The 137,338-nt window shown below is 39.2% G+C and overlaps 8 protein-coding genes, 1 long non-coding RNA gene and 1 other non-coding gene across 23 annotated transcripts; 6 read left to right on the top strand and 4 right to left on the bottom strand.

Moving 5' to 3' along the window:
* Nucleotides 1–16,283: 16,283 nt before the first annotated feature.
* On the top strand, nucleotides 16,284–36,666 carry LOC116312241 (collagen alpha-1(VIII) chain-like). Its single transcript, XM_031729612.2, has 3 exons — nucleotides 16,284–16,423; nucleotides 32,813–33,071; nucleotides 33,561–36,666. Exons 2-3 carry the CDS (start codon nucleotides 32,816–32,818, stop codon nucleotides 35,510–35,512), a joined length of 2,208 nt encoding a protein of 735 aa, XP_031585472.1. The 5' UTR covers nucleotides 16,284–16,423; nucleotides 32,813–32,815; the 3' UTR covers nucleotides 35,513–36,666.
* Nucleotides 36,667–37,831: 1,165 nt separating this feature from the next.
* Nucleotides 37,832–40,434, top strand: jagn1b (jagunal homolog 1b). The gene is made up of 4 exons (XM_031729611.2): nucleotides 37,832–37,986; nucleotides 38,574–38,671; nucleotides 39,635–39,707; nucleotides 39,786–40,434. Exons 2-4 carry the CDS (start codon nucleotides 38,583–38,585, stop codon nucleotides 40,173–40,175), a joined length of 552 nt encoding a protein of 183 aa, XP_031585471.1. The 5' UTR covers nucleotides 37,832–37,986; nucleotides 38,574–38,582; the 3' UTR covers nucleotides 40,176–40,434.
* On the bottom strand, nucleotides 40,245–81,584 carry nfkbiz (nuclear factor of kappa light polypeptide gene enhancer in B-cells inhibitor, zeta). Of its 7 annotated transcripts, none has more exons than XM_039607153.1 (12): nucleotides 81,030–81,583; nucleotides 46,572–46,668; nucleotides 46,331–46,498; nucleotides 45,848–45,927; nucleotides 45,210–45,556; nucleotides 44,260–44,365; nucleotides 44,033–44,179; nucleotides 42,309–42,372; nucleotides 42,049–42,218; nucleotides 41,822–41,932; nucleotides 41,501–41,668; nucleotides 40,245–41,413 (listed from the first exon to the last, which is right to left on the bottom strand). In XM_039607153.1, exons 3-12 carry the CDS (start codon nucleotides 46,404–46,406, stop codon nucleotides 41,375–41,377), a joined length of 1,308 nt encoding a protein of 435 aa, XP_039463087.1. In that variant the 5' UTR covers nucleotides 46,407–46,498; nucleotides 46,572–46,668; nucleotides 81,030–81,583; the 3' UTR covers nucleotides 40,245–41,374. The 7 variants fall into 7 exon arrangements, with proteins under 7 accessions (XP_039463087.1, XP_039463089.1, XP_039463086.1 ...); XM_039607155.1 differs by having other exon boundaries at nucleotides 46,331–46,494; XM_039607152.1 differs by lacking the exon at nucleotides 81,030–81,583 and adding an exon at nucleotides 60,912–60,919.
* A 1,056-nt stretch (nucleotides 81,585–82,640) lies between these two features.
* Nucleotides 82,641–86,992, top strand: LOC120436086. 5 transcript variants are annotated; one of them, XM_039606467.1, is made up of 3 exons: nucleotides 83,447–86,054; nucleotides 86,296–86,339; nucleotides 86,763–86,986. In XM_039606467.1, exon 1 carries the CDS (start codon nucleotides 83,456–83,458, stop codon nucleotides 86,048–86,050), a length of 2,595 nt encoding a protein of 864 aa, XP_039462401.1. In that variant the 5' UTR covers nucleotides 83,447–83,455; the 3' UTR covers nucleotides 86,051–86,054; nucleotides 86,296–86,339; nucleotides 86,763–86,986. The 5 variants fall into 5 exon arrangements, 2 of the variants coding, with proteins under 2 accessions (XP_039462401.1, XP_039462400.1); XR_005610123.1 differs by lacking the exon at nucleotides 83,447–86,054 and adding an exon at nucleotides 82,641–82,942 and having other exon boundaries at nucleotides 86,296–86,986; XR_005610124.1 differs by lacking the exons at nucleotides 83,447–86,054; nucleotides 86,296–86,339; nucleotides 86,763–86,986 and adding exons at nucleotides 82,641–82,942; nucleotides 83,198–83,300.
* A 699-nt stretch (nucleotides 86,993–87,691) lies between these two features.
* On the top strand, nucleotides 87,692–95,264 carry LOC120436059. Its single transcript, XR_005610088.1, has 2 exons — nucleotides 87,692–87,753; nucleotides 94,681–95,264. It is a non-coding gene; the product is annotated as an uncharacterized LOC120436059 (long non-coding RNA).
* On the bottom strand, nucleotides 89,515–102,896 carry LOC116327086 (glycerol kinase). 3 transcript variants are annotated; one of them, XM_031748561.2, is made up of 21 exons: nucleotides 102,770–102,896; nucleotides 100,542–100,615; nucleotides 100,348–100,454; nucleotides 100,180–100,257; nucleotides 99,195–99,274; nucleotides 98,889–99,026; nucleotides 98,677–98,786; nucleotides 98,475–98,541; nucleotides 98,180–98,197; nucleotides 95,944–95,979; nucleotides 95,768–95,835; nucleotides 95,637–95,679; nucleotides 95,463–95,543; nucleotides 94,726–94,804; nucleotides 94,465–94,561; nucleotides 94,303–94,387; nucleotides 94,055–94,175; nucleotides 93,602–93,745; nucleotides 93,414–93,500; nucleotides 92,144–92,230; nucleotides 89,515–91,519 (listed from the first exon to the last, which is right to left on the bottom strand). In XM_031748561.2, the coding sequence occupies exons 3-21, from the start codon at nucleotides 100,403–100,405 to the stop codon at nucleotides 91,509–91,511; spliced, it is 1,488 nt and encodes a 495-aa protein (XP_031604421.1). In that variant the 5' UTR covers nucleotides 100,406–100,454; nucleotides 100,542–100,615; nucleotides 102,770–102,896; the 3' UTR covers nucleotides 89,515–91,508. The 3 variants fall into 3 exon arrangements, with proteins under 3 accessions (XP_031604421.1, XP_031604419.1, XP_031604420.1); XM_031748559.2 differs by lacking the exon at nucleotides 102,770–102,896 and adding an exon at nucleotides 102,176–102,583; XM_031748560.2 differs by lacking the exons at nucleotides 98,180–98,197; nucleotides 102,770–102,896 and adding an exon at nucleotides 102,176–102,582.
* On the bottom strand, nucleotides 102,540–102,611 carry trnae-uuc. The gene has a single exon. It is a non-coding gene; the product is annotated as a tRNA-Glu (tRNA).
* Nucleotides 102,897–103,041: 145 nt separating the features above from the next.
* On the top strand, nucleotides 103,042–106,899 carry wbp4 (WW domain binding protein 4). Its single transcript, XM_031748563.2, has 10 exons — nucleotides 103,042–103,166; nucleotides 103,264–103,336; nucleotides 103,415–103,477; nucleotides 104,692–104,818; nucleotides 104,896–105,078; nucleotides 105,184–105,254; nucleotides 105,372–105,447; nucleotides 105,533–105,753; nucleotides 105,844–106,076; nucleotides 106,194–106,899. Coding segments are annotated over exons 1-10 (1,251 nt in total). The 5' UTR covers nucleotides 103,042–103,164; the 3' UTR covers nucleotides 106,396–106,899.
* A 4,375-nt stretch (nucleotides 106,900–111,274) lies between these two features.
* LOC116327088 (mitochondrial translational release factor 1) lies at nucleotides 111,275–114,705 on the bottom strand. Its single transcript, XM_031748564.2, has 9 exons — nucleotides 114,185–114,705; nucleotides 113,870–113,967; nucleotides 113,701–113,782; nucleotides 113,442–113,549; nucleotides 113,068–113,240; nucleotides 112,862–112,979; nucleotides 111,827–111,963; nucleotides 111,637–111,735; nucleotides 111,275–111,556 (listed from the first exon to the last, which is right to left on the bottom strand). The coding sequence occupies exons 1-9, from the start codon at nucleotides 114,570–114,572 to the stop codon at nucleotides 111,419–111,421; spliced, it is 1,341 nt and encodes a 446-aa protein (XP_031604424.1). The 5' UTR covers nucleotides 114,573–114,705; the 3' UTR covers nucleotides 111,275–111,418.
* Nucleotides 114,706–114,818: 113 nt separating this feature from the next.
* On the top strand, nucleotides 114,819–118,159 carry LOC116327089 (coiled-coil domain-containing protein 122-like). 2 transcript variants are annotated; one of them, XM_031748565.2, is made up of 6 exons: nucleotides 114,819–114,985; nucleotides 115,348–115,454; nucleotides 116,082–116,480; nucleotides 116,560–116,676; nucleotides 116,831–116,904; nucleotides 117,028–118,159. In XM_031748565.2, exons 1-6 carry the CDS (start codon nucleotides 114,958–114,960, stop codon nucleotides 117,104–117,106), a joined length of 804 nt encoding a protein of 267 aa, XP_031604425.1. In that variant the 5' UTR covers nucleotides 114,819–114,957; the 3' UTR covers nucleotides 117,107–118,159. The 2 variants fall into 2 exon arrangements, with proteins under 2 accessions (XP_031604425.1, XP_039462161.1); XM_039606227.1 differs by lacking the exon at nucleotides 115,348–115,454 and having other exon boundaries at nucleotides 114,893–114,985.
* The last annotated feature ends 19,179 nt before the right edge of the window (nucleotides 118,160–137,338 follow it).

Genomic DNA, 137,338 nt, shown 5'->3' with positions numbered 1-137,338 from the left:
TGGTGTTGAATGCTAAGAATGACGACTTTGAAACAAAACGTGTCTTCTTACTCTTAAATACATTTTAAGGTAAGGCAATATCACAGCTCCATCAAAGCTTCTTTTTAGCATAGTGCAAACCCTTGAGAATGTAGAGCAAATGCAGAATCATGCAGATGTAATGCTGCAGTGTTTGTAGATACTATGCAATGTACAGACTAGGGTGCTATCTAAATAAGATTTATGATGGTAACCAGTATTTGTGCTCCTGGAATCTGATCTAATCCCTGCTGGTTGTGATGCTACATTCAGCAGTTTCTCATTAACTGAACATATCTGGCAAATGACACATCAGCTAACATGTCCTCAGTTGGCCAGCAAGCTCTTTTTTAAAAAGTTCATGTCAGAAATGCTATAAATGCCAGTAGCCAGACTGCTTCCACACACACCTGGACCCAGTTAGTCTCTCTGCCTGCTGAATTTTGCTGAACTTTAATCAGCTGACCATGCATGCAGCAGCTTTAGAATCCATTTTAACCTGATATGCAGATACAGGTTTTTGAACATTTCAGCAAGTATATGTGTTGTAATGCCCTTTTGTGTTTATAACTGTGGTTCCTACAGTGGGGGTCAGGAAGGGGTCCCAAAATAAGCTTTGGATAGCTTTCCATGTTCTGAGTAACAAGTTGTGCTTTATCTTGAGATACTATATATATGTGTGTATACTAAGCAAGCAGTGGCTCAAGGTGTTAAGGCAGGTAGACAGACTTGCTGCTCTTTGGATTAAATATCTGTAGACTTCAGTGAGCCTCTATCATGGCTTCAATAACTTCTCAGTCAGTACTTTGTGTGTGCATGCTCTCTGCACGTGAGCCAATAAAAACTTGTTCTCCTGGCACATGAAAAGAGAGTCCGCCAAAGCTGGACAAACAGGGTCCAGACAGAGCCGAGCTGCCGAGGAGGCACAGACCCTCTGCTAACACCAACAGTAGCCTTCTTTGCTGATCATTTTCCTTTTCTGGCCTGGCCATGTTCTTATTGTTATTCTGTCTCTGTTTAAACTCTCTCACACTTTCTCCAGTCGCATCTCTACTCCCAGTCTCTGAAATGCCTTTCAGACACTCTGGGACGCTGCCAGTATAACTTGACTTTAGTATGACGTGAAGGTCAGTCGAAATTATTATTAAAACACTGATGTGCTGAGGTGTGGGCCCCAGCGATGTTGATAAAGTGTTCAAGTGATGGTCAACTTCAGCTGCATCTCTGGAAGTCATTTCACTGGATAAGTGGAACTTGAATGTCAGCGTATCCTTTGTTGATACACGTTATTTTATGTATTTAAAGGACATTAGTTGTCCATTGTGATATTTAAATGACAGCATCATTACTACACAGCGGACGAACACAGCCCCTCAACTAGTGACGCCTTGTTGACATATGGCACCCTATTAGTGACAAAATGTAAAGACTGGAAAGTCAATTACAACACAAATAATAGTGTTTAGTCATAGCTGCTTTAGGGTTAGTAGCAAAATCTTGTTCCAACTGCTTGCACAATAGGCAAGCAACAGTTACAATAGAGCGTTTATACTAGGCCTTGGGGGACACGAGTACTTAGGCTGGCTAACCATTTGACCTTGGCCTTCATTGTTTTCAATGATTTCAATGATTTCATTCAGTTCAGCCAATTCTGTTCTGATCGTATGGGTATATATAATAAAATACACCATTTTAGTATGAGAGAGGAGGGGGTAGAGATGTAGTGAATGACCTGGGGCAGATCCAAAAATCAATGGCCTATTAAATCCAGGGAACTACACTGGTACCCTCAGTTTTGGAATTTTAGTCTTGAGAGAAATTGTATGTACTAGTTCTGGTGACAAGTGACTACTTAAAGCACACTCCTTCACAACAGTACCCTATTTGTTGGGGTAGGAGTGTTGGATCCTTTTCACTTTAAGCTGGTGTGTCGTGGCACAAACACCAAAAAGCACCTTGTGAGTAAATGAGTTAGACCAGCAAAACAAAACAGCAAAAATTGATGCTCCAGGGTTAAGAATGTGAATGTACCACCAGCTGTGCAGATTTATTTAAAAATATCCAATTAACCTCTTACTTCAGTTCCTTTAATTATGTCTCAGGGTTAATTATCTGTGAATTGACTCTACTACAAGGAGTAGAAGCTCACAGCATGAAGAGGAGAAAAAAACCCAGCACATTATGGGATGAAGCTCTGCCTGCACCACCTAAAAGTGAAAGACTGACAAGTTAATCCAAGACTGCGAGTAAATTCAGGCACATCTCCATGCTCGGTAATAACAGGCTAGACCCAACAACGCCGAGGCGTCAGTGTCTCAGCCTGTGTGGCAGAAGAAGGCCAGGGTCAGTTTATTCTGCTCCTCAGAGGAATTCTGGGAATTGTTTGCACTGTCTGCTTCAGCTTCTGGCCTTTTATACAGCCTTTACTTCTGGCTGGCTCAGATTTGCTGTTTTTGGATGTGCACACAAACACACATCCATAAAATCATTTTTCTTCCCTGTCAAGAAATGTACGCATCAGTGTTTTATGTTGTACCTTGTAAAGAGTACAGTGGGTTTTGGTGTTATGGCTGCAGCCTGTTTGTGTTAATAGTTTCTGAGAAACACTGGATAGGAGTAAAGCTGGTGTGTGTTTGTTCCTCTATCGTGTCTGAGAGTGTGCTTTTAAACCAGTAATAGACAGAATCTGGGATCAATATTCAGTTTCTGATGTTGGCAAATGCAGCATCCTGGTCTGGTTGGCGAAGTGTCGAAGCGAGCCTGTTTTGAAGATATTAATCCAAATAATAAGCCAAGCACAGAAATAAAACAGGGCTTTGTGGCTTCATCGAACGCACAAGCAGGAAGGAATTCAACTTTTTGCAGTGGTCACATGGTTTTTCTGTTCAACATCACACTCCCTCGTTTGACAAACGTTCCTGAAAACACATTACAAGACCGATTCCTTTGACCATTTCACAACATGGGGCTGAAATACCTGTGGTTTGGCACTTTTCATAGTTCAAAGTGTGTAATGTAAGCTGCAAATTACCCAGGGAGGGGGGTGGCTGTAAATTCTCACTGACCTAACGCTACCTGACCTGCATGAATAGGTGGAAGAAAAGGAATCCGTCATTTACAGTCATATAAAAATTCATCCTTTAATTCATCTGGACGGCTTTGACGGCCTTGTTTCACAGAGCTGAGACAAGATTTTGACTCACTGTCTAGTTTTTTAGGCAATAGCTCAATTTCCAGTCAAATGAATGTCAGACAGCTTCCATTCCTGACTTTGGAATAACATGAACTTATTCACATTAGAAAATGAGTGCACGTCCACATTTTCTCAGCGTAAGATACAACAATGAATGCTTGTTTCACCCCTAAAATGAGCCAGTAAAAAAAATATCTGCAGTGGCTCGTGTTGGTTGTGCACAGTCTTGCTTGTGATATCAAGAATTGGCATTTGGATTATTAATTCATAGTTTATAAATGAAGTCACATTTCTACTTTGGAACTACCACCTGGAGAGTAAATTTGGCCTCCTCTTCCTCTGCCTGTCAGTTATTTTTTTAAGGTTTAGCCTAAATTCAAAACAGAGATACTAATATTACAGTCACGCTACGGAAAAAAGTGATTGGAGACCACAGCATGACCAAAATTATTATAACTGTGTGGGATGAACTTGCAATCCTGTTGCCTTTGAAATCCACCAGTTCCATAACTAATCACGGTGAGTTGCTTCAAAGTGACTTTGGTGCGCCAAAACAACAGTAAAATGGCAATCAGTGTGCTATAGGTTTGTGACTGAATGGGGTCAAGCTGGCAACGACATGCAATCTATTTCTGAGAATATATCAATTAACTATATAAACTGTAAATCTGTAGCTATCTACAAATTCTGAATCCAGACGGAAACTTCTAGATTTGTTCCTGTCCTAACAGCAACAAAATGGAGGGCCGCACCAATAACCTGAACTCAATTCTACTCATTTTTTAATTTGCTTAAATTTCAGAGACCGTGCACAAAATAGATTCATCCCATAAAGAATGGAAAGAGGCTTTGTACCAGATTTAGCTAGTCCTTAATGCTGATTTTTATCTCTTAATGAACTTTAACTGGGAAGAGTAAGTGTTACAATTAGGCACTAACTGTGACCCTTGGGCAAATCAACTGCCTACCCCTGGTTTACACAGCTCAGTGATTGGTCTGTTATTCTGATATTGGTAACAATTTTTGGTTTGATTAAAGTTGTAAAACGTTTAAACCCTGAAATTAACAAGTGGCACACCATGATTATAGTTAGCTAAAGTTAGCTAATTAGCACTAACCACTGATGTGATCATTTGAAATTTTAAGGGAAGAAAAAATGGTTTTGTGTTTACATTATTATTAGTTTGTGATAACAATATCTATAAGACATCAGACACACTGCAGCAAAGCTGCATTTTTAATACAATTTGCACACAAAATAGATCATTTATTCTTGGCTTAAATGCCATTTTATGTCCAGAGTATCATGCTAGGTGGTTAAATCATTTTGCAGATACTAAGGTAACTGACTAACTATACACACACATCATAGACGGTATAAAAAATGGACATCGCTTCCTTGAAGTCATCTTCCCATAGACTTCTATAGAACTGAAAATCTTCATGGAACCACAGCTATCACCACCTGGTGGCCTTAAGATAGAATTCAGATTTAAGACACTTATTCACTGGATCTAAAATAACAAAGCAAAATATTTAAAAAAGAGAAAGAGGAGGGGGGGGGAAAAAGCTAAAATACACAGAGGAATGCATTTTAGCTCTCCTTTTTTCAGGATATGACTACAGTGACTAAAGTTCTTCTGCTTAATTTTGGAAATACACCCTTGTCCAGAATATACTATATGAGCTGTAGAAGTACAAATATACTTAAGTGTGCATGCTGTTAATATTATTTTTAGCCATATTAAGGTCATTTGAATGTGGGAATACAACGATTTAACACTTGTACAGTGTTCAAAGCCAATATTTATTTGGTCCCCTGGACATGAATTCTTGATACAACCAGATTCCTGAATGCTGCACTACTACTCCTACCAAAGGAACTGCTGTTCGCTTCATTTTATAACTCATTTATGTTCTTTTTCATACCGTCTGGATCCATTTATAGCTCGACTGCAAAAGAAATACAGGTTCACAAATGAAAGAGTAACATCTTTGTATTGGAACTTACTGTATTTTGTTACAGTGAACTGAGTTTCTACAGAGAACTCATTGTCATGTTCAAGAAACCAGAGATAATCTGAGCTTTGTGACATGGTGTGTTATCCTGCTGGAAACACCCATCAGATGATGGTACACTGTCATGATAAAGGGATGGACATGGTCAGCAACAATACTCAAGTAGGCTGTGGTGTTTAAATGGTGCTCAGCTGGTATTAAGGGGACTATAGGCCAATAAACTATCCCCACACCATCACAACGCTATTCTGAACTGGTGAAATAAGGCAGTATGGATCCATGCTTTCATGTTTTTGACACCAAATTCTGACCTTATCAGTGATGCTCTTCTGGATATCTTGGTTGTAACAAGTGATTATTTGAATCATGGTTGCCTTCAGATCAGCTCAAAGCAGTCTGGTCTTTGTCCTCTGACCTTTGGCATCAACATCACAGAGAACTGCAATTCACAGGATATTTTCTCTTTTTTGGACCATTCTCTGTAAACCCAAGAGATGATTGTGGGGTAAAATCCCAGTATATCAGCAGTTTCTGAAATAATCAGACCAGCATGTCTGGCACCAACAACCATGCCACAGCCCTAATATTTATGGCAGTTCAACAGTTCTGTGACACTTTGAGCTTAAAGGGCAAACTCAAAACTTTGGCACAAACAGAATGGGATCTGCCTTTGACCAGACACAGAATTAGATGAACAGACAATGACTCAGCAGCGAGAAAGCAGAAAGCTCCAATTTTTTTTCTTTTTCTTCTGGATCACCTAAAACTCTTTAATGTACTTCCCACCATTAAACTCCAGGGGTTTCCAGTCTTCTTGGCCCTTGTTCCAAGGACAACAGAGGAATGAAGTGAAAACCAAAGCTTATGGCAAATAAATAAAACATTTGATAGGAAGCCTCTCCTAAAGACCTGGTTTATTCTCATACATGTGTAGTAATCGTGATATGAAGCAATTATATTGAAAGCTGATAAAGTGAGCGAGATGATGAAGTGGATAAAGTGGAGAACACTGTATGCGGGTCTATAAGCCATGGAAACTCTAGCAGTTTTCATATCAGAGTACATATTTAATATAGTGCCTCATTTATTTCCAAATATAAAAAACAGAGTTAAACACACAGCTAGGTCCATATTTGGATATTGATATAGTTCTTGTAATTTAGCCTTTTTACAGCACCACCGCAGACTTTAAATCAAACTGTCAACATGTAACTGAAGTGCAGACTTTCAACTTTAATTCAAAGAGTTTGGCAAAAGTGTTCATATCATCTGTTCATGATTCTTTTATATTTCTGAATTGTTGCACACATTTTCAGATACTAATAACTGGAAAAACTAGTTACTGTTAAACGTAACTATTGTTTTGCATTTAGTAATGAAGAACCTGCTCTATTGGGTTGACTTATGTGGCCACTGAAGAATAACCTCTGTTATTTGCTTTGAGAAACTCTTTTCCAGTATCCTTTGTGTCATCATTCATTTGCACCATGAAGGAACGTCTGATTAGTTTTTCAACATCTGGGTGAACCTGCTACTTCTAACAGTGGTCACATCATCAATAAACATGAGTGCCTCTGTTCCCCTGGCAGCTATACATGACCATGCATAACACTGTCTCCAGCATGTTTGACAGATCGTGTGGTATCCTTTGGATCCTGATCTGTTTCTTTTCTTCTCCATATTTTCCCCATCATTCTAGTTTCGTAGGTCCAAAGATTTTTTTCCAGAACCGTGCAGGCTGTTTTAGATGTTTTCAGGAAAAGTCCAATCTCTCCTTCTTGTTCTTGAATATAAATCAGTGCTTTTCACCTTGTTGTAAACTCTGTTTATATTCTTGAAGACATCTCATGATTGCATACTTGCATCTGTCATGATTACATGACAGTGATATACCCACCACCTTGGGAGTGTTCTTGACTTGGTTAGATGTTGTGGCATTGTTTTTCTTAAAAATGGAAATAATTCTGTCATCATGCGCTTTCGTTATCTTCTTCCATGTTTCAGGCCTTTTGGTGCTGGTGGGCTATCCAGTGCAATCAACACACCTACAGTTTTTGCTATTTGTAACGGCTTGTCAGACAACTGTCCAATAACTTTTAACGCTCTGAAAATGGGAGACTATGTATGAAAATGACTGTAATTCTTAATACTTTAGTTAAACTCCTTGAATTAAAACTGAAACTCTGCACTTCAGTCCACTCTTGACTTTTTTTTTTATTTTACAGTGGTAGTGTGCACAGTTATATAATTGTTTGAATACTTCTATGAACCTAACTGTAAGCACTCATTACATTAGATATACCCATTACATATATAGACTATTTAAGTCATCATTGTTGTAATATCATCATTTGCAGTAAACACACTAGCAACAAATGGATGAAATTATTTTAGAACACCTTAAGGATGCATAAATCTAATACTGACATGTTTTCTGATATTTTTAATGTAGTCCAATCACTGGCTGGTAGTTATCTTCAGGTGTTTGTAAGTGCAATACAGGCCTCAGACCTCAGCCAGGCCTCATGTAGGAGTTGACTAACAGACTGCAGAAATTCAGAAAAAGTAAACAGTTATAGATTATAGTCACCATTTTTCATAAATGTAATTACGCCAATACTGTTAATGGTAACATTATACTCCTGAGCAGGAAAGCTGTTCACAGTAGCTCTATTGATAGATTTTTTCAGCTTGTGAAAACAGTCATTTAATGTCTTGTGTGGCTCTGGAGGAGTTTTTTTTTCCATGTCTGAGAAAATAACCATGATGATGTCATCTGGGTTATCTCAGCTTTACATTTTTAGCTGAAAATTTTTACTGAGCAGGAGGGTCAAATCCCTCTATCATAACTTATGAGGTGGAGGGTGGAGAGATTTCCTTGTAAAAATCATTCACTGCAACAGTATTACAGTATGTATGTCTAAAAATCTGGGGTTTAGTCACCTTAAAGAAGCATTAGATAGTGTTTTTGCTCTAACTTTTTATTATGAAATCTATTGTGTGTGTGTAATCTTAGTATATTCATAGAAAAATAACAACATCCATGTGTAAATTGGTTACCTATTAATCTTTTTATCATTGCTGCCTCCAGCCGCCACCTGGCAGGTAAATTCTACACTGGATCACATTTGATTTATGACTAAAAGGAAGTAAGAATTAGACAGCAATTAGCAATTAGTGGCTACCTCTAACCAAGGCTAACACAGGCTAACCGCCATCACACACAAGTTGAGTACATTCCAGTATTAAAGTTGGAAAAGCATGGAAAAATAGGATTTGTTTTGCCACTTAGCCAAATCGTGCCATTCATACATCGCAAGCACTGTGTCGCAATGTATGTTTTTTATGGCACAACACTTGTGTCTTTGCAACAGTGCTTTCCATACAATTTAGAATTACTATAGGGCAAAAGATCATTATTATTATTATTTATTACTTCATGTGTTAGAAGGACTACAAAGGCATGGCAGCATCGAGACTTAGCATCTGATCCTAAAATAGGTGGCTATTTTTATACACTAATATACTCTTGGTATTAATAAATGCACTGCAGTCCACCTTGTTGTTTAGGTCTCTGCAGGGAAAGCGAAAGGCTGGGAAAAGGTTCACTCCATTGAGGAATGTTAAACTGCAGTAGTTAGGCTATAGATTAGATATACTAGATTATCAGATTGTCCTCATGCCCCACTAAAGTAATTCCTCCCAGCTGTTTTATTGTCTGCTTGGTGACGTGTTGATCATCCTTTTAACCAACACCAATGCACTAAAGCAGGAAACCACTATTCTGAGGCTAACCAGTTTACCAACGTGGTGGGTTTCTTCACTCGCAATAACGATAATTAGGAGGCTCTGCTTACTGGGTCATTTAAGGAGAAGGCTGAATGCAGCCAGAAGAGTATGTTGTATTAAGGTCACCACCACAGAGCTGGCTAATTACTCGTGGTTTTATACTGGCTTGATTGAAAGCAAAACAATTCTTTGTCATTCAGGGATATCTAGGAAATCAGTACCTATGTAGGTCTCAGGAGAATGAGTGCACCAGTGCATTATAACAACACATCTGGAATCATTTTACATCTCAATCAGTGTCTAGCAGCACACCAGTACATAAATGTGTCCTGAACTAAAGTCTGGTAAAAAATAATGAATAGGTCTGCTGAACCTAGACGATTGCATCACACTTCAAACAGGAAGAGATCTACACGTCGGCTTCAGGTCCCACTGTTGTCCATTCACATTCAACACGCTGATGTATTAACACTACACTAACAGACAAAGCAAGAAAGGGTGCTTAAAGCACTAAATGGAGGCTTTTTTATCCGCTCCATACAACCCCTCTTGTTTCTTTCCTCGCCATACAGACTTAACGACCACAGCAAATGTTGGTAAAGGCGGTTAGCAGCTAACGATCTTTTTCCTGTGCTATCACGTGGAACTGGCATGCTTTGGGTTGCTGGGTAATTGGTCTGACTTCACTAAAAGAAAACATGCTGTGACAAAATGAATTAACTGTATACGAATGCTTCTCCAACCCAAAAAATAGCTCAACCAGTATTGTTTTTTCACAGGCCGTGCCACATGGCATGCTACAGTAAATGATTTGAGCGGCATACAATGCTAATTACAATATTTTACCTCTTTAGCCATTTACATTTTTTGAAAACATAGTTCTGGTATTTGTGAGGGCTCCTTTTTTCTAACTGTTTTACTTCAGAAAAATAACTTTACTTCAATTTCAGTTTTCAACTGGAAAAATTGTTTTTTTCTTGCATTGTTCTGAGAAGGTCAAGTCTAATGACTAAGTTTTACTTTGACAGTTAATTGAACAACGTACATATTTGCTACTAAATTCAACTACAAACACACTCCTCAAAGTGGGGAGATTAAATGATTTCTTGACAAATCTGTACTAGATCTTCTGCCTTTCACACCATCTCTTAGTTTTAATGAAGGGATAAAGTCAGGAATGTCTTCTCCAGGCTTTTGTAGATTCCTTTCCTTGCTCTGCTCATAGCCTCATTGCCAAACTCTCAAACTGTCCTCCAAAGATGGAGAAAAACATTTGAGTTACAGCCCCAACTCAAAGCAGGCTCTGAGACGACGGGATTAACAGCCAGACAGAAAAATTCAGAGGTGGTCATGAGAGAGCAAATAGCTCGTCACCACATTAAGTAACTGGTTCCAGCAGGAATCAGTGGGTTTGCTTGTTTCACTGTGAGGAAGTACTTCAGGCAGCGTTGACTGATCTATAACCTATACTATGTACATCATACCTCTGTTGTGACTGGGAACGTATACACAGTACCGCTTCATCACATTAGTACCTTTAGCCTACTTATCCCACAGCTGTAACTGGCACTTAGATTGCATTGTTTCATGTAATGACATCATATAACTAAAATCTTTTATCAGCCTCAATCTTAAAAGTGCAGTCTACAAGTACAGAAAGCCGACCTGCTATATACTCAGAGCTAGTGGTACATTATATACGTCTACCTAAACATTTCTTCTTTTGAGTTTCTCAGATGTATCCGAGACTGCCTCATAGTTTGACCTTTTTCTGCCTTTGACATTTTGGCAAACATAGGGCAAACAAAAAGTGAATGTTAGGAATAATTTTTGCTTTTGAAGAGTAGCAAACAGGACAACTTCCTTATGTGGAGGCTGGATAGTTGCGAATTGTCAGCTCTTGCGCTTAAATTGCAACCAGTGTTGCGTCGCCACAACTGGGGAGTCAGGGCTACTCAACAGTATGTTGAGTATTACAGACTTGTACGATATGACTTTCTTTATCTTCTTCATTCAGTCGAACCCTTTGAATGTCACTAAAGTAGATCAATCTTAGCATATCTCTAGTATCCTCTTCTGTTACACCAACCTTCTGCATTTCCTCCTTCGTTTTAATCTATGAACTTCCTCTGAGGTCTTCCTCTTGTCCTAATGCCTGGCAGCTTCATCTTCAACTTCCTTTGTCCAACATATCCACTATATCTTCTCCACCAGGCCTCTTCTGCACTTGCCTCTCTTACTTTGTCTTCAAGCTGCTCAACCTGAGCTGTCCCTCTGATGTACTCATTTCAACTCTTGTCCATCCTTGTCCATCCTTGTCACTCCCAGTGAAAATGTTTGTGGCTGGGTATATTGGCAAGAGGCAAACTATAAACGTAGAAATGTAGTATGCATCTTTTTTAAAATCAAAGCAGAAAATTCAGAAATAGTTGAGGATCAGGTGTGTCTGATTAGGTGTGATCAGCTGGTATTTCTCTATTACAGTTGTTAATGTTTTGTAATTTATAAGTGCTTTTTATTCTAATTAATTTTGAATTTTTGTCTTCAATTTAGTTTCACTGAGTTTCCAGAGTGGTTTTGCTCTTATCTGTTTAGTTTTAATTTGGTGCTAAGATATCACCCAGTGTTAGCAAGTCTGGTTAGCAAGCTCTTTTCATAAAATGTAAGGATGCAGTACAGAGAAACTTAAACATTAGTCAACTACTAGAATTTTTCTCACCAAAACTGAAGGGCAGACTTCTGGGATGGTATGTAACCACACAGCAAGCCATCATATTAGTCAGATAATCCACAAAAAATGCACATGCACTGAAGTTTAATAACTTCAAGTAGTAGATGAGACCTGATGGCACTAATTAAGGGACTTTTCAGTCAACGTCACCACTCCCCTAACTCCAGATTGATGAGTAATAAAAAAAAAAAAAGTTCAGTTCTTATAGAGGGATAGGCACAACACTGGGCAGCATGGACACCCAACATTGTTAAAATGACAATTCGGTGACACAGGATTTTCAAGAATTTTCTCAGACGAGTTTGAATATTGTTGAACTTGACCTCAAAGTCAAATTGTTGGTCAAATTTTCTGAAAATTTTGCAAATATGATAAGAAGGAAGTCAATTAAGATTTCCACATTTATACAATTTGCATCTAATAAGGAGCAGGAGGGCTAGCAAAGACAGCACTATTTTTGTACCAGGCTGTAAACATGCTTTTTAATGTTGGGAGTCAATGGGACTGACTTTTAAGTGGCGACTCGAGGAACTGCAGTTTTTATCTCTTCTACATTTCCTTCATTTTCCAGCTCTTGAGATGGTTCCTTCACCTCAAACAAACACAACGACAAGATGAAGTATTAACAAACTGTAAAGATAACAATAAGTATATTACTCTTGTTTGGAACAGCGGTTAGACCCCGAGCCACTGGTGGAGGTGTTGGTGGTTCAGTCATATTCAGGCATAGCACCAGACAATCATGCCTGGTCAGCACTTTTATTTTCTACATGTCATGTGTGGTACAGAGTTATGTCATATACCCTCAAAAAATATCATTGTCATTATTTGCAAAAGTAAAATCGTTGCTCTCTAACAACAGGAAAAAAATCAAAAACTTAATTTTTATTCTTATATTTTTTTCGTTTCTTACATGATGTCAGATAAGAAAAGGTTAGACTTATTTTACACAGCCCAAATATATTTTGAGCTTCATTCATGTCCAGCCTGTATTCAGGTGGGCTATAATGAAACAAAAGCACCAACATTTTCTGTTTTCTCATGAATTCCTTCTTCCTTTTTTCAATAATAACACTGCTGAATGCCGTACACGTTATTTTGTCAGTCTTACCAGCTTAGCCCCTAGCATTTTTTCAGTGCCCATCAGTCTCACCCACAAAGACCAAGCTGGCATCTTTTCAAAAGGCGAGTTACAATTACTTGGCCACAAAATCCACTCTGTGGAGTGCTGTTACTACATTCATTTTGCCTTCAAGTGATCACAACAGAGAGAGAGTCCAAAAAAAAAGCTGATTCTCGTGACTGGTTGACCCCCCCCTTACTTCATTTCAGTCTTGTTAGTTTTGGAGCACATCATATATCAAGCTTTTGCCAAATGGTAGGCAAAATACATGCCAGCCAGTAAATTATACTGATGGTGACTGGATAAATCACATTTCAGTCAATCATATGGAACCACTTTTATAGCTCCTTCAGCATCTTTTCAGGGAAACAGAGGGATTGTTTGACACGGATATGCTTCGGGTTTTGAAAGTCATGTCCACTGGAAAGCATTAATCCTATTTCCCAAGTTTTCAGAGAAACAAGGAGAATGAAGCAGATACAAAACACAGCTCCACTTGTTAGTATTATACATGACTAGGAGCTGACTAACCCAGATGAAAGGAATTTAACCGAGGAACAGAAAAACAGCAAGTAATAAGAAACTTCGTCGGGGTTGTCTGAGCTTTTCATGTTGCTGCAGCAACTTGGCCTCGGGATCTAAGTGGCAGACTAATGAACAGGAATTCTGCATGCAGACAGGTATGAGGTCAGTATTTCCATGCAGCTGACTGCTCCTTGTTCTCTGGTGTGCTGGGAAAACCAATTTCTGCTGTTTGGTCTTCGAGTGGGCTTCACAAGACGAATTGTGAAAAATGAAGATTACGTTTATCTATCAAGATTTCATTTTCAAAAAATACAAATTTTTTTCATAAATATGGCTGTGACTTCATTTTTCTGTCCACATTAATTAGTAGTAAACAGTAAGTGAAGTCATGGCTACTTGTAAATTGCTGTAATGAGCACAAATTATTGCTGTGAGACTGAGACGCAAAAAAGCTGACAGAGGGGGGAACCAAAATGTTTTCTTTAAAAGCAACCCCTGCATAAGAAAACGTTAAAGAACTAAAATAGTAACACAAACAAAAGCTCAAAGAATAATCCTCAGATTTGAAACAGCTGTTCAGAAGGTCCATGATCACCCCTTGCCGTCTCTGTTTGGTGGGCTTTGGACTAAAGCTAAACACTGTCAACTTTTCAATGTAAAAGCTGTGGAGAGGAGCTGCATGGGCGCCCGAAGCAGGTCTGCACAGTGTTAGTTTAGCTCAACTTAGCTTGGCTCCTATTAGAACAAAAACTATGGTTAAATGTATTGGCACTTTTGTCAGCGAATAAAAATGAGATGAAAATGTTCTGGAGAGATGAGATCCAATCAGAACTGATTAAACTGTGTAGAAAGGCAGTTTGAGTTCGGAAGTGATCCAATCATAACTCATCTCCTTGTGCAAAAAATATAGCATGTGATATTTAGTTGACTAAAACTAGAAAAAGTTATAGATCTCTAAATTATGACAAAAACTAAATGACGTTTCAGTCAAAAGACCATTACTAAAATTAAAACAAAAACTAATGTCAACATTAACTGTGCTTGCAAGCTATCCTTGTGACTGTTTTGGTTGCTTGCAGATTTTTTTGGTTGCCTGTAGTTTGCATGGAACATGGAGAATTGTCTGCAAACACTGGCCAACTACTCTCATAGTGGTAGGAAAAAAAAAAGTTTAAAAAGTGTGACACCAACCGCTGCACCTTTTGAAACACATGTGAAGGGTCTACGTTGCACATTGTGTTGCAATTTTTCAAGTTTTCCTACCACTGAGCAAGTAGTTAGCAAGTGTTTGCAGATGGGGCAGAGTCATTCATGCAAATACAGGCGACCACAGAAATCTGCTAGCAACCTTTTTTCCCTTGCAACCCGTGGTTGTACCACATCCAGTATGGTTGACCATTCTCAGGCAATGTGAGCATGATGTCACATGGGAAATCTCTCACATACGATAGCCTCCATCTTGCTACTTGTCTCATATGTACCAGTGCATAAATGATATGTTAAAAATAAAGACTTAAAAAAGACAATTTTACTGTCACGCTAACTCACACTTTAATACCTTTGTAGTGTATAAACCTGCATCTCTGATTGAGAAAAAGATTAGAGGAAAATATTAGAACATTATTTACATTTTTAAGAAAAGACACTGTCTGTACGTAAATTTGCAACGTCAATGACAATTATAAGTCATTCGTACTCAGTAAAACATGAAACTAGTGATTAAGACATTGACTTCTCCAGGAAAAAGTTCACTGAGGTCATAGATCGAGGAAGCCAAAGGGTTGTTTTCCTATAAATCTCAATGCAAGTGATCTTCCTTTTCAAATCATAAGAGTTGCCCCCTGCTGCCCATAAGAAAGAATGTAAGCTACATCCATCTGTTATATACAATTTAGACAACGACAAGCTCTCTTTGTGAGAAAAAAGCACTTGCAATAACCAAATTACACTGTAACTGCTGTAGTTTGCAAACTTTTGACGCTTGATGAGACTTTGATGGCAGAACTCATTAAATTCTCTTACATATAATAGAACATTTAAGCACAGATAAATACTGAACATCAACACAAAAACCTCACTCTTTTAAGCCACTGGTGTTGGCACCAACATCATATCCTCCACCTACTGGCTGGAATTTGGCCGAGTACAAAAGTAAGATGGTGACCACTGAGGATGAGAAGTATTCAGGCTTCCACACTCAACTTTTTCGCAGTTACGATGCAAAATCATTCACCGTGTCATTATTTAGCTATACTTATATATATGAATGTACTGAAATACACGTCGGGAGCACATAAGCATGGAATTTGCAGTAACTTAAGGCTTGTTACCGCTCTCATTGTAAGCAAAGAATGCTAGTAGCTAGCATTTAGGTCAAATTTGTGATTTACCGCTGCTCAGTTTTACAAAGTATGAGTTTTATACTAATAGATTTGTTTGATTATTGCTTTTACTTTAAATAAGAAAACACAATTCCAATGCTAAGTAGCTTCATATGCTCTCTTATGTTGTCTCAAAAGTCCTTAAAAAGTAGAAATGTGAACAATTTGACCAGTTTCTAAATAGTCCTTTGTGGTAAGGTTGTTTTATCAACTACTGTGTGTGCACTTTGGTTGCCACAAAAACCTCCCCACTCAGCTAGAGCCTAACCTCAGCTAGCATTGGCTAACCAAAGTAAGACCCTGCCCTTAAATCTTTCTCCATGCAAAGAATGCACTGAGAGGTCCAAGTCAAACGAGAATCTTCCTCCTTGTGCAGCTGATTGGGTTTCCTCTTTCCCCTCACTTTGTTTCTATGTATAATGCTGCAAACATGCAGTTCCAGTAGTGGTTTCTCTCTCACACAGATCCTGTTTTCTTCCCCCCGTCTCTCCTCGTGCACAGATCCAGCTCCTCTGTGCTCTCAGCCCGTGCAGCTCCACCCACCTGCAGATAAAAGCCAAACCCTCACCAGTGCTGCTGTTCAGCGTCTGTCACAAACTCCTTAAAAGCTCAGTGATACCGCAGCAGCAGCAGTACACACAAAGGTAAGTGATGCATCATCAAGCCTTATAGTTAAATGTGTTCATTTTGATTTGGTTTTGCTTTGGCATGGTCGTCTGGTTGCAAGGCAGAGACTGGATCATTTTCCTTTTTTGCCTTTTGGGATTGCACATGCAAAGGAACATGGAAACTGAGAAGCAAAGTAAATGTATCATAAGACATCCTACTTCACAGCTGTGAAGAATGGGCTGAGAGGTCTCCGCAGATCACATCTGACATTTTTCCCAATGCAGAGAAAGAGAGAGAAAGAAAAGAAAATCCAAAAGAGACACCTGGGAAGAATAACCCAGGCTTAAGCTTGTTAAAATAAATGCACAGTGCAGCGTCTCGGCAGGATTTAGCACCAGTTAGTGGAATGCCTTGACATTTTAGAAAGTTTAGGTGCATGTTTTTCAGGACAGGAGGAAAAAAGAGCAAGCACTTTTTCCTTCTGTGTTTACGGATAAGGAGATTTAGGTGTTAAGAGCTTTCTAGTAGTAATCTGTCCCGCATAAATAAGAGGAAACAGGATTTAAGAACAAAGTCTCCTTAGCAGAACACTGTTGCTGCAGGCTGGAGACGGAAATTTTTATGCTTCATTAAAATTTTTTTAGAAAACCTCTTCTGCTTCTTCTTTGTCTTCTTCTTCTTCGCTGTCATGCAGAAGTGAAGGTTTTCAGAGTTCCGTACTGCAAGCCAGATTTTAAAATAAATTTTCTCATGTGGTGGTTCAAAATGACACGATGCAAAGCGATCAGACTTATTGTGTCTTTATCCTCTCAGCATAGTTTAAGGACATTAAATCTCAATGTGCACCTGTCCGTAAAGCGTAAACAAATCATGTGTCCATGTTATGATCGTGTTAAATATGTCAAAGATGAAGTTGTTTGGGTTCATTCAAACAATTTTACACTGCAAAGGTGACATTAAAGCAGATTAATTTGGTGCCAGCAGAGCAGCACATGTAATGAGCTATACAGACTTGTGTGATGACTGAGGCGATAAGTTTTGTAAGTGGGAGATGAAAAAGATCTGTTTTTCTCTAAATTCATGTACCATTCTTTAAAAGCAGCACCCATATCTAGGGTTATATATTTCTATTAATAAACTACAACTGTTAATATGGCTTTTGGTAATTTAATGAGCTGTGGATATGAAGAGGTCCAGACAGCTCACATCAAGATAAGATGATTAACCGTTTTTCCATAGCAGTAACATGTCTGGACCTACCAGACATCCAAGAAGCTTGCATGTGTTCTTCATTGTTTTTCTAGGACTGCATTTGTTATGTTGTCAGAAGAGGAAATTTGTTATAAAGTTCAACTCAATCCGCAGATCAGTTTTAAGTTACTTAAAAAGTTTGGATTTGGTGAATGAGACTGTTTGAAGCCTCGCAAATGTGGTCAGTTTGGGGCTTTTTGGGAGGGTTAGTGTTTGCATCCATAGGCCAGGGGGTTGCTGGATCTGCTCAAGTGAGCACTTGAGCAGAAAAGCTTTGCCATTTAAAACTGTTACAACATGCTGAAAAAATAGTAAAGAAAATGTATTTAAGTAGCTTTTTGATGAAAAGAGTCGCACCTCTATGCTAAATGCTAAATCTGAAGCAGCTATTAGCATAGTTTGGAAAAAAGACTGGAAACATATATTTAAAAAAACCCTTTATATGTGTCTGCAAGCAACATTGTGTAAGCAATGTGTCAAAGTTCCTTTACAAATTGCTGTAGAGATTTTAAAAATATGGAGTCTTTTTTTTTAAATCTTTGAACATAACCAAGCTAGCTGCCCCCTCTTGTCTTTGTTGTAAGCTAATGCTCGTGCTAGCTTTCATATTTACTTTACTCTCAGTGTTAGCATCAAACTTTCATCAAAAATCACAATATTTCCCAAATTGGTGAAATATTTCGGTAACCATTTCTTACAGTAAACAGAAATCAAGCTATTTATCAGCTATTTGGCTGCAATTCAGGTCCAATTATTCCACTGTTTAAGGGATACTTCATCTTGTTTGCTAGGAGTAACTGTGAGCAGGCTGTGATTTCACATATTTATTACTCTGTTAATGTCTCTTAACAGCTCTCCTCTCGGAGTCTGACTCCTTTGCAGTTCTCACCTACCGAACAGGAAGTGTTTATGCAGCTCGGAGGGAATGTGCCTCTTGATCCCACAGCTGCAGCCTCTGTGATTTCAGGCCATGTGTCCAAATGCTCTCGTGCTACTGTGCAGAGTACAGCAGCCATAGAAATGTCTCAAATGATGAAATCAGTATCACTTTATGGCAATCTTGCAGTGTTAATCAAATACAGATACTGTTAATGCTTCCACATTAGCTGCTGTCCTGACACGCTTTACTTTCTTTCAAAGCCACAGGTGGTAGCTCTGTTTCAAAACACCACTTTGTAGTTCCAGCTTTAAATTTTGCAGATTTATTACAAAGTGACTCTTATCTAAACTCCTAAGTAGAAGGAGTCGTAGTTCTTATAATCCCTCATAAATAGTGTGCTGCGAAAACATCTGGAAGTAGGAAAAGGGAGGAACATATTTTTTCCCTGAGTGGCATATTTTATGGTGTGACTGTATAACACATTAAGCTTCCCTTGGCTGCTGTCATGTCACCAGTCCAGGCGATGTATGCATGTCACATCAAGCCATAAATGCTCCCCAGTCCACTTTATGATTGCAGTAAAATTGATATGAGTGCATTCAATGACTGATCAGCTGTAGAGGTTTGTGCATTTTGTAGAGTTAGAAAATGCTCAGAGGAAACCATCAAAATGAAATTTCTGGCGATAAAACCCAAAAAGAACCCTTCTCAAAGCAACATATAATCACCACCCAGTCATTTTTAAATATTAGACTGCTCCCAACCTCCAAACTACAGCAATTACTACTCCTCTGGAAGGGATCATATACCCACTTGTGCTCGTGATTTTAATATCCTCTGTACTTAAATTGCAAAAGCATTCATCTTAACATGTTGGAAACCTTCTGTGGTTTTTGACGTCAGTTTGAGGACAGAACTTGGCATGTTTGGGTCTTCACCAGCTCATTTTCAGAGGTGTATTTAAGTAGAAACACCAATAAAACATAGTAAAAGTTCTGAAATTACATTATGAAGGTTTGCCAGAAATTAGAGTCTGAAGTTCTTCCCATAAGCATGACTTGAACATTAACAGTCATGTGAAAAAGAGTTTTCACAGAACTCTATGCAGTAAATTTACTGCTTTTGTAGGAATTACGAAGGTAAGTATCTCAAAAATTGTTTGCTGGCCTGGAGCATTCCGCTTTTGTCAACTCAAAGACAGTCTTCTCAGCAAATTCACCCCAAGGTCAGACCACGCAACTCTTAAAGAAACTACAACAAACCCAAGAACTACAGACTCTACAGGCCTCAGTTAGCATGTTAAATGTTAAAGTTCATGACAACACGATTAGAAAAAGATGAAATAAGTCTGACTTGTTTGGTAAGGTTTCCAGGAGAAAGTGTCTTCTCTCTAAAAGAAAACGTGGCAGCAAGGGTTAGGATGGAGATGTTTGGCATAATCCATAATGCACAAAACCAAACAAAGCATATCAACACGAACACTTGATATCAAGCGTCAGCATCACAGTGGTGGCCAAGTGATGATTTGGGTTTGTTTTGCAGCCACAGGAATTCGGCACCTTGCAGTCATTAAGACGACCATGAACTCCTCTGTATAGACTTAAATGTGAGACCATCTGTCTGACAGCTAAAGCTTAGCCAAATTAAGGCATAAAAACGGGCAGTGATCCCAAGCACAGCAGCAAAATTATAACAGAATGGCTGATAAAAAAAAAAAATCAAGGTGTCGCAATGGGTCAGTCAAAGTGCAGGCATGCTGTGGTTGGACCTTAAGAGAGCTGTGCATAAATGAATGCTTGCAAATCTCAATAACCTGAACAAACTTTGTAAAAATGAGGGGTCCAGAATTGGCCCACAATGATGTGACAGACTGTTAAAGTCCAAAAGAAAACTGTTACTTTATTACTTCATTTATTTAGTTAGTTATTGCAACTAAAGGTGCTACAAGCTACCAAATCAGTCTGCAAGTAACATTTTGCTTTTGTAGCCATTTGATCAATTTTTTTAAGAGTCAGGCCTCTCCGTGCTTTTACAAAACAGAACAAAATAAAATACATCTAAAGGTTTAAAATAATATATATGTTATGTCTATGTTATTTTTAAGACTTTTATTGTTAAGTTTTTTTTGTAAAATGTTATATTTGACCTCATGTGCTTTCTACAAAGTATTTAAATGAAAACATCTGTGAAGACACAAGGTGAAATCACCATTTAGTGCAGCTGCTGAAGGCGACCATCAACTTTCCAACCACCTGTTTCACGCATGTTTTAAATTTGCATTTTAAAAACAAAGCAAGTGGAAAAACTCCAGTTTTTTTTCAATTATGCACTACATCTGGATGGAAAGTTTACAGTGGACATCTGAAATGTGACAGCTGAACTTCTGTTCTTCTACACTGGACAATATTTCCCACTGAAATAGGAAGCAGAAAAGCACAAACATTAGTGCTTGAGTAAATGTAGTATCCGATCGGAAATTGGAAAAACAGAGGCAACACAGTGTGTGCTGTTCCCTGATTTGCTCATAACTGGAAATCTATTTATGCAGCTGCAGAATTCTCCAGTGGAGTCTGTGGTTTTAGCACAGTATTACTGATCAGATCTGATTATTAGCCAAACATTGTTATTACTTTTAAAAATGTTCTTTCACTGGTCCATTTTTAGCGCCAGCTAAATACGAGGGAGAACAAGAAAGATTGCAGCAGAGACCGCACAAAGTTCAAGGGAAAGCTCTAAATCTGATGCAAGCATTTCTTTGTTGGGGTGGAACATCTACCTATAAAATCTCCCTATTTAAATCAAATTCGATAAGATCCAAAAATAAACGTTCTCATCCTTTCTTCTCATTGAATTTCTTTTTCTTTAAACATGGAAACAACCTAAAGTGCCTCTTCGGTCTGGGTTGCTATTAACTGCTGTCCACTGACATCAGATACTCTATTTTGACAGAACTCAAAAGCTAATAGGAAAATAATTCTCCTCCCACTCCAGTTTTTGCCCTGAAATGAAAATTGTGGGCAGGCACTTGGTGACTTGTGGTTCCTAGAACTGCAGGAGAGGGAAAAATATGTCAGTGAGATGGGTGATGAGGTTGGGTGGACTGCGTGGGTGTATATGCAACGCTTTTCAAAGGCTAGTGTGAGCGGTGAGCAATTAAAAATCCAGGTGCTACATCCATGCATTGTGGCATTTGAGGTTTTATGTAGATGTGACCTCAACGGCAAAAGCAGAAAAATATATATATAAGAAAGCGCAGACAGCAAAGATGGAGAGATTGGAAGCTGAGCTGGGGAAGCGTTCACACCCATTTTGCTTCATTTTTTAACTCACTGCTTAGGGGGAAGAGTTAATATTCTCACTATCAAGATGAGCAGGAAGAGGGAGAAATGATCAAAAGTTACTTGATGATTGAGCCGAGATGAATCAGCTGCTTACAGTGAATACAAAAGAGAAAAGCTGCACAGGATCCAGAATATAACCTGTGCTTGTTGGAGAATGACAAGGAGGAAAATGGGGATGATGATGATTCACAAAACCTAGTATAAATTACGCCAACATCAAAAATAAATCTTATTATTAAAAACGCACCCTTTGCCAGGATATGTTTTTTTCCCCACTTGACTAATGAATCAAGTATCAACCCAGTCTGTGAAAAAGGCAAATAGACAAAATAGATTGTATTGATGAACTGAAAATCTGAGTAGTAATGTAGTTTGGCACCCTCTATTGAGCCACTTGCCTCACTACAGGTCCTGTCTGATAGATATCATTATTAGTGGAGCTGTTTTGAGTTTATTTTCCTCTTTTGGCTCTGGATATAGCGAGTTAGTTTTTTTTGGCTTCAGGTGTGTGTTGTTGTCCTTGTCTGCTGAAACTCCAAGCATACCCGCAGTGTGAGTACAGACTCCAGACTGAGACTGTAGAGGTGGAGTGTTTTTCTTATAAAGGTTAGCATCAGCTCACACAAATTCATGCAGTGGGTCGCACGTAGACTCAGGTACATTCCCCAGATGTCGTCTTGGCGCTCGTGTTCCTGTCAGCTGATTGTTGCATTCCTTTGTGTTTGTGTGTAGGAGCTCAAAAGCGTTTCCACATTACACTGACAGAATTGTTACACACATTATTGTATGAGAGTATTGCGTTTTACGAGGTCAGATGGGTTTGTTTTGACCATCCAAAAGTGATGTTCATATTTTAGTGTGTTTTGACTCAGTCTATTTGAAAAAAAAAAACAAAACAAAAAAACACGGTCAGTTGAAGAGAACAACATCTGTATTGTTCTTGGGTCTGCTGGAGCTCAGGTAGTGAAATCCCCATGGCGATGTTGTTGAAATGAAATAAAGCACGATGCTGAAGCCTGAACTGCAAAGTGAAAATGTAGATCTGGTTGAACAAGCACTACAGCTGCAGTGCTGTCTGCAAAAATCAGTGAAACCCTTTATTTGACTAAAGAAAACATAGCCCCATTAATCATTTTGCACCACCATGAGCCAGATCATTTCATGCTTTCTTTGTGCTAACTTCAATTTAATTCAATTTTATTTATATAGCACCAAATCACAATAACAGTTGCCTGCCTCAAAGTGTCTTAATAATAATGTATACTTTATTGACCCCCGTGGGGAAATTCCTCTCTGCATTTAACCCATTCACTCAGTGAAGCAGTGGGCAGCCATTGGATGCCTGGGGAGCAGTGTGTAGTGTGTAGGGAGGTTACCTTGCTCAGGGGTACCTCAGGCCAGCCGTTCAGTGGATTCGAACCCCTGACCTTCCGATCATGGGGCCGCCACTCTACCTCCTGAGCTATCCCTGCACCTTTACAATGTATGGTAAAGACCCTACAATAATAGAGTCAAACCCTAACAATTAGACGACTCCTTTGAGCAAGCACCTGGTGACAGTGGGAAGGAAAAACTCCCTTTTAACAGGAAGAAACCCCAGGCAGAGCCAGTCTCAGGGAGGGGCAGCCATTTGCCGTGACCGGTTGGGGATGAAAGGAGGAAGACAGGACAAAAGACACACTTAAAAAATCCTAAATTCACTTTGACCTAGTCAAAGTGAATTTAGGATTCAGGTCTATGGTGACCCGTCCAGATAAGAAGAGAGGAACCTTTGTCACACTAAGAGCTTCCTAACCCATCAGTATTGCTGCATAGTACTTTCTTTACTTATGTTTAGTCATGCTCTTGGAAATGATGCACAGTGAAGTTTGGCATTGTTTTGCTGAAGATAGCAATGTCTTCCCAGAAATGTAAAAATAGGTCTGGACTAATGTTCTTCTAAAACCTATTAAGGTTTCTCACGTGACATCATGTGCACAATGTTTGAACGTTGTCCACCATATTGGACTATTGCTATTAGTGTACTCCCCAAATGGTTGGCAGTGGTTTGTGGGGGTTGCTGGCTGTCAGGGGAAATCGAATGCAAACAAGCTGCACCACCAAGAACCTCATAGTGATTGCTTTGATTCCTAGCAGGTTGTAACGGTTGCCTATAGTTTTTCATGTTTGTAGTAAAGCTTGAAAAAGTATGATGCAAGCCAGAATAGGAAATTGTATTTTTTAAAAGGTGCAACTTTTAATTTGAAGGCAAGCAGTCTCCATTTCCAGTTTCTTTTGTGGTTTTCACTGTTTTACGGAGTGTAGCCGGATAGTGCTTGTCATCATGTCCGTCACTTCCATTCAAACTGAGGACCATTCAAACTGCAACAATATATGCTAGCAACCAAAGCAACCAGAAGGAAGTTTTTGCCAACCGGTTGGAGAATTTCCCTTAGCGACAAGTTGCCAAGGGGTCAATGTGGTCTGTAAGCTTGCATACCTACAGAAGGACTTAATTACTTTCCCTGCAATTGACATCAACTTCCAGCAGCCACTCACAACCAATCAGGGAGTACTTATTGTTTTCCTGATGACCAGTGGTTGCAAGATGTTTGCAGACCAGTCTCTAGGTTTGTGTAACTGGGGCCTTATTCACTTCATCCACTTGATCCTAAATTGTGACCATGATTGCAACGCATCCAAAATGTTGGATAAGTTAACACCACATGGTCAGAGGATGTCTGGAAAACCTCAGTACATATTGTTTAGCATTAATGGAGCTTAACACTTTATTTATAAATGTATAAATATTTGAAGTATCATGGCATTCACAAGGTACTGATATCTGAACATGGAGAGGAAAAACGCTCTGCCTAGTTGTTACCATGTGCGCTTCACATTACTGTACTCCTCAACCATTTTAGGCTCGAGAGAAAAATTCCAATGGTTCCTGAAAGATGAGAATTTTAATTTTTTAATCTTACAGCCAAAATGACAATGTGTCCATTAGGCCAGTATAAATCTCGCTCAGTAAGTTTTCTGGATATTGTTTTGAAATTGTTTTAGAATTCTGGAGTTTTTCTCTTGCGTTTGGATTTGTTCACTAACAATGGTCACAGCCATTCAGCATTAATTTGTAGCCTTGACACTTGCATACAAAGGCTTCTCTGTCAATGATCAGTATGTATCATTGGTGTTGAAATTTCAAAAGTTTGCTTTATATCCTGCAGCACAGTTAGTTTCCCACTCTTATTGGAAAAGAAGGACCCTCTGTTTAAAGTCCAAAAGTCAAGCCTGACCACAGGCAATTAAGACTGGCACCCGTGTCTATAAGCAATGACATGCCTCTGTTCCTCACCGTTTGTTTATCAAGCGATAGATTCCCCCCATCTGGAATAAGTCAGGGGAGGAACACAGAGGAGAAATGGAAATGTGATTATTTCCAAATCCAATCTGGAGGTGATAAAAGACTTGTGGCTCATCACCAGGCAAAGCCAGCTGCGGTTGTATGTATTGGCAAAGAGGCTGAGAGGAACCAGGAACCACAGTGGGCTGAGTAGTCTTTGTTGCATGAGATTGTCATCGAGTGCGGGGTGTGGAGGTGTCTGAAGAGATTTCATCAAAGCTGAGGTCATGCACAAGGTGAAAGTCTAAATCATAGGAGGGATTCTAAGTGGATTCTATTTGGTTGTTGTTGCAGAGAGGAAATATTTATTGTCAAGCTATTTGTTGAGGGACACAGCGAGACCATATTGTGTTGAAAAAAGACGTTTGAAAGTAGTTGTTTTTCATCTGCAGCTTTTGTCAGGGTCATTGTGAAACATAATTGTGAATGCATAATGGTCATGCCTAGTTTCCTGACTAGAATAAACTCTTCAGTTTGTCCAATAATTTTGTCAGAAACAATGACTGTGTCTTGAAAGCGGCATTATTAGAGCATGTGCTTTTACTTTAAGCAGCTCATAACTACATGCTTCTTGATAAAGAATTGCAAACCTTTCGTTGTGCCGGGAGAAGCTGTTCCTCTTAAATCTTAAAACGAAGGTGGAAAGCAAATACGTGAGAATTTTACTGCAGTCATTGTAATGGAAAAAAATGTAATAACCCAGAACAAAATGATTCAGGTTTCTTTATTTTTTGTGTTAAAATGTTTGCCACGCAAGGTACTCAAGTATCAAAGCTGAACACAGTGCAATGTCGTTATAATTCAATACTTATTGCAATTTAGTCTGTGGTCTAGACGCTCCAATTGCTTTCCCATTAAACCGTCTGGAAACCAAAAAATGACTGATGATATCGACCGTCTGTAAATAAAGGCTAGCTGTATAATTAAGGGCAGCTACCTTGACAGTGTGACATAATCAGTTAATAAGCTTTAATAAACTCCTCGACTGTATCACAGCACCACAACACTGGTGTAGAGTGGACCATGCTTGCGTTTTGATTCGGATGTTTGCATGCACTTGCCTGTATTGAATGTCAGTTGTGTTCATTTCCATACATTTGTTATACTTGCCACTTGGAAAAGGCATTTTTAATCTCAATAATACCTATTATCTGGATAAATAAATGATATATATTATATGAATCATCTGCCACAACATGTCCAGCCAAATATTGTCTGTTGCCACCTCTATGTCATGTATGTTGGTCTTCAAAATTTGGTTAGACATGTGTATACTTTAATAGGCAAAGCAGTTGTAGTGTGTACACAGATGTGCCTAAAAAGGTGGCTGGCCAGTGACAGGTGTACTTACTGAAATGGTCTGCCACAGGTGTACCCAATGGGGAGAATATGAAGGAATTTTTATGACGTTTTTGCAACAAATTGTTAATTAACTGCTTGAAAATGGTAAAACCTAAACTAAAACTGCATAGAAACAGTCGCCTCACAGCTGATTTTTGCTCACTATGACAAATGGTGTGGGAGGCAATGCCAAGGAAGAAAAGTAATAATAAAGAACCTAGCCGAGCATAACATGTACTTGCGTTGTTTGCTTTGTAGCAAACCCACCAGTTAAAAGTGGGTATGTTTTTGTATGCTTTATGTCTCTGAGCCATGAAGAGCGGCATAACCTTGGAGGTCCTCATTGTTATTTCCTTGCCAAACATGTGTTCCTTTTTTGTCTGCAGAGCGATTTCCCAACGTGTGAAACCATGTTCTGCTTAGAAGCTCAATATTTGAGGATCAGTCTCCTGCTGGCTTTATAGCTGAAAAAGATTAAACAAGTGATTTTGCTCCAAGATTGAATGTTTGGAGATGCATGAAAAGCAAAAGATTGTCTCGCCTAAAATGTGACATTAAAACGCTGACATGACTGAAATTCAGTCAGTTGGCAAACGGTTTTTGATTGAAGCGGTCTGTTCTTTTTTTCTCTGGAAGAAATTCATTAAAAATGTAAAACAGCAGCAGAAACTCTGGAATTTTAATGACTATTTAAATGAAATCTTCCAACAGTGAGTTTCCAAATATTTTGTGCCTAAGGGTGGATTTATGGAACCATTGCATAGGTCTTTGAGTACAAAGAGGAAAGGACTATGGGTATGCAACCCACACAGAACTGCTTGTGTGCAGTCCTCCAAAAACAGCCCAGTTGTGCACTGGTAGAAACATTTGCTCACGACAAGGAAGGTGCATGAACAACTATAAAAAGGCATGCATAAGGGCTGCAGTGGACCAATTTCATTGTATTTAACACTTTGTTCCACATTATGACCTACATCTAGTTCCTCCATGGACCAGCTGCACAAATGTTACGGGTGCTTCCCCATGTTTTGACTCAGGTGGTTTCTCTGATTGGGGTGATATCTCTGTAACACAAGGTTACACAAAGTTTGAATGCTGAGGACGTTTACTTAAATATTAAAGATATCAGTTATCAGTTATTTATGCTATATGGGTCTTGTACAGTCACTGTTGATGGGTTACATTAGGGTAGTAGCAGCAGCAACTGCTTCATAATAGTGCTTTCCAACACTTATACACATATGGCACTTTCAGTTGTTTTTCAATTTTTTACTTCAGGCATTGAATCTAAAAATTGAACCAATATAGAATATATAGAACCACCAACTCTTCTAACAATCTTCCTTACAGTCTTTCCTATTACCTTGGTCTTCTTGTGACCACTATGTACTTTAAACACAAAGAAATACGTAGATTAGAGGCAGTTTGCATATATATCTGTATTTTACCTTGTTAAATATTTGGGGTTCAAGCACAAACCATAAGTCTGAAAAAGTTTCATAAATTAGGTGTGTTTGTTGTTGCTTCCCTCTTCCCTCTGAGGTTTAATCCTCAAAAGGCAAAGACATAATGAGTGAACTGATCCTCCACAAACAGGGGTTCATCACACCTGAAGCAAACAAACCTAAACAGACATTTTCATCCCAAATATTGTGCTAGTTCTGACAGTCAGTTACAGTCAGTGATATTAAAGGCCATGTTCTTTGAAAACCAAAAAAGGTGATACAGAATTCAATTACAATTTGTCATTCAGTTATGATCGTCTGAGTTCTGAAGCAAAAGTTCAGTGTTGTGAATCAGTGTTGTAGTGTTTAAGTGTGATCTTTTTTTTCCTTAATGTATTTTTAAAATTAACTTTTAGTTAACTGCGAGTTTTATGGCATTTGGTTTTTTCTCTGAACATTTCATTGTTGGTGTTGTGCTTCAAACTTTAACAGCTCTCATAAGAACAGACTCCACAGCCTCAAGCAGTCTGACCTATTTGACCGGACTAGAGTTTCACTCTTTCCTTTCAAAATTAATCTCCAGTCCATATGTGCTGTTTAATCACATATTTAAACTGGTTTTCTTGAAGCATTTACATCCAAGACTTCATAAATTACAAAATTCTGATAAGAGTCAAACCCAGCTTTAGTAAACTTCCAGGCTACACTTGAGTGTTCATTCATAGAGCTTTTAATGTTTACTTTCACTGTTATCCTTCAAAAACTCAGTGAACGCCTGAACTTAGAACCTCCAAATTTCTCAAGTAGTCCTCCAAAAGCCTGAGCTCTTCAAACTGACAGTTAAGCTTTTGACTGTCCAAACTGACAATCTGTCCTCAAACAGTAACTCCCCCTTTTAAAGTTTTTTACTTAGCCTTTTACTTTACTTTATTTTTTATTTATATAGCACATTTAATAACAACAAAATGTTGGCCAAAGAACTGTACAAAGATAAAAATTACACAGTAACAAATGACATCAATAACAAATACCTGGCAACAGATGAGTAAGTAGATAGATAGGTAACTCTCATGCAGTGTTGAAAGCCAATGAGTAAAAGTGTTTTTTAAGATACGATTTGAAAAGATTGACGGTCGGGGCCTTTCTAATGTGGAGAGGTAAATCATTCCACATTTTCGGCGCCACAACCGCAAATGCCCGGTCACCTCTGTGAACCAGTCTCGACTTAGATGTGGCCAGATCACTTGATCTAAGAGCTCTAGGGGACATATAAGGCTGCAGTAAGTCACACAGATATTCTGGAGCCTGTCTGTTCAGTGCTTTATAAGTCATCAATAAAATTTTTCTATTTAATTCTAAAGCGGTCTGGGAGCCAGTGAAGTGAGGCAAGCACCGGGGAAATATGTTTGTGTCTCTTTGTACGTGTCAGGAGACGAGCTGCAGCATTCTGGACCAGCTGGAGCCGTGCTAGACAAGACTGGCTAACGCCTACATATAAAGAATTACAAGAGTCCAGTTGAGATAAAAGCGTGAATTGCCCATTCTAGGTTTTTAGTCTCGGTCGTTGTGTCCTTGCGCCCGGTGGCGCCAGTGTCCGGCAGCCTCGCCTCTGTCAGTGTGCCCCAGGGTGGCTGTGGCTACAATGTAGCTTGCCATCACCAGTGTGTGAATGTGTGTGTCAATGGGTGGATGACTGGATGTGTAAAGCGCTTTGGGGTCCTTAGGGACTAGTAAAGCACTATACAAATACAGACCATTTACAATTTTACCATTTTTAAAAGATAAGAATGATCTTACCTTGGATAAGGACCGCTGTACAACAGAGTTAATTTGTTTCTCAAAGGTAAACTTATTATCCAGTATAACCCTCAAATTTTTTGCATGCGGTTTAACAAAAGGTACTAAACTGTCAAGATCTGGGGTTCTAGAATTACAGCTTGGTCCAAAGATGATCACTTTTTTTCCTTGTTAAAATTAAGAAAATTTGAGGCCATTCAGGTCTTAACTTCGTCGAGACACTGAAATAAAGATTCCAGCGAAGCAGGGGTGTTATTCTTTAGCCGGACTGAGTGTCGTCATCATATAAATGAAAACAGATGTTGTGTTTTCTGAAAATTAAGCCTAGATATAGATAGAGAACAGAATTGGGCTTAACCCGGATCCCTGTGGAACACCGCAAGTAAAGGGAGCTGAAGACCGCAGTGCTCCAGTCGGGAGATCAAGATGCTGTGATCGACAGTATCAAAGGCAGCGGTCAAGTCTAAGAGCAAAAGCACAGCCGATTCACATGAGTCAGTGGCTAATAAAAGATTGTTAAGAACTTTTAAGAGTGCAGTTTCGGTACTGTGAGTGGCTTTAAAGCCCGACTGAAACCTCTCTAGGATATTGTGAATATTTAGAAAGGATTGCAACTGAACAAATACAATCTTTTCTAAGATTTTTGACAGAAACGAGAGCTTAGAAATAGGTCTCAAATTTGCAAGGACAGAGGAATCAAGATTAGGTTTTTTGAGGTTTTTTAGACTTTTAGGCACAAGACTCCAAAAGGTCCTGTGTTATGTGTGTTGGTATTTTATAAGCACAGTAGTTTGAATGTTGAATGCACAATGTCAAACTCGTCTGAAGCACATCCAAGAGTCTTTCTGTCTTTGAGTGCTTTTTAGTAGTTTTTTCAATTACTGAAGATCAGCACTCACACAGACTTGAACTCTAAAGACTTTACTGAAGACTTTTACATGCTATTATGTTTGTCACGTCCGGTGTGGCAGACGTGTGGAGTGTAGATAAGGACCCAAGATGCAGACTGCTTAAGTGGTGAGCGAGCTTTATTAACCAAAGGGTGACACAAACAGAGATGAGGTGGACAAAAACCAAAAGCTAAGAGTAAACTAAACTGGGAAAAGCTAAGCAAAACCAAACCTGAAACCTTGAAACCTTGAGACATGAAACGGAGATGCAGGGAGAGTAATGCAGCCAGAATACACAGGAAAATGGAGGAGAATAACACAGACAAACCAGCAACGAGGACGGGTGAACACACACTATAAATACACACCAGTAATCAGGGGATGGGAAACAGGAGGGAAACACACCTGGGAGACATAACAGCTGACGAGGCAGGGGAAACGTAAACAGAACACGCTGACATAAGACAGAGACCTTCAAAGTAAAACAGGAAACACATATGCAAGGACACAGACTAGGAAACGTGGACTTAACACAGGAATAGATGGGCAGAACAGAATAAACACTAAACAGGAGGAACAGAACCAAAACCACAATAATAGAAAACATGAAACGCTGGGTCAAAAGGACCCAGGATCATGACAATGTTGCCTCTTGGCTTATCTCAGGATCAAACTTATAACCTTGAAATATGTAGATATTGTTCAATAACATTATGAGGCTTCGAGAAAGTGGTGGAGAGAAGATTCTGAAAGCTTCTGCTGGTAGTTTTCTCTAGCAATTAATTATTTAATATTGAAATATGTATATAGTTAGATGAGAAGTGCAGTCACTTCACAGTAAGTGGGTCCTGGGTTTATGTCCACCAGTCAGCTGGGGCCTCTCTGTGTAGAGTTTGCCTGTTCCCCCTGTTCCTGTGTGGGTTCCCTATGGGTACTCCGGCTTCCTCCCACAGTACAAAGATTGTAAACTGGCTGTAAGTGTGCATATCTGAATGGGTGTCCACATCTCAGTGTTAACCCTGCAGTAGATGGCAACCTGTGCAATAGCTACTGCAACATATTCAAATCAACCCTAACATCTCTAACATGCTGATTTTGCAGATAAACTGGACACATAAGTATTTCCATTCTAAAAATAATCCCCTGGAAACATCCAGCCAACACGACTTAGCTATCTTTTTAGAATAATAGCTCTAAAAAATGTAAGCAAGCCTTACTTCAGTTATTGCAGCTTTCCAAAATGTTTGATCTCTTTGGTTCGGTTTCAGGACACACAAACACTGCAGCTGAGGAAAACATGCATTCACCCATCAGTGTTTATTTTCACACAGTGCTTTTGGCAGTGCTTAGCTGATCTCCTTAGCGCAGACATGTTTAAAGAATTAAAGATTATGTTCAAAACTGGCCACATCCCCTGTGGGGCCTCTTAATTACAATATGTACGTATGAATCACTTGAAAGATGTGGGAGGCTTTTACACAGTGTTTCTAAATAGATGTCTAAGCAAGGTCACATATGTGCAGTGGAGAGTTTTGGCGATTTTCTTTGGTTTGACAATAGTGAATTTTGTAAGCTCTTGAAAGCTGGCATTTGAATTCATCTATGTACCTGTATGGTTTAAGAGCATGGCCATAAACCATTAAGAGGCTTAATTATTATTACTATTATTTTCTTCTCTAAATAATTAAATGCTGTTTGCACAGCATTTATCCCATTGATGAGTAGCACAAGACACCCTAAATGACCAAACTCTATTTACATTAATTAAGTAAATTACCTATAAGTAAATAATACATTCATTATACAAATATTATCAGTATCAACCAATAAAGCTGTTTACTTGTGTTACAAACTGTGAAGTTTATTTGCTTTTACAAAACAGCATTTTCTGTATTTTATGGGAAGATGTGTAGTGGCTTTGGAAACTAATTCATATTCACCTAAAGAATCAAGATGCCTTCAAGATGCCTTCAAGGATACCTCTAACTAGATATACAGATATGAAGATTTTTCATGTGTGTAGATGCTTTCATTTAATTTCACTGAAATTTTTATATCTGTCTTATAGTTCCACTTTTTGTTTCTCCATTGCAGAAAATGGTGGCTGTACCCCTCCATTCTTTCTATCTTCTCATCACAGTGTTACAGCTATGTTTACTATACCTCGCTCATGGTGGGGTGTATTATGGACATAAACAGCCACCTCAACAGCCCCAGCCATTGCCACAATATGATGCATATCCACAGCAACAGTTTCTGGAGAATGAGATGCCAATACTTCCTCAGTATGGACAAGAGTTTCCTCAACCGCCATTGCACATGGGCAAAGAGAGACCACTGACAGATGGCAAAGGTGAGTTCAATAAGTTTGTGAAAAATTACTTTTAGCTCCTGCATCTTGTCTAATACCATAATTAATAAGCTAACAACCTGCTGTAAATCAAATCAAATACGTCAGTGGGTCCTTTTTACATATTTATCTATATAGTCTAACAACATATGACATGAACTAAATTCTTACCTTTTTCATTGACTAACTAACAGCTTTTTACTAAAAAGTGCCTTCCAATTATATTATAAATACAGGGGAGATGGCATAAAACTGACAAGATATTAACTTAAGTGCACTGCTATGATAAATTAATTATAAATAAATGACTTTATTAGTTCATTTATTTATAATTAAATGACCTAATAAGGGGTCGTCCATTTTCAGATGCAGTGAGTAGTAGCTGTATTATTTTTTTTTAGTTAACATCCCTCACTAACTACTGATAACTGATCATGTCAGATCATTATTTAGTGGGTAAACACTTACCTCTTTTAGTATTTTCCTTGACAGGACAAACCTTTCCCAGAGGAGCTAAAGGTCCACGCCCTCCTGTTCCAGGGGTAAAAGGTCTCCCAAAAGGACTGCAAGGAATTCAGGGTCCCCCAGGGCCAACAGGACCACCAGGACCACAAGGCCCTCCTGGGCTACCAGGACAGGGATTGCCAGGTTTACCAGGAAAGCCAGGCCCTCCTGGTCCTTCTGGCTACCCAGGAGTTGGAAAACCTGGTATGCCAGGATTGCCAGGAAAACCTGGAGGACCTGGATTACCAGGATCAAAAGGTGATCTCGGTCCTAATGGTGATGTAGGAGTAACTGGACCTCCTGGGCCTCCGGGACTTCCAGGTCCCTCAGGACTCCCCGGGATTCCAAAAGCAGGAGATCAGGGACTTCCAGGACAGCGAGGTCCTCTAGGGGAGCCTGGCCAAAAAGGTCTGCCTGGGCTTCCTGGTCCTCCAGGGCCAAAAGGAGACAAAGGACTTGGTATACCTGGTTTTCCAGGTTTGAAAGGGCCTGGTGGACCACCAGGTCCACCTGGACAGGTGGGCATTGCTGGCATTGGTAAACCTGGTATGAATGGTCTTCCTGGGCAACCAGGAATACCAGGAAAGCCTGGTTCTCCTGGAGAACCAGGACTGGCAGGGGCACCTGGTGATAGAGGCCAACCAGGTGTACCAGGTGTACCAGGAATTGGAAAACCAGGAAAAGATGGTTTCAGAGGGCAACCAGGGGTATCTGGAGGGAAGGGGGAACCAGGTCTCCCTGGTTTACCAGGGAACCCAGGCTTGCCAGGTTATGGTACACCTGGGTTTCCAGGACCTAAGGGTCATAAGGGACATGCTGGTCTTCCTGGAGCACCAGGTCCAAAAGGTGATAAAGGTCACCCAGGTCTCACAGGTGACATTGGTTCCACTGGTTCAAGTGGAATACCTGGCCCACCAGGTCCAATAGGCCTTCCTGGTAGTCTTGGCTTCCCAGGATTAAAAGGAGATGATGGTGTCATAGGACCAAGAGGAAATCCAGGAGTAAAGGGTCAGACAGGTCCTCCAGGGCTTCCCGGACAGTCTGGTAGATCAGGAGAAGGTGGACAACCAGGACCAAGAGGCTTACAAGGGCCCATTGGCCCAAAAGGAGAAGCTGGTGTTAGGGGTTTACCTGGTGCCCCTGGTGCTGCAGGATTAACAGGAACAAGAGGAGAAGGAGGACAGGCTGGAGAGAAAGGCCCCCAGGGGCCACAAGGTATTCCAGGGCTTACAGGACCAGGGGGCCCAATTGGACCCCCTGGGCTTCCTGGACGAAAAGGCGATGCAGGCTTACCAGGTAAACCTGGCTATCCTGGTGATGGCGCCCCAGGACCCCCAGGTCTTGTTGGTCCACAAGGTAACCCCGGTCCCAGTGGTCCTCCTGGATTTCCAGGGCAACCGGGACAACCTGGACCCCCTGGACCTCCTGGACAACCTGCTTCATTTCCTGACCTTGGACAGATCCTTCCTATGACTGGCCCATACAGTGGCCAAAAACAAGGTTACAAGAACCCAAATGGAGGTGAGATTGGTGGAAATGGCCCTGAGCTGCCTGCATTCACAGCTAAACTCACAAACCCATTCCCTCCTGTGGGTTCCCCTGTCATCTTTGACAAACTCTTGCACAATGGCAATCAGGATTACAGTCCCCAGAATGGTGTTTTTACCTGTAGCATACCAGGGATCTACTACTTTTCTTACAATGTACACTGCAAAGGAGGTAATGTGTGGGTGGCACTGATGAAGAATAATGAGCCAGTTATGTACACTTATGATGAGTATAAAAAAGGATTGCTAGATCAGGCTTCAGGGAGTGCAGTACTCCCATTAAGAAAAGGAGACACTGTGCATATACAGTTACCATCGGAGCAGGCAGCAGGACTTTATGCTGGTCAGTATGTGCACTCCACATTTTCTGGATACCTACTGTACATTATGTAATAAAATATAAAAAAGGTGAGAATAATAGCACAGATCTGACCATAATGTAAGTAAAACTACTTCAGTCACAAGGTACAATGTAGGTCAAGTTAAACGGGTTACATCGAGAATTAGGAAGATCTTCTTTAGTTCTTACTGTAGTTATTACTATTATTATTATAATTAATATTATTATTATTATTAGTATCAATATTATTATAACAATACTATATGTACCACAACTGTATTTACTTACAAATAAATATCAGAAAGGGAAGTTATAAAACCATGGCCAAAATTTGTACATAAATGTTATGATAAATCACTTGGCTTTTAGCCATTCCATTGTCTTAATTACACATATATTCTTATATTCATCTACAGATAGTATATCATGGCTTCTGATAACTCCTCATACAGTGCAGATTTACAGTATATCTTCTTTTTATTCACTTGACAGGACAGCAGTTTCTGCTCTACAATTTTAAACCGCATACTGGGCACGTACGAACCTATCACTTTATTTTTTTTAGTTATAAATTACAGTTGGGTTATATATTAGGGTTCATCATGTAATTATTAAATTATTGTTAGACTTTTTTTGTTTTTTGTAATGTTGAGGTTTTTAATATGAAAAGATATTCATATGCATTTTAACACACTTATTCATTTAACAATAACATAACCATTGGGTATTTTATAAAATTTCACACCAGTCCACACAGTCCAAAACGGAACAGCAAAAAAAATGTTTAATTCTTGTTTTGTCCACAGTTGTTTGATTCTTTCCCTTTGATGTCATCATTTTTTTTTTATTTGTAATAAATATAAACTGAAAGGTATGTGTGAGTTTGTCAGTATTCTCTGTAATTTATTTGTTTGACTACTGATTACTTGGATTTGTCTTGTGTGTTGAACACTAAATGGGGAATTCATTCCAAAATGCAGGACACATAACATAGTAATACCCATTCATATGACTGTGCCACTTTTTTTCTTTGATTGTTTGTTTTTGTTTGGATTTTTTAAATTTTGTTTTTCCAAACTGAGGATAAGCCGTTTTGGTATGACATTCTTTAAAAATACTTTTCCTAATATTCCTTTATTTTCAGACAAAAACTGTGCCATAAGTATGTGAATTTTGATCTTTGTTGTTTTTTCTTGGCAAGATGATGGTTTAATAAAAAAAAATAAAAAAATAAAAAATAAATAAAATTTGGTCTTGACCTAATTTTTAAGATGATGTGTGCTTTGTGATGATTTGTGCTTTGCAAAGCAAAAACATTGTGCTCTATAGATTCCTACACCAACAACAATCAACAAGAATGAAAAACATGTAGCCAAGGCCTTAATCAACACAGCAAAACTGAACTAGACATGTCTGGACTTGGTTCTTTGTGGCATAGATTCAACAAAGTGCTGGAAACATTCCTTAGAGATTTTGGACCATATTGACATGATAGCATCACACAATTGCTGCAGATTTGTCAACTGCACATCGAAAATGTCATTCTCAAAATGTTCTGCCACATCTCGAAGATGCTCTACTGGATTGAGATCTGATGACTGTGGAGGTCATTTGAGTACATTGAACTTATTAACATGTTCAAGAAACCAGTTTAAACATGATTTGAGGTTTGTGAAATTGCACATTATTCTGCTGGAAGCTCCCATCAGAAGATGGTTCATCAAGGGTCATGTGGGATAGACTGGACATGGTCAACAATAATACTCAGGCAAGCTGTGACATTTAAACAATCCTCAGTTGGCACTGTGGGGTCCAAATGTCACAGCAGAAATCAGACCAGGCAATTTTCTATTGTCGAATTTTCACTGAGAAGAGCGGCACCTGGTGAGGTCTTCTGCTGCTGCAGCCTATCTGTAGGCCAAAGTTTGGCATCTTGTGCATTCAGAGTGGTTGTCTGAGTTACTGTTGCCCTCCTATTAGATCAGTGCAGTCTGACCATTCTCCTCTGACCTCCACAATTTTTCATTTGTGGAAAAATCCCAGTAAATCACCAGTTTCTGGAATGTTCAGCTTGTCTGGCACTGAAATCACCTTTATTCACTATTCTGACGCTTGCTTTGAACTTCAACAGGTCATCTTGACTGTGTATACATGCCTAAATGCATTTATTATTTGGCTGATTAGATATTTCAGTAAAGAGCAATAGAACAGCTGCACCTAATAAAGTGGCCAGTGAGTTTATGTTTAAAATAAAATAGCATATGACTGCAGCAGTGTCAGTGTGTTGCCATCAGATCATCCAGAGAAATGCAATCTGCTTATCAGAGGAATTAAATGGTTAACATATGACAGGAAAGGGGGGAGCAAAAAGAAAGATAGAGACCAATCAGAGTTTGACACGTCATACATTCTGTTTGTACATCATCCCGGTTTCCTTGTATGAAGCTGGTCAGCTAGCTGCTCTGTAGCCGTTGTTAACCAGCGCTTTAACGGTTAAATGCTTTTATTCTGTAGAAGAAAATAAAAGGTAAGTGCCGTGATATATATCAGATGTCTGCACCGACGACATAACGCCATTATCTGTGGTCTGACTCGTATTTATCTCTCGCTAACACTACCTTTGTTTGACCTACAGTAGCAGTTAACCACTCACAGGCATTAGCTTGCTAGCCTAGCCATCTCCAAACCATTTGTAACTCAACTTATCGACATAAGTCATGGCAGCTGAAGTAAAAACGAAACATCTTCTGATACATTTAAGCTGACAGGCAGAGTGGGAAACAGGAGCTTACGCGTAAACGCTTCCCGTGCCACATCATCAGCAATAGCAGATAACTAATGAATTAAACACCTGTATGCCGTGATTTAATAACAGCAAAGTCCCCTTCCACCCTCATTTTAAAGCGTTCCCACTTCTACAAACGCAAACGTGAAGCTTTTAAAGTGTAAAATATAAGCATAACAGTATTGCCTTTCCTGTCATCACATTTACTGGTCAGATTGAGCAAGTGCTGCACGACTGACTGAGCAGTCAGCTCATTGCTGGAAATGACTGTCTTACTGATGTGTACTTGGACATTAGATGATGTTAAACCTGACATGTTTTGCCTTCAGATATCCATCATGGCTTCTCGAGCTGGTCCAAGAGCAACGGGCACAGATGGCAGTGACTTCCAGCACCGGGAGCGGGTCGCCTCTCACTACCAGATGAGGTTCATTTATTTACCATTAGATGAGCAATAATCCCCAAATCCAACTCTTAAGGAATGATTTTTATTTTATTTTTTTAATATTTTCAAGTGCCCAAGTAGTTAAACATTTGTAGTGTTTATCTGGAATCACTTTAGTTTTAATTGGTTTAAAAACTGCAGAGTGTTAACTGAGTGCACAGTCCTGATCATTCAAATCAAATAATAAAACAAGCTTCACTGTTCTTAAGTATTAAACTACTAATTTGAAAGGCTAAAAATAGCAGTACAGCTGTTCTAAAACCAGAATGTCAGTAGTATCTCATTTGGCAAGGTAGTATATCTAATTAGGGTGGTGCCCTGTCTAATTTGGTGATGTGCATAAGCTCCAAAGGGGACACTGCTGCCTCCATTCCTGTTCAGCTCATACATGTCAGACTTTCAGTACAAGTCCAGGTCATGCCTCATACAGAGATACTGATGATTCTGCAGTGGTTGTATGTATTAGTGATCAACCTTTAAAGAAAAAGTTCCGCAGCACATCCTGTCTGACCTGGGACGGGATGTGGTCATTATCTCATCTTGTTTCACAGGTTTTTATTTGTAAAACAACAAATATGACTCTGAGCACAATGTGGGTCAAGGTGATCATTGTAAACTTGAATAAATTCTGAGTAATGCTGCAGGAGAAGTCGTGATTCTTTTGAATCATGGACCCACAGGCCTCTTGCAGTTGCGTAAGCTTATCCTCCTTCTGGATGGACAAGCAAACACGGCCTTTTGAGAAGTACTGTTTCTGAGACATCAGAAGCATTGACCTGCTTAAATAAGTACATAGTTATATCTAAGAGATTCTTCTAACTGAGATAGTGATTGCTATTTGTTGCTATGTAAAGGTTTCTGTGTATAGGAGACCTTGATCCACTAAATTTTGAGTCATTTAAAATCTAACGTCTGATTGGTCTTTCTTTTATTTTTTGTGTTCAGTGTTGCCTTGAAGTCTGAAATCCGTAAGCTCAACATTTTCCATCTGCTGATCTGGGTGCTGATGGCAGCTCAGGTAAGCATTCTTGTGGAGAAGCATGTTTTACGTTCTGTAAAAGTTGAGCCACACAGACTGTTTTCATTTCTTTCTCAGGTGACGGTAAGCCAGCTGAACCTGGTGTCCCACAAGGTGGTGGCCTCTCCATACCAGTGGGAGTACCCCTACTTACTGAGCATAATACCCACAGTCTTCAGCTTCTTGGCACTGCCCCGTAACAACATCAGCTACCTGGTCATCTCCATGATCAGCGCCGGGCTCTTTTGCGTGGCGCCACTGATCTACGGCAGCATGGAGATGTTCCCCGTGGCTCAGCAGCTCTATCGCCACGGCAAATCATACCGTTTCATTTTCGGCTTCAGTGCCGTGTCAGTCATGTACCTGGTGATCGTAATCGCCGTGCAGGTTCACGGCTGGCAGATCTACTATAGTAAGAAGCTGCTGGACCAGTGGTTCACCACCACACAGGAGAAGAAGAAGAAATAAATTCAGCTGAAGCATGCTTAAACTCCAAGGTCAACTAGTTTGAAGGACAAAGAGGATCTTAGAGCCGAATTGCTAAGACCAAGAGACTTTATTGTTGTCCAGCTTGTTTTTTTCTATATTTATATTTGACAGTGATTACATCATTGTTTGAAGAAAATCAGTTCTTGGACAGATTGTAACCGTCACCTTCCCCTCTGTACAGGATTTCTGACATTTCATCATTAACAGCAACAAACTATAAAATGCTTTGTGTACTTCATTACTTTTAAGTACTGAGAAAACGCAAATCACATGCAGTAACATTAAAAAAAATGTTTAAAAAATTAGAAATTGTGGTAAATATTCTGGGATTCGCCACCATATTAGCCACATATTCCTCCAGGTGACTTCGTCCAGTTCTCCAAAATTAAATCAAAGTTGGAGTTGGAGGTTTTCCCACAGTGTGTTGCAGACACACATAAGACATTAACAGATGATTGCCCAAATTAAGTATATGAGGCAGAGTCCCAGAATTCTGTATCACCCCTCCTATTTACAACGATAAAGTTGAAACTTAACTAAAAATGTAAAACAAGACAATTCACACATCACAATAGTTACCTTTACAATAACACAGTCATGAAGACAAAAACAACACATTAGTGTAATTACATAGTTAGAAAAAAAGTTGGTTCAGTGTTTTTTTTTTCCCCACATAACATTTTGCACATCATTATCAAAACATTAGATATTTAAGATCAGAACTCTTACAAAGATTTAAACTTACAAAATTAAGTGTAGATTTGATTAGGGATGCACCACTTGTTACATTTTGGCTCAATATGCCAGGGAAAAAAAAAAAAAATCATTTGATACCTTTCAAAGTACTATCTCTTGATGAGATGGGTAAATATTTTCCACTGCATTAACAAAAGGATTTCACTTGGTGCTAAAATATTAAAAAATTAAAAAACAAAAGAAAAAACAAGATTCCTTTCTAAACGCTAAAAACCTGTAGAGAATAATCACACTGATCCTACTTGATAAAAGTAACAAAAAAATTTGACATAAGTACAATTTTTTTCTTTTTTCTTTTTTTTAAGCATTACACTGTAATGAACAACTCGACATGTTTCACTGAAACAACCACCATCTGCCTTGTTTGGCAAATCATATTTATCATACTCAACTGTCTGACTGACAGTGTTCTTCAGCTTTATTTAAGCATTAACATGTTTTCCTTTCAGGATCTGCCTCACCTGCAGGAAAAAAATAAAATTAGATTTCAGTCAGCAAACAGTGCCATCTGCGATTCCTCCAGCATGTATGTGAAGTGGCACCCTTACCTTTTCCCCAGCAGGACCTTCAGGTACCAGCTGAGACGGCAGCTCATTTTCTAAGTTCCTAACCCCGGGATCGGCTCCCTTTCTCATAAGCAGCTTCACCGCTTCGGCTTGAGTATTGTGATTGGCCAGAGAGCTGACGATGTGCAGCGCTGTGTTTCCACTGAACGTCTGAAAGGAGTGGACAAAACACCACATATTACTGTTTGTGTAGTGTTTATGGACGTAGGTTGGAGCTGTGACAGCTGGGAAACTTTCTCTCTGGTTTCTTGTAAAAGGCAGCAATCCACCGTAAATATATTGTTTATCATGAAACAGGCATACCTTAACATTTACAATGGACAGCATTGTTGGCTGGTCAAGAAAAATCCTCAGCAGCTCCACATTTGCCTCCTCACAAGCCATATGGAGAGAAGTCCGTCCACTTTTCTGATCCTGGAGAGATTAAAAAGTATCTTAAACCAAACCACAAGAGACAGGAAAACCCGAGCAGTTTGGTGTGGAGCAAGACCAAGCTAGCTGAAATGTTCCCCTGAAGTGGTAATACTCACCTTTGTCCCACAGGAGGCGCCCATGTTCAGCAGAATCTTGATACATTCCAAGTACATGCGCTTCCGCTGCCCCAGCTCTGTGGTCATGAATATGCAGGGATTTTGCAGGTTCCTCAGGTCCTTCACAACAGTGTTGTGAGACAAGACGGCCAAATGAAGAGCAGTCAAACCTTCCAGACACAGAAACAAATGACAGAATTTAATCACAAAAAACGCATTTGAGCATCCTAAAGTTTTCAGTCACACAAAAACACACTCACCATCGTAACTGAACACTTCTACATCGATCAGTTCCCTATTTCCTTTTAAGGCCTTCCAGATGCTCTGCGGAAATATGAGTGAGATTAAGAAAATATTCTTAATGCAACTAGACAAAAAAAGCATGACTGCAACACAAAATTGTATTCTGACAAAACGTTATTTGGCCTACATTTGTCACAGTTGCAGGGAACGTGGATCAGAGTCCGGGTTTATTATTAATTTTGGCGCCATGTGATAAGACAAAGGTCTTTGGTACATTTGAGGAAGCAGGCAACGTGTTTCACGTTAACTCTCAGCAATATGCATGTTATACATTAACAAGATGAGTTGTGTATCTCTCTTGTCTTAAGGGCTTGAGATGAAGGCCTCTTTTTTTTATAGTCTTCAAGACAAGACTTAAAGACTAACTGAATTTCTTGTTCTTGAAGACCTGTCATCCAAGAGCCTTCTTTAGTTAAACCTTTAGTGGGTTTGTTATCATGCAACCTTAACTCTTTACCTCTAGAAACCTTACTAGGAGTAACCCTTGAATTTAATGATATATACTGAAGTGTCAGAACTCGTCAATAGGGGTACAGGGGAGGACGTCAAATGTTGTCTTTATGGCAGAACTCTTGTTAACTCTTAACAATGTATGGGACGGGTCAGCAACTCTCAGGACACACTCTAAGGTAGAAACCACACTAGGGGTTAAAAATATGGGACTCCCATCAGCTTTGAAAACTGAAGAATGTCTAGTTGCCAATTTCAGCGCCTACCATGACCACTAGATTACTGATCTACACCGACATCTGTCTCCTGTTTAGGTCATGACATTTGATAATTCTTTGACACTAAACCCTCTGGTTTTGCTGCTCAGAATCAGAAAGTTTTGTTTCCCCTGCTTGTAAGCACTCCATTGAGGAAAGTTGTCCCAATTCTGGCCCTGAGACGCTTAAACATGGCAAGACTGTCATCATCTTTACGACTTGGTGTTGTGGTTTCAGTGAAAACCTTCAGGCTGTATTATGAAAGCTGAATTATGTTTTACAAAAGAAATGAATCCTGCGTTTGGAGTTTAGCCAGCCTTTCTCAATCCCCAGGTATCACCTAAAGCCGTTTTCCATGGGCATGGCTCATTTACTCACAAGGTGTCATTTGCCAGCAGAGCTTCACGCCCTGGATTGGGGCAATAGTGAGACAGGTGTGCCACTCCCATCTCGCTAGGAGATACGGACAGTAAGGCTGCTGTTACTTTGTCCTACTGTTGTATCATGGGAATACTATGCTCTGAACAATCACCTTTTTTAGATCTTAAACTTGTGTGTTTAAGCCTGTTGTTGCTATAGAAACAACCACAAATATTTTTGTTTTTTGCGTCACCAAGAACACCAGATGCCCTTCTGATGCAATCCCAAAGGGATTAGTGCAGGGAATTTTGCTTGTTAGGTAAATGTCTACACTGTATAGCCACTTTGTATTTGATAGCAGCAATTAAAGTTTGAGAATTTTTAAAACTAACTTAAAAATTTTGTGTTGATCCAAAGCAATGCTCTGAAAAGTTGCTAGACAGTATAATCTTGCGCTGCTTAGCAATAGAATGATTTAATTTAGATTAAATTAGTGAATATTTGAAGCTTAAAGAGGTCAACTTTAAGTTTATGCTTTAACTTTTAATCAGCATTTAATATATATATACATATGTAGGTAGGTAGGCAGGTAAATACTGATAGTGATTTCTTACCTGCAAAGTGAGATAGTGGCCTTTCTCAGCACACACATGCAAAGGAGCACGGCCCCAGGAGTCTCTCGTGTTGACCTGAGCTCCGTGAGCCATGAGGTCTTGGACAATTAAGTACTGATTGGTGGCAACCGCGATCTGGAGAGGGCTCTGTGGAAACACAGCTTACAGGTTAATGTGTCTTGATGTATGAAAACCACCATGAATCACGAGCCACTGATTGTTTTTACCTGCCCGTTGTGTTCTTTAATGTCCAGAAAGCCAGATCCGGCCATTTTTGCAGAGAGCACATAAGCCAGAGCACGCAGACCTTTTGCTACTGCTATGTGAAGGAATCTGGTGGAAGGAGTAAAAAGGTCAGCTGCAGCAGAAATCCACAGAAATGCTGTTCATGTGTCAGTGTTGGGGTCAGGCTTACTGTACATTTGTGTGATTTCTAATAATTATTCTGCACTTTTAGCCAAGTAGGCCTGTTAGAGCTATTTTCCATTTGCTCCTCAATGATTTCCACCTCTGTCACCTTCTTTTTTTTTTTGCTAAATTGTTTAACCTAAAAAAACCAACAACTTTCACCTAGTGTTCCTGTGACTGTCAGTTATTCTCTACCTGTTTTCCGCTCCAACCTGTTATCCATTACCTTTGCATATTATAACCATTTAATCATCCTTTTTCCCAACCATTTGAATATTTTGATCCGTTTCAACTGTTTTCTTTTGTCTTTGTAAACTCTTGGCCCAATATGCTTATCTAGCTATTTAAAAATCAATGATCCATTATCTTATTTTCATATTTTTGTGACTTTACCGCGCTATTTAGCCTTCCACTGTTCTGTTACTTTAGCCTGTTTCAGCTGATCAGCCTTGACTTTTAGTACTTTCACCCATGTATGTAGCTTTTTACTTTGAACTAGCTCTGTCTGCCCATATAATTGTATCTCTACTTTTTAGTTTACTATTTAATCTTCTCACCTTGCTCACTTGCTAAGAGGTTACTGCATAAAAACCAGTTTACTAAAAATCTGCATCATGCTATGTTGTAATTGTGTTTGGATTACCTGCAGTTGCAAGCAGCCCTAATTGGGAATTGCTGTCCAGTTATGGTGGAATTGCTAATTTTATGATACTGATCTTTATTCAAGTAACCACTGGTCAGGGTAATGCTTTCGTTCATGCATACATACGTGTCACCATCTGAGTCCTGCATGGACAGCTGCTCTAGGGACATTCCTTCGACTTTGCGTGCCTCCTGCTGTATTTGCCATTCAAACAAGGTCATCCTGGCTTCAGGAGACGGGGTCCTTTGTTCCTGCAGGGGTGGATACTCGAAGCCGTACTGCATTTGTTGATTTATGAGAAACTCTTGTTTCATTGGAGCATTTTCAGGAGCAGCAGTTGGAAACAGGGCGGTGGTATTTTGACTGACAGGCGCTGGAGGGCTTAACTGATGATGATTCACGCCAGTGGGAGAAGTTTCGTATTTTGGAGACATGCGTTTGTGCTCCAAATTGTAGTTGTCCTGTGAGCAGTTCTGTTAATACAAGAGGATCAATGTCAACTTTTACTAGGAATATTAATAACTGACTTGTTATTATTCATAATAAACACCCTCATTTGGGTTGCCTTTACATGCAGACTTTTCTCAACAACTTGTACTTGGCTCTGAATTTTGCGAATTCTTCCTCATACTGGAGGAACTCAAAGCACTGCCATAACTCGAGACTTTACACGCTCATGTGCACCTTTATAAAGAGTTCAGATTAAGCCTTCTATTTGTTCTATTTTCTGTACTTTACTGGTCTACTTGCGCTCGGGGCCGTACCTGTAGATTTTTACGTTTCATCATTAGCATTTGCTTCACGGTTCTCACCGGTGGCGGCTTCACATCAGCAAATGAGCACCCTGTAGGGAAATTAGAAGTTTTACTAGCCTGAACATGAAAGACACACTGTGTCTTTCACTCACTGTAAATATATGCCACCGCATAAAGCATCAGGTATTTATTCTTCAGTGAAAAATAGGAAACAGTGCATTCAGTAAAGGAGTAAAGTTCATTTATCGATAAAAGCTCTCGGTTGATTAGGTAAGCATTTAGTCATGTGGTGTGCTTTAGGCCTGCCACACAAAGTCAACAGTGCGACTAATTTAACATTCGCAAGTTTGTCTGACTTCCCCGTTCCGTGAATCTCAAAAAGAAAACAGGTGGAATAAGGTGTTTGGAGGCAAAACAATGTGTGAGGTTAGAGTTTCATACTTTTCAGAGCGGTGAATGTGTTATCCGATTACTGAAATTACACAAACTCACCTCTGAAACTCGAACTGAAGTGAGCGGCCAGCAGAGTCTGGCCTCCTGAGATTTCAATCCCTCTAGAATCCAGCATGTTTACGGAGTCATTCACTGATTCTCAGCCAGCGTTCTCTGTCAGTTTTCTCTGCTGCTCCCTCCACACACACAACCTGGAGGGTAAACTGCCTATCACAATAAATTTCATGAAAAACAAACAAACAGCAGGTGTGTGATAGTGAAACATGTACAGCTGGCTCACCTTTTTGCTTGTCAACGCAGGATCAGAAACAAGGAACAACTGCAGCACAAAATGCCCCGCAACTGACTTCCTCCTACACAGGGTTACTGAGGTGTGTCTGTTAAGCATTTCACAATAAAGGTTTTACTTTATGCATAAGTGCAAAACATTTATTCCAACTAAATCCAGCTAAATTCTGCTAGTTTTTCTTTGCAGCTCAAGGCAAAAGTCGAGATAAAAACACTGAAAACGAATTTATATGCAAACTAGAAAAATTTGCATTTCCTGCGAAAATGCAGTGTGGATGCTGTAATGCTGAAGCTGTCTGCTGAAACTAGCAGAAAAAGCTGAAAAGTTGCAGAATTTGTAAAAACTTTGCAAAAGCAAAGGAACTTTGCTAAAATGTAGTAACTTAGCAGAACTGCAATATCTTAGAGGAAACATAATACTTGGCAGAAATACAATAGCATAGCAGAACTTAGCAGAAATATTGTAACTTAGCAGAAACACGATAACTTCTCAAAAATGCAAGAATTTAGGAGAAACAGTATAAGGTAACAGAAAGAATATATTTAGCGAAACATTCTTAAACATTACAGAAATACTATGATTTAGAAAAACAGTACAACATAGCAGAAATGCTGCAATTTACCAGAGACACTGTAATTTACTATTAATATTGAAATTTTAAAATAAATACTATGTTTTAGCACAAATACTGTAATTTGACAGAAATACTATCATTTGGCAGAAATACTATGTTTCAGCAGAAATACTCTGGTTTAGCACAAATATTATAACATAGCAGTAATACAATTATATAGCAGAAATGCTATATTTAGAAAGAAAAATATAATATAGTAGAAATACTATGATTTAGCAGAAATACTATGATTGAGCAGAAGTACTAAGATGTAGTAAAAGTACTTTGATTTAACAGAAATACAATTATGGAGGAGTAATACTTTAAAATGGGAGAAATATTGATACACACACACACACACACAGAGCCTAAAGGGAACAGTATTTGTGTCATGGAGTAACAAGAATCTGAGGTCCATATTAGAAAAGCTGGTAAAATCATAAAAGTTTGCAGAATGGTAATAAATGATGAGTATGAATTAGTGGTCTGTGATAGTGTATTAATTTGTAGGGAAAAAAAACATGTTGCCCAAGGTGTAATTGAACCCACGACCTTTGGGTTGCAGACCTGTGTCATTACCAACTGCGCCACTGGGAAAGAGAGCGAGTGCCTGGAAAACAGGGTGATGAGCAGTCAGAATTAGATTGCGGTGACAGGCGAAAAAACGCTGTTTTTGGAGTTACAAAACGTCGTGTAACTCAAAAACTAGGTGGACTAGAAGCATAATTCTTGTACTGGGTGAATCAGCGTACTTTTCGTGTACTTTGACTGTGATTTGCATTGCTCTTTGTACATCTGTCGCTGAGATATGACGAGAGAAGAAACTGCAGACCTCAGATATGATTGGCTGGCTGGGAAGCCGTGCAGGCCCTGATATGTAAATTTTATATGTATCAGTCCTCACAGAGGATTAGCTGCCTGGGGACCTGGCAGAAATATATACAAATAGTATGATTAAGCATAAATACTACATTTAGTAGAAATACTATGTTTTAGCACAAATACTATAAAATGGCAGAAATACTATAATTAAGCAGAAATACTATATTTGGCAGAAACACTATATTTAGTACAAATCTTATGAAATAGCAGAAATAATATGATTTAGCAGAAATGCTGTATTTGGCACAAATCTCATAAAATAGCAGAAATAGTATGATTTAGCAGAAATCCTGTATTTAGCACAAATACTGAAAAGCAGCAGAAATGCTATGACTTAGCACAACAGTAATAACTTATAGAAAAATTGGAAAAGCAAAATGGACAGCTGGAAAAATCCTGAACATGCTAAGGGTCCCTCAAATCTAATTGTTAATTGAAAAAAAAAAAAAAAAATCAGCAAAAAAGTATAACAGTCACACAATCACAAATATGGGCACATATGGAAACACACATGCACAGAGAGACACACACAGGACCAAATTCAGTCAACCAGTCTAAATATATTGAATTTAAGTGATATAATAAGATGCTCCCATCAAAAGGCTCTCTCTCTTGCTCTCTCTCTCTCTCTCACACACACACACACACACACACACACACACACAGCCTAAAGGGAACAGTATTTGTGCCATGGAGTGTTAACAAGAATCTGAGGTCCATGTTAGAAAAGCTGGTAAAATCATAAAAGGTTGCAGAATTGTAATAAATGATGAATATGAATTAGTGGTCTGTGATAGTGTATTAATTTGTAGGGAAAAAACACATGTTGCCCAAGGTGTAATTGAACCCACGACCTTTGGGTTGCAGACCTGTGTCATTACCAACTGCGCCACTGGGAAAGAGAGCGGCGCCTGGAAAACAGGGTGATGAGCAGTCAGAATCAGATTGCGGTGAGAGGCGAAAACGCCGTTTTGCAGTTACAAAACGTCGTGTAACTCAAAAACTCGGTGGACTAGAAGCATAATTCTTGTACTGGGTGAATCAGCGTACTTTCGTGTACTTTGACTGTGATTTGCATTGCTCTTTGTACATCTGTCGCTGAGATATGACGAGAGAAGAAAGGGCAGACCCCAGATATGATTGGCTGGCTGGGAAGCCGTGCAGGCCCTGATATGTATTTGTATGTATCAGTCCTCACAGAGGATTAGCTGCCTGGGGACCTGGCAGAAATATATAGAAATAGTATGATTAAGCATAAATACTACATTTTTAGAAAAACTATATTAAGCACAAATCCTATAAAAAGCAGAAATACTATATTAAGCAATATAAATATCCTCTAAAAATCCTATAAAAAGCAGTAAAACTGTACTATGATTTGGTAGAAAACCCTAATTAATCAAAAATACTAAATTTGGCAGAAATAGCAGAAACACTATATTTAGCACAAATCTTATGAAATAGCAGAAAGAGTATGATTTAGCAGAAATGCTGTATTTAGCACAAATCTTATGAAATAGCAGACATAGTATGATTTTGCAGAAATGCTGTATTTAGCACAAATACTGAAAAGCAGCAGAAATGCTATGACTCAACACAATAGTAATAACTTAAAAAAGAAAAGGAAAATGGACAGCTGAAAGAATCCTGAACATGCTAAGGGTCCCTCAAATGTAATTGTTAAATGAAAAAAATCAGCAAAAAAAAGTATAACAGTGACACAATCACAAATATGGACACATATGGAAACACACATGCACAGAGAGACACACACAGGATCAAATTCAGTCAACCAGTCTAAATATATTGAATTTAAATCATATAATAAGATGCTCCCATAAAACTCTCTCTCGCCTCCCTTTCTCTCTCTCTGTCACACACACACACACACACACACACACAAACAGGAGAGAAAATCAAGTTTCTAGGTCAGTCAAGCAGCCTGGGAGCTGCTAAATTTGAATCCACCAATCAGAGAGGCTGTGTACTTTTTCCGCCAAAACAGGTGCAGCCGTTTTACACACTCAGCACAGAGAGAGACAGGATTTCTGCAGTGTATTTCTCATAGTGAGGATTCCTCTCAAACAAATGGCCATAATTTCCTAACCGTAGGGGCTAGAACGGTCATTCTTACACCGTTTTGTTCAGAAGAGATGGGGAATCTTACAGTGTGGACAATTTATCATTAAAATATGAATTATTGAAGATATTTGACTTCTAATGCACCATAACTGAGTAGAGGCAAGCGAAAACTGCCTTGACTTGCCCTCAAACAACGCTTTCTAACTCTAAATCTATTTGGAGTATAGATATCATTCTTTCACCGTAAGAGACAGCAGGCTTTGGTGAACAGTCATGGAAATTTTCAGGTCTCTGTGGAAATCTATCAAAAACATATGACGAGAGAAAAAAAGTGCCTCATTTCCAGAGTTTGAAATCTGAAGAAATCTGAGCGAGGACAAATTTCCTACCCTCAAACAAGTCTAACTCATTTCAGAACGGTAATAGGTGAGAAAAAAATTCTTGAATTGTGAGCGTCAGGAGTGTCTGAAGATATCACGGGACAAGCCTCATGTTTTAACTTCGCCGTTAAGGAGATATGACGATTCGAATATGCCTCTCATTACAGAAATCAAGCGATGATTTTGAACAAGCTCTCCATTGACTTTCTATGGAGAGTTTTGCGACTTTTGTGTTGGTCTGAGGAGATTTGCCAAAATTCTATAAATCTGACAACAATGATGGTGACATTTTCTGAAAGCCAGCAAAAATACCTACATTTTGATGTATAATTTGTGTGGGTTGAGTGAAAATTGAGCGAGTAACAAGAAGTTGTTCGGACATGAAGAGAAAATTGCCAAAGGTACAGTGGCTCACTTAGAACCAACTGCATAGCAACCATAACAACGCATGTATTTTGTGAAAAATCACAAAGATGAAACTCAAAACTTAAAGAGGGATAAGATGAAAACGGTAACAGATATGAAAAAGCTGAATCATTCATGAATAGCCCAATAATTTGTGAACATTTTAAAATTTGAATGGTTGTTCTAGGCGAAAGTATGAGAAAGTAGTTAAGTTTCAAAAATGAGTAAGTTTTAGCAGAATTTTGGAAGTTTTCCATTCATTTCAATGGGACAAAAAATTGCATAAAAAGCTTAATATTTTAAAAAGTATAACAGCAAAAAATACCAAAAGTCATAGCACACTTTAGCAGAAATAGCAGAATAGTTTAAAATTTGAACGGTGAAAATAGCACAAAAATTGTTGAAGTAGTTAAACAGCAAAAAACGTACGGAAGCAACTTGAAGAATAATAATAATAACTAGAAGCATAATTCTTGTACTGGGTGAATCAGCGTACTTTCGTGTACTTTGACTGTGATTTGCATTGCTCTTTGTACATCTGTCGCTGAGATATGACGAGAGAAGAAAGGGCAGACCTCAGATATGATTGGCTGGCTGGGAAGCTGTGCAGGCCCTGATATGTAAATTTTATATGTATCAGTCCTCACAGAGGATTAGCTGCCTGGGGACCTGGCAGAAATATATACAAATAGTATGATTAAGCATAAATACTACATTTAGTAGAAATACTATGTTTTAGCACAAATACTATAAAATGGCAGAAATACTATAATTAAGCAGAAATACTATATTTGGCAGAAACACTATATTTAGTACAAATCTTATGAAATAGCAGAAATAATATGATTTAGCAGAAATGCTGTATTTGGCACAAATCTCATAAAATAGCAGAAATAGTATGATTTAGCAGAAATGCTGTATTTAGCACAAATACTGAAAAGCAGCAGAAATGCTATGACTTAGCACAACAGTAATAACTTATAGAAAAATTGGAAAAGCAAAATGGACAGCTGGAAAAATCCTGAACATGCTAAGGGTCCCTCAAATCTAATTGTTAATTAAAAAAAAAAAATCAGCAAAAAAAGTATAACAGTCACACAATCACAAATATGGGCACATATGGAAACACACATGCACAGAGAGACACACAGGACCAAATTCAGTCAACCAGTCTAAATATATTGAATTTAAGTGATATAATAAGATGCTCCCATCAAAAGGCTCTCTCTCGCTCTCTCTCTCTCTCTCTCTCTCACACACACACACACACACACACACACACACACACACACACACACAGAGCCTAAGCCTAAAGGAACAGTATTTGTGCCATGGAGTGTTAACAAGAATCTGAGGTCCATATTACAAAAGCTGCTAAAATCATAAAAGGTTGCAGAATTGTAATAAATGATGAATATGAATTAGTGGTCTGTGATAGTGTATTAATTTGTAGGAAAAAAACACATGTTGCCCAAGGTGTAATTGAACCCACGACCTTTGGGTTGCAGACCTGTGTCATTACCAACTGCGCCACTGGGAAAGAGAGCGGCGCCTGGAAAACAGGGTGATGAGCAGTCAGAATCAGATTGCGGTGAGAGGCGAAAAACGCCGTTTTGCAGTTACAAAACGTCGTGTAACTCAAAAACTAGGTGGACTAGAAGCATAATTCTTGTACTGGGTGAATCAGCGTACTTTCGTGTACTTTGACTGTGATTTGCATTGCTCTTTGTACATCTGTCGCTGAGATATGACGAGAGAAGAAAGGGCAGACCTCAGATATGATTGGCTGGCTGGTAAGCCGTGCAGGCCCTGGTATGTATTTGTATGTATCAGTCCTCACAGAGGATTAGCTGCCTGGGGACCTGGCAGAAATATATAGAAATAGTATGATTAAGCATAAATACTACATTTTTTAGAAAAACTATATTAAGCACAAATCCTATGAAAAGCAGAAATACTATATTAAGCAATATAAATATCCTCTAAAAATCCTATAAAAAGCAGTAAAACTGTACTATGATTTGGTAGAAAATCCCTAATTAATCAAAAATACTAAATTTGGCAGAAATAGCAGAAATGCTGTATTTAGCACAAATCTCATAAAATAGCAGACATAGTATGATTTTGCAGAAATGCTGTATTCAGTCAACCAGTCTAAATATATTGAATTTAAATCATATAATAAGATGCTCCCATAAAAACTCTCTCTCGCCCTCCCTTTCTCTCTCTCTCTCACACACACACACACACACACACACACACACACACACACATAGAGAGACAAGCAAGTTTCTAGGTCAGTCAAGCAGCCTGGGAGCTGCTAAATTTGAATCCACCAATCAGAGAGGCTGTGTACTTTTTCCCGCCAAAACAGGTGCAGCCGTTTTTACACACTCAGCACAGAGAGAGACAGGATTTCTGCAGTGTATTTCTCATAGTGAGGATTCCTCTCAAACAAATGGCCATAATTTCCTAACCGTAGGGGCTAGAACGGTCATTCTTACACCGTTTTGTTCAGAAGAGATGGGGAATCTTCAAGTGTTAACAATTTATCATTAAAATATGAATTATTAAAGATATTTGACTTCTAATGCACCATAACTGAGTAGAGGCGAAGCAAAAACTGCCTTGACCTGCCCTCAAACAACGCTTTCTAACTCTAAATCTATATGGAGTATCGATATAATTCTTTCACCGTAAGAGACAGCAGGCTTTGGTGAACAGTCATGGAAATTTTCAGGTCTTTGTGGAAATCTATCAAAAACATATGACGAGAGAAAAAAAGTGGTTCATTTCCAGAGTTTGAAAGCTGAAGAAATCTGAGCGAGGGACAAATTTCCTACCCTCAAACAAACGTAATTCATGGCCAAATGGTAATAGGTGAGAAAAAAATCGTCGTACACTGTGAGCGTCAGGGTGTCTGAAGATATATTGGCACAAGCCTCATGTCTTAATGTCACTTTGTTAGGGAGATATGACGATTCGAATATGCCTCTCATTACAGAAATCAAGCGGTGATTTTGAACAAACTCTCCATTGAGTTTCTATGGAGAGTTTTCAGACTTTGTGTTGGTCTGAGGAGATTTGCCAAAATTCTATAAATCTCACAACAATGATGGTGACATTTTCTGAAAGCCAGCAAAAATACCTACGTTTTGATGTATAATTTGTGTGGGTTGAGTGAAAATTGAGCGAGTAGCAAGAAGTTGTTCGGACATGAAGAGAAGATTTAAAAAAGGAAGAGTGGCTCACTTAGAACCAACTGCATAGCAACCATAACAACGCATGTATTTTCTGAAAAATCAGAAAAATGAATCTCAGAACTTAAAGAGGGATAAGATGAAAATGGTAACAGATATGAAAAAGCTGAATCAGACAGGAATAGCCCAATAATTTGTGAACATTTTAAAGTTTAAATGGTTGTTCTAGGTGAAAGTATGAGGAAGTAGTTAAGTTTCAAAAACAAGCAAGTTTTAGCAGAATTTTGGAAGTTTTCCATTCATTTCAATGGGACAAAAATTGCATAAAAAGCTTAATATTTTAAAAAGTATAACAGCAAAAATACCAAAAGTCATAGCACACTTTAGCAGAAATAGCAGAATAGTTTAAAATTTGAACGGTGAAAATCGGCTGAAAATTGTGGAAGTAGTTAAACAGCAAAAAACGTACGGAAGCAACTTGAAGAATAATAATAATAATAATAATAATAATAATAATAATAATAATAAAGAATAAAGAGAAACAGGAACTCAATAGTGTGGATGCCTCCAGCATCCACACAATTTGCATTTCCTGCGAAAATGCAGTGTGGATGCTGGAACGCTGAAGCTGTCTGCTGAAACTAGCTGAAAAAGCTGAAAAGTTGCAGAAATTGTAAAAACTTTGCAGAAGCAAAGGAACTTTGCTAAAATGTAGTAACTTAGCAGAACTGTAATATCTTAGAGGAAACATAATACTTGGCAGAAATAAAATAGCATAGCAGAACTTAGCAGAAACATTGTAACTTACCAGAAACATGATAACTTCTCAAAAATACAGGAATTTAGGAGAAATAGTATAAGATAACAGAAAGAATATATTTAGCCAAACATTCTTAAACATTACAGAAATACTATGATTTAGAAAAACAGTACAACATAGCAGAAATGCTGTGATTTACCAGAGACACTGTAATATACTATGAATATTGTAATTTTATATAAATACTATGTTTTAGCAAAAATACTCCAAGTTTAGCACAAATATTATAATATAGCAGAAACACTATTCTATAGCAAAAATGCTATATTTAGAAAGAAAAATATAATATAGTAGAAATACTATGATTTAGCAGAAATCCTACAATATAGCTTAATAACAATGATTTAGAACAGATAATATGATTGAGTAGAATAGTAATAACTTAAGTGAAAATATTGGAACGGTAAAATGATAAGCTGAATAAAAGGAACATGGTTAAGTTCGCTCAAAACTAATTTTTGTTCATCTGTGAAAAAATAAAATAAAAATACATTTAGAAAAAAAAAGAAAGAACAGCCAACAGATACACAAAATCAAATATGGATACACAAATCACCAAATACACAGAAAATCAAATATGGATACACAAATGTACAGAGAGAGACAAACACACAGGGTCTATGCCAGTCAACCAGTCTGAATATATTATATTTTTATCCACCAATGAGATGCTGCCCTAAAAAGGTCTTTGTGTGTGTGTATGTGTGTCTCTCTCTCTCTCTCTCTCTCTCACACACACACACACACACACACACACACAGAGGGAGAGAAAATCAAGTTTCTAGCTCAGTCAAGCAGCCTGGGAGCTGCTAAATTTAAATCCACCAATCAGAGAGGCTGTGTACTTTTTCCCGCCAAAACTGGTGCACCTGCTTACACACACACAGCACAGAGAGAGACAGGAATTGTGCTTTCTATTTTCCATAGTGAGGACTCCCCTCAAACAAACAGCCATAATTTCCTAACCGTAGGGGCTAGAACGGTCATTCTTACACCGTTTTGTTCAGAAGACATGGGGGAATCTTGAAATGTTGACCATTTAAAATAAAAATATGAAATATTAGAGCTATATGACATAGATGATTGGTTGGCTTAGAAGCCACGTAGAGCTGGGCGATATAAGATTTTTTCATATCACGATATGTTTTTTTCATTTCAGGCGATAACGATATATATCACGATATAAGCCAAATAACTATATTTGTAAGATTTAAATGTGCCGTTGCTCACAAGTAAAATGTGAAATAATTAGCAGCTTGTTTTAGTTAAAATTTATTTCCCATAATAAGTTCAACAGGGCAGATGTACTTAAGGAACATGAGACTTCAGTTTCAGATAAATAAAGGCAAATATTGCAAACTACACAAAGGGCAGCCCTAAAGCGTTTAAGTTTCAAAATAGAACAAACAAAACAGACCACTAAATTGTCAATACCACTAAATTGTCAATTCCACTTAGAAACAAAATATTAATTCTAAAAATAAATCTTAGGTCGTTCTACAGAAGAACAGACAAAATTGACTAACTTTTGTCAATATCAAATAAACTGAGAACTAAAAGGAAATTCTCAATCTCTCCTTGTTGTATAGCTTAGCTTTTCAAACAGTTTTAACAGTTACTTTAGTCTGACAAAAGCCACATGACGAATTAGCGCTTTCAGTCAGAGATTGAGCATGCACCGCTTTATTGTATTTCCAGACTTGCTTTCGGCACAATTTACAGTCTTGCGCTACTCTGTTTTTGTCAGACTTGAAATAGCCGAAATACCTTCACACTACGGAACTTCTGTGGCCCTTCCGTTTGACAAGCTCTCTGGGATTGGAACCATCATCTGTTTTTTCTTCGGTAACCTTCGCTCAGGCTCTCGGTTGATTTTTCTCTAGTCGGCAAACTCCTTTCCTTCATTACCTGGGCTGCACGGCTGCAAAAACAAATAAATACACATGTGCCTTTGAGGCTTGTGCTGTACATAACAACTCACCTGAAGTGGCCTGAGGCGGTGATTGGTTCGGCTCTGCGCTACTTAATTTGGATTGGCTGTTCTTTTTTTTTTTTTTTAAGAGGACAAGAGAGATGAGGCCTATCGCAATAGTTTAATTTTTCTATTGCGAAAAGTTATTTCATAATACATATCGTTATCGTTTTATCGCCCAGCTCTAAAGCCACGAAGGTCCCAATGTGCAAATTTTAATATTACAGTCCTTACAGAGGACTGACTCCTGGGGACCTGGCAGAAATATATAGAAATACAATGATTACCCAGAAATACTGCATTTAGTAGAAATACTATGTTTTAGCACAAATACTATAAAATGGCAGAAATACTATAATTAAGCAGAAATATTATATTAAGTACAAATCCTATAAAATAGCAGAAATAGTATGATTTAGCACAAATGCTGTATTTAGCACAAATCTTATAAAATAGCAGAAATAGTATGATTTAGCAGAAATGCTGTATTTAGCACAAATACTGAAAAGCAGCAGAAATGCTATGACTTAGCACAATAGTAATAACTTAAATAGAAAAATTGGAAAAGCAAAATGAACAGCTGAAAAAGTCCCACAATCACAAATATGGACACATATGGAAACACACAAGCACAGAGAGACACACAGGATCAAATTCAGTCAACCAGTCTAAATATATTGAATTTAAATCATACAATAAGATGCTCCCATAAAAACTCTCTCTCGCCTCTCTTTCTCTCTCTCTCTCACACACACACACACACACACACACACACACACACACACACACACACACATATAGGGAGAGACAAGCAAGTTTCTAGGTCAGTCAAGCAGCCTGGGAGCTGCTAAATTTGAATCCACCAATCAGAGAGGCTGTGTACTTTTTCCCGCCAAAACAGGTGCAGCCGTTTTTACACTCAGCACAGAGAGAGACAGGATTTCTGCAGTGTATTTCTCATAGTGAGGATTCCTCTCAAACAAATGGCCATAATTTCCTAACCGTAGGGGCTAGAACGGTCATTCTTACACCGTTTTGTTCAGAAGAGATGGGGGAATCTTCAAGTGTTAACAATTTATCATTAAAATATGAATTATTAAAGATATTTGACTTCTAATGAACCATAACTGAGTAGAGGCGAAGCAAAAACTGCCTTGACCTGCCCTCAAACAACGCTTTCTAACTCTAAATCTATTTGGAGTATCGATATAATTCTTTCACCGTAAGAGACAGCAGGCTTTGGTGAACAGTCATGGAAATTTTCAGGTCTTTGTGGAAATCTATCAAAAAGATATGACGAGAGAAAAAAGTGGTTCATTTCCAGAGTTTGAAAGCTGAAGAAATCTGAGCGAGGGACAAATTTCCTACCCTCAAACAAACGTAATTCATGGCCAAATGGTAATAGGTGAGAAAAAAAATCGTACACTGTGAGCGTCAGGAGTGTCTGAAGATATATTGGCACAAGCCTCATGTCTTAATGTCGCTTTGTTAGGGAGATATGACGATTCGAATATGCCTCTCATTACAGAAATCAAGCGGTGATTTTAAACGAACTCTCCATTGACTTTCTATGGAGAGTTTTCTGACTTTGTGTTGGTCTGAGGAGATTTGCCAAAATTCTATAAATCCCACAACAATGATGGTGACATTTTCTGAAAGCCAGCAAAAATACCTACATTTTGATGTATAATTTGTGGAAGTTGAGTGAAAATTGAGCAAGTAGCAAGAAGTTGTTCGGACATGAAGAGAAAATTGCCAAAGGTACAGTGGCTCACTTAGAACCAAGTGCATAGCAACCATAACAACGCATGTATTTTGTGAAAAATCACAAAGATGAAACTCAAAACTTAAAGAGGGATAAGATGAAAACGGTAACAGATATGAAAAAGCTGAATCATTCATGAATAGCCCAATAATTTGTGAACATTTTAAAATTTGAATGGTTGTTCTAGGCGAAAGTATGAGAAAGTAGTTAAGTTTCAAAAAAGAGTAAGTTTTAGCAGAATTGCGGAAGTTTCCCATTCATTTCAATGGGACAAAAAATTGCATAAAAAGCTTAATATTTTAAAAGTATAACAGCAAAAAATACCAAAAGTCATAGCACACTTTAGCAGAAATAGCAGAATAGTTTAAAATTTGAACGGTGAAAATAGCACAAAAATTGTTGAAGTAGTTAAACAGCAAAAAACGTACGGAAGCAACTTGAAGAATAATAATAAAGAATAAAGAGAAACAGGAACTCAATAGTGTGGATGCCTCCAGCATCCACACAACTAGAAGAATTTGCATTTCCTGCGAAAATGCAGTGTGGATGCTTTAAAGCTGAAGCTTTCTGCTGAAACTAGCTGAAAAAGCTGAAAAGTTGCAGAAATTGTAAAATCTTTGCAGAAGCAAAGGAACTTTGCTAAAATGTAGTGACTTAGCAGAACTGCAATATCTTAGAGGAAACATAATACTTGGCAGAAATACAATAGCATAGCAGAACTTAGCAGAAATATTGTAACTTACCAGAAACACGATAACTTCTCAAAATACAAGAATTTAGGAGAAATAGTATAAGATAACAGAAAGAATATATTTAGCCAAACATTCTTAAACATTACAGAAATACTATGATTTAGAGAAACAGTACAACATAGCAGAAATGCTGTAATTTGACAGAAATACTATATTTAGCACAAATCTTATAAAATAGCAGAAATGCTGTATTTAGCACAAATACTGAAAATCAGCAGAAATGCTATGACTTAGCACAATAGTAATAACTTAAATAGAAAAATTGAAAAAGCAAAATGGACAGCTGAAAAAATCCTGAACATGCTAAGGGTCCCTCAAATGTAATTGTTAAATGAAAAGAAAATCAGCAAAAAAAAAGTATAACAGTCACACAATCACAAATATGGACACATATTGAAACACACATGCACAGAGAGACACACACAGGACCAAATTCAGTCAACCAGTCTAAATATATTGAATTAAAATCATACAATAAGATGCTCCCATAAAAACTCTCTCTCGCCTCCCTTTCTCTCTCTCTCTCTCACACACACACACACACACACACACACACACACACACACATACGTGTTTTCGTGAAATATCAGGACCTATGACAAAATGTGACAAATGGGAACGTGCCTTTCTGAAGGTCCTAGAGGCATGGGAATCACACAAAGTTTGACCCATGCTTCCAGGAACACGCCCATCTGTTGAGATTTTGGCTAGGGTGAAATTTTGGTCAAACCTGAATTTAATGCTACTTGTGAGGACACTGTCAGGTTTATGTGACTTATGAGTACCATAAGGTCACACACTGATATTTCATGTTTAGGTGAATTGTGAAGCCCATGGAAACACATAATTTTCAAGTATATATGACTTATAAGGACCAGGTAAGGGTAGGTTCTGTATTTTTAAGCTTGGCTCCTTTTGAGATTACAATATAATAGGCATGGATGCACAATAGTAATGCTCACCAGTCGGGTAACTTCTGACAGAAATATCAGACATTTATGTGTTAATAAAACAGTAAATATGAGCTGTGTAGAGACTTAAAAAAGACATAGGTCAAATGTGGTCAGTCTACTTTTTAAGTCTTAATATTGTAATGCATTAATTCATTTTGTAGTGAATGTTCATGTCAATAAAAACGTGGAACATTATCTGCCTTTCTTATCATTTAATTGGAAAAAGCACCCAGCATAAACCACAGATTTATGAGTAAGAACAATGCAATACAGAAAACTACAATATTGACATAACTGTGGAAGCAACAAAGTATCTCTCTTGGTTGTTTCTTTTTTTCCTTGCATCTTTCTTTTAATGCAATGATCCTGTTGTGGATGTAGTACTTTATGGCAACCCAGTCTCTGCCTTTACGAGCTGCCGGCTCTGCTTGGAAGCAGCAGTCACATTCCTTTTACCTGGTACTTTGCAGCAACCTTTACTTCATCATTTGTCCACTTGCTTCTCACCTTCCCAGCTGTCATAAATGGAAACAAAAGAAAATATCTTAATGTGAATGCAAGAAAAGATAGAAAATATTCTAGTTTATAGTTTATAATGTGAATACAAAATGTTCTTAAACCTTGCTTTCTACTGGAGCACTTTAAAGGAGCAATGTAACACAAACTAGAGTTGTTGGTTCTACCAATTGAGAAAGGCTACAAAACACATTCATGTCCTTCACAGCTTAAAACAATATGAGGACAATGTAACACAAAAACACAAAAATATCAAATTTAGTAGGAATAAATATCAAGCTGATGCTTTAAAGGGAAAGTTAGAACTAACAAATGGTACGCCAATTTCTTTCTCCTAAGATCTTCACAAAGAAGTAAAGCTAATGTTGATTTTGGGAAACTTTGACTCAAACTGATTGTTTTAATACAATCAAAGTGCATTTAATTTATGCACTAGGCCCAACTGACACATAAACTTGATTACTAAATACAAAAAACATGATGTGTAACCTGTTGGAAGAATGAAGTGGGTATGTCACTCACCAATTGGTCTGTATGAGGCTGAGACAGGACCTCAGCACTTGGTGTCTGCAACAAAAGACAACAATATAACGTCAGAAACATTCTCTAGTATAAATCCCGACTAGATGATCAACTACAGATCATATTTGTAGCAGTGAACATTATTCACAGAAGGATCCGACTTCCTTATACAAGATTCTATAGAAACTTAACACTGTACAGTTCTGCTACCAACAATATGAGGACAGTGTAACACACACTAGAGTTGTTGGTCCAACCACATGAGGAAGGCAACTGAAACACACTCATGTCCTTCACAGCTTAAAACAATATGAGGACAGTGTAACACACACACTACAATCACTGGTCCTACCACATGAGGACTTCTACTTAAACACACTCACGTCCTTCACAGCTTAAAACAATATGAGGACATGACGACTGAACACATGTAGAGTTCATGTTCCTGACTTCTAACTTCTCCTGCTGTTGTCAATAAAAGCTCTAAACCCAACACTGATGTAAAGCCATCTATTTCCCAGAAATTAAATCATGTAAACTGATCAGCGGGAGGTTAAATGGACAAAAACATGTGTAAAAGGACAAAAATATCAAATGTAGTCAGAATAAAGATCAAGCTGATGCTTTAAGGGTAAGTTTGGACTAACAAATGGTATAGACCAGGGGTGCCCAATCCCAGTCCTCGAGAGCTACTGCCCTGCAGCTTTTAGATGCGTCCTTGTTCGAGCACACACCTGAATCAAATGAATGGCTCGTTATCAGGCCTTTGCCAGACTTGATGGCATGCCGAATTGGTAATCCAACTATTTGATTCAGCTGTGTTGGAGTAGGGATGCATCTAAAAGCTGCAGGACAGTAGCTCTCGAGGACTGGGATTGGGCACCCTGGTATAGACAATTACTTTCTCCTAATGCTAATGTTGATTTTGGTTAACTTTGACTGAAACTGATTGTTTTAATACAATTAAAGTACATTTCATTTATGCACTAGGCCCATCTGACACATATACTTGATACCAAATACAAAAATATGATGTGTAACCTGTTGGAAGAATGAAGTGGGTAAGTCACTCACCGATTGGTCTGTATGAGGCTGAGACAGGACCTCAGCACTTGGTGTCTGCAACAAAAGACAACAATATAACGTCAGAAACATTCTCTAGTATAAATCCCGACTAGATGATCAACTACAGATCATATTTGTAGCAGTGAACATTATTACAGAAGGATCCGACTTCCTTATACCAGATTCTAAAGAAACTTAACACTGTACAGTTCTGCTACCAACAATATGAGGACAGTGTAACACACACTAGAGTTGTTGGTCCAACCACATGAAGAAGGCAACTGAAACACACTCATGTCCTTCACAGCTTAAAACAATATGAGGACAGTGTAACACACACTACAATCACTGGTCCTACCATATGAGGACTTCTTCTTAAACACACTCATGTCCTTCACAGCTTAAAACAATATGAGGACATGACGACTGAACACATGTAGAGTTCATGTTCCTGACTTCTAACTTCTCCTGCTGTTGTCAATAAAAGCTCTAAACCCAACACTGATGTAAAGCCATCTATTTCCCAGAAATTAAATCATGTAAACTGATCGGCGGGGAGGTTAAATGGACAAAAAGCGTGTAAAAGGACAAAAATATCAAATGTAGTCAGAATAAAGATCAAGCTGATGCTTTAAGGGAAAGTTTGGACTAACAAATGGTATAGACAATTGCTTTCTCCTAATACTAATGTTGATTTTGGGAAACTTTTCCTCAAACTGATTGTATTAAAACAATCAAAGTGCATTTCATTTATGCACTAGGCCCAACTGGCACATATACTTGATACCAAATACAAAAACATGATGTGTAACCTGTTGGAAGAATGAAGTGGGTATGTCACTCACCGATTGGTCTGTATGAGGCTGAGACAGGACCTCAGCACTTGGTGTCTGCAACAAAAGACAACAATATAACGTCAGAAACATTCTCTAGGATAAATCCCGACTAGATAATTAACTACAGATCATATTTGTAGCAGTGAACATTATTACAGAAGGATCTGACTTCCTTATACCAGATTCTAAAGAAACTTAACACTGTACAGTTCTGCTACCAACAATATGAGGACAGTGTAACACACACACTACAATCACTGGTCCTACCATATGAGGACTTCTACTTAAACACACTCATGTCCTTCACAGCTTAAAACAATATGAGGACATGACGACTGAACACATGTAGAGTTCATGTTCCTGACTTCTAACTTCTCCTGCTGTTGTCAATAAAAGCTCTAAACCCAACACTGATGTAAAGCCATCTATTTCCCCAGAAATTAAATCATGTAAACTGATCAGCGGGAGGTTAAATGGACAAAAACGTGTAAAAGGACAAAAATATCAAATGTAGTCAGAATAAAGATCAAGCTGATGCTTAAAGGGAAAGTTTGGACTAACAAATGGTATAGACAATTACTTTCTCCTAATGCTAATGTTGATTTTGGTTAACTTTGACTGAAACTGATTGTTTTAATACAATTAAAGTGCATTTCATTTATGCACTAGGCCCATCTGACACATATACTTGATACCAAATACAAAAATATGATGTGTAACCTGTTGGAAGAATGAAGTGGGTAAGTCACTCACCGATTGGTCTGTATGAGGCTGAGACAGGACCTCAGCACTTGGTGTCTGCAACAAAAGACAACAATATAACGTCAGAAACATTCTCTAGTATAAATCCCAACTAGATGATCAACTACAGATCATATTTGTAGCAGTGAACATTATTACAGAAGGATCCGACTTCCTTATACCAGATTCTAAAGAAACTTAACACTGTACAGTTCTGCTACCAACAATATGAGGACAGTGTAACACACACTAGAGTTGTTGGTCCAACCACATGAAGAAGGCAACTGAAACACACTCATGTCCTTCACAGCTTAAAACAATATGAGGACATGACGACTGAACACATGTAGAGTTCATGTTCCTGACTTCTAACTTCTCCTGCTGTTGTCAATAAAAGCTCTAAACCCAACACTGATGTAAAGCCATCTATTTCCCCAGAAATTAAATCATGTAAACTGATCAGCAGGAGGTTAAATGGACAAAAACATGTGTAAAAGGACAAAAATATCAAATGTAGTCAGAATAAAGATCACGCTGATGCTTTAAGGGAAGTTTGGACTAACAAATGGTATAGACAATTACTTTCTCCTAATGCTAATGTTGATTTTGGTTAACTTTGACTGAAACTGATTGTTTTAATACAATTAAAGTGCATTTCATTTATGCACTAGGCCCATCTGACACATATACTTGATACCAAATACAAAAACATGATGTGTAACCTGTTGGAAGAATGAAGTGGGTAAGTCACTCACCGATTGGTCTGTATGAGGCTGAGACAGGACCTCAGCACTTGGTGTCTGCAACAAAAGACAACAATATAACGTCAGAAACATTCTCTAGTATAAATCCCGACTAGATGATCAACTACAGATCATATTTGTAGCAGTGAACATTATTACAGAAGGATCCGACTTCCTTATACCAGATTCTAAAGAAACTTAACACTGTACAGTTCTGCTACACACAATATGAGGACAGTGTAACACACACTAGAGTTGTTGGTCCAACCACATGAAGAAGGCAACTGAAACACACTCATGTCCTTCACAGCTTAAAACAATATGAGGACATGACGACTGAACACATGTAGAGTTCATGTTCCTGACTTCTAACTTCTCCTGCTGTTGTCAATAAAAGCTCTAAACCCAACACTGATGTAAAGCCATCTATTTCCCCAGAAATTAAATCATGTAAACTGATCAGCGGGAGGTTAAATGGACAAAAACATGTGTAAAAGGACAAAAATATCAAATGTAGTCAGAATAAAGATCACGCTGATGCTTAAAGGGAAAGTTTGGACTAACAAATGGTATAGACAATTACTTTCTCCTAATGCTAATGTTGATTTTGGTTAACTTTGACTGAAACTGATTGTTTTAATACAATTAAAGTGCATTTAATTTATGCACTAGGCCCATCTGACACATATACTTGATACCAAATACAAAAACATGATGTGTAACCTGTTGGAAGAATGAAGTGGGTAAGTCACTCACCGATTGGTCTGTATGAGGCTGAGACAGGACCTCAGCACTTGGTGTCTGCAACAAAAGACAACAATATAACGTCAGAAACATTCTCTAGTAGTATAAATCCCAACTAGATGATCAACTACAGATCATATTTGTAGCAGTGAACATTATTACAGAAGGATCCGACTTCCTTATACCAGATTCTAAAGAAACTTAACACTGTACAGTTCTGCTACCAACAATATGAGGACAGTGTAACACACACTAGAGTTGTTGGTCCAACCACATGAGGAAGGCAACTGAAACACACTCATGTCCTTCACAGCTTAAAACAATATGAGGACAGTGTAACACACACTACAATCACTGGTCCTACCATATGAGGACTTCTTCTTAAACACACTCATGTCCTTCACAGCTTAAAACAATATGAGGACATGACGACTGAACACATGTAGAGTTCATGTTCCTGACTTCTAACTTCTCCTGCTGTTGTCAATAAAAGCTCTAAACCCAACACTGATGTAAAGCCATCTATTTCCCCAGAAATTAAATCATGTAAACTGATCAGCGGGAGGTTAAATGGACAAAAACATGTGTAAAAGGACAAAAATATCAAATGTAGTCAGAATAAAGATCACGCTGATGCTTTAAGGGAAAGTTTGGACTAACAAATGGTATAGACCAGGGTGCCCAATCCCAGTCCTCGAGAGCTACTGCCCTGCAGCTTTTAGATGCGTCCTTGTTCGAGCACACCTGAATCAAATGAATGGCTCGTTATCAGGCCTTTGCCAGACTTGATGGCATGCCGAATTGGTAATCCAACTATTTGATTCAGCTGTGTTGGAGTAGGGATGCATCTAAAAGCTGCAGGACAGTAGCTCTCGAGGACTGGGATTGGGCACCCTGGTATAGACAATTACTTTCTCCTAATGCTAATGTTGATTTTGGTTAACTTTGACTGAAACTGATTGTTTTAATACAATTAAAGTACATTTCATTTATGCACTAGGCCCATCTGACACATATACTTGATACCAAATACAAAAATATGATGTGTAACCTGTTGGAAGAATGAAGTGGGTAAGTCACTCACCGATTGGTCTGTATGAGGCTGAGACAGGACCTCAGCACTTGGTGTCTGCAACAAAAGACAACAATATAACGTCAGAAACATTCTCTAGTATAAATCCCGACTAGATGATCAACTACAGATCATATTTGTAGCAGTGAACATTATTACAGAAGGATCCGACTTCCTTATACCAGATTCTAAAGAAACTTAACACTGTACAGTTCTGCTACCAACAATATGAGGACAGTGTAACACACACTAGAGTTGTTGGTCCAACCACATGAAGAAGGCAACTGAAACACACTCATGTCCTTCACAGCTTAAAACAATATGAGGACAGTGTAACACACACTACAATCACTGGTCCTACCATATGAGGACTTCTACTTAAACACACTCATGTCCTTCACAGCTTAAAACAATATGAGGACATTGTAACACACACTACAATCACTGGTCCTACCATATGAGGACTTCTTCTTAAACACACTCATGTCCTTCACAGCTTAAAACAATATGAGGACATGACGACTGAACACATGTAGAGTTCATGTTCCTGACTTCTAACTTCTCCTGCTGTTGTCAATAAAAGCTCTAAACCCAACACTGATGTAAAGCCATCTATTTCCCCAGAAATTAAATCATGTAAACTGATCGGCGGGAGGTTAAATGGACAAAAACGTGTAAAAGGACAAAAATATCAAATGTAGTCAGAATAAAGATCAAGCTGATGCTTTAAGGGAAAGTTTGGACTAACAAATGGTATAGACAATTGCTTTCTCCTAATACTAATGTTGATTTTGGGAAACTTTTCCTCAAACTGATTGTATTAAAACAATCAAAGTGCATTTCATTTATGCACTAGGCCCAACTGGCACATATACTTGATACCAAATACAAAAACATGATGTGTAACCTGTTGGAAGAATGAAGTGGGTATGTCACTCACCGATTGGTCTGTATGAGGCTGAGACAGGACCTCAGCACTTGGTGTCTGCAACAAAAGACAACAATATAACGTCAGAAACATTCTCTAGGATAAATCCCGACTAGATAATTAACTACAGATCATATTTGTAGCAGTGAACATTATTACAGAAGGATCTGACTTCCTTATACCAGATTCTAAAGAAACTTAACACTGTACAGTTCTGCTACCAACAATATGAGGACAGTGTAACACACACACTACAATCACTGGTCCTACCATATGAGGACTTCTACTTAAACACACTCATGTCCTTCACAGCTTAAAACAATATGAGGACATGACGACTGAACACATGTAGAGTTCATGTTCCTGACTTCTAACTTCTCCTGCTGTTGTCAATAAAAGCTCTAAACCCAACACTGATGTAAAGCCATCTATTTCCCCAGAAATTAAATCATGTAAACTGATCAGCGGGAGGTTAAATGGACAAAAAACGTGTAAAAGGACAAAAATATCAAATGTAGTCAGAATAAAGATCAAGCTGATGCTTAAAGGAAAGTTTGGACTAACAAATGGTATAGACAATTACTTTCTCCTAATGCTAATGTTGATTTTGGTTAACTTTGACTGAAACTGATTGTTTTAATACAATTAAAGTGCATTTCATTTATGCACTAGGCCCATCTGACACATATACTTGATACCAAATACAAAAATATGATGTGTAACCTGTTGGAAGAATGAAGTGGGTAAGTCACTCACCGATTGGTCTGTATGAGGCTGAGACAGGACCTCAGCACTTGGTGTCTGCAACAAAAGACAACAATATAACGTCAGAAACATTCTCTAGTATAAATCCCAACTAGATGATCAACTACAGATCATATTTGTAGCAGTGAACATTATTACAGAAGGATCCGACTTCCTTATACCAGATTCTAAAGAAACTTAACACTGTACAGTTCTGCTACCAACAATATGAGGACAGTGTAACACACACTAGAGTTGTTGGTCCAACCACATGAAGAAGGCAACTGAAACACACTCATGTCCTTCACAGCTTAAAACAATATGAGGACAGTGTAACACACACTACAATCACTGGTCCTACCATATGAGGACTTCTACTTAAACACACTCATGTCCTTCACAGCTTAAAACAATATGAGGACATGACGACTGAACACATGTAGAGTTCATGTTCCTGACTTCTAACTTCTCCTGCTGTTGTCAATAAAAGCTCTAAACCCAACACTGATGTAAAGCCATCTATTTCCCCAGAAATTAAATCATGTAAACTGATCAGCGGGAGGTTAAATGGACAAAAACATGTGTAAAAGGACAAAAATATCAAATGTAGTCAGAATAAAGATCACGCTGATGCTTTAAGGAAAGTTTGGACTAACAAATGGTATAGACAATTACTTTCTCCTAATGCTAATGTTGATTTTGGTTAACTTTGACTGAAACTGATTGTTTTAATACAATCAAAGTGCATTTCATTTATGCACTAGGCCCAACTGGCACATATACTTGATACCAAATACAAAAACATGATGTGTAACCTGTTGGAAGAATGAAGTGGGTATGTCACTCACCAATTGGTCTGTATGAGGCTGAGACAGGACCTCAGCACTTGGTGTCTGCAACAAAAGACAACAATATAACGTCAGAAACATTCTCTAGGATAAATCCCGACTAGATAATTAACTACAGATCATATTTGTAGCAGTGAACATTATTACAGAAGGATCCGACTTCCTTATACCAGATTCTAAAGAAACTTAACACTGTACAGTTCTGCTACCAACAATATGAGGACAGTGTAACACACACTAGAGTTGTTGGTCCAACCACATGAAGAAGGCAACTGAAACACACTCATGTCCTTCACAGCTTAAAACAATATGAGGACATGACGACTGAACACATGTAGAGTTCATGTTCCTGACTTCTAACTTCTCCTGCTGTTGTCAATAAAAGCTCTAAACCCAACACTGATGTAAAGCCATCTATTTCCCCAGAAATTAAATCATGTAAACTGATCAGCAGGAGGTTAAATGGACAAAAACATGTGTAAAAGGACAAAAATATCAAATGTAGTCAGAATAAAGATCACGCTGATGCTTAAAGGGAAAGTTTGGACTAACAAATGGTATAGACAATTACTTTCTCCTAATGCTAATGTTGATTTTGGTTAACTTTGACTGAAACTGATTGTTTTAATACAATTAAAGTGCATTTCATTTATGCACTAGGCCCATCTGACACATATACTTGATACCAAATACAAAAACATGATGTAACCTGTTGGAAGAATGAAGTGGGTAAGTCACTCACCGATTGGTCTGTATGAGGCTGAGACAGGACCTCAGCACTTGGTGTCTGCAACAAAAGACAATATAACGTCAGAAACATTCTCTAGTATAAATCCCGACTAGATGATCAACTACAGATCATATTTGTAGCAGTGAACATTATTCACAGAAGGATCTGACTTCCTTATACCAGATTCTATAGAAACTTAACACTGTACAGTTCTGCTACACACAATATGAGGACAGTGTAACACACACTAGAGTTGTTGGTCCAACCACATGAAGAAGGCAACTGAAACACACTCATGTCCTTCACAGCTTAAAACAATATGAGGACATGACGACTGAACACATGTAGAGTTCATGTTCCTGACTTCTAACTTCTCCTGCTGTTGTCAATAAAAGCTCTAAACCCAACACTGATGTAAAGCCATCTATTTCCCCAGAAATTAAATCATGTAAACTGATCAGCGGGAGGTTAAATGGACAAAAACATGTGTAAAAGGACAAAAATATCAAATGTAGTCAGAATAAAGATCACGCTGATGCTTAAAGGGAAAGTTTGGACTAACAAATGGTATAGACAATTACTTTCTCCTAATGCTAATGTTGATTTTGGTTAACTTTGACTGAAACTGATTGTTTTAATACAATTAAAGTGCATTTAATTTATGCACTAGGCCCATCTGACACATATACTTGATACCAAATACAAAAACATGATGTGTAACCTGTTGGAAGAATGAAGTGGGTAAGTCACTCACCGATTGGTCTGTATGAGGCTGAGACAGGACCTCAGCACTTGGTGTCTGCAACAAAAGACAACAATATAACGTCAGAAACATTCTCTAGTATAAATCCCGACTAGATGATCAACTACAGATCATATTTGTAGCAGTGAACATTATTACAGAAGGATCCGACTTCCTTATACCAGATTCTAAAGAAACTTAACACTGTACAGTTCTGCTACCAACAATATGAGGACAGTGTAACACACACTAGAGTTGTTGGTCCAACCACATGAGGAAGGCAACTGAAACACACTCATGTCCTTCACAGCTTAAAACAATATGAGGACAGTGTAACACACACTACAATCACTGGTCCTACCATATGAGGACTTCTTCTTAAACACACTCATGTCCTTCACAGCTTAAAACAATATGAGGACATGACGACTGAACACATGTAGAGTTCATGTTCCTGACTTCTAACTTCTTCTGCTGTTGTCAATAAAAGCTCCAAACCCAACACTGATTTAAAGGCATCTATTTCCCCAGAAATTAAATCATGTAAACTGATCAGCGGGAGGTTAAATGGACAAAAACATGTGTAAAAGGACAAAAATATCAAATGTAGTCAGAATAAAGATCACGCTGATGCTTTACGGAAAGTTTGGACTAACAAATGGTATAGACAATTACTTTCTCCTAATGCTAATGTTGATTTTGGTTAACTTTGACTGAAACTGATTGTTTTAATACAATTAAAGTGCATTTCATTTATGCACTAGGCCCATCTGACACATATACTTGATACCAAATACAAAAATATGATGTGTAACCTGTTGGAAGAATGAAGTGGGTAAGTATGAGGCTGAGACAGGACCTCAGCACTTGGTGTCTGCAACAAAAGACAACAATATAACGTCAGAAACATTCTCTAGTATAAATCCCGACTAGATAATTAACTACAGATCATATTTGTATCAGTGAACATTATTACAGAAGGATCCGACTTCCTTATACCAGATTCTAAAGAAACTTAACACTGTACAGTTCTGCTACCCACAATATGAGGACAGTGTAACACACACTAGAGTTGTTGATCCAACCACATGAGGAAGGCAACTGAAACACACTCATGTCCTTCACAGCTTAAAACAATATGAGGACAGTGTAACACACACACTACAATCACTGGTCCTACCATATGAGGACTTCTACTTTCCTGTTGGAGGTTGAGACAGGATGGAAGGAGAGCAGGGAAGTAGCTGGCACAAATGATTCTATTGACACAACAGGTCAGTGAGATTAATGAACTGAACACAACAGACTCTTTCAAAATAAAACAGGAAAAATGGCATGAAAATACAAACGTTGTAATATACAACCCTAACATAAACTCCTTAAAACAATGTTAATAACGTTAAGCCAAACTCAACTAACCCGCCACTAAACATAAGAAACTCAAAAACCTTAGAATAACGTCAGAAACGCTGGGCCAGAGACCCAGACCCTATTGGTTTGTGCTAAATACGAAAACATTATTATTAACATTTAAATCCCCCAAACATATCTTGTGTTGAAAAAAAAATGTGTGTTGCAGTTAGCTACACTTAAAAAGAGCTTAGACTGACTGTCTGTGCAGTTGAAGATGCAGAGCACGTGCAAGGCCACAGGTCCCTTTAACTCCAGTGGAATTTAAAACAGTTAAATTAAACTTCTAATATCTATTGTTGAAGATAAATCTTAAGTAATTTTTAGCATTTATCATCATTCATCACACAGTTTGTTCAAATCGATTGTGTATTGTTTTAGTTCCGTTTAACTAGCGTTAATTAGCTTGTTAAACATACAACTTTACCTTGCTAAATGTGCGTCGAGTCATGGATATCAAAGGTAAATACATACGTCAAGACAAATCTCTGCTGAGTGCTGAAGGTCCCGGATGTGCAGTTCACTCAGAGCTCCGGCGAGTTTGTATCTTGCCGTGACCAGCAGCTCTTTGGTTGAGGCTTTCGAACAATCAGATGCAGCGTTACTCACTTGTTGTCCAATCACAGACGTCGTTCTATGCTCCACTGACGAAATGCCGCATCCTCTCACCAGCCACGGGCTCTCCTCGTCCATTTAACAACAAAAACACAGCAACACTCGCTGTATTTGAGGTAGGAACACTTGAGAAGTGTCACAGTGTTTTGCAAACTGCTGTTACAGTTAATTTCGTTCCGTTAATTTGTTTGGTTCCTATTCTTAAGTAACACTTAAATACACATGTGGTTAGCTTGCTGGTCTAGTTTAAGTTAGCATGGGCATGCTGTTCACTGATGGAGTAATGCCAAAATTGGCCTGATATTGTCAGTGTGTTATCATAAACATGTCCTAATTTGTCATGAAAAGAAGAGCAGTACCCCTAGACCCTCAAGTGAAAATACAGATAATAGATAAGCAATTTAAGAAAATAAGTATAATGTGTATAATAAATGATTTTACTGTCACTTTCCTGGGTTTGTTGACCCAGCATTTTAAGTTTTAGTTTGTTTGGATGTCGATGTTTATTTATAAGTTCTTTAGGTTAGCTAAGTTCATTTGTTTATTAGATTACCCTTGTGATGTCTGTTTTATTGTGAAAGTCCTTGTCCTATATGCAGTGAGTCTAGTTTTGTTTCCCTTGTCTTGTTAGGTCTGATTTGTCCCAGCTGTTCCTCATCCCCTCATTGTCTCTCTGTGTACTTACAAGGGCTTGCAAAAGTATTCGTCCCCTTTTCCACATTTTGTCACATTACTGCCACAAACATGAATCAATTTTAATGGAATCCAATTTCAGCAAAAGGTGGTTCTACAAAGTATTGACTCAGGGGCTGAATAATTACGCACACCCCCTTTTCAGTTATTTATTTGTAAAAATGTTTGGAATCATGTATGATTTTCATTCCACTTCTCACGTGTAGACCACTTTGTATTGGTCTTTCATGTGCGAGTCCAATAAAATTGATTCATGTTTGTGGCAGTAATGTGACAAAATGTGGAAAAGTTCAAGGGGCGAATACTTTTGCAAGCCACTGTAAGTCCTGTCCTCATTTGTTCAGTGTCAGGTCATCTGTTGTCTTTGGTGCCACGTTTCCATGTTCCAGGTATGTTTGTATCCATGTCAGGTTTCATGGTTTGTCCCCAGGTTAGGTTATTGTTTAGCTTCACTTCTGCCTTTTGTTTTGTAATCTTTTAATTCAATTAAATTCAATTTTATTTATATAGCACCAAATCACAACAACAATCGCCTCAAGGCGCTTTTATATTGTACAGTAGATCGCACAATAATAGATACAGAGGAAAAACCCAACAATCATACGACCACCTATGAGCAAGAACTTTGGCGACAGTGCGAAAGGAAAACTCCCTTTAACAGGAAGAAACCTCCAGCAGAACCAGGCTCAGGGAGGGGCGGGGCCATCTGCTGTGATTGGTTGGGGTGAGAGAAGGAAGACAGGATAAAGACATGCTGTGGATTAATAACAAGTATGATTCAGTGCAGAGAGGTCTATTAACACATAGTGAGTGAGAAAGGTGACTGGAAAGGAAAAAACTCAGTGCATCATGGGAATCCCGGCAGCCTACGTTCACTGCAGCACAACTAAGGGAGGATTCAGGGTCACCTGATCCTGCCCTAACTATATGCTTTAGCAAAAGGAAAGTTTGAAGCCTAATCTTAAAAGTAGAGATAGTGTCTGTCTCCCGAATCCAAACTGGAAGCTGGTTCTGCCTATTTTACCAGCCTTAATAAACAGCTTGCTTTCTGTTAATATTAAAATTTTCTTTCACGTTCCTTTGTGTCTGCATTTTGGGTCCATTCCTCAAATTCATACATGTGTCTAACCGTTTTTCCCCACTCGGCGACACACCCGTCGGGGTCAAACTCTGGTAATTGGTGATTCTGTTCTCAGACATGTGAAGCTAGAGACACCGGCAACCATAGTTAATTGTCTTCCAGGGGCCAGAGCAGGCGACATTGAAGGAAATTTAAAACTGCTGGCTAAGTGTAGTGAAGTAGATTCTGGGGTAGGATTTTACATGATGTCCACAAACGCACCACTAACATCCACACCTTCCCAGTTGACAATTAGCAGGCTTATAAGAAACAGCTGCGCTTCACTACCAGAAGGAGTCATTTGGTAGTCTTGTCCATCCAAGGTGGCTGCGAGCATTAGGCAGTTAAGCGCTGCAGATCTCTCCAGGAAAGTTACTCAGTTTAGTATTGCCCTTTAGAGAGTGGTAAGTGGGACTCTTGTGTTCATCATAACGTGGCATAGTAGGGTGGACTTTGACAACTGTTTCCCTCTTTTGTTGCAGGCTTGCACTATACTACTGCTGTCTTGTCATATGCTGTTTTGTTTGTTACGCAATGCTTTTATAACAAACAGTAATTTGGGGTGTATTTGTTTTATGTAGATCTTTTACTAATCTGTTTAATGTTTTATGCTTTCTTTTATTGCTTTAGTGGAGGTGTGGCTGCTTGTTGAGGGGCTAGGCACGTGAGGTGGAATCCTCCCGATGCATGCGAGTGTACACACCGGGCATAGGTAGATTGCACCGTTTAGTGTGAGTGAGGTCTGCAGTGAAATCACATGGGTGAGTAATTGGTGGCACCCTTGGGCACTCCTCCCTGTAGGTTGCCTCCTCAAGTGGCCGTCTCCACCATTTTGTTTAGTTGCTCTTTTATCATGTTGTGATTGTTTTAGGGTAGCATCGTGGTAGGGAGTCTGGTCGTTTTAATTAACTATTTTGCCGTCTCAACCCTGCTACCTTAGGTGCCTCTTTGATTTTATAATTCTATGTTTTTAGTAGTTCTTCTTAATAAACCTTGATTTGTAAAATTCACCTGCCTCACCTTTGCCGTTAATAACAAGTCTGTGGGCTTTGGTTGCCAGTGTAACACTTACATTGGCTAGAGATATCTTTCCTGGGGTGTAACTCCTCCCCAGGTGGCGTTGTCAACATCTTAGTTACCGTCCCCGTTATTCCTCATTCGCGCCACCACATAAGGGTAAACGTAAATTCAGTAAAATCATAATTCACATCGGCAGTAATGACACCCAGTTACGCCAATCGGAGGTCACTGAAATCAATATCGAATCAGTGTGTAACTTTGCCAAAACAATGTTGACTCTGTAGTTTTCTCTGGTCCCCTCCCCAATCAGACCAGGAGTGACCTGTTTAGCTGCATTTCTCCTTAAATTGCTGTCTGTGTTGTCCCAGAAATGATGTCGGCTTCATAGATAATTGGCAAAGCTTCTGGAGGAAACCTGGTCTTGTTAGGAGAGACGGCATCCATCCCACTTTGGATGGAGCAGCTCTCATTTCTAGAAATATGGACAAATTTATTAAAGCCCCAAAATATGACTATCCAGAGTTGGGACCAAGAAGCAGAGTTGCAGTCTTACACGCCTCTCTGCAGCTTCTCTCCTCCTGCTACCCCCAAAACCCATCTCCACTGAGACCGTGTCAGCTCCCAAACAGACAAAACAAACTAAAACCAGCAAAAACAATTTAAACATAAAAAAAAAAAAGAAAGAACAATACAGTATCCACATCTGAACCAAAGAGTAAAACATTGTGGATTATTAAATATTAGGGCGCTCTCCTCCAAGTCTGTTAGTACATGACTTAATAATTGATCAACAAATCGATTTACTCTGCCTTACAGAAACCTGGTTGCAGTCGGATGATTATGTTAGTTAAAATGAATCAACACCCCGAGTAATTCTAACTACCAGAAATCGCAGTTACAGGCGGAGGGGCGGTGTGGCAGCAATTTTTCACACCAGCCTATTAATTAACGAAAGACCAAGACAGACTTTTAATTCATTTGAAAGCCTGATGCTTAGCCTCGTCCACCCCAGCTGTAAAACTCAGAAACCAGTCTTACTTGTTATCATCTATCGTCCACCTGGGCCTTACAGAGTTTCTGTCTGATTTCTCAGACTTTTATCTGATTTAGTGCTCAGCTCAGATAAAATAATTATTGTGGGTGATTTTAACATCCATGTAGATGCTAAAAATGACAGCCTCAACATGGCATTTAATCTGTTATTAGACTCAATTGGCTTCTCTCAAAATGTAAAAGAACCCACCCACCACTTTTATCACACTCTAGATCTTGTTTTAACATATGAAATAGAAACTGAACATTTAACAGTGTTTCCTGAAAACCCTCTGCCGTCTGATCATTTCCTGATAACATGTACATTTACAGTAATTGATTACACAGCAGTAAAGGCCCTGGTGTGGTGCCTATGGGTCTAGCTAGGCCCTGGTGCGGTGCAGATGGCCTCAGAAAACAGCACAGGCCCTGGTTGAGGCTCAGTTGGTTTATGCTAGCAGCACAGGCCCTGGTGTGGTGCAGACAACTTCTGGTAGTAGCAGAGGAGAAAAACCAAAACAAAAAAAACAACCCAAAATTCAAAGCAGACATTCAACAAGGAGACATGCTGCTGCCCTCTTGAATTCAGAGTCGAGACTGAGCCTGATGATCATACTGAATCACATGACAGCGGCAGGAATCTCTAAGTTCAACTGCAGATTGCAGATGCAATTATATTAATGCAGATTAATATAAACTCTTCAAGGGTCAAAATCTGCACACATCATTTCTGCTTAGTGAAGGTCAGACAATTTGTGCATTGATTTTGAGAAGTAAGACTCATTAAATAACAGTAATATAATTACACAAATGTTGAAACTTTATATTTTGAGACATTTTGTCAACAACAAAAAACCCCAAGATGTGCAGGCACTAATAACTGAATCTAAAGACCTTCATTTTTGTCAAGATTTGCCTGATTTAACTGTTGTTACCCTTGCTTAAGCCCCAAGAAGGGTATAACCTGGGTCAAATGTGTTATTGTGTCTGACACACCTACAAAATGAGGACTCGCAGAGTGATGTCACTATAACCTGGGTCAAATGTGTTATTGTGTCTGACACACCTACAAAATGAGGACTCACAGAGTGACGTCACTGAAAGTGTGTTAAAAGTGTGTTTTGTTCCAAAACTGGCCAGTAGGCGGCGAAACTGAAAGTGAGCAAAAACGCTAAACACACTTAAACACACTTTTCATAAAATTGTGATATTTCAGGACATTCGAGATTTTTGGTTTGGGAGCATGTTGGGGCCTCTAGAACACTTTAGAAGGCTCGGAAAAATGAGGACCTCAAAATGTCCTCATTTTTCCGAGCGCCCTCATTTTGTGAGTGTGTTATCATAAAATTGTCCTCAGATGTCACGAAAACAAGTACACACACACACACACACACACACACACACACACACACACACACACACACACACACACCAGCAGCAGCAGCAGCAGCAGCAGCAGCAGAAAGTGAACAGGGGCTGTTAACAGCATGTTTCTAGGTCAGTCAAACAGCTGTGACCTTCTCAATTTGAATCCACCAATCAGAGAGGCTGTGTGCTTTTTCCCGCCAAAACTGGTGCACCAAGTGCAGGCTTTTACACATGCAGCACAGAGAGAGACAGGATTTTTGCAGTCTATTTCTCATAGTGAGAATTCCCCTCAAACAAACAGCCATAAATTTCTAACCGTAGGGGCTAAAACAGTCATTCTTAGACCATTTTATTCAGAAGACATAGGGGAATCTTGAAATGCTGACCATTTAAAATAAAAATATGAAATATTAGAGATATATGACATAGATGATTGGTGGGCTTAGAAGCCACGAAGGTCCCAATATGCAAATTTAAATGTGCCAGGTCTCAGATATGATTGGCTGGCTGGGAAGCCATGAAGGTCCCAATATGCAAATTTGAATGTGCCAGGACTCAGATATGATTGGCTGGCTGGGAAGCCATGAAGGCAACAATATGCAAATTTGAATGTGCCAGGACTCAGATATGATTGGCTGGCTGAGAAGCCATGAAGGTCCCAATATGCAAATTTGAATGTGCCAGGAGTCAGATATGATTGGCTGGCTGGGAAGCCATGAATGCCCCAATATGCAAATTTAAATGTGCCAGGACTCAGATATGATTGGCTGGCTGGCTGGGAGCCGTCCAGGTCCTGATATGTAAATTTGAATATTAGGACTGACTCCCTGGGGACCTGGCAGAAATATATAGAAATACAATGATTACCCAGAAATACTGCATTTAGTAGAAATACTATGTTTTAGCACAAATACTATAAAATGGCAGAAATACTATAATTAAGCAAAATATTATATTAAGTACAAATCCTATAAAATAGCAGAAATGCTGTATGATTTAGCACAAATGCTGTATTTAGCACAAATACTGAAAAGCAGCACAAATGCTATGACTTAGCACAATAGTAATAACTTAAATAGAAAAATTGGAAAAGCAAAATGGACAGCTGCAAAAAGTCCCACAAGCACAGAGAGACACACACAGGATCAAATTCAGTCAACCAGTCTAAATATATTGAATTTAAATCATACAATAAGATGCTCCCATAAAACTCTCTCTCGCCTCTCTCTCTCTCTCTCTCACACACACACACACACACACACACACACACACACACACACACACACACACAGGAGAGAAAATCAAGTTTCTAGGTCAGTCAAGCAGCCTGGGAGCTGCTAAATTTGAATCCACCAATCAGAGAGGCTGTGTACTTTTTCCCGCCAAAACAGGTGCAGCCGTTTTTACACACACAGAGCACAGAGACAGGATTTCTGCAGTGAATTTCTCATAGTGAGGATTCCTCTCAAACAAATGGCCATAATTTCCTAACCGTAGGGGCTAGAATGGTCATTCTTACACCGTTTGTTCAGAAGAGATGGGGAATCTTAAAGTGTTGACAATTTATCATTAAAATATGAATTATTGAAGATATTTGACTTCTAATGCACCATAACTGAGTAGAGGCAAGTGAAATCTGCCTTGACTTGCCCTCAAACAACGCTTTCTAACTCTAAATCTATTTGGAGTATAGATATCATTCTTTCACCGTAAGAGACAGCAGGCTTTGGTGAACAGTCATGGAAATTTTCAGGTCTTTGTGGAAATCTATCAAAAGATATGACGAGAGAAAAAAAGTGGTTCATTTCAGAGTTTGAAATCTGAAGAAATCTGAGCGAACGACGAATTTCCTACCCTCAAACAAGTCTAACTCATTTCAGAACGGTAATAGGTGAGAAAATAATTCTTGAATTGTGAGCGTCAGGAGTGTCTGAAGATATACGGGACAAGCCTCATGTCGTAACTTCGCTTCGTTAAGGAGATATGACGATTCGAATATGCCTCTCATTACAGAAATCAAGCGATGATTTTGAACAAACTCTCCATTGACTTTCTATGGAGAGTTTTCTGACTTTGTGTTGGTCTGAGGAGATTTGCCAAAATTCTATAAATTTCACAACAATGATGGTGACATTTTCTGAAAGCCAGCAAAAATACCTACGTTTTGATGTATAATTTGTGTGGGTTGAGTGAAAATTGAGTGAGTAGCAAGAAGTTGTTCGGACATGAAGAGAAAATTGCCAAAGGTACAGTGGCTCACTTAGAACCAACTGCATAGCAACCATAACAACGCATGTATTTTGTGAAAAATTACAATTTTGCAACTCAAAACTTAAAGAGGGATAAGATGAAAACGGTAACAGATATGAAAAAGCTGAATCATTTATGAATAGCCCAATAATTTGTGAACATTTTAAAGTTTGAATGGTTGTTCTATGTGAAAGTAGGAAAAAGTAGTTAAGTTTCAAAAACAAGCAAGTTTTAGCAGAATTGCAGAAGTTTCCCATTCATTTCAATGGGACAAATTAAAGGAAAAAAGCTTAATATTTTAAAAAGTATAACAGTATAAAATACCAAAAGTCATAGCAGGAATTAGCAGAAATAGCAGAATAGTTTAAAATTTGAACGGTGAAAATCGGCTGAAAATTGTGGGACTAGTTAAGTGCCAAAAAACGTACAAAAAGTGGCAACTGGAATAATAATAAAGTAGAATAAAGAATAAAGAGAAACAGGAACTCAATAGTGTGGATGCATAAAGCATCCACACAATAATAATAATAAAGAATAAAGAGAAACAGGAACTCAATAGTGTGGATGCCTCCAGCATCCACACAATAAAGTACATTAAAGTATTAAAGTAAGAAAAAGGCTTTAAAAGCAGTTGGATTGAAGCCCATTTCAGAAACATAAAAGATTAGCGGCGATCAGTTTATATGCAAATGAACTTTACAGTTTGAATACATAAGCAAACTTATGAACAATACCACCTTTTAACTCCACTCAGTCCCAAACGCAGCAAATTTGAACTATGTACTCTTCAATTAAAGCAGATTATTGTTAAATATGTCCTGTTATTAATCTCCAAAGTCTGTACTACATTAAACAGAAAACTTCCTCTTAGCTTCCAGAGGTTTACCTGTCAAGTTGTGCGCATCTGCAGGATCAAGACCTGTGCTTTGTTACTGAACACCTGCATATAACTGAAAGCTCAAGCTCTGGATGACTTTAATTTGTTGTTGGCGCAAACCACTCCCCTGTAACAGCCCTCGTTTGTTGGGATTTCCCCTCCGGGAGAGGAAGACAGGTTGTGCTAGACGTTAAAAAAAACAGATCCTGCGTGGGCGTTATGAAATGCGTGATGGGGAGAACGGGATGGCAGAAGGATAACGTCCTTATTCTGAAACAAAGAATAGACAGACAGATTTTTACTACAAATTTCTGCTCAGCTTTTTAACATATATTTTTTAAAATCTGCCTTTTTGTTGGTTCTTTGCCTGCGTCAGCTACACTTGATCTGATCCACTTCAAATTTGGCAACTTTGAAGAGGATGAGATGACTTGTTTAGATGAGCATTTGTCATATTTAGATAAAAGTTTTTGATTGTTTCCCATGTGGTGACTGTGCTCAACTCCACTCTGTGTGCAGAGTATATCTCACCTCTAAGTTTAACCATCGCCAACAGGTACTGAACTTACCCAAAATGAGTCCTTTAATCCCAAAGCCAACTCAAACATGCCTTTGAAGGAATGTGGAAAAAACGAGAGCCTGCCAAAAAAAATGCCACCTATGCCTGCACTTGTAGGTTTTATTGTTTTTACTAGGCTAGGTTGCTGAGGTACGCAGGCTGGAAGAATTGTGTAAGGCTCATTTGTTGATTCATGTTGACAAAACAGCGCATCTTGAATGACCCAGGCCCCATAAAAGGTCTTTCACTTCCTGGTCAGTCTGTGCAAGTTGTTAATAGCTTTAAGTATCTGGGAACATATATTGATGACAAGATAAATCTTATGGTTAATGCTGATTCCATTTACAAGAAAGCTAATCAGAGATCAGGGTGTTAAGAGGCTTTGGCGTTAGCCACAATGTTTTGGAAAGAGTTTATGTCAGCTTGATTGAAAGTGTCCTTATGTTCAATATCTCAGTGCGGTAATCAGGGGCAAACTGAACAGGATTGTAAGAATTTGAGGAAAAAAAATTGATAAGCTCTTGTTGCTGTCCGTTAATTAATGCCCTCAGGACGACGTGATTGCACGCCTCTAGCTAGCAAAAGGAGTAGGAAGGGATCGTTTGTGCCAAAAACAATTAGTAAGCTGAGTAATAAGATGCTGTGATGTATTTCTATAGTTGTATTGAAGTTTTATATATATATAAAGGTGTATGAATATAGGCTGATAAGTAAACAGTAATGTTTTGATGAATTGACTGATTTTTGACTTCAATTGAAGACATTTTTTGGTTTTTTAAAAATCATTTATACTAGTCTGTTATTTTTTGTTGCTGTTGCTATTGTTTTTGTTTTTACATCTGTCTGCTGATTCAGTTTAGGTTCTACCTTGTGCATAGCTGGACTGGCCATCGGGCATACCGGGCATTTGCCCGGTGGGCCGCTGGCGATTTTTTGTTTTTATGGGCCGATGGATATATTTATTTATTTAAATTTTTTTAGGAAGGGTATATATAATGAAAGGTGTTGGATTGGCCAATTGGTCATGATTGACTCTGGGCTGGACCAATTACAGCCGAGGAGGTCGGATGCACCCTCCCCCTTGTTTAGCAATCTTATAGACGAACTAAAGAAAATGGAGAACAAAAAAAGGAAAGGAGGTGCAGAAAAAATTAGGGCCAAAAGGAAACAAGCCCTTCAGGCAGACGCTGCCAAATGTGTAAAAATAACTGAATTGTTTGGTGGTAGCTATGGCAGAGCTTCCACAGATTTAGCAACATCAGCAAGTGGTGGAGGCCAGCAGGTGGATGAGGGAAGGGGGAGGCAAGAGGAGGAGAGACCTGAGACGGCCGCCGGTCCCAGTGGCAGAGGAACTGAACTTCAGGTAAGAAGTTATGACCTGCTGTCTATCTGTGTCAGATATAAACCAAGTTTAGTTGTAGTTTGTTTTCGTTGTGCTGACTTTTTACAGTCGCTTAGAATAACTTGTACTGCGTACTAGCTAGCATAACGGAGTTTATATACTGCTGGGCGGGTAATGTGATATTACTGATAGTAAATTTTATTTTATGCTTAAGGTTAGTTTGTCAAACCCCTCAAAATCTTAACAAATTGTGCCAATCGTTACATGTTGCACCAGGCTGATTTATCATCAAAAGTGGAGAAGTCTGTGACAGAGGAGACAGAAGAGCAGGAGAGAGAGATGGAGCAAGAGAGAGAAATAAAAGACCAGGAGAGAGAGATGGAGCAAGAGAGAGAGATGGAAGAGCAGGAGAGAGAGATGGAGCAAGAGAGAGAGATGGAAGAGCAGGAGAGAGAGATGGAGCAAGAGAGAGAGATGGAAGAGCAGGAGAGAGAGATGGAGCAAGAGAGAGAAATAAAAGAGCAGCAGAGAGAGATGGAGCAAGAGAAAGAGACGGAGCAGCAGGGACATACAGAAGAGCAGGAGACAGAGATGGAGCAAGAGAAAGAGACGGAGCAGCAGGGACATACAGAAGAGCAGCAGAGAGAGATGGAGCAAGAGAAAGAGACGGAGCAGCAGGGACATACAGAAGAGCAGGAGAGAGAGATGGAGCAAGAGAGAGAAATAAAAGAGCAGGAGAGAGAGAGCCAGGGCATCGATTACTTTGCTCGCCCTGAACCTGCCATATTACAGGCCTTCTTAGATTACCACCCACAGCAGAACAGTACAAGTGCAGTTGTGATGAGGGTGTTCAGCTGTAAAGATGGCACCAACAGGAAGTGGCTTACTTATTGCAAAGAACGCCATTTATTGTTCTGCTTTGTGTGTCTGGCATTTGCAAGGCGGACTGACACCAGCACATTTATAACAGGCATGAGTGACTGGCGACATATACATCTGCGCACAGAGGAGCATGAAAAGAGCACTACACACCAGACCTGTGCTGAAGCTTTTTTCTTAAGGTGCTCAAAAGGCAACATCAGGAGCTTGTTTGGTGGCAGTCAGTTGTCAGCTCACAGAGCACAAGTGAAAAAGAGACGGCAAGTTTTAGAGCGTATAGTGGATGTGATCAAAGTACTTGGGAAGAGGGGACTCAGCTATAGGCATGTAGAGAATGAGGCTGCATACACTTTAGGTGATAACACCATCGATCATGGTAACTTTCTGGAACTGATTGTGTTATTAGGCAAGTATGATATGTGCCTTGGAGAACATTTGAATGACTGCATTGAAAAAAGCAAGAAGTTGCATCAGACCAGTGGATCAAGAGGTAGAGGATCTCTCATCACCCTACTCTCCAAAACAACTGTCAACTCAGTGATTGATGCACTTGGCCATCTCCTTCAAGAGAGCATTGCCAGTGATGTCCAGAAAGCTGGGATGTTTTCTGTTCAGCTAGACACAACCCAAGACATCACAGGTTATGATCAGTGTTCAGTAATCATCAGGTATGTTACTGAGGCTGTGCAGGAGAGGCTTGTCTCCATAGTGAGGTGCGAAGCATCCACGGGGCAGTACTTTGTAAACTTGCTTTCCGGAGTTTTAGAGCATCTGAATCTAGACAAGGCCATGTGCATTGGGAATGCAACAGATGGTGCTTCAAATATGCAGGGCCAGTACAAAGGCTTTTCAGCACTTATGACTGCCCAGTCTCCAACTCATGTGCATGTGTGGTGCTATGCACACATACTTAATCTTGTGATTGCTGACACAACACAAAGTGTCATTGAAAGTGGATCACTCTTTAATTTACTTAATGACATAGCTGTGTTCATCAAGGAGTCCTATCACAGGGTTAATCTGTGGGAGAAACAAACCCAAGAGACAAGACACAGACGCCTCAGTCCAATAGGTGAGACACGGTGGTGGGCCAAGCATGATGCCCTCCAAAAAATCTTTGGACATTTTGGAAAACCAGATGATGGCCTCTTCGTTGATGTAGTGCTGACGCTGGAAGCCATTGAAAAGAGGGAAAAAGAAAAGCCAGCTGTTCGTGCCAAAGCACGAGGCTTTAAAGAGTGTCTCTTGAAGCATGAAACTGTGTTAACAGCACAGATATTTCTTAGAGTGTTTGAGCAAACAACTCCTCTGTCGAAGTACCTCCAGTCAAAGGGGATGGACATTCTCTCTGCACATCATATGGTGACTGCCACACAAGATGGCCTCAAAAGTATCGCCAGGGACTTTCCAACTGTGAAGACAGCTGCAGACACATTTGTGAAACAGACAAATCAAAAACTAGAGGAGAGGGAGAACAACACAGACATGGAAGTGGAAGCTGAACTACCTGAAAAGAGAGCCAAAAAGAGAAAAGGCATGGCCGGAGAGATACCTGAAGATGAGTTGCAAGTCAATGCTGAGAAATCATATGAGGTGAAAGTGCACAATGTCATCCTGGACACAGTTATTGAAGCAATCCACAGACGATTTGTCATACATGGCCCTCTTCTTGCCGATTTGGCATGGTTGGATCCCAGGAGGTTTAGCCAGGTCAGAACAGTTTCTCTACCAAGTAATGCATTTCAAAACCTCAGCACCCGTCTACTTAAATTTGACAGCAGGGCTACAGTTAATAACCTTCAGTCAGAACTGAAACGTTTTGCTGAACAGTGGGAAAGGCTTAGGACCTCACATGTAGATGACTACATGACCAGAACAGCAAAGGACAGATCTGAAGAATGGGACGAAGAAAGTGAAATTGTGACCAAAAGCTGTGGTTCTTGCAAAAATTGCCCACTGTGCTGCTATCAAATACTCAGGCGGTTCAACATGCTGTCTGATGCCTATCGTCTCCTTGGGCTGGCATACAAGTACCTGCTGACCCTCTCCCTCACTCAGGTTGCCTGTGAAAGAACATTCTCTACACTCAAGTTCATTAAAAGCAGACTCCGAAGCAGCCTGTCTGCAAACAAGCTGGAGATGTTTATGCTGATGGCCACTGAAAAGGACATTCTCATGTCATTGGACTCTGACATGGTCATTGACAGGGTAGCTGAGAAGAGTGACCTGCTGAGAAAGCTCCTTTTGTAACCTGGTGAGGTGAAATAAAAATGAGCAAAACATTCCTAATTATGTATTGTTAATATTAAATTCAGCTTTATTGTTATTGCCCAAATGAATATGTTTAGTATCTACCTTCACTTCAAACAAGTCAAGTGCTTGGTAAATGCTTAGAATTTGTCCATCTTAATAGATAGAATAAATATGAGATTGGAGTATTAGGCATTTATAAACATATATTCTTACAGTCTTAATCTGTCATTGTTTCATTTCAGATGCTGTCAGTCATTTAAGGAGGACTGAAGTGTGTTCATTTTAAGTAAGTACTATATGGAATATGATTCAACCATTTTTCTAAAGTAAGCATACCAGTACTGTCATCGTCTGAAAAAATCTATTAAGTGCAATTCTTTCTCAACCTTCACTGTTTGTCCTTTCACTTCTTAAAGGTTTCCATGCCTTAAGATATGTTCAGTGTTGCTGCTGTGGAAGTGTTGTAGGTGACCTTTTATTGATGAGTGAATAGTCTTTGGAGTTACAATTCAATCATAATCTGTCCTTTATAGATTTTAATATTCATCTAATCTTTATTCCTTTCTGTCCTGTTTGTCAGGGTCTAATCATACATTGTTTGTTTGTTTAAGAGGTTCTTGAGACCATTCAACTTTTTAAGTTCATCAACGTAAGTCCATCAATTGCCATTCACTGTTCTTTGTCCTTTCATTTGTGTCCTGTTTTTCAGGGTCCCATATAATTTCTTCAGAAGTAAGTACTGTATATGATGCCAGTATTTTGCCATATGTTCTGTACTGTATTAGTACTGTATGTAAAATGCCATCAAAAACTCAATTAAGTGTTATTCTTATTCTTCTTTCTCGCCTTTCTTTCTCCGTCTACTTTCATATTTAAAGGTTGCTGTGTTTAAAAAATATATTGTGCTACCATGCTGTTTTGTATTGTTTTGGTAAATAAATAGTTTATGAAAATATCACTAAATCTGTCATTTATTAATTTTAATTAATAATATTATTAATTAATGGTCATGTCTCACCTCTAGTGTTCTTGGTCTTAATTTAAGATTTCTACTATGTGTTGTAGTCTTTTTGTCTTTTTGTTTCCGCTATGTACTGTTTAAAATCCAGAATAGGGAGGATGGTGTAGGTTGAGGTTTATTAGATTGATACATATATACCAACAAGGCAGTGTACATCAAAGCAGTTGTTTTCATGCAAAGGCTTTATGGTTTTTCCTATAGCGATTGACAGATCACATGACTTTCACGCATTGCATGCCGGGAACTGGCAAAACAATCTAAGTACCGCATCAAGTGCAAGCATTTGCAGCACCGCAAAACGTTCATTCTCCGGTTCCAATACCTTCTTGGTTTTTCTTTGCTGCACAAAAAAGGAATGTACAAAACTAAGGAGAACAATGCCGGTCCGTACAAAGACAGACTCGACGAAAAGGCAAAGAAAAGTTACGAGGAAAAAATCAAAGGAGTGAAAGGATTAGACCCTTACAAGCACACAGAGTGGACAAAAGACGTTAGCGTGCTGCCCAACTTTCACCACGCTCAGATTTATAATTATACGGTTCTTGGAGTGAGTGCATACACTCATGAAGTTTTTAGTAACTTCAGGTCACTGCAACAAGTCCAGGTACAGTTTACCGACGGATGGGTACAGGACCTTGAAATGCACCGTGTAGAATGAAAGACCATGGTACAAACAAAGGTAAGTTTACCAGTCTCACAAATCGTCGTCATAAATACACATTCGTTAACCGTTTATTAATATAACCTTTGAGCTCAACGGTAATTAATTAGTAGTGGAAATAATTTCTGGTACGCATTACAGAAATGTAGCAGTGACAATAATATTGTATGTTGTAATCGCACTGGACAATTAGTGATACAAAACAACTGTTTTATCCTGTAAATAAAAGTATATGTTTTTGTCAATGTACCGTGGTAAAAACAGAAGCGAAACGCAATATTCTGTCAGGACAATTCACTATTTATGCACAATAAATAAAGGAGCATAGCGCGACAATTTCTGTTCAGCGCCAGACTTGCTTGTAACCTATATCACCGATTATGTTAAGAAAAATGACGTATTAACTACTACAAAACACTGACCTTTGTGGGAATACTTGGAGCAGACTAACATGTGAGCTGGAGTGTTCTGGGACGTTATATTTGGTGTATCCAGACTATCGGCTCTTACTTCGGAAACATGGCTTAAAAAATTTCTCTTCAACGACGTAATCCGATAAAAAAAAAAACGATCTCTTTACCCGTCGGCTTCGAATGGCTGTCATGCGACCGGCTATTGCAGTTAATAATACAACAGCTTCTTGCCATTTTTTGTGTTTCTTTTTATCGCTGTGTAACTGAGTTCAATTGAATGCCTGCGTGCGCTAGTACCTCTTGCCTCAAGTTCCCAGAATCCTTTGCGGTTTTACCCCTGAATGACGTCACATTTTCAATCTCTATCCTGGTGGGCCGGTCTCTAGTCAAAATGCCCGGGCCGATTTTTTGTCCCAGTCCAGCCCTGACCTTGTGTACCACACTGTGCTTTCACATGGATTAGATGGATCCATGCTTCAACATTGTTTACACCCTAGCATCTGAATGTTGCAGCAGAAAATGACTCATCATACCAAGCGTTTTGGTGTGGTCTTCCGCTGCTGTAGCTCATCTGCTTCAAGGTTTAACACTTGCTAGTTGCTTACTGAATATTTTTTTCAGACAATTCTCTGTAAACTCTCGATGATTGTGCCACATTCAGTCACTTAAATTTACTCTATTGTGATTTTCGGTTTGAACTTCAACTTGTCATCTCGACCATGTATACATGTGTAAATGCATTGAGTTGCTGCCATGAGATCGACTGGTTAGATATCGGTGTTAAAGAGCAGTTGAACGGGTTTGCCTAGCAAAGTGACTGGGTTGTATGTGTGTTACATAAATTAATTTTGAATGCTTGCTCCAGACACGCACTTGTATTGTGAACAGTTATCTAGAAAGCTGCAACCCGCAGCAGGCTCATTCTGCACAGCCACAGTCCTCACTGTTGTCCTCCTTGTCCAACAGTGAATCAATGATCATCTCGATGTGAGCTGTTTAGCCTATTTATGTTTTGCAGCTACAAACTCCACATTAGTGGTTGGAAGTTATACATTACTTGTTTTAAGCAGGGCAACAATAGTGTAACTAAGGAAATGAATGCCTTTTCTCGCTGGCTAGTCAGATTTCATTTCACTGAAAGCAAAAATGTACTGACTCTGCATTTGTTGGTCATGTGTCATTACACATCTAATAATGACATGTCACTCCATCAGTTCAACAAGGAAACTGCCACTTTAAAAGCGATGGCATGCGCATCCTTTTCCTCATTTCAAACATTTCTCAAGTCTGAGGGTTAGTTCGCAGTTTCTCTTTTACTGCAGATCTGACAATCTTCAGAGAGGTCAGCACACCTGGAGCAGCAGCGTTTGGGTGAAATCGCTCTTTAATGTGACGGCAAGAAAAACACCAGTTCACATGACAAGTACAAATACTTTCCACCGTTGGTACGTTTCAGGTAAGGACATGCAGGGAGGTGATGTCACTATTCAAAGCAATTTTCCCATTTCACAGTTAAAGGTCAGGGGGCAAATGTTGGCAGTTACACTTTGTTCTTCCATTGCTTTCCTCTCACATATTTATTTGTAAACTCTTTATATCACAACAGAATATTCAGCATTTTCACATCATAAGAGGTTCTGCATAATTTAATAGTCCAGGGTTACAGAGAGCAAGCACAGAAACAAATGTACTGCCTACAACCTTCCCAACCAGGGACGCTCGTACTTCATCAGGCCTGACTCAAACTTAAGCCCTGACCATGAAGCAAAGAGAGCCACTTAAAGAGCTTGCGTCGGTTTGAATCATTTCACCTGAGAAACGTTCTAAACCTTCACGTTTTAGTGCAGCAAGTTAGAGTTTGTTTCAAACGAGCGTCATTTGCATATCAGAAGCATGTTTTGCATGACCTGGAAACTTCCATCATTTTAAATACATTTTTTTAAAGCCCACAGAGGCGCAACCGGTCGCTCAGAGCGACAGAAATCATGTTTACACATGGTAATCACGGCCTGTTTAGGTGCGACTTGCACAGTTTAGACGATTTCCCACTGGGTGTAGTGAAACTTAAACGGAGCTCAACATGTTAAAAACAAAACATGTTTGGCTGTAATTGTGACTCAGAAATAAACAGGTTGCTACAGTTAATTTAAAAAAAAAAAAAAAAAAGCCACAAGCTTTGCTGTGAGCGATATTCTGCCGCATACATCTCCAGCCAAGCAATGCAGGCAGCTAGCCAACATGACAGCTCAATCAATGTGGGGAGATGGAGGGGAAAAAGGGTGGGGAGGGATGCCTTCAGAGATTACATTCTGTTACCAGCATGAGCCTTTCATCAGGGTAGATGGATGTTTTCACTGCAGCGATACCGAAAGTATTTCAGCTGCCACTGTAATTTGTTGATTTTTTTTTAAATGCTTTACTTATTTTTTTGTTTATCTGGCTCCATTAAGTTCAACAAAAAGCAGGCATCATCCAAAAATGAGCATACCAGCTTAATCTGGATGATCACAGATGGATTTCAGGGAGAACCGACCTTTTCAACCATGACTAGGCTTACAGATTGAATCCATTTTGGGCTGCACAGTAAACAAGTTATAACCTGCTGCTGCCGTTTTGTTTCCTGGTGTAAGCATATGCATGTGCGGCTTTCCTCATACACTGCACTCCCACGGATATCCAGTTGTCCCCATCCTTCGCTGCACCGCTTTTTCCCCCACTTTCGGTTTTTAAACAACCAATCAAGTACGTACGGGTTCACTTTCACTAAGAGCAGACCCGTCAGTGCACCACGTCCCACTTTGGTTTTACTACAGACTACCTCAAACTTTCTGTGTCTTAATCCCAACTGTTCAAAACAAGAAAAAAAACATATACACCATACAAAGACTCGTCTAAACAAAAACAAAACAAAAAATTATAAAGTGCTCTAAAAAAGTTCCTGTAGCTCACCGTGGAGGGTCTGAGGGTTAGACAGTTCAAGGTTAACAGTGACAAACAAATTAGACAGCATCTCACACTTACATATAAACAAGTATCTACATAAATACTCAGAAATTCATCACCCTGTAAAAAAGGAAAGGAAACACTGCATGTGCAATGCTGCTAAAATGAATGGATACCGTACTGATGTGTTCTTTGCCACAATTTTTAAAAAATTAAATAACCATGAAAATAATATTGAAGATGTCCCGTTAGTCAGAGTTGTCCTGATTTCGTACTCAGCGGTGAGGCTCAGCAGGTCTGCGTCTCTCTCATTCTTCTGGAATGAATTTTGGGTAAGATTTCAACAAGAGCACAAGCGCTGGTCCTGTTTCCTCTTCTCCCCCTCCACGTCAATTTAATGCCTCCAGAAATCACAGTCTACTTGTGGCCTGAAAGAAAAGGAACCAAGGGCCACACATTTCATTTTGAGAAAGGTTTACTCTCCACTAGAGCTGTCAAACAGTACTTGTTACGCTGTTAAAAAGCCTTACTAACACAAAAGCACACCTAACGCCAAACTGTTCCAATTGAATGCTTGCAAAGGTAATTTGGTAATTTGTTTTTAAAAATCTGAACAGCTGGCACTACAACAATGAACAGGGTGGAACACGAGCTCATTTTATTATGTAGAGTGATAGATGTCAAGTTAGGAAATCTGAACTTTAATTGAGCGACTTTGAAACCTCATTTCCAAAACACTGCAATGATTACCTACAACCCTCAGTTACCTGTTTTTATTCTGTCACTATACCAGAGCAGTTTTTAATGAGTCATTGTCCAAAATAATTTTCATTTCCTGGAACTTGCTTTACCTCATCAGTTCATGCTCTGACTGAAACAAGCCTTTTTAGCTGCCATTACCCTCCCTTTAAGCTAACATTCCTGTGAATGTAAACAACAGGTAGGTGGAGCTTCTGTGCTCGCACCCGGAGCTGTGGGCCCGAGACATCTGCTCCATCTGTGACACACGTAAACACTGGCATCATGTATGAGTATAGAGAAGACATACTGACCTGTGAGGTATTTCGCGCCGATTAACATCAGCATGCTGCCAATGATGTAGAAGCCCAGCGGGACGCTGCTGAAGATACTGGTTTCACCTTTTCCACAAAACGAGCGCGAAACAGAGAAGAAGAGAGACGATGATTCTGAGCAGCGAACTACAAACAAGTCAAAATGCCCTCTATCTCTGCACACTGTAGTAGCATAGGGAAATATACACTACTTTGCAAAAGTTTTGAGCCACTCATCATTTCTTTATACCACCAAACCCCTGCGCTGCTTGGGTTTCAGGTAAAGATCCATATACTGGTAAATTTACCAGAATAATACTGACTATAATAATATAACACGTGTTAGATGTCAAAGTTGAACAATATAAATATATTAAATATATTCAAATAATATAAATATATGTTGTAACATTAATTAGGAATAAACATAGACATCTTAGAATCAGTATAGTGTGATTTTTGCTTCCAAGTTTCTTTTCATTTCTTAAAGAGGTGTTGAGCAACAGTTCTCCAGAATTTATCAAGATCTTTCAAAGGTTTTCTTTGGACATTGGTTGCTTTTTCACTCATTTTCAGTCCAGTCCTTGTACCTGCCTATTTTCAGAGGAATTATTTTTGTTTGTTGAGACCTATAAATCATTCAGGCATAACAAAAAAGCTAACTCAAGGGATGAACCAGTGTTGTGTCTACTCAAAGAACCAATTTTAAGCTTTGATTGGCAGCAGCTTCATTTATCATCCTGACAATGATCCCAAACACACTGCTGATAAAGGAAAAGCATACCTAGATAGAAAAACGCACAGTGAAACCCAAGCAGTCATGGATTGGCCACCCCAGAGCCCGGACCTCAACATAGTACAAGAGTTTTGCACAGTACTGCATTTTATCTTAGCTTCTTGAACATATAAATGAGTTTTTCAGGAACAATATTTTCAAAATATTCATTGTAAGCACAGAGCTGCGTGACAGTGTTAGCGGCACAAATCGGGGTGTTCTTCTGATAAGAATGTTACAGCATAATAACCTGATCACCTAATTTGACTACACCAGATTACAGATTGATATGAGCCTTGAATAAACTCATGAGCTTCGTAATGTTTTGACTAAATTCACCTACCAGTAATATCAGGTAATGTTTTTTAAACACAGGCTTCAAAATACATGAATGCGTCCTTTATTGTTTGAGGTGCATTTAAGTGTCATTCACTTTTTTGATTTATGGCCTCGTCTTAGAGTTTAAACCTGCTCTGAGCTGTGAGTGCTGCCCACCGTTTCCATTGCAAACAGGCTCCGTCGTCTCCCAGTTCATGGATTTCTCAACAGCCTTCTTCCACCGAGCATACCGAAACTCGCTCTCTGTGGAACAAAGATAAGTGTGTTTACTTTTAAGCATCGCATGTTTTAAGCATTATCTGATCTCATCAGCCAGACAGAGCTCTGGCAGCAGCCCAACGTACCTTCGGGGTTGATTTGAGGTTCGAACTTCTCTGACGTCACTTCGCTCAGGTCCTCGGGGTTCAGACTCCAAACGCTCACCCCCTCTGCTGCTCCCGCTGCCATCGCTGCACCGAGAGCTGTGGTCTCAGGCATGGATGGTTTGACTGGAAATGGACATTATATTTACTCATAATAACAACAGATAAATGACAAATACATGTATATATGAATGAGTTAATATACATCGTACTACATATGAAAAAACACTTATGTTAGTGGCTCAACTTAGAACAGCAAAAGTCAGAGAGGCCTATAGTAACATTTCTTGTCCAGTAGTTTTACATCAGATAAATGGATATAACTTGTGGTTGCATGACTGGTTTGGTCACTGCTCAACAAATAACCGTGTCAACTTCCTTGTGGCGTGACACGGATCCTTTTAAAAACTCAAGCGGAGTGAACGGCACTCCTACCAACAGGGATGCAGAGGATGTCTGCCTGCAGCTGCATCAGCAGCTTGTTGGATGTCATTCCTCCGTCTACCTGGAGCTGTGTCAGCGGGATGCCGCTGTCCTGATTCATGGCGTCCAGTATCTGCGCACATCATCATATCAATGTTGTTGTTTTTTTAAAGCAAAGACAAACATTTCACTTGCTGAACACTAGCTTTCACTTTTCACTACTTTTTCTGTGGTGACTGATTAGAGAAGAAAGCGTGTACCTCTCGTGTCTGGAAACAGACAGCTTCCAGCGCAGCAAAAGCGAGGTGGCTCTTATTAGTGAACTGAGTTAACCCGCAAATGATCCTGTGACACGGAGAAAGTTTGATTCAGAGAGGTGCATTTCAGCAGATGCTATAAGATGTTCACTACAGTCTCAGTACCCTCGTGCGCTGGGCTCCCAGTAAGGAGCGTAAAGGCCCGAAAACGCAGGAACGAAGTAGCAGCCGTAAGATGTGCCGACAGAAGCAGCCAACTTCTCTGCAGGGGAAAAAAACCACAAAATGGCAAATGAAGTAAAAATTCTGTGAACACTGATGTCATAAACAGCTGTCTAGTTTATACATCTACAAAGTCAACTTTTATTATTCCTTTTACAGATAATCCGGATACACCACATGCCCCAAACCAAGAGCAGAACCAACCAAGTTCTTCAGATGATCCAATGATCCCGAGATTGTCCTGTAACCAGCGGACCACAGCTCCAGCGATGGCCACAGAGCCCTGACAGCAAAGAGCAGGAAAACAAAAACAATACATAATCAGATTACCTGTCAATTCAGGGATACTCACATTTCTGTATCCTTTTTGGAAGACTAAACGGGCCAAATAAATAAATAGCTCACTCAATAAATACGAAAATTAACACTACATGACAGTAAATCTAAACTAAAAACTTAGGTGTAAAAAAAAATAATTTTTTTTTAGCTAACTAAAATAAAAATGTCCTTGGTTTTTGTTAACTTAATTTATTTACAAAGTCAGTCATGTGTTTTTGATTTTGGCAGTTTTTGTCCTCCATACTTAAGAAAAGAGCTGAAGGATTAGAGAGAATATTATGAAAGTGGGCGTTATCGTTTTGATGTTTATGTCAAATATCACTTTATTTATATATACACTGTATATACTGTATCGTCTTGATGCATTCTCAATCATCCAGGAAAGTAAATCTCCAAAAGTTGAATCTGTTCATCTGGACGTAGCGTTTTGTGGGAGAAATGTTTCGTCACTCATCCAAGTGACTTCTTCAGTCTCAGCTGACTGCAGGTTTCCCCAAACCTTATAAACAGTACATTTGCATAATGACTGAAACCAGCCCACTGAAGGAACAATGGGCTGTGAGGTCAGTTCCTTAATCATAATTATAATGTATATACTGTACCTCCAGTGCATAACAGGCAGGCTTGTCCCGACCAAGTTTGTACGCCACAGTGGTCAGAAGACCGTGCTCTGACATCACAGGCTGTAAAACAGCAGACACAAGAAAAGTAGCATTCTATGTAAATGCCTGTACGGTGGTACCATAGTGTTTAAACTCAAGTCTTAGGCAGAGGACCTTAACTCCAGTGTTTCGCAGGAGAAAGCAGCCGGTCCCATACCTGAAACACATAATAAACTCATATTTAGCTGGATTTTTAGCAAAGGGGTCAAGTTTTAATAAAAAGCAAACCTATAAATACCACCTACGTGTTTTTAGCCTGCCCGTCCTGAAAGCACATCTGTCCAACAAGCGCTGCTGACTGATCCCCAAGACACTGTTTATTTTTTAAATGAAATACATACAAATATTGGATTAACCTCTCACACTGAATGACAAACACTAAAACAATGTTACAAAAATAAAAAAATTAAGTCAGACTTACCCCTGATATTGGAATACCTGAAAGAGCCCCTGATTTCTGTCAAGAGAAAAAAACATGAAAGTATAAGCGAGTGATTATGTTTGAATGCTCACAAAAAGCATTGTGGGGCCTACCAGTAAAATGGCATCAACTGTCTCTTGTATTAAGTAGATGTTGACACTCACGCCTGATTATAATTCTGTTTTTTTTTGTTTGTTTGTTTGTTGTTAAAATCTTAAACCAATAGCACAGAAACTCAATATTGACCACTACGAACAATAGCCGGAAAACAACAAAAAAAGGGGGGAATTCATCATTATTTGACTGTATGAAGCCAAATAACAAAAACATACTGCTGAAATTTGAATTGTACAGTTTAGTGCAACAGTGAAATCACAGTGGGGGAAACAAAGGCGGGTGAGTGTGAATCTGTATCTACTCAAATGTCTTCACTCCTACACGTGGCTTCGGTTCGACGTTTAAAAAGAGAACACGTGAAAAGTTGGTGAAATAAAATCGTGCCCAAGAGTGAAGAGATTTAGAAGATGGGACGCTGGAGGAGAAGAAGATGGTCCACCAATGACAACCACCCGAGGAGCATGCCACCACAGTGAACAGGGTCCATCTAGCACATTTCCAATAGAGCTGACATGGTCGTGTACTGGCTGTGAAAACACTCATTGGTCTTTTCTACTTTTACAGTTTCTCTGCTCTGTTGATGGCAATGCCTGCAATCGGTCACTTGGGGGCAGCAAAATGAGCTGTGATAAGAACAATGCTTTATAATGACTGAGGGGACTCTTTGGAACAAATATTACTGACATTATTTAGTGTTTAGTTTGAATTTTTTTTTTTTTTTTTTAATTTAGATGCTTGCATGGAGAGGTTTTTTTTAACATGTGGTGAGATTTGACTACAGCACTGAATGCAATTAACTCACAGTCACGTACACGCCTTAAAGGGCCCACTATACCCACAGCTGTGGACCTCGCGAACAGATGCCAGTTGGCACAAGCTGCATTTGATAGTATTTTGGTTGATCGTGCACTTCTATTTTGGTGGCTGTAGCTCAGGAGGCGGAGCAGGTCTTCTACTAATTCAAAGGTTGGTGCTTCAATCCACTTTCCAGTGTTCATGCCAAAATATGGTTGGGCAAGATGTTTAACCCCAAAGTAACTCTCCGATGCATCGATGGGAGTGTGAATGTGTGTGAATGTTAGATTGGAAGCACTTCGGTGCAGAAAGAATGCATAATGAGGCATGTCGCTATAAAAGAACCAGTCCATCTACCTCTCTGTTTTTGTAACCTCGCATGAGTGCTGCATGTGGGATCATGTCAGTTGTTGCCAACATTTCAATGAGACATCAGCGTGGAAGATCAGAGATTGACAGGTTATACAAAGAGAGATGTTGCAAGAATTTCAACTTTGAAAAGCAATTTGATTCCAGTTTCATTTTTCTCTGCTCCCATACCTGTAGTGATTCAGAGGTTTAGTCTGAGTGGCAGCACAACCAATGTGGTGATTATAGTGGGCCCTTGTGTCCCAGTGGCAGGTGGGTCACTCATTTGCCTAAACACTTAGCATACGACTGAGTAGCACTAGCAATTTATACCAAACAGCCTGTTTTGTTTGTGTTTTTAATAAAACTTTTAAGGAAATCTGTTGATTGCAGTGAAGATTTAAGATTAGGTCCAAGTCTTTTAGAGCCCAGCTGAAGTCGGGGCAAAGATTTAGTTTCCATGTATGCACAGTCACTCTGGATCTATTCAAAATGGGTGCGTGAAAGAAAAAGAGCTGCTTTGCCATGTGCACTTGGGCTAAGCCAAAAACAAAAAAAACATGCACACCCAAAGCATCAACAGGCAGGCTGCAGTGACAAACGTTTCCTAGAGTGACAAAGACTAAAAGTAAAAACACTTTCTGTATGTTTTTATATTTAGTTATATTTAAGTCACGTCATAGTAAAAATAAATAGTGAAAACACTGATCTTTCTTCAGTTTATTCATAATTCTTACTTTTTACCATTTTACTTTTTTTCTTCTTCTTTGGCTACACAGATATCACAATAGCATCTTATCAGAGGTTACTCTTATTCCCACCTCTACTCTAAATGCTTGATGCTTAATCATGGAAACATTAGCCTGCATATGAATCTTGGAAATGCACTGAGTGATGGTGTGTTTGTGTCGGGTTAAAAGCAGGATGGGTTGGCTTTGCATGTGAGGGAAAATAGGGATGGTGAGTTCTTACTTACCCGGCTAGAACATATTTTCTACCAGTGAGAGAAGAGAGACAATGGCACACAAAAAATGCCTAAAAGAATTTCTCAATCAACTTTCATGCACTTAAACAGTCTGAAAGCACACTGAGATAAGTACAAACACAAAACAAAACTCTTATCCATCATCTTTTTGTGTCTCGCTGCATGAGGCAATGCACTCTCTGAACACTAGAGTCACTCTAACAGTGAAATCTTTAGTGTAAAAAGTTAATATAACCACAGATTATAGTGATATTGTGATTAGGAGAGACAGTGTGCGTATGCTTACCATAAGGCCATATATTTCTGATGAGCTCCTCACCCTGGGTAAGATCTCCATAGGAATACCAAAATATCTGATGGCAATGAGAGGTGAGACTTCAGCAGAATAATTTTAGAGGTGTTATAGGTGGTATTTTTGTCACCCTCTTCACCAATATGATAGAAAATAAATACATAAATAACTATGATGTGACTTTCAGCTCTCATACTTGCAAAGTTCTGGATCCCAGTCCATCGTGTGAATGTTAAACAGCATGGTTCTGCTGGCGTTGGTCACGTCCGTGCAGTGGACTCCACCTGACTTACCCCCTGTCAGACACTGCACCACAAATAAAGACACACAAATAAAGTCAATAAAGTTTTCCATTTTATTTAAAGAACATGTCTATGACTTCTCTTAAAGAAGGAAGCCTGTGACTACCCAAATAAGCCAGGAGTCGACTGTGCCGAACATGGCGCGGTGCGAGACCACAGCTTTGTGGACCTCGTCCACATTGTCCATCAACCAGCGAAGTTTGACGGCGCTGAAGTAAGTGCTGATTGGGAGCCCCGTTTTATGCTGCAGGGTGGCAATGACATGAACGTGAATCTCTTATGTGAGGCCATACAAAATACACAGGGATTAAAAAACATTACTTACTCAGATAGATGAAAATAGCCAACACCATCCTACCTAAACTGCACTCAACAGAACAAAAGTGCAAACTCAAACACAGATCAACGTTACCTTCAAGTGGTTCTTATTTCTTCCTGGAGTTTTATTTATAAGCCGCTCAACCGTTGACTGAGTCCGCAGGTCCAGCCACACTAAATAGAGGTATGGCAGTTATTTCACAACACCCACAATCAGACCAACAGCACCCTGATGTAGTAACAGTCATGGTTGCACGTGATGAACATGGCAGTGTATAAACCAGAAATCCCTGCGGTAAATGCTCTTGTGCCAAGCTGATGCCAGCTGGGTCCAGATTTCCTTGTGTCCTCATAGAGATGCAAAGGCGGGAATTCTGTTTGAGGAAGTCAGGTGAGGGGGAACCAATAAAAATAAAGTTGCCTTTTTGGAGGGAACTGAGAGGCTGCATACACTCACTGGCCAAATTATTAGGTACATTTTCCTAGCAGGGTGCTGGAAACATCCCTCAGAGGTTTTGGCCCATAATGACATGACAGCATGCACATCCATGATGTGAATCTGCTGTTCCACCACAGTCATCTACTAATTGGGAAATCTGTGGTTTGATCCCTCGCTCCTCCAGTCTGGAAGTCGAGGGCAAAGATACTGAATCACAAGATGCCCCCAATGCATTCAGAGTCATGCATTAGAGTGTGAGTGTATGTGTGTGAATGAGTGAACGAGGCTCAAACAGAAGTGAAAAGCACCACTTTATAACTAAAACAACATGACAAAGCAAAAATTTAAAGGTGAAAACTACACAAAAAGAAGCCGCTCAATTAAGTAGCTAAAATAAACAAAAATCTAAACAAATATAATCAAGTTACACCAGGTACACAGCTTAATAAAATAATAAAGATCTATAAAGTGCCTTTATCAATACAAATAGCTCAATAAATTCAAAAAAGCAAGATTTAAAAAGCGAATAAATAGAATATCAAATATCAGGTGGCATTAAAGAGTCAGTGCTTATTCCAATGCTAATGTCAGGTCTGTAGGACACACATCAAACAAGTCGCACAGAGAAATCAGACTGTACCGATTGCATTGTAGAGAGGCTCCCCCGTCTCTTTGTCCCAAACAAGCGTGGTCTCTCTTTGATTGGTCACTCCAATAGCTGGACAAATTTAAACAACAGACGTTTCAGAGCTTTGAAATGGATGAAAAATGACACTCAGGTGGCAGCGTGAACCCCATGCGCACATACCTTTGATGTTTGAGATGTCAATGTTGAGCTGCGTCAGCTTTTCACATGTCCGCTCCATGCACTCGTACACTGACTGCAGGATTTCTTTGGGATCCTCCTCCACCCAGCTGAACATCAGGAGAAGAATCCATTTTTAAAACAGACGCACATGTGTGGTGCGACGTGGAGGATTTTCAGTAGGTTTCATCACTCACCCTTCTTTTGGGAAGCTCTGTTTGATTTCCACCTGATGATGGCTGAGGAGCTCTGCCGTTTTTGAATTAAACACCTTAAAAGAGACAAAACGTCACAGTGCCTTTACAGTTAGGATTCTGGGAAAGCTTCCCTCGACAAAGCTACTTGCTAATTTTGATTGGGCCGATGACTTGATCACACAAGTAAAAATAGGACAGCAACCTCCTTACATCCACAAATGCCATCTTATGGCAACAATAATGGCAGGTTTTAGTGCCAGTGTTGGTATGTTTGACATTCTAATTTGGCAGTAGAAAAAAATAACTGAAATAACTTAATCTTACTGGATAATATCATTTTTGATAAAAAAAAAAAATTACTTTAAAGACATAATTTGCAGTTGAAAAAAGATGATAAATTGCAATCCATGTTACTGCAATACCTAGCATATCGCCAAAATGTTAAAAATATTGTATTGTGACTGAAGTACTGTGATAATATTCCACTATTATGGGGTCTCTGGTGATTTCCACTTCTACTGGGGGCTGGGGTTTATCTCAGCTGTCACAGGGCAAGATGTGGGGTACACCCTAGACAGACCTGACATAGCAATATGCAACCAGTGTTAGAGGAAGCAAGTGTTAAAGCGATAAGCAGTGGTATCTCTGCACAGTCACTGTCATATCCCCCCAGGACAATTATCACCTTTGAAAATACCTCTGCACGTGTCTTGTGGAATTAGATGCAAAGATACAATCAGTGCAAGAACACTGGAACAATAAATAAAATAAAATGTGCAAAACTACATAAAAATATAAATAAATAAAATCAGCAAAAATGTGACTTTTTACTTGTTATGTAAGGTTTAAATGCCATAGAACACACATTCACTTCACCCATGTGTCTTTCTCTGACAGCTGAGCTGACTCAGAGCAATTAAACTCTTGGCACTCAACTATCAACCACACCCAAGGACATAAATAAAAAATATCTTTTTATAGGAAAAAAAAAAGAACACATGTTAAAACAAAAGCAGCAGACTGTTTTGGGTGTGTGGCTCGTCTTCCTTTCTCTTGTTAAATAATACATTAAATTATACATACGGTGTAACGTTTCTGTCCTTTTTTGGTAATACTATGTAATGTATATTTCTTGTATTACTATTTAAGTTTGGTGCTTTATAGGCAAGTTTACTACTTGTTTTGGTTGTGGAGTAACTGAAACTAGCACATCCTTCCAAGCTTTATTCTTTTTCTTTTTTTACCTGCATGTCCTTCATGTGCAAATCTTTGTCAACCATTCCTGGAATTGAGGCCTACATGGTACAAATTTCCCTTTATACAGACTCCAAAAGAAGATCAGAATCAACATTTATTGGGAAAACAAGAACCAGGCACGATCATCCAACTTGATGAATAAGGTAGTTTATCTTATGTTTTGATTTTTTCAGGAAGCACAGACTGCTACTGCAGTAAAGTGAAACGATACCAGACATTTGTTATGAATATATAAATTTCCTCTGTAGATACAGTACTGTGAGTTCCCGTATGAACAGCACAGCCAAGGACACCGTCAGCTCTATCCACAGTCATTTAAATGTGACCCGCTAGCTAGAGGAGACCCTCCTGCCCCTGCTGTCTCCGGTTTGTCTTACCAGAAAGCGGGTGGAGCTCGTGCCCTGGTCGATAGCAGCAACCAGTGGCCCCAGCATTATCCGATGGGAAGACGCAGCCATGGTGCCGTTCATGGGCAGCCCCGGAGCTACGAGCGCGGAACTGTACAGGAAACCGATTATTCCCACCGGCGAAGCGGTTCCGTGCTCAGGCAAAGTCGGTGGGTCAGTCGCTGCCTTCAAACGTAACGGCCACTAGTGATGACGCAACTGACTGTACTCGTGCCTCATGCGGACCAATACAATGTTCCCAAGAAAATGACTATTTTCAAAGAGCATTAGGTGCTAGAGCTGAAGTGTGAGGCAATTCTGGAAAGTTCTGCAGACTCACTAACAAAAACAGTAGTTCCCATACCGGGAGTCGAACCCGGGCCGCCTGGGTGAAAACCAGGAATCCTAACCGCTAGACCATATGGGACGTTAGTTAATAGGTGTGGTGTCGTGTATTTATATCGCCATTTGACAGTTGAGCGAGTATAGCGGTAGTAAAAAAGTGCAATGTTATGAGCGGATTTAAGTACGTTTGTCCTTCTAGAGTGTTTGAGGAAGTCTGTGCCGTAGTTATTGGTTACTAACCTTTCAGCAGGGTGACACCAGAGGGACATCATACATCAGCTTACGTTTGACTTCCGTCTGTAGACGTCAACAAATGTCGTTTTTGATGACTGATTCACATTAAACAAAAAAATATTTTATTTCTTTTTAAGAAAAAACATTGTTTATTGTTGTTTATTGTTGTTATTTTATATTGTTTATATTGTTTATATTATATCATTTTATTTCTATATTGTTATTTTTACATCACTACGTCTTATATTGTAAAAAATCACCTCGGGGTTTCGTTCAGCGGCGGCTGTCGATGACGTCATCACAAACGGACCATGTTGTCATTCTTGAAATAAGTGAAGCGGTCGTCTTCACGTTTGATTCTTCTTAAGTTCTTCATCGTATTTTCACCACAGAGACTTAAAATGTAAGTAACAGGATAACACCCTTGCTATTTATGCTCTGAAATATGTAACACGCGTGGCCAGTTATTCAGCCAGTCTGACTCATTTCTGCATTTGTAGGGCTGACTACTGGAAGTCACAACCAAGGAAATTCTGCCAGTACTGCAAGTGCTGGATTGCAGACAATAAGCCCGTGAGTATACAGGAAGATGTGGTTCTGTGTTACCGAGGACGGCGTCCTCGCTAATGCTTCTCGTGTTTTCCTCTGCAGAGCGTCGAGTTCCACGAAAGGGGGAAAAATCACAAAGAAAATGTGGCTGCCAAAATTTCAGAGGTACTGACTTTTATTCTGTTTTTTAATATACGAAGTAACAGATAACATTATCAAATTATTAAAATAATTGAGCAAATAACAAAATTAAGATTTATTTTGTAGAATCCACGAGTCTAGAAATTGAGCTTCATGGGTTGTGCTAAATTGATTTACATTCATATGAAAAGCTTCCCATTGAGAGCTTAAGTCTGTTTACTTGCAAAGATACAGATGTCCATAAAAATCAATAAAGTCTTGAATTACCTGGGATCTACTATCCAAAGCAATGGACAGTGCACAAGAGAGGTAAGATGATTTACACGATGGTAGTGAGACCTGCTAACAAAAACTATAAACTGTCACAGCCTCCAATGTATATACTGTATATGTAGTAACCAGTTATTCATTGCTTTTTTTTATTCCATAATTTATCCCAGCATCTTTAAAGTGCACCATTGTACCATTACACATATGTATATGGTATACAAGTTGTTATTATCATGGTCATGTTGCTATTGTGTGTACCGTCTGTCTATCCTGTTTACTTCAATAGCGTAAAACTTGCAGACTGGTACACTTGGCCAGCAAAGCAGATTCTGATTTGTTGGAAGTGACCAACATGTACAGGATTAGAGGGGCAGCTCAGGTCAAGTGGTTTGGAGACAAAGTTAGAGAAGCAGGCTGAGATGGTTTAGACATGTGTGGAGGAGGGATAGTGAATACATTGGACAACATGGAGCTTCCAGGCAGGAGGAAAAGAGGAAGACCTCAGAGGTTCATGGATGTAATGAAGAATGACATGCAGAGGGTTGGTGTGACAGGTGAGGGCGCTAGAAATAGGATGAGATGGTGGCAGATGATCCCCTAAAGGGAGCAACTGAAAGAAGAACCACATAATACACACACATTGTTTTTTCGTTAATATTTGTCACTATAATATCACAAATTTTATACTGTTTACCCTGACTCCTTCCTTGAACAAGCTCTATTTTTGATTTATTTTAGCTTTATTATGCATAAAATGGCCCCCAGTACACGGTCACACAGGGCACACTATCATTATCAGTTTGTGCTACGAGTGACACACACAGGCATGAGCACCCTGCCTGTCTTGGCAGCATTCTCACGACTGGCACAAGAGATAAGGTCCAGACATAAACACAGCTGACTGCAATCCTGTCTCCCTATTGGCCACAAGCCACTGCCACTCATCTCACCCTATCTTTCTCCTGCAGATTAAGAAGAAGAGCATTCAAAAGGCAAAGCAGGAGGAACGCATGTCCAAAGAGTTTGCTGCGATGGAGGAGGCTGCGTTGAAGGCCTATCAGGAAGATCTGAAGAGGATGGAAAGAGAAGCACAAGGTAATTGTCAGGGGATGTTCTTTAACCTGTGAGCATAAGTCCTTGGATTTATTTCAGCGGAGCATCTTTGTGTTTAGGTCTAAGCTCTCCGGAGCAAACGACAGCACGGCCACAAGTTCAAGTGAAACCCCAGCCAAAGAAGCCACAGAAGAAAGCGGCGAAGGCGAGCGGTAAGGTCAGACAGCAAACAGAAGAGCAGGTTTGGGTTGAAGGCCTAACAGATGATGGATACACGTATTACTACAACACAATAACAGGAGGTGAGGAATAATGGAGAATGTTGTGAAAGTCTGTCTATTTATAGTTGGTTTTTTTAAAAGTATATTTTCATTTGATTATTGCCTTTGTCTGTTTACATATGACAGAATCTAAGTGGGAAAAACCAGAGGGCTTCCAGGGAGCGAGTTCAGCCTCTGAACAGACTCAACAGACTGGAGTTAATATCTGTTTTATTAAAAAAAAAAAATATATATATATATATATATATATGTATAAATTTTAATTACAAATGAGGTGTCCTGTTGCTCATATATCTTAATTTTGTTTCTCCTAGAGTACTTCAGGCTCTGCTTGGATGGAAGCTGTCAGTCCCGATGGTTACACATACTACTACAACACAGAAACCGGAGGTGGAGTGTTTCTCTTTCTAACTTAATGGCTTCTTCTATTTCATGTCATCTGTGGGATTACATCCATTTTTCCCTCACCCTTCAGAGTCCAGCTGGGAGAAGCCTGCTGACTTTCCCTCTGATGAGGTGCCTGGATCCACCTCTGAGTCCAACCAAGAAGGAGAGAGTCCGGAGGATCCCGTGACCCCTCAGCCAGAGCCTCTGTCAGGAGAGGAGGAGAGTTCCAACGGGGCCCCATCATCTCAGGAGGCTGAAGCCCCTGAGAAAACCAGCCAGCAGCCCAAAGTGCCAAAGATCAGTTTCAGGGTAAGTAGTTCAAAGAGAAGGCGAGAGTCTGTATAGGTGAACTTCACCTTCTTCTTGTTACAGTTCAGGTTTCCTGATTTTTGTTTGCAGAAAAGGAAAGCAGAGACGGAGCCATCAGAAAAAGAGGATGAAGGTAAAGTGAGTGACGACACTCCTAAAGATGACGATAAAGAGGCGACAAAAGAGGAGGAGGTCCAAAACACAACAGCTGAACCGGAGAAAACAGAAGAACAGGCGACACAAAGGGAGACTAAAGCCAAGAGGCCAAAAGCTGCCAATCCATACGGAGTCTGGGAGCAGATCCTGCAAGAAGAAGATCCGTAGTAAGTGCAACATCTTTGAGTCGTTACACAGCGAGATTAAATCCTGCAAATAGACTACATATGTGGGCCAGCAGCTACTAAAGAGCTTTTTCTTTGTCTCCTTTATTCCCTTTTCAGTGAAAATGTGGATTTGCAGCTGCCTGAAGTGGAGGGAAGCACTACCAGCGCTCCAGCAGAGCTGCCCCCGGAGCCCAAGCCCAAGTTCAAGGAACGCATCATCACTTCCCTCGGAGAAGAAGGCGGTCCGGCATCGTTCCGGAGGAACAAGACACAAAATGGCAAATCGAGGAGCATCCGACAGAGAGACAATGATGACTGACCCCCCCAACAAAGCCACAGAAACAATAATGTCTAAATCAGGATGCCGCAGAATGAGACTTTTACACTCAGAGAACTTCTGCTAAAAACATTTGGACATTTTATTGCATTTATTGGATCTTTGAGGTGCAGCAGATTCAGGAGAAATTGGCACGAGAAGTTACAAATTTTTTAAAATGTGTTTTTCTAATTCTAAAGTTTTAACCACTGGGCACAGTTTTTGTGTACAACAGTTGGTGATTTAGACAGGCTGGTATGATGTTGGGCGTCCCGTTTATTAATGTGAAGAATTTTCTCAGCAAATCAAGAAATTTTTTTCTACTTCAATATCTATTTTTTTTAATAAGGCTCCTGATTGGAAACATCAGTCTAATATTTGTCAGCTGAAGTGAATAATTGCTATACTTTTATAAAGCAGTATGGATTGTAGTTATTAACATGAGAAACATGTGATGTCAATAAATAATGACCTTCCAGTTAGTGGGGGCGGAAAAAAACAACTTTAGAAAAAGGCTTGGCTTTTTTATTTACGCCAGAAAACATTTACTCAAAATAGGAGCTCAAGTGGTTGTTGGTCATGGCACACATGCAGGGTGTGACATGCTTTTATGGGTCAGAGTGTGTGTATAAAGCTGATAGGTGGCTTTGCCGCACCCTGATTGGCAAAGAACCATGAAAGATGCAAACAATAAACAACACTTTGACTTTCAGTTTATAAATCTATATTAGGATCTCAATGCTCACACACATCCTTCAGTTGAGGTTAGTATCTCTATGAAAGAGATAACGAGATAAAGTACTTTGTTGAAACCCAGTGGAGACGTGGAGAAGGCTAAGAGAGGAAAAAAAATATTTCTGGTGCAGTTCGAGATGACTTTATTTAAAATTGCGAAGTTGGGCATTGACCTTGATGGAGGATGAACTTTTCGAGTGTCATCCTACTGCAGGAAATGTCACAACAATACACCTAACTATATCAATACAGTCATTTTATTAGGTACCCTTTGCTAATACCAGTTGGACCCCTTTTTTTTTACCTAAAGAGCAATCTCAGTTCTTTGCAAAGCTTCAACAAGGTGTTGGAAACATTCCTCCGAGATTTGTCCACTGCACATCCATGATGAGAATCTCCTGTTCCATCACATCCCAAAGGTGCTCTATTGGATTGAGATCTGATGACTGTGGGGGCCATTTGAGTACAGTGAACTCATTGTCATGTTCAAGAAACCAGTTTGAAATGATCTTAGTTTTGTGACATGGTGTGTTATCCTCCTGGAAGCAGCTATCAGAAGATGGTACACTGTGGTAATGAAGGGATGAACATGGTCAGCAACAACACTCGGGTAGGCTGTGTTGTTTAAATGAGACTCAGTTGCTACTAAAGGGTCAATAAAATACACCTCACACCATTACAACACCAACAACCTAACAGAAATTTGATGTTAATTACACAAAATTCTAACCATAACATAAAAATGTTGCAGTAACTAAGTGCAAAACGCTTAGTTACTGCCCAGAGGTGGACAATTAATTTTCCGAAGGGGCCACATGAGAAATATTCATTATATCTCTTTATAGGCTTATTGATCAAGAAATCCCTCAAACAACTAATAAGAACGGATTTAAAAAAAATTATTGGATTGCCTCTGCCCTCCCTAGATGATCTTTTCAGGACCCTGCCGAACAAACAATATTCTGCAGGACAAAACACACCCGTCGCACAACCTTTTCTTCGTAGTTCCATTTAGCAGGTGTTAGAAATTCCTCAAAGTCCAAACCACCAGGTTGCACAACAGTTTTTTCTCAGGACCATCACAGAACTCAACATCGTCCTTGGCAAGAACAGCTTAATTTAATGTAAGTATTTAAGCTTTTGTGTAAATAGGTTTGTGTGTGAATGCAGGTACTGATCTAGAGGATGCACAAGCAAATATCATTTTGCTGTAGTTTTTACAATACTGTGGAATGACAATAAAGGTGACTCTGAATTCTGAATTGATGTGCCCCTCCACAACAGTTCCAGTTTCTCATGTGGCCCCTGGGGAAAATTAATTGCCCATTCCTGCTTTATACAGTGGTAATAACACAATACAACCTATAAAATAGTTCAAATAATACAAAATAGATGGAAATTAACTGTCACTGCTGCGGATCTGCTTTACATACAAGCAATATTTTCATGCTTAAGAAGAGATGCTAAAGGATTCAATTCTAGAAAAACAAGCAAAAGAAGTCAGAGTTCCCAAACCAGAAGATCTCAAGTGTCAAAGTCAGAACATCTCAGAGGAAAAGCCCAAAAACTGAACAATGACATCATCCTCAGAAGTCTATATAATGCAAAATACTGTGTTTGAGAAACAGTTCCATAAACAAAAGCTGAGTTAGAATAGTAATAGTGTATACTTGGCCCTTAACTGGCTTCACTGGTTGTGTGGGATGGCCACTGGTCTTCACTTTCATAATAGAGGTCCAAAACCTGTGCCTCACCTATTATATGCAGTACAAGATTGGATGAGCATGAGTAGGTTGATAGAGGGGATGAGGCCGGCACATGCCGTGTTGCTGGGCAGTTTCTTTGCCTGCCATCAGAGGGCATCCGTCTGGTTCACAATCTCCAGGATGTCGCCTCTTCTGAAGGTGATGCCGGCATGGGCGCAGGGGATGGCCGGGTCCTGCTGAGGCCATGGCCAATCATGGCCCATACGTACAGCTCGCAAACAGAAACACACAAAACAGATTTTTAATAGTGTGAATACTTTTATGTGAACAGAGGCACTTACCTTTGACATGTACCTTTCGGCTACAATAAAACTAACATGTTTAATAAATAAATTCAAAAATATTTAGTAATTGGTACTCATTGCTTTCATGTCTCCCATAGGAAGTTGGCATAACTTAAAAGTACAACAGAGTCACTTTTTCAGTTTAGCAAAACTGAATATTTATTGTTAATTTTTTTTTAACTTCTTTTTAATTAAACAAAAGTCAAAGATCTGGACATTGAAAACGTAAAAATATGTCACTTTTTTTTTTTTAAATTAAGGCATCTGATTACCTCAATGGGAATTGAATACTGCTAATTTAACATTAAATTTCTTCAGTTTAACAGTATTTTCTTGGCATCCACCAATAACACACTGCAATGTCTATTGAAGAAATATGAAAATAAATAATTTTCAAAAGAATATTAAATACTAAAGACTAGGGATGGGAACTGATAAGAATTTAGCGATACCAATTCCATTATCAATATCATTTATCGATTCGATTCCTCATCGATTCTCTAACTGGCTCTCATTTGGTTAGGGAATAAAATATAGTACAAATGGTTTTGGTTACAGTAGCATTTTAATTTAAAGTATGCATCAACAATTTTCATTTGACTCAAACAAAATTAAAGCTGGTTTAAAAAATAAAAGTTCCTCTCTCAAATGAACATTTTAACATAAAATCCAACTGCAGTTATCAACTTTTGCAAATTAAAATTAGTTTTTGAGCAAAAAATTAGCATGTTTTCTGTTTCAGGAAGGATACAAGATCTCTCAGTTGGGGTGGAGAATGCTTGGACACAGACACCTTTTCCTCTACCCCCCCTTTTTGCACATGTCGAGGATCATGTCAGGATACATTTCACTGTGTGTTATACTTGTATAACTATGCATGTGACAAATAAAGAACCTTGAACCTTGAAGACACTTCTCGGCTAAAGTTGATAACATTGGCAATGAGTCCTTTGTCCACCACCAGAGGGGGCTGCAGAAGGATGGGCAGTCTCTGGCCACAGGTCAGACTTTTTTCACTAAACAGAGCAAGTGTGGACATGTAATGCTTCAACATCAGCACCAAAAACTTGTCTGCATTTCTCAGGTCCTCATTGCTAATTCTGCCAACGTCCGCAATATAAACAAAAAAATAATAAACACATTTTAATATGTTAATATGTTTAAGCAACCAATTTTTATATACCCCAAAGATTACATACTTCTCCTTCTTGATGGGCTTTCTTAGGCAGAGGTCTAGAGTTCCATCTTATCCTCACATCTAAGAGGAGCCTGTGCTGGGGCAGCTCTAAAGAGCAATCTGTTGATTTACATTTTGGCTGACTTTTATTCAAGTATTTAAAATGTATTCATACCAAGAAGTTGTTGCTTCTCCTTGAGGATTACTTTTGCCATGTGGGATCTCTTCATCCATACGATCACAGAATGAATCCTTCCTGCCCAGTTGGAAACTGTATTGCAGCTGTACAGCTTCCGGGCTCCAAGATTTAGTGTGTGTGCAAAACGTGGAAACTTGATAAATTTCACCTTTTTCACAGCTACATCCATGCTTGCCACAACCTTCTCTTTTACTCCAAACTCCTCCAGGATTCCTCTGCCACAGATGTCCCCGTCTGTGATTCATAGACAGCCTTATTTTGAGGACTTCTTCCTTATTCTGGCCTTGTCTGACATAGTACCAATATTACAGTGAGGTAATAGTCTTGAGTAGAACTTGTCCATCCATCAGCTGTGATGACTGCCTTTGTGACATGTTTCAGATCTGAGATCAGATTGCTCTTTTCAACCCCATACCAAGCAGGGACCAAATGATTTGTTAAACTGTCTCTAATTGGGGGGATGGTATTTTGAATTGAGAGTGTTTGTCATCTCCCTATAGAGAATCTGTCTAGTAACTGTACGGTGACACTGATTGAACACATGTGCCTAATAAAATGGTCAGTAAGTGTGATTCAGTGTGTTCATTATTTTAAAAAAGCAGCAGTTTTAAAACCCATATTAGCTAAAACTGTAATGATAGGCCTGTTAAAGGTGTTCAAGTTTAAATACCATGTTACTCCCTCATTAATCTTTAGTGTTATTTAGAAAACTGCAAAGGCATAAAACACATAAGTTACATTTTATTACAAAAATAAAAACCTCTGTTACTTTCAGTTTGTCAAATAATAGAATAACATGTGTTCTGCAGGCACAGAGCAGTCAGATATATCAAGGAAGCACATCTCCCACAAGCTGCTGTTGGTCTCAGTCTGCAGACTGTCCAGACTCTGGTCGTTTCAAACTGCTGCTGTTCTCCGCCGCCTCGAGAAGAGCCTCCTTCTCTGTGTGTTCAAGTATATCAGAGATCAGATCATCGAGAGCCTCCCCACCTCTCATGAACTCCTAAAAACAGACATGAAAAAACATACAACATTGATTTTTACCCTTGAGTTGAAGTAGATAACACTGGCTTCAAACCTAACCTTAATGTCCCTTGTTGTATATCCGGTGCGGTGGTCTGTGACACGATCCTGACTGAAGTTGTAGGTACGAATTCTCTCTGACTGAGAGCGTGTGCCCACCTGTTTTTAGACACACAGGAACAATGACAAAGTTGGAAAAGAGAACAAAAATCTGTGAATGTTACACGTTATGTTTTCCTGCTTCACCCACCTGCTGCTTTCGTGCTGTATTCCGCTGTTCAGTCTCTTTACCCATCATGCCTTGGTAGAGCCTGGCTCTCAACATGCGCATGGCCGTTTCTCTGTTTTGCAGCTGAGATCGAGTCTGCTGACACTCTGCAGTTATGCCTGCAAAGAGGAAAAGACCTGCTGTATCTGCTTTATGTGTTAAGTGATGCATAAATGAATCATAAATGTATTAGGCAAACTTTAGATGACAACTTAGCACTCAACATTAAAATTTGATCCCTTCGGGTTCCAAAAACACTAACATGGCAACACGCAAAACAATGAAGCTTCAAATCATGTGGCCACACAAGTAGGGCAGTCAGGTCACGTACACTATATTGCCAAAAGCATTCGCTTGTCTGCTTTCACACATGTATGTTGGAACAGGAAGGGGCCATCCCAAACTCTTTCCATAAAGTTGGAAGTATGGAGTTATCCAAAATGTCTTGGTATGCTGAAGCATTAAGATTTCCTTTCACTGGATCTCAGGTCCTGAAAACCAAACCCACACCATAAACCCCCCTCCACCAAACTTTACACTTGGCACAATTCAAGTACTGGTCTCCAGGCAACTGCCAAAGCCAGACTCATCCATCGATTCGTCAATCCAGAGAACATGTTTCCCCTCTAGAGTCCAGTGATTTACACCACTGCACGTTTGTAGAAGAGGTCTGCATGGTGCCTGATTTTATACACCTGTGGTGATGGAAGTGATTGGAACACCCAAATTCACTGATTTGGATTGGTGAGGGAATACTTTTGGCAATATAGTGTACCTCACTCAGTTTTCAGAGAACCGGGGACATCCTATCATTCTCTTTCAAAGGTGTCAAGGGACAACTGCCTCCTCGAAGTGACTGGTCTGTCTTAGACAGAGGTGGTGGTGGAGCGTCCATGATTGATTACCACAGAGAGCACCTCCCATAGTAAGTGAGTGAGGTTTGAAAGAGCACATCACAGTGGCTACATATTTTACCCAATCTTTGAAGAAGCAAAGCAGCATGGTGGTACCGTTTACCTGTCGGAAGATGAACTACGCGCACTGCGCTGTCTGTTGTGTTAACACTTTGCCCCCCAGGACCCCGAGATCTGAACGTGTCGATTCGAAGATCCTTTGGATCGATGTGGACTTCAAACTGCAAGCACCAAAGATAAAAACAGAGATGTACTGTTTAACCATTCCAGTAAACAAGGGAAGTCATAAAAAGAAAAAAAGCAGTGTACCTCAACTGGCTGAGGCAGGATGATGACAGTCATGGTTCCTGTGTGGATCCGCTGCATCCTGGAGGAGAGCCCCATCTCAGGGATCCTTTGAACCCGGTGCGTTCCTCCTTCGTGCTTCAGGTGCCTGTACACGTTCTCTCCGGCTATTCTCACTGCTGCATGGTGCAGACCACCTGAGAGACACCGTTCATGCAGCTGTAAATGTTTTGGTAGGAAGTTTATGTCCACTGATCACCACAAGTTTACATTTATTCTCTAATCCACACATAGTTATTCAATCCCATGATGAGTGAGTTGGAACTAATAACAAAGACACTCGGGGGGGGACACAGCAGAAAGTTATGAATGATACAGAAATACAAAAATTACCTTACCATACTCTGCAGGTGTGTAGTTCAACACCTCAAAGTCCCAGTTTTTGTAAAATGCAAAACCCTGGTACATGTCAAATATTTCTTTGGTGAACTGCTGACAAATGTCACCTGAAACCACACATGAGAAAGTATAACACTTATTTTCCATAACAACACTCATTTGCAGTATTTTACTGTGAATTGGATTTTGAATTTATATATATATATATATATAAAAAAAAGTTTTGCTTTCAGTTTTCAGTTTTGCTTTCCTTCATACCTCCTGTTGTCCGCCCTGATACGACCTCCAGCAGAACATTACTTGAGTCAAGAGGATCAGTGGGGATAAGAGCTTTGATTAGCTGGGTAAAAAGAAAACCTCATGAACAAACAATGGTCTGTCACACACTTCTTCTGCATTAATTTAGCCGAGTCTTTCGGGTTCTTACGTCTCTTCTTAAAGCCAAAATCTTGCTGGAGATTTGTGCTTCCTCCTCTTTTAGCAGCTGGGTCAGATCTTCATCTTCATCTTTGGTGCCAGCTAAACCTGCCATCAGCAAGGAAAATAATTTGATTTATTGTGTTTAAGAATGCAAAGTAAAACTGTGCTCGCACAAAGCTGCAAATGCATGTGTAATTTAAATAGTTAGAGACCTCTGGAGATTGGACACCTGAGAAACACGTTTGATGGTTTTCTGTGGTTTGAGAGGTCTGTTTATCAAGCCATTATATGTATATATAGTAAATTTGAAAATCCTACTCACCTTTTAGAAGTGAACTGACCTCTTCGAGGTCTTTCTGAGCTTGTTCAATGCTCCCAAACACACTGGCCAGAGGCAGCAGCTCAGTGTGCTTCTTTATGAGCCCCTTTCTGTCTGACTCACTGAGGTATGCATGCTGTAGCTTCTTGCTCAGGTCCCTGTGCTCCTCCATGAGCTGCTCGAGATACACCTGAACTGACTCGTTCTTGTACAGCTCCCCCAGATCACTGTGAAAGAAGCGTTTAAACATCACTCTGCCCCAGTCTGTCCTGTTAGCATGTTTCACACTGGCGTGTCCCACAAGTGTCCTCCATCCTCCTAGTCCTCCTCCGCTGCTGTAAACTACATGGCTACACAAAGAGCACAGTCTGAGGCAATGCCTGACAAGCATTTGACTAAATTTAGGCGATGACAAGTGAAGTAAAATAATGCTCGCTAGTTTTATTTTTGTGTTTACATGCGAGACTGCTGCTAGCTGTAAGAGAGACCGGATATAGTTTGACGTAGAGAAAAAGTGAACTGTGGGAATCGTAGTCGTATTGTATTAATAGTTAGGTTACATCCCGCTGCTCCCTTTTTTACTGTACTTTTATTGATTCCTTTGAAAATAAATTAATAAAAAGTAAAATAACTTAACACCATATTAGCTTTATTTATTTTATCTTTTTAAGTTGGATAATTTCACATTTTTCTAGGGTTGAAACCCAAGGATAAAAATGGCATGCTAACATTGCTAACTATTAGCCATAAATAGTATAGAAAATTAGCAAGTCAATATGCCAAACTTTGGGGTCAGTGAAGATGGTGAGATGTTTTGTTTGTTTTTGGCAATACAGGAAAGTAAATATATGTCTGCTTCGTTGTTTAAGCAACTGTACATAACTTAAACTGTAACAAAGAAAATAAGTAGAGCTGATGTTACCTTTGTTAGTCTAGGATAAGCTACATAGCTAATTAACGTTAGCTCAGAGTAAGCAAACAAGTTGGTGTTTGCTACCTTTGAAGGCCTAATATTTTATTGTTTTTTATGTGGTGAGTGGCGTCCATTTTAAATCAATAAATAACCCCCTGGCTTAAACTTTGCCAATGAAAATTAAAATTTGGCTAAATTGGCAGCCACGTAGTTATTTTATAGACTTTCAGGAAGTGATTCTCATGATTTCCAGGACCGCCTGGGTTTTCATTAACCAAGGCAGTGGAGGACGTGAGTCAACATGGCTATACCCAGAAAGAGGCCCTGAAAGAGAAACAGAGGACACTCAGTACCCTGCAGGTTCATCTCTAACCCTATTCCCCTACAACACTGATTAACTAAATGCAAAACACTTTATACCAGAGGTGGGCAATTATTTTTCCGGAGGGGCCAAATGACCAATTTTTAATTTTATCTCTTTACAAGCTTTTTGATCTGCTCCTCGACAACAGTCCCGCTTTCTTATGTGGCCCTTCGGAAAAGTTAATATCCCATTCCTGCTTTGTACAATGGTAATTACACAGTCTAACCTATAGAGTGGCTATCATAATACAAAATGATGGCATATTACATAGATTTTTTTACACATTACTCAGCCTACCGAGCACAGTTCTGTGCACCCAAGGAGCCAGGAAAATCCCTGGTCTTGTCCCAGAACTATACTATATGTATAATGATGCAAATATAAACTTAGGAATAACTAAGTCATAAAATGTTACAGAAAGAGACCTAATTAACCAAAATGTTCCTCAAATCCACCACAAAGAGGTGTCAAATGATCAAAAAGAGTCACAAAATGATCAAAATATAATAAAAAAAAAACACAACAGGAGAAAATTGTCTAGAAAGTGAAGTAAACATTTATTTGCATAGTTTGTGGCTTTCTTTATGACTTAATTGGACTTTTTGGTTTGCCTCATTTTCCAGGCAACACTGTCAGAGCTTGAGAGGAAAAACGAGGGCATAGACAAGGAGCTGAGATCGAAAGTGAGAGAAATCCTAGTGCTGGAAAGCGAGATGGAGCAGCTGGAGCAGCAGACCATGATCCTTCATGATCGCTGTGTATCCATCAGCAAGGAAGACACAGAACTCCAGATTCTGATAGGCGAGGAGGAGGAGGTTGCACAAGTGGCGCTTGCAGGGTTCAACACTTACCGAAGTAAGATGGAAGGCCACAGGGCAGCTGTTTTGCATGCAGTGAGCCAGACAAAGGCCCATAATGAGCTGAAGGAGAAGAAAGAACTAGTACAGATGCTGAGAAAGCAAAACGAGGAGCTGAAGGAAGATTTGAACAATCCAAATGGAAACACAGTACAGATGGCAAAGGTAGTCTGTTCATTTTAATCATAGGGATCTTTTTCAGAGATCTTCAGTATCCATAACTATTATATGCTCATGTATGCAGAAAGAGATTAAAGCTCTGAAAGAGGAGGTCTCCCTGAAGATGAAGACCATATCTGAGAAGAGAGAGCGGCTCCAAAAAGAGTTTGAGATTCATGCCCAAATAAAGAAAGACATAGAGGTGTGCAGACTTACCCAACAGAAACCAGGGACATCTTATGAGGCTGACATTTGTTCATAAAACAGCTAAAGATAGATAGAATTTGTATCAAGACATGAGTTATGTTTCAGTCTGAAAGAAAGCATCAACAACATCACTTTTCCCCCTCCCTCAGATCCAGAACAGGCGCTATGAAGCCATCATGAAGCGCCTCCGCTGCCAGCTGAGCAGGGCACAAGCCAACCACAGGTAGAAATACTATAAACCCGTGACAGTAGACATGCTACAATAGCTCTAAATGCCAGAAAAGAGATGATTGATGTCCCGCTTCTAAATACAAAAGGCTACTAAGTTGTGCCTACTTTCCCTTAGGCAAATGTCTGATGATATCTACCACATGAGGAGACAGCTAGCCGAGCTCAGGAGTCAGCAGCAGTCATCACAACCATAAGCAGCCAGTGGTCATCGAACTGTAGTGTCAGATTAATGTGGGTTAATTGTTCTGTTATTGGAGTAAATGTACACCAGTTGTTATTATGAGTGTGTTAGTTTAACAAGGAAGGAGCATTCTTGTTACTGAAGTTAAACAACAGGGGGCAGCCGTGACCACTGAATGTCTGACTTTATCTGTTTGGCTTTATCTGGCTGTTTATGCCAGATATTTATACAAGAGTTATTGCTGAATGTGTTCCTTGACATGTGCAAGTTTTCTTTTCTTGTTTTTTCCCTTTTCTCAGATGAAAAGCATAAATATGGAAATGAAAGGACAGTGTCTTGTGGCTCAGCATCAGCAGGGGCGTGGGATGGGATTTTAGGTCAGGTGGTGTTAGTGAATCAGTTCATCCACAACAGTAACCCAAACAAAATACAAGCCAAATGTCTACTGTAACTGTCAGTGTGGCAGTGCTGCTTTGGTACACCCTGTCCCAGCTTCTGCCTCACTGGGCCACTTGACGGTTCTGAGGCGACAGTCCCACTGTCGGGTTAACAAGGGCGTGACTGTGCTACTTCAACCATAACGCGAAACTAATTAAATAATGAAGCTGCCTTTTCAGAAGATGAAATCACATCAGAATGAATTGAATCAACCTCTGAGAAAAGCCATAACTTTATAACTCTACACTTTTCACATCTGAATTGTGTCCTTGTGGGTCTTTTGCATTATTTGAACAGCTGTTAAACAAAGCTGAGAGATGTTGCTGAGAGGTGGATTTTTATGAGCTAAAGACTAGATTACAGCAAATTTGATTAAGACACAAAGCTTAAATAGAAGATTCTGTTCAGAGATTTTTTAAAAAAAACAAAAACCCACGACGTTTTAGCAACAAAGATATTTGCAACATTTAAGAACAATTATTTCACGAAATATATGTGCAGAGGTTGTAGGTATGTGTTGTCTCACCTACAGCTTTAACTTGTAATAAGTAAGTGTGTAGGGAGTCTGGTTCAGTGTACGTGAAGTCAAGGACATTTTCTGGTTAATTAAAGGTTGAGTTTCATCCAACATACTGAGTTTCATTCAGCAGTACTGCGCTATCTGAATGGCTTTGTTAATCACAATGCTGCAAAAAAAAAGAGAAGTTTTGAGCCACCACAGCAATCTATTGGAAATACAGCATATAAGGCAAAAACAGAGTTTGTACACTTCTAATGAGCTTGAAAGTCAATATTTAGGTTGACCACTTTAATTCTTCAGCACAGCCTGAACAGCTTTCTTATAATTTCTTTAAGTAGTCTTCAGGAATAGTTCTCCAGTCTTCTTGAAGGACATTCAAAGCTCTTCTTTGGATGTTTCTGCCTTTTGTTCTGTTCTCTGTCAACATGATCCCACACTGCTTCAATAATGTTGAGGTCCGGGCTCTGGGGAGGCCAATCCATGACTGATAGTGTTCCACTGTGTGTTTTTCTATCCAGGTATGATTTTACTACATTAGCTGTGTGTTTGGGGTTGTTGTCAATCTGAAAAAAGAAGCGGTTACCAATCAGATCAGTTTTCCAAATGGTACTGCATGGTGGATAAAAATCTGATGGTACTTTTCTGTATTCATAATTCATCAATTTTGACAAAATTGCCAAACAGAGCCTCCACCGTCTTTTACACATCACTGCAGACACTCACTGTGGTACCACTCTCCTGACATCCTCTGTACATAATGATGATGGTTTGAGCCAAAAATTCAAACTTGTATTCACTCCATAAGACCTGTTGCTACTGATGGATGGATCAGCTGAAGGCCCAGATGACATCTCTCAGGTCCCGTATCATTCAAAATGGATTATTTGCTAAGTTGTATTATTTGTAGACTCAGCATTGGCTCATCCTTTAAGTTAGATTTATACTTGAATCATTTCTCCGGTCAGTGTTAAATGGCTTAACAAAAAATTTATATTCCTCTGAAAATAGACTGGACTAAAAGCAAAATATGAGGGTAAATCAAGACTTTTACAGAGTATTGTATATTCAGAAGAGGACAGCCCTCTGCTTTGTTCTGTTTGTGCTACTCAGCCTCAGCCTACTCAAACCTCTTAGAAAGTACAGTCCATTTTATTTAGAAGCCTTCTGCAGTAAATTTATATCCCTTGTTCACGTCATACAGTACAAGCACATGCCTGAATACATCACACCCACAGTTCCCTTCTTAAAATACACAAAACATTTCTTTTTTTTTGTTTTCATTCCATAAATTTTATTACATAAAAATAAACTTTATCCCCATGATGTCGACTTAAATAATTGTCCAGTGTATCATGGTGGGATTAGTGTTCAAATTAAACTCTGTTTCCACTGTTTGTTTCGACCGCAACGCATGCTTTACATTCTTGTTACATAAGAAGGGTTTCCCACCATGAAGAGCGGTGCATTACTTGGTTAGAAGCTCTTAAAATAAATGCCATATGCTCCCACTCCAGGCTAATTAAGCCTGGATAATTAAGGAATGAAATTAACGCCAGCCTTCTACCACATACTGTTTTTATTTATTTATTTACCTATTTTGGCTTTGACACATTTTTCTCTCCAATTTGGCACCAACCATTATATCAAATATATTCTTGGCTGATGAATGTAAGAGGAGTGTAGGCATCTACCAGCCAGTGGAGACTTAAAAATGGAACAACAGAAGTCAGCTTAGAGGGTTTTCCCCCTTTTAAACACACAAACATCACTCCTCACAGCTCTTTATTGCCTTTAAAGGACATTTTAGCATTAATAACAATACTCCACCATCCTGCTCCTGTAAAAATGATCTTGAAATGACAGAAGAAAAACAGATCCATGAATCTGTCCGCCGCTGACCTTTAACAAAATTACTGTCTCTTGTTTAAATCATTAAAAGCTGTCTATCTCCTTCCAAGAAGCATCCCTTTGACCTTAGATTCAGCTTGTGTTGGCCTTTTGATGGATGAGCATGCCAATAAAACACACTTGGCAACCCCTTACATCGACTGAGGATCCCTGCAATACGACTGAGCTTATTTGTTTCTCTCTGCTCGTTCATCTTCTGTGGATGCAGTGTGCTGTTGTGTGCTGATACTGCCTACACAAACTGGCACACGTTAAGCAATAACTATCTGGTGACTACAATAACAAAGATTTAAAGATCCTGTTCGGCTATTATAAAATAATTTCGGTTCAAAGTGGAATTTAGACACAGTAGAAGTACTTTAACAAGCATCAGCAAAATATATTTAAAATAAGACTGTTTTTGAAAATGATCACTGACTATCCAGTTAATATTTTGGGGTTTGTGCATTTTGCCCATGAAAAATGATGAGTTCAGATGGTCTTGCTCCAAATTATGCTCCATATTAGAATTTATACTGTTCGCAGGAATTTGTAGGAAACAACAACACACTACCTTTCCATTAATGTCCATTTTAGTCAATCATTGCTAATATTAGACTATATTAGACTTAATTATTGAGGTTTCGAAGACATGTGATATGTTGAGTAGTTACTGGAGGTTGATGACACTTACTAGGTAAATGATTGCTAAAGTCTTGGTCATGCAGACCAGACCATTGAGTGACACACCTGGCAACCCCTAGCCTATTTCTGCAGTCCTAGTTTGAATGAAAGTGACGGACTTGTCTACAAACACTCTCCAACTACTCTTTGAGATGTAGTGAAACTGTGAAATGGAAAAGGTTCACTTTCAAAGTAGAAGTTGCACATTTTGAAACATGTTGCCTGCATTGCTGAGACAGATCTTTTTACTTTAAAGGAGAACCTTCTCCATTTCCAGTTTGATAGCATGTTTTCAAGTTTGAAGGCAGCCATGGCAATCTGCAAGCAAGCACTGGGAGGTTTTTGGTGCAGCAATTTTTTTGTACCTATCCAGAAAACTTTCAGGAACCACTGCCAGCCCTTCTCACACTTCCCCATCTGGGAGTCTGATGGACAAGTCTGGGTTTGGTGGTTGCCAGGAGAACAGGACTTGCCTGACTGCACTGTGCCAACTCTAAAGTTTAGTGCTTATGGTTTAGGGTTGTTTGTCTGGAGTTGGGCTCAGCCCCGTAGTTACAGTGAAAGGAACTCTTAATGCTTCAGCAAACCAAGACATTTCTGACAGTTTCATGCTCCCAGCTTTGTGAGAACAGTTTGGGGTTGGACCCTTCCTGTTCCAACATGACTTCGTACCAGTGCACAAAGCAAGGTCCATAAAAGACATGGATGAGCAAGTTTAGTGTGGAAGAACTTGATTGCCCTGCACTGAGTCCTGACCTCAACCCAATGGAACGCCTTTGGGATGAATTGGAGTGGAGACTCCGAGCCAGGCCTTCTCATGCTAAACCTTTTGGAAAGCCTTCTCAGAAAAGTTGAGGCTGTTATAGCTGCAAGGGCTGGGTCGAATTCATATTAAACCCTATGGGTTAAGAAGGGGGTGCCACTCAAATTCACTCAGGTATTCATGTGAAAGCAAGTGCCAAATATTTTCGGCAATATAGTGCATCTACTCTCCTTGGACTGTTTATTGGCGACATTTATTTTGGCCTTGACAGCAGATATTATATCCTCTCCTAAGAGAAAGTAGACTAATTGCCACCATACAAAATTAGACAGCATGTTTTCTTCTTTGCTCTACCTGACTGAAGGGTTACATAACAATCAGATGCAAACACCTGCAGGTTTCTTTGACAGTTAATGTCATTTTTAGCTTCAGGGGGAAAGACTTTAGCTAACCTATAATTTTGTATTCCAGTTTGTTTAAACAGTCTCAACTCCTCCTGCTCCATATCACATGAGATTAAGTCTGTCTGAGTGGCACATTTATAGCTATTTGCACATTGTCTGGCCAGCTGCCCATGTTTGATATGGACACAGAGAAATAGTTATGTGCATGCCTCGAGTGCTGAGCAGCGTGTAATACATTCTTGGACTTCTGCTACTGTAGGGTGAAGTGTATTTACTGCACAGTTTAGAAGAGTACAGACAACAGCTGATACTTTGTTGGCTTTGTGGGTGTGCAGATAATCTGAATGCATGAAAATCTTGTTTGTTCTCCTAATGTGCAGCTGGTCTTGTTTAGTTAGCAAGAGTCACATTTAGTGACTGGTGCAGTCAGTGTTTTGTGTGTTTGCACGTGAATATGAGCATGTGCAAACCAACATGTTACCTCCTGCTGCTGCAATATTTATTTTGAAAACAAGTTTGATCCACCTATGAAAACTTTACTCCTTCTTTAGGTGTCCTCACTGATCAAGTGGACAGATGTCATTCCTGCAGATTTTAATCACCTACTGTTATATCTTTTGCAATGTAAAGCTGTCTTATCCTTTTAACAACAAATTCTATCCATGGATTTCTCAAAAAACAAACAAACAAACAAACCCAGAATTGTTACAATGGGGAGACATGATCAGATAATGGAAGTCAGCTGTATGAGTCACCCTACCCTGACATCACACCCTGAACCCACTGCTCCAACCCTCCCCTACAGCTGAGCCACAAACCACTACCCGCCACATAACCCCATCCTCCCAACTTAGGGGCATGATCCGAAGAGGGTGGAAAAGCAGCCCAGGGGGTAAATACAAAGAGAGTCAGACACCCACTGGATGGCCAGGTACTCTTTCTCTACTGTACTGTACCTGGCCTCCTCCTCCAACAGTTTCCTGCTGATATACCTTACCTGCTGGGATGAAATGGCCTCCAGCCCTCTGTTTGAGGCCTCAATCTGTACAATAAAAGGGATGGAATAGTTAGGCTTCTTCACCTGCATGAATGCCGCCTGGCTCCATCCACTGGACCAGATCTGGGGTACCCTTTCGGGTGAGATCTGGTCAGGGACTGGTCAGGTCACTGCATTGTTTTGGACTGTTCTGAATTTGAGCAATTTTACACTTCAACAGTACAAACATATCTTAATAACAAAATCTAAAACTAACACTGAAACTAATAAAAAAGGACCGAAAACCCAATACTTTTTAAAAATTAAGAAAAGAAAAATGAACTATCTGAAAACAACAATTTGAAACAAAATATAAAATAAAACAAATAAAATAAAAATAGGAAAATATAATAAGTCTTACAATGATATATTTAAAAGCTCCTGTAACAAGATTTAGGAGGATGTTGCTGGACAGACGGATATAAACCCCAGCATGCACGCAGAGTAGCTTGTTTTTCACCTACTTTCTTGGAAACCACGTTGAGCCACAACATTATTATTAACTGAAGGCAACACAAGCTCAGCTGTGATACCCTGATTGTTATCTTTATGCTATCATCATGTTAACACAAATTCAATACAGACGTAACAATAGTAAACCAGCCTGTCTCTGAAAATGATGAATATTCTCTTTAGTACATTTATTTCTGCCTGTGCCAGACTTAAACATTTAAGACTTAAACATTAAAGTCTGGCACAATTTAAACAAAGAGACAGATGGCAGTTGGCTGTGACTGCTTTTGGCTGCAGTGTGGGTGCTGAGATCTAAACAAAAAGTTTTGAAGCATACTCAAACACTTTGTCAGCTGGCAGAAAATTCAGACAGTGTTCATAATCAGCTGGAATCAGGCTTCTCAGCTGGCTTCTCATGATGATAATAATATGCCAATTTGCCACCATAAGAGACAAAGTATTGTGAAATCAATTTAAAAGAAATTAAAAAAACACCTTCACACAAAAGGTGTTAATCTTTTATTCAGTCCGACTGCAGTTCCTTAAGAGTCTGTGCAATATGTTTGCTCAACTGCTTAAAGTCGCTTTAAGTATCCCATTTGAGGGGTTGTAAATACCTTTTTTAATACTTCACTAACTTTTCCAGATCAGGTCCTATCAGACCGGACACTTGTGGGTCATTAGTGCCAAATAAAGTTGAATTTTTCTAGCTGTACACTCTGTAAATATTTTTTCCACTGTTTTTTGTTGTTAAAACTCAATAATCATACACATTTGATCCAGCCAGCAGCTGGTAGGTATGTTTGACTTTATGTCAGTGTGGAATAAGGTGTCTGGGAACAGGAAATAAACTTGAATTGTTCCACAAAATGAGCATCGTACCTGTGACACAGCAGTTTGGAGTGATTGCAGGATTGTTTGGCTTTGAACTGCTCCAGTTTAAGAAGCATCAATTCAAAGAAAAAACTATCACCCTGCTGCCGGTAATTGTTTCAGTGTGGGTTCAAGAGCTTTCCAGCTTCAAAGACCTGCAAGAAACAGCTTGTTGTCAACCTGAGTATGGATGCATTTCCTGAGAACTGAGGCTTTTTGTTTTTAACCTTCTTTTGTTTGTTCTAGTCTTTATCGTCTATAAACCATCCAGACAGCTCTGTTACGCAAAGCAGTAACAGAGCTGTTCATGATGATGCTGGGAAAAAGAGTTTGTGCATGGATAAGCAAATTAAAAAGAAGTGAGGAGGGGATATCCCTCAGAAACCAGTGTTGGACTAACACGGAAACCGCTGTGACTTTGCTGGCCTCTAATTGCTCCCAGTGGTCCTAGTTAGACTAAACAGCGTGACGCCGCTTCCCAGTTTACCGACAACACTGCTGACTTCTAAGTCAAGCTTAAACATCCAGCCTATCCTTGTTGCTTTTGTGTTCTCATATACAGTAATAACTGTCAGCTGCTGATTCATTGATGACTAAAATGTTCTCTTTCAACTTAAAACAAGCCTTCTGGGTGGGTCACCAAGGCTTTATTGGAGATTTATTTTTTCCAGAAGTTAAGAGCTCTACCTTTTTTTTTGGCATCATAGTGCACACAGAAACCAGGTAGAGGTGTTTCATGCTGTGTCAAGGTGTGGCTCGGCATTAGCATGAGTAATTTTTTGATTTGCACAGACACGACAGGGTCCACACTCTCAGGAATGTGGGATGAGAGAACTTAAGAGTGTGGTGTGGTTCAAAGGTCTTACTCAACTCTAGGAAGTAGCCGAGCTTAAAATAGATAATGAAAGAAACCTTTAACTCACAAGCAAGCCTCTAACAGAGCTCCACCCTGCCACGTCCCACAGCAACGCAAACAAACAATCTCATACACACACTTTGATATCCTTGTGTCCATGGCAGGTAACAGCACATTTCATAAACTGCAGCGTGACGCAGTCATTGTCCAAAAACAGACTTACATCATACCATATTTCCGCTCACATTAGTGACAGGAATTGTAACATAGAATGATTAATAGATACTCAGATGAGTCAAGAGTCCACTGAATGTGTATATGTATACAGTTTACTTTTTGTATCGGCTAGGGTTGCTGCCAAATGAACATGTGGATGCGTACAGCCGGTGCCTCACAGCCGCCCACCACTGAGTCATTTTTGTAAAGCCTGTTTAGCATTTAGCCAACTGAAATCCTTCAGTCCAATCATAGAAAAGATGTAAACATCAAAACTATGGGATTAAAGTCATAAAAGTCATGGCATTAAAAATCTTACTTCAGTAAAAGTGTGTTGTTATAGCATGAAAACCGAAATATTCCCAAGCTTCCGTCAGTGATACTTTGTTATTCATTGAATATATGCTAACAGGAAAACAGCCGTTTATTGCCTCATCGCTATTTACAAAAAGACATGACACTTTGCATAGTAACGATCATGAAACTGAGCTCATAGTTTATTGTTAGGCAATGATGCTAGTTTTACTTGTTATTTAACTGTAAGGCTGGGGAAACCTGCAGTTAGCTGAGACTGAAGAAGTCGCATGGATGAGTCATGAAACCTTTCTCCCAGTGAAAACATTACGAACTGAATCAACTTTCTGGGATTTCCTTACCTGGATTATCAAACATGTATCAAAGCAGCCATTTAATGATGTAGGTGACAAAGGGCAAAAATTTTTATTCATCGTCTCGACTGCAAATCTATAAGAGTGGGTTTAAGATACATTTTGTGGTATGATTTATATTTATTTAACCTACCACATTTATAACACAATGCACACAATCAATAAGCTTCCATTAGTTCAACACTTGGGTAATATAACAGGGTCTTCATTTCAAATGAATTTTATTTCTGTAGTGCTAATTCACAGTATCAGTTGCCTCAAGGTGTTTTGTCTTGAAAGACTCTACATTATTAGAGAGTAAAATTGTAAATATCAAGTAATGTTTAGTGAACAAGCACTTGGTTACAGTGGGAAGGAAGGGGTGAGTTGGAGGGGTGAGGGCAAAGAGAAAAGTGCAAAGAAAGACAGAACAAGACACTCAATGGGTCTTCACTGTATTTCATTAAAAATAAAATGTATAAAAACAAACAAAAAATATTAAAATTAAAAATCAAGAAAACACTTTGGTAGATTTTGTTGGGACAAACTCACTCTCAGCCTCTGAACCAAAGACCAATATTTAAGTTCTACTGGTGTAGCAAGCAGATAGCTGGGCCACAAGGAAGGAAAAAAAAATCACACCAGGAACTAACCTTCACAATAAAACAGGAAATAGACTACAAAAGGAAAAAGGACAGGACCAAATTCAGACAGAGAGACAAGAAACCACAGTTATCACTGGACAAGACCAAGAATCAATATGTAACAACATAACAGATAATAACAACAGAACCACAGATAAATACAAACAGAACAGCATTGCCAACCCAAGTGTCTCCAAGTGTTGTTGTTCTCTCCCAAAAGAAAGACATTAAAATGACAGTTTGCCAAAAACCACTTCTCTACAGACCTTAGAAACCAGTACATGAGTAAATAAATTGATTGGGAATGTCTTTAAAAAGTGTTTTAACATGTACTGGCACAATTGTGTTGCACAGTATGTTTTGTAATAACATTAATTATAGAGCACTACTGTTTCTGCTGAAACGGGGATTTTGGACATGTGTGATTTGTGTAAAATTGTAAAAATAAATATATGCATATATATATATATATATATATATATATATATATATATATATATATATATATATATATATATATATATATATATATATATATATATATATATATATATATATATATATATAAAAGAAATATATATATATAAGGAAAACGTCATTTTGTTCTTACATACATACAATGCAAGTCATTTTACACTGCTAATCTTCCTTGTGCTTTAATCTGATGTGGCTGTATAAATAGTACATGGCGACCCAGATTAAAAGAAACAGGCTGACGCTGATGTGTAACAGCATGACCTTTTCTAAATGGGCAAAATTTGAGAACATGATATCAGCCTGGTGTTTGGAATATGATACCAGCTTGTAAATTCAAATAGTCCTTGCCAGTTAGAAGTATGCCTATGGCACACTATCCATACTGTGGTAAATAAACAGTGTCCTGTTGGGTACTGGATGCTTTACATACCACACAGACAGCCTTGACTGTAAAAGCTCTGGCCTGTCTTGATATTGCAACACAAGAGATGAGGAGGCTTATTTCATTCCTCCACTGTCAAAAAGTAGGACAGCTGGGGGGGGCGTGGAGGGCAACAGGGAGTCCCGGACCATCCATCACATCACATAAGAACAAGTGTGTGTGCTGGCAGGAAGAGAGAGGCTTGCCTGTGCTCGTTCCCTCTCTGTATCCTAATTGCAGACAGAACATTGGGGCAGTAAATTATGAATGAAACCCAGAAGGGAGCATTGGAGAAGGAGCTAAAACTCTGACGTCTTTCTTCTCCGCTGTTTCTTTTCTTCTCTCACATAGAGAGATAGAAAAGCTCTGCCATTTCCTCTACAAACTGTCCCCGATTTATTCCCCATCACACACAAACCACAGCACTGATTTTTTTTTCAGGGTATTGAAAGTTGCCAATGAGAAAAAGGAACAATGCACTCCCACCAACCTACCTGCTTTTTGTGTTCTCAACAAACAAAGCAAACAAACCTTGCCTGGTTCATTCATAACTTAGGTTTGTCCAGCTTTTGAAATGAGGGCAGATGTTATGAAAGAAAGAATTAAGAGATAAATTTTGTAATACTGGTCTTACATTATTGCAACAAAGAACTGTTATGTGAGAAGAATTTAATTATTCATTGTTAACGTCATATGTAATGAAAGGTTGAGATGGAAATGATTCCAAGAACAGTGGATGACTTGCAAAGCATTTACATCAGACAGACTTAAGACTAAATATTGCGCTACATTCAGTAACACTGGATGTTTCACTTCATTCAATTATCCTGATTGACTGTCTCTGGTGAATGTGAAACAACAATGTTTATCTCTTCCCAAGCTGGACACGTCATTTGTATGATGACTGAAACAAGATACTGAAAAAAACTTAACAACCAACTTCTTAAAATGCCTTTTGCTTAGCGACAAGTGGATAACAAGCAAGATGACATGATACCTACCTGATACTCAAAGTACCTATTCCTTTAATTGTGCATAACTTATTCTTTAATACAATTTGAGTGTCTTTGAGTGTTGAGTTATTAAAACTGGCCTCACTGTACTTGTCATAGGGTTGCCAACTTTTTAACTATCAAATAAGGGAGGCTCTGGAGTACTAGAAGCACAATGCAAAGGCATGCTGGGCATAGTGTAATTATGTACTATATGTGACATTGCAGGTAACGGTCAATATACAGGACATTTAAGGTAGAATAAGGGACAAACCAATTTTGCTCATTATACAGCATGTCCCGGCTAAAACGGGACAGTTGGCAACCCTAACTTGTCATCAACTGGAAATTGACTAATTAACTAAAGCCTCAGTCACACATCTCAGTAACCTGTCACAAACATCTGGCAATCACAGGTTGTGGGGGGACAAATGTATATTTCTTGAACAATTGTGAGTCCTTACTTATCGCTCCAATCCCACAGGCCTAGAGACTGGTCACCAACCAGTCTTTAGGTTACCTCTAGGTTGCCAGTCTCTGCTTACTAGGAAAACGTGGTGGATTCTGTTAGTGCTTACTCAGGGTTGCTAGAGGAAAGTGGTTACAAACAGATGAGTCCTTACCACCTGTGCTTTGCTTTTAGTTTTACTTCCTTGTGTCTCATTATCTAAATTTTGTTCAGTTGTGTTCCGTTACCCTTGCGTTTCCAATTACCCTGATTACCTCTGATAGCGTCAATTCCCCTTTGTCATGGTGTCTGCTTTAGTTCCCTGCTCTTGTTCATTCTCTTGTGTGCATCTTTTGTATTTGGATCTGGTCTACTTCCCTCTGGACTTGTATTATATTTTTCTTGTGGACTTTGTGTTTTTAGAATTCCCTTTGTAAACTGAATACTTTTGGATTACCACCATGCCTGAAATAATGGTAGCTTTAAGTTTCTTTCACCCTTTGCTTTTGAGTCTTGCGTTTTGATCCAGTTTTTGTTAAACATGACACATTTGCCTTTAAACTGAAACTTGCACCTTTTGAAATGTGTTAGTTGCAGTATTTAAGGGACAACCTTTATTTTGAAGCCAACACTTTCAGTTCCCAGTTTGTGTTTCACTTGTTCAAGCTTCACAACAGCTTGGAGAGTAAATGGATTTCCATGTTAGGCTTGTGTGAGAGAGCCTAACATTTAAATCTATGGAGTTGAAGGAGCCTGTGGATTCAGCCTCAAGTGGTCATTTGTGGAGCTACAGTTTTTGGCACATATGTGTTTGGTTTGATGTGTTTTATACCCCTTATTCATGTTAACCGTTGGATGGATTTCCATTAAATTTTGTAGGCCATAAACAGTATAAAAGATGGACATGTCTTTCATGAGGTCACCCGCTGGGGTTTCTGAAGACCCGTTTCAAAGCCTCAGTTAGTGTTTTTGGTGTTTTAAAACAAGATGTAAGAAGAGGGCCAGGTCTCGCAATGAAACTACACATTCATTGGTTAATAACTTGTCATTTACAAATTGTTAGCCAATCAGCATACTTGAGATTATCCTTTTTGAAGCATACTATGACCAAGACTTACAAAATGGACTTCATTTGAACAAAAATGAGTGACTGAAGGATGAGACTTTTTTCAACTACAGGCAATGGTTGATTTAGCTGCCTGATGGCCATTCAAAAGAATCCGGGTTTAAGGTGCTTCCGTGTTGGCTTCACTTCTCTTACTATGTCCCCAGCAGAGGAATTTTATATCCTGCACTTTTCCTGTTGTTCAAACATGATTTTCTATGGATTACCATGAAATTTATCAGAAAGTTATTCCTCTCTGGATACATTTTAAGTATTTTATGCACACCATATTTGGCAAATTCTGCAAAGAAATAATAATATCCCCATCTGCCCCACCTGCACTTTGCACACTGGTATACTAAAACTTAAATAAAACACTGGCATGTACTCTAGCTTAAATCTACATATGAAATAATGTACAAGTAGCCCATTAGTTTGTAGCTCAATTCAATTCAATTCAATTTTATTTATATAGCGCCAAATCACAACAACAGTCGTCTCAAGGCGCTTTATATTGTATAGTAGATCGTACAATAATACATACAGAGAAAAACCCAACAATCATATAACCCCCTATGAGCAAGCACTTTGGCGACAGTGGGAAGGAAAAACTCCCTTTTAACAGGAAGAGAACCAGGCTCAGGGAGGGGCGGCCATCTGCTGCGACCGGTTGGAGTGAGAGAAGGAAAAGTTCACTGTTCATTGCTAGTAAATATTTCCACCTATGTATGAAGTACTTGAAGTGGTCCTGTGATGAAAAGGAGGTGATCACGAAGAACAAATTTGCCAAATTAAGATAGAGGTCAAGACTACAGACTTTACCCTTGCAGTTTTTTTTCTTTCAGAAATATCAAACAGTAACCTGAGGGGTTGTTATAGGGCTGAATGAAGCTAACCAAGAAAGAAATTTGCAAAACATGATGCTACATAAACACTGAGTTTTCTTGCTTCAGTATTTAGAGGTGAAAATCAGCTGTACCTGATGTTAAAATACTTGACAAAAGGCAGATAAACACCTGAAATATCCACAGGATCTCTTTCAGTACATTCGAAAGGATGGTCACTCGCTACAAAACAGACTTCTGTAGACAGACTTGTCCTGTTTGCATTTCAAAAAGAGGCTCCAGACTGAGATAAACACATTATGCAAACAAACCCAGGAGCCCTTTTATCTGCTGCTTGTGAGGATCTCTTGTTTACTGCCTAGTACCATAGAGCAGGTGTATGGGGGTGTTCAGACACTAATATTTGCCCTTTTCCTGCTGTTATTTTGTTACATAAGGAGAGTATCAGTATGAGAGTTCAATCTACTAAGGTGTAACATGTAAGCATGTGGCATTACATCAGCCACTGTGTACAGCAAGTCTCTCTCTGGGAATAATCCATCACAACATGTCCCGTTACAAGCCTAACTGTCAAGTCCTGTTATTCAGGATGTCTTTGTGAGCCTCAGCAACATCTGATGTCATGTTTGCTTTGACATTTCTTATTGTAAAAATGACAAATTAGACACAGCTGCCAAAAGCAAACAGACAAACGTTGGCGTGCAAAACCCCGAAAAGGCGGTGGGTTTGTTGTTTAAAGCGCTCGAGATCCAAGAGTTTTTCACACATCCTGCCCACGCTCTGCTGTATCGTGACTTCAGCTGGAACACTGACCCTACCCCTGCTTAGTTATTGTCTCTTTCTCTTTCTCTCTCTCTCTCTCTCTCTCTTTGTGCGCAAGTATCAGTCTGAGTTTGCGTGACTTGTGCCAAGCGCCGATTCCCACATTTCTAAAGTTACAAACATGCCGTTTGTGTGAGAGTTGGAGGAGGGAGAGAAATAAAATCATTTCTGAGAATGTTTTGAAGATGCAGGAGACATGATGAAGTCTAGAAGCATGAAGTTGTGCTTCATTTTTAAAGGACATTAAAATTTATGCCCACAAATGTCAGTGCACACCGTTGCATGACAGATGATTCAGGAATGTCTTAATGGGTGGAAACTGTTTGTGTACGTATGTAGCTCAGGACTGACCTGTTTGTTTGTTCGGGGATATAATTAGGAGAAACTCTCAATAATGCCTAAAATAGGTAATGAAAACTTGATTATAGTTGATAGAAAATAAAATCATTACCTTTTATAGTTCTTAAAATCCTACTGTGCTGGTCATGGAGTGAGGACAGTTGTTATTAGTGACCTTTTAAACTTCTGTGGTACACTTTATTTTGAAGACATTTCCAGCTCATTTCCCTGGTAGTTTCCCAGAAAGTACTGCATAATAACAGAACAAATAGACACATTCCATCTATACCCATAAGCAAATTCACTGTCTATTTTGCCAATTACTTTTCCAGGAAAAGTCCTGCAATTTATTATGAAATAAAAAAAAGAATACACGTCATTGTGTGAATTAAATTAATGTTATTTTTGAACGGAGATCAATTAAATTTTTTCCCCAGAAACATGGACTCAACTCCTATTTTACTATTTAACACAGGGTGAATTCCCGTAAACTCCATTTCCAACCAACTGCAGGATTTGCTTGTCCCTCGCATGGCTGCATATTTAAATGTGGCCCTGCACCTGCCCTGTAAGAGGACGACGTGGCGCTCTGTATGGCTGATGGAAATATTTAAAACAAAGAATGCAAATGTCAGTTTGTCTGCATGTGCGTCTGAGCTGGGAGGGAAAACTCTCTATGAGTGTGCGTGCAAATACGTGCTAGTCTACTGTATGCTTCATGTGCTGGGACACTCTGTACTTCTGAAAGCCTAAAACCCCTCAGCTTAAGGGAGGAGGGATGGTGGTCTGGATGGGGGTGGGGGATGGGGTGGGGTTATACAGTGTGTCGCCCACAGTGGGATTGACCTAAATATTACCTCTGTGTGTGTGTGTATCTGTTATATCTCTGGTGTCATTATTTCACAAGAAGGCAATTAGTGTCTCTCCGTCTTGGCCTTGAATTTCTCTCTTTCTCCATGGATACATGCATGTAGGTGATGTAAAATAAGGGAGGGATTGGTCAAAAGTAAGCTGCACAAAGAAGAGCACAAGAAAGAGAATACAGGAAGGTCTCATGAAATAAAACTGTTTTTTGTACACTATATTGCTAAAAGTATTCACTCACTTCCATGGCCACAGGTGTAGAAACTCAAGCAGCCAGGCATGCAGACTGCTTCTACAAACATTTGTGAAAGAATGGCTCGCTTTCTGGAGCTCAGTGAATTCCAGTGTAGTAGCATGATTGGATGCCACCTGTGCAATAATTTCAGAGTCAATTGTTAGTGGTGTAATAACAAAGTGGAAGCAATAGGGAATGACAGCAACTCACCCATGAAGTAGTAGGTCATGTAAAATCACAGAGTGGGGTTATCGGATACTGAGGAACATAGTGCGAAGAGAGTTGCTACAGACCTCCATGTGGCCTTCAGATTAACTCAAGAACAGTGCATAGAGAGCTTCATGGAAAGTGTTTCCATGGCTGAGCAGCTGTGTCCAAGCCTTACTTCACCAAGCACAATGCAAAGTGTTGGATGCAGAGGTGCAAAGCACGCCATCACTGGACTCTAGAGCAGTGGAGACAGCGGTGCTTTCTGGTGTCACACTTTTCCGTCTGGGAATCCAATGGACTGGTGAGGGTTCAGGGGTTGGCGGAACAGCGGTACTTGTCTGCCTGCATTGTGCCAAGTGTAAAGTTTAGTTGAGTTTTTAGTGGCTTAAAAAGAAAAAAAGATCATTAAGTTTGAGTTTGTGAAGTTTCTGCGAAGACTGCTGGCAAACATGTAGCTCATTTCATCCGTTTCCAAATGCAGGATTTACTTGTCCCTCCATGTCTGCATATTTAAATAAACCAACCCAGTGGATGACTTGGTTAATTTTACCCTCAGATTAATTTAAACCAAAATGCATCTCTAAGAGTCACCTGATAGTGTTTACTCCTCTTCCAGATATCAAGAAGAATCCACCTTTGCTGTAGCTTGCTGCTCTGACGCCATGTAGTGGGTCAGAGGTCGGCCTAAATTCAAACTACAAAACAAACACTTCCTCCCACTTCCTCTCAAAGGTTGGTTTACTTTGAACATAATGGCTGTGTTCATATTAGCTCAATAAAATCATACCAAAGAAGAACAGGACTGAACAGAGCAGGATTGTGTATATTGTGGGTGTGTTGTTTTGTTTTTTTTTAAAAAGATTCTTCGAATTTTTTGGTTTTCATGAAAACAGCTGAGGAACCACAGACTATGAAACTTGTTAGTGTTTTATAATTTATTTTTCTTATTTAAACATTTTTTAAGTAATAACTGCAACTGCAGGAATGTTTTCATTTCTTTTTAAAGGCAGAACTATTTAACTTGCTCAACATACCCAGTCTTATATTTTGTCCTTTTCTCTTATTAATACCCCCATTTTTTGCATAGCAACATTTGGCCGGTTGTGTTAACTTCAGTATTTAAAAAGGATCTTAGAATGCAACAGAACAATATGCAGTAATGTGAAGGACTATGCAGCCCCATGTAAAACTAACAACAGTCTCAGACATCATTTTAGAGAAATTCGGGGCGGCTCTTCTTAGTGTTGCCTCGGTTCACTGAGTTTGAATTCATGCACAGCTCTCGTAAGGTCCTGCAACAGCATTTCAGTCAGGTTGAGGTCTGGACTTTGACTGGACCATTGCAACACCTTGATTCTTTTCTTTTTCAGCCATTCTGTTGTAAATTTGCAGCTGCACTTGACCCAATTATGGCCAAGCTTTTGTTGTCAGACAAACGTCCTCGCTTTTGAGGAGTTCATGGTCAACTCAATAACTGCAAAGTGTCCAGGTCCCGTGGCTATAAAACTAACCCAAACCATCACGCCTCCACCACCGTGCTTGACAGTTGGTATAAGGTCTTATGTGCTGCTGTGTATTATAGCCAGACATCTCCACTTTGGTCTTCTTGTTCTAGAAGACCAAAGTGGCGATAAAACCTTTTTAGAGAAAAGAGGTTTTCTCCTGGCAACCCTTCTAAGCAAGCCAAACCTATTCTGTCTTTTTCTAATTGTACTCTTAAATATTTAACCTGCTAACTGAGGCCTGTTGAGTCTGAGATGTAGTACTTGTGTTTTTATGCATTACACGGTCTGACGGTCTGACTGTGTAGGTAAAATCTTGGACTCCTTCTTTAAATATGTTCAAGTTATTTTACAATAAAAATAATCAGTAGGGGAGTGAGGGGGACATGTGCTAGCTTTTTTCAGAAATGGTTGATTTTTCATATGTAATAACCTTAATGCTCTTTCAGCACTGCCCTGCATATCAGTGCTTTCTTGCAGGATTTCACAGATTAACCCCCCGGTATATGACTCTAACTCAACAAGTTAAAATAAGACGTTGTGTGTCTCACCTTCACACAGAGTTCTCATGTAGATCGTCAAGCAGGCGTTTGACCCTGACAGCAGTAATATCTCAAGCATTTCAGAAATCTTTTCACTTATATTACTTGAATCTGATGGTATTTTTCATGTGCACACAGCCTACTGGTGATTGGCAGCATACCAAAAAGCCATGCATGCAATAAACTAGTCTTTGAACGGGACCACGAAATGGAAAGTGTTCGTGCCAGTTGCTTCCTATCAGCTGATGATGGTAAATTAGGATCAGCTGGTAGGATCCACCTGAAGGTCACATGCTTTTTGATTGGCTTCAAATTAATGCACTATAGTTTGCAACACACCGATTGCAGGGCATGATTAACAGTGTAATGCTAACTGAGTTACATATAACTGCAGAACATCGAGACATGACGTGTGGAGGTATCACATGCCTGCTGCTCATGTGTCCAATTAAAGAAGATGGACAGTGTGTGTCAGTAGAGATGGTATGCTTTCAATCTCATCTCAAGTTAAGCTCCACTCGGCTGTGTCTGAGCTCTTCTCTTTGTTTTGCCTCCGTCTGTAGGTTCTTCCTGCTGATGCTGGCTCCACGTGTCGCATGCTGCTGCCTGGAGCCACACTGAAAACGTGAGCAGGACACACACATCATAGGAGAGAAGAATTAAAAAAAAAAAACTATAACATTGTCTATTTAAATTAAGTGTATAAAATTATTTAGCTTTCTTTTTGAAAATATAATATGTATATAGTGTTTATTCTGTTAAATTTGCATGAAGGCCTTTAAGCACACTCTCACACTTTAAGGATTAAAAAGGAAAAGGACTGTGAAAGTCACCAAGTCTTATTTATAAACGGGACTGTAGAGAAAGTGCTGCCATCATCAGAGATGCAGATTGATTATAGACAGAGAAAAGTCCAGCATAGGAAGCTTGAGAGGAACTTTACAGATGTGTTGATAAGGTTTTGTGTGTCTTTCCGCTGTTGATGGAAAAAGACGATGGATGTGGAAATGGTGTGAGGTGAGACGCGAAGTACGGCGTGAGGAAGAAAAAAGAAGAGCACTGATTTCTCTTCCTCTGTCTGGGGAACAGGAAAAAAACAGGAAACACTGCAATGATAAAGGCTGAACTCAGTGTGTGTGTATGTGTGTGTGGTTGAATGCTTTTTCTGAGGCCAAGAACGATATTTAGACTGACCCACATCAGCTCGATCTATCTCAGTTAAATTGCTGTCTGTTTGGAGCGTAAGCAAAATGCCTCGCTGCAGTCCTGTGACAGAAATACGAGCTGCAGAGGAATGCTCGCTTGAAGGATGAACTCAGAATAAATATGCTTTCTGGTGAAGTGACTTTGCTCTCTCAAATGATCTTCACACTGTGCACACCCAGGCTGCGTCTCCACAAACAAAAACGAGGATTTGTGAGTTTCTGCAAGGAGCTTTGCACGATCCAGACAGGCACATGTCAACCAGCTGCTTATTTACCCATTTACAAAAAGGGTCCAGTATCTGGGCTGATCTAGGGTCAGGCTTGCATGGCTTTTAGTGGATCTTTCTTGAGAGGCCTCAGGCTTTGTCCACCATTTGGTGCACACCTGCTCAAACACACCCGCAGTGGGGAATTTGCATGAAGGAAAGAGTCTAGCTTACTCAACAACGATAATTTACATGCAAAAACTCTGGATTGTATCAATCAGGTCACATTCACATTGGTCCTCCGTGCCAAAGAGAAACATTTGCGACACCAGCTGGGGGTCGTGGCTATTTATGAGATCGCTGTGGTTTTAGGTCACATTAGTGAGTCACACAAGGTCAAGACTTCTGTTTCCTGTGGTCTGAAGTCTGAGTGCTTAGTTTCCATGTGGCAGCAGAGGAAGGACACATTTAATGCTCACAGTGGCATTGTGACAGCCATGCATGCCCTCTGATTTTTGCTGCTCAGCACATTGTCGGCCAGACATCTCAGAACTGTCTGCACTTGAATGTGCAAAAGAGTTTAGCTGGAAATCAGTTGCTATTGATGCTAC

This window comes from Oreochromis aureus, linkage group 23 (assembly GCF_013358895.1).
Source record: "Oreochromis aureus strain Israel breed Guangdong linkage group 23, ZZ_aureus, whole genome shotgun sequence".
In the NCBI taxonomy this organism is placed as follows: domain Eukaryota; kingdom Metazoa; phylum Chordata; class Actinopteri; order Cichliformes; family Cichlidae; genus Oreochromis; species Oreochromis aureus.
Note: the sequence above shows the minus strand (reverse complement) of the source record. Positions and strands in the feature narration are given on the sequence as shown.

Bases quoted from the DNA above. Each gene is read 5' to 3' on its own strand.
- LOC116312241 (XM_031729612.2), top strand. From the start codon at position 32,816: ATGGTGGCTGTACCCCTCCATTCTTTCTATCTTCTCATCACAGTGTTA. The intron at 33,072-33,560 runs GTGAGTTCAATA...TTTCCTTGACAG, and splicing joins ACCACTGACAGATGGCAAAG to GACAAACCTTTCCCAGAGGA.
- jagn1b (XM_031729611.2), top strand. From the start codon at position 38,583: ATGGCTTCTCGAGCTGGTCCAAGAGCAACGGGCACAGATGGCAGTGAC. The intron at 38,672-39,634 runs GTTCATTTATTT...TTTTGTGTTCAG, and splicing joins GCCTCTCACTACCAGATGAG to TGTTGCCTTGAAGTCTGAAA. The intron at 39,708-39,785 runs GTAAGCATTCTT...TTTCTTTCTCAG, and splicing joins GGGTGCTGATGGCAGCTCAG to GTGACGGTAAGCCAGCTGAA.
- nfkbiz (XM_039607151.1), bottom strand. From the start codon at position 46,406: ATGCTGGATTCTAGAGGGATTGAAATCTCAGGAGGCCAGACTCTGCTG. The intron at 45,557-45,847 runs GTACGGCCCCGA...TTGTATTAACAG, and splicing joins TGAAACGTAAAAATCTACAG to AACTGCTCACAGGACAACTA. The intron at 42,219-42,308 runs GTGAGTGTGTTT...TGTGTCTGGAAG, and splicing joins AGAAGTGTTCAGTTACGATG to GTTTGACTGCTCTTCATTTG.
- LOC120436086 (XM_039606467.1), top strand. From the start codon at position 83,456: ATGGAGCAAGAGAAAGAGACGGAGCAGCAGGGACATACAGAAGAGCAG.
- LOC116327086 (XM_031748559.2), bottom strand. From the start codon at position 102,268: ATGAACGGCACCATGGCTGCGTCTTCCCATCGGATAATGCTGGGGCCA. The intron at 100,455-100,541 runs GTGAGTGATGAA...CCTGATGTTCAG, and splicing joins CAGAGCTTCCCAAAAGAAGG to CTGGGTGGAGGAGGATCCCA. The intron at 93,501-93,601 runs GTACGTTGGGCT...TTTGTTCCACAG, and splicing joins ACCTCAAATCAACCCCGAAG to AGAGCGAGTTTCGGTATGCT.
- wbp4 (XM_031748563.2), top strand. The intron at 103,478-104,691 runs GTACTGACTTTT...TTTCTCCTGCAG, and splicing joins TGGCTGCCAAAATTTCAGAG to ATTAAGAAGAAGAGCATTCA. The intron at 105,079-105,183 runs GTGAGGAATAAT...TACATATGACAG, and splicing joins CTACAACACAATAACAGGAG to AATCTAAGTGGGAAAAACCA.
- LOC116327088 (XM_031748564.2), bottom strand. From the start codon at position 114,572: ATGCTTGTCAGGCATTGCCTCAGACTGTGCTCTTTGTGTAGCCATGTA. The intron at 113,968-114,184 runs GTGAGTAGGATT...TGCTGATGGCAG, and splicing joins GGTCAGTTCACTTCTAAAAG to GTTTAGCTGGCACCAAAGAT. The intron at 111,736-111,826 runs GTGGGTGAAGCA...GTCTAAAAACAG, and splicing joins ATACAGCACGAAAGCAGCAG to GTGGGCACACGCTCTCAGTC.
- LOC116327089 (XM_031748565.2), top strand. From the start codon at position 114,958: ATGCCAAACTTTGGGGTCAGTGAAGATG. The intron at 114,986-115,347 runs GTGAGATGTTTT...CATGATTTCCAG, and splicing joins CTTTGGGGTCAGTGAAGATG to GACCGCCTGGGTTTTCATTA. The intron at 116,481-116,559 runs GTAGTCTGTTCA...TCATGTATGCAG, and splicing joins ACACAGTACAGATGGCAAAG to AAAGAGATTAAAGCTCTGAA.